The sequence below is a fragment of the Microtus pennsylvanicus genome, chromosome X (assembly GCF_037038515.1).
Source record: "Microtus pennsylvanicus isolate mMicPen1 chromosome X, mMicPen1.hap1, whole genome shotgun sequence".
In the NCBI taxonomy this organism is placed as follows: Eukaryota; Metazoa; Chordata; class Mammalia; order Rodentia; family Cricetidae; genus Microtus; species Microtus pennsylvanicus.
The window spans coordinates 36032652-36176830 of NC_134601.1; the positions used below are offsets into that span (position 1 = coordinate 36032652).

Sequence of the window (144179 nt, forward strand, 5' to 3'; positions counted from 1 at the left end):
ACTCTGCTTTCCAAGCCTTAGGGCTATGCAGGTGCTCCCATGTTCCACCTTCTCCGGTGTTTACGTTTCAGGCTCTGCCTACTTAACAAGTTGATGAGAGGCCCCTGAACACTTTGAAGAGTGGGGAAGGGGAGCAAAGAGAGGACTGAGATCTGAGCAGGAGGCTCAGGCTCTGTGTTTTCATAAGTCACCCCGCAGTGAACTTTCTGTGGGAGGAAGGAGGCCGTGGAAATCAAGCATTGCAATGGGTCTGAGTTCCGGTTTTCCATCTAGCCGGTTGTGAAATGCATGGCAGAAAGGTACCTCTAGAAGTCAAATTTCCTGCCGACCTCGGGTGACAGTAATAGTTCCTTACACTTACATGGAGGGCTGGGCTAGAAACCACCATTCCCCTTAGCACTTTAATCAGTTGCCAACCTGAAAGGATCAGCATGTCCATATCTGCTTTCCCATTCTCTGTAATAGTGCCTACAGCTATCTCTCACTCGAGGGCTGTATCAGGGTGTCCTCAGGCTCTCTGACATAATCCTAGTACTCATGACATCCAGAGTAACGAAGGTCAAACACTTGGTTCCTTCTCATGATGGCACCTAGCCACTGTGATTGGGGAAGGGCACAATGAACATCCTGTGTGATGCCAACCTATCATGAAGCAGTCACTATCTCACTAAATTCCCCAGCGTGATGCCAGCCTTGCAAGAAGAGCGGGTTTGTCCTACGAGTAGGACTACCAGTCACTCTTCCCCAGGCCCACATGGTACGCTTTGGCTGAATCATCTGCTTTCTGAATAGGACTTCTTGAGTCCTGTGGAGTAGCTGAGAAAGGGGACCCGAAATACATTCAATAGGTAATGTGGGGTGACTTTAAGAAAAGTTATCTTGAGTGAATTTCTGTCACTGCTAGGTAACAATGGGGAAGATAATGGTTGCTGGAGCAACGTCTCAGAATGGGCAGGCGCTGGGCTAGAGGCGGGTCCCTTCCAGGCATTCTGAGGCCTGCTAGAGAGCAGGAGGCAGACACTTGGCAGAGCTTAGGCGGCCTCAAAGGCAGCTGAGGTGGCAGAGCCCAGCCAGTCCCCTCCTGCGCGGACCCCCGAAGCCTAGCGAAGAAAACTGAAGGTCCAGTTGATTGGATTTCAGTACTATGTCATAACAGACAGATAATCGTCCACTTGTTCATCAAGATGGAAAACTCAGATTCTAGCGATCAAGGAAATGACCAATCTGCAGCACAGCGCAGAAGGCTAGTGGATCGCTTGGATCGGGAAGAAGCTTTCCATCGATTTGTAAATAATCTGAGCGGAGAAGACTATCGACTTCTGAGAGACAACCATTTGCTAGGCACCCCAGGTCAAAGTACTGGGGAGGAGCTCTTCAGAAGACTACAACAAGTTAAAGAGGGGCTGCCTCTGCCACCGCCGCAGAGCTCAGAAGAAAATGGAGACTCTTCAGATGATGAGTCCATTGGTGACTCCGTAATAGATTGGCTTAGCTCTGTCAGACAGACTGGCAATACAACAAGAAGTGGTCAGAGAGGAAAGCAGTCCGGGAGGGCAGTGAGCCACACTAATCCAAACAGTGGTGATTTCAGATTCAGTTTAGAGACAAATGTTAACCGTAATAATGGAAGCCAAACCTCAGAGAATGAAAATGAACCATCTGCTACACGTCTTAGTGTAGTGGATCGCAGCCTCCAAAGGCAAGTGGAAAATTCAGCATCTGAGACATCATCTGCCAGAACACCTAGGTCACAACACAGTTCTGCTGAAGCATTAACAGATGTGCCATCCACCAGAGGTCGGAGGAGGGCAAGAAGCCCGAAACCAGAACACCAGCAAAGAACCAGAGCCAGAGCTCAAAGAAGTAGGTCTTCTCTGCGCCCAGCAAATGAAATTCCACGAAGATCTCATCATAGCATCTCATCTCAGACTTTTGAGCAGCCTTTGGTAAACGAGATCGAGGGAAGTTCTAGAGCCCCTCACCATGGGACTTTGAGACACCAGATAACTGGACCTGACTTGCTAGGTAGAGGTCGTTTTGTGGCGGCTGGGTCAAGAAATTCTGCCGCTCAAGGGACAAGCTCTTCAGACACAGATACCAATGGTGAAGCGGCAGGATCTGGTCAAAGACCGCCAACCAGAGACCTTCAAGTCAGAAGAGTTCTGCTGGCAGAAGACCGGCAGAGAGATGGCATTGCTAGCAGAACTCGGTCAAGGTCTCAGATCCCAAACAACACGGTCACTTATGAAAGTGACCCTGGAGGTTTGATAGGCACCTTTACACTTTCTGAACGTGCAGCTGGGAGAACCTCCGTGAGTACTCCCAGGTTTACCACTCTTACAATCTCCAATAGTGGATCATGGGAAACTACATCTCTTCCGATTCAAACCAGGTTAAGGCAGAGAACAACAGCTTTTGGTGAGCTTCCATGGAGTGGAAGAGGGAGCTCAGGTGGTAACAACTCTGCTTCCATCCCCAGCTACAACCCTGGCTTCAGTTCCATTGATCAATATTCAGAAAGTATCTCACAGATGTTTGAAGGAGGTATTGAAGCAACCCGACTTTACCCCTTTAATGACAACCACCTAACTAGAGGACCCACCAATGTCCAGATTAAAAACTTGGCAACGAGAAGTTTTGGTGAAAACGACACATTGAAGACATGTACTATTTGCATTACTGAATATACGGAAGGCGACAAACTTCGTGTGCTACCTTGCTCCCATGAGTACCACGTCCACTGCATCAACCGCTGGTTATGGGAGAATAACAGCTGTCCCATTTGTCGCAGGGTCGTCTTTTCTTCCTGAAACAGAACTCTTGAAGCTGTGTTGCTGGAATAGTGACGGGCAAATGGAAATTGCTTCCTTTATCTCCATGTTTTTGTGCGGAGCTTTAATATAAAGTCACAACCTGCATGGAGTCATTGCTTTCTGAGGGAATCGTGTCTTTTCTCTAGTTTCTCTTTCAGAATAGAAAGAATATTTCAGACGCGATGTGCATGTGAACACTTTTGAATAGCACTCCTATCTCTTAGGTTCTGTAGGATGAATACAAGTAATTTTAGTGGGAGTTGCTTTTTTATTTGACCAAGTAAATGACTATTATATATTACTAGTGTTGCAGACATTAAAGATAAGTTTGTTCGTATAGGTGTCAGGTGTACAAGGAAGGATGAAAATCATTTTCCTCACCAGTGTCCAAACTCCTATTCTTGCAAAAGGCTTTACAATTCATTTGTTACTTTGCACTTTTTCTTTATTACAGAAAGATTTTGTCTTTAAGGCCTACTTTGAACTTCATGCAGTAATAATGTTGGGAGATTACATTGTTCAATGCCTAGGGGAAGTACTAAATCTTGATTTTCCTTGAATATTTCAAATGTTTTTTTTAATCTGCTAACCAGTGTGAAGATTTGCCGTGTTTTATTTTTATTTTTTGCAGGTTACAATGTTGAGAATTATTAGTGCTGAAAACCAAGTTGAACAAGTTAAAAAAACATCAAGCTATTTGCAGTAACACTGAAGAGAGCTCTGTTGGGAAATTGGAACATTTTCCCTGTAAAGAACATGTTAGTTGCACCACTGTGTTAATGGAGGTGGCATTGGGGAGAGGGAGGAGGCTCACACACTAGTGTTGGAAAAGGTGATCCTAGAATTGATAAGGAAATGGGAAATGTGCCAGGAGATATTCAGTCTTTAGGGACATGATTTTCAGAATCCATCCAAGGTAGGAAAATGCTTAGCTCTGTTACCTTAAGCAATGGTTTTTTTTTTTTCTTCTGGAAAAACTTTATTTCTGTGCCCAGTATTCTCTGCTTTTGTCAATTTCTTATATTTATGAAGGGTTTTCATTTACACATTTTGTATTTAACCACCTGTTTCTATGATTTTAAGTCCCTGTTCCAAGTCCTCATGATAAAGAGACCAATGTTGCAAATGACTGTTAATGGCCATTTCTAGCGGTTTGCTAGAATGCAGTGGCCCATTGAAGTTTACCTTCATTTTTAAACAGATGGAGGAGATGTTTGTTGCGGGAGGTCCTTCCACTCCTCCAGCCTATAGCCGCTGAGATACGAGCCCATTGGGGGGTGGTCTCTCTCCCTTTAAAAAAGCGGCCACTTTCCTCTCCTCTCTCTCTTCACTTCCTGCTCTGCTGGTGACTAAACTCCCTTCCTCGTTGTGCAGAGGGCTGTTGTCTGGGACGGTGATCTGTAAGTTTTTTGCCCTTTAAATAAATACCACCCAATTAATCATAATTCGAAACTGGTGTGGCATTGTTTGCGACTTACGCCTTCAATTGGCACCCAACGTTTGGTTTTAGGACCTCTCCTTCCCCCCGCTTGGCTGACGGGCTCGAGTTCGGCTTGGTGCAAGCCCTCCCACCTCAGCCGCGGCTTGTGCCTTGTGGCGGCAGCCTTGTAACCTGTGTCTTATCCATGGAGACAGAAGCTTAATATAAATCATCAAACACTGACTTTTCTTGCTGCAGTTCTTTTATATTTTCCCTTTAGACACCCCAGATTGACTTCAAGTCCCCATGCACCCTATCTTCTGCCTCCCCATGTGGATTTAAACTCCACTGGCCTGCGTAGTCTCCGCCTGCATGGTTTGCTCTTTTCTGAGTCGTTTTTAAATCTCCCTTGCAAGAAAAGCTCTTAAGTGGCGCGAACCAGAGCACGCAGTTGCCGATTGCCGAAAGCTTCAACCCCTCAGGGCAACTCTGTCACATGGAGGCATAAGCGGCTTCCTGGTTGCTCTTCTCTACCCCTGGATTCGGAGTTTCTAGTTCCGTCTATAGAATTGATTTAATTACATTTACTTTGTTGAGAAACTCGCATTTTCCAGTTTTTAACATCTACTAAGGCACTGAAACAGGAGCCTGTTGTCATCGCGACTCGGCAACAGCACCACCTGCTGGATAATAGGTAATATGGAAGTTTTTCTTTCTAACACAAATTTTACTGCTTTGTTTTCACTAATACAATGGATTACGTCATACAAGGTTTATAGGATTATGGGGATACCTTAATTTTCTTGTTACTAGGTTTCAGTTTTCTTTTCCATATTCTATCATTAAGGAAGAATATGGCACTCCTAAGAATGATAGAATCTTTACGAACTAATAATGAACAACTAATTGACAGGATTAAAATTATAGAAAATCAGAGGTTATCTGAACAAGTGGATACTATGACAGACAAAATTGTCTCAATATCCAAGGGTACTAGAAAGTTACCTGAAAGGGTTCAGGCTGTTGAATTTGATGTTCAGACTTTATCACAAAATTTTGATAAGGTAACAGACAGAATGTACCTCCAAGATGGGAATCTACATGACATCCAAGAAAAGTTTAAGGAGGACATGTTATCTTTGAAGGAAAAAATTAAAGCTTTGGAATCACAGGTGCAGAATGGGGACCAAAATATTGATACCTCAGTGAAATCACTGGGAACATATACAAGTCAGGACATTCAGGATTTAAGAGAGACAATGATAAAAAGATTTGAAAAGATTGAAGAAATTATTGGAGCTGGTGAACAAAGGAGGCACAAGGACAGGATACAATGGCTCCACCAGCTATTAGAACTGGCTTACCCAGGGTTCTAGAGACATACCCTATACTTAATTCTGACAAAGCATCAACTTCTAAAGGCTGAAAGGGAGTCAAAGAAGCTAGACGGACACCAATAGCAATGAATGATCTGAAAGAAAATAAGCAAGCTATTGTTAATTTAGGCTTGCACTCTGCATATGTAAAGGAAATGATAAGGATTTGGGCTTCTAATGCTAGAGCTACCTCCCATGATTTCCATCAGTTAGTGTCTGCAGTTTTAGACAATGGACCTTCCTTGATGTTTGGAATCTATTTCAGAGAAGAATCCAAACATATGGAACAGCAATAAAGAGCAAAAGGTGCAGAGGTTACCCAAGATCAAATTCTTGGTGCAGGAGAATATGCTGATCCACAGGTTCAAGCTCTTTATGATGATGAAGTACTGTGTCTATGTCACCAAGCAGCTTTAAATGTTTCAAATAGGATACAAGATCCAGCAAAAAGGGTCGAATCGTATACCAGAATTAGGAAGGGACAGAGAGAATCCTTTATTGACTTTTTGCAAAGATAAATTAAGGCTCTGGACATAGGAGTAACAGTCCCAGATGCTAGATGAATACTTCTTGAATTTTTAGCTTTTGAGAATGCAAACATAGAATGCAAAAAGATAATTGGGCCTTTAAAGTCTAGATCAGCACCTATGGATGAATGGATTCAGCATACGATGAATGTTGAGACATTTAGCTATAATGATGAATCTTGGGTAGGAGAAGTGATTTCAAAGCAATGAGGAGACATCAAACTGCCAGGTGTGTTAATTGTGGTAAATTAGGACATTTGCAAAGGGATTGAAGGCAAAGAATTTCTAGGAATAATATCTCTTCTGGGAATAACAAAAATAGGAGACCTCGACCTTCAGGTATATGTAGGAGATGCGGTAAAGGACGGCATTGGTCCATCGAATGCAGGTCAACAACAGACAGGCAGGGCAATCTGATATCATCGGGACTCCTTGAGGGGGCTCTCGCAGGCCCCCAAGCCAACAGTGGCTTAGTCATTCCCAGTCACAGTGGAGAATGTGCCTCAACAAGAAAATTAAAAGCTCCAATTTCTGCTGTAAAAAGTAACACTGGTCTAAATGATGAATTACGTGTGCAGGATGAGTCAAAAAACCCAGTAGGACAGAGTAAATGTATATTTTGGCAGACTTCTATTAATGATCAAAGACCAAAGCTAAGAGTCTGTATAAATGATACTTTTATTGAAGGCTTATTAGATACAGGTGCAGATGTAAGTATCATTACTCCAGAATATTGCATCCAAATTGGCCTCTTCAAGAGGTAGATGTTCAGTTCCTGGGAATTGGAACCCTATCTCGTGTAAAACAAAGCACAAGATGGGTTGCATGCATAGGGCCCGAAGGGAAAATAGGAAGACTAAGGCCAGATATAGCCAATATTGCAAAAAATTTATGGGGCTGTGACCTGCTACAGCAATGGAATACCCAGATTAACATTCCTGTAGTTCCAGGAACTCATGATTAGGGGAAGGATATGATGAGGTATTATGGAAAACGGTCACCAGCCATTAAGTCTGTACAAGAACATACAACAAATACCAAACCTTTAGAGGTACCAACAGCCCTACCTTTAAAATGGCTAACTGAGAAACCAATATGAATGAAACAGTAGCCTCTAGCTGAAGATAAATTACAGGCATTGGAACAGCTGGTGCAAGAGCAACTAGTTGCTCACCATATTGAAGAATCAACCAGCCCTTGGAATTCTCCTGTGCTTGTTGTAAAAAAGAAATCTGGTAAATGGAGAATGGTGACAGACTTAAGAGCTGTCAACAAGGTAATTCAACCTATGGGTCCACTACAATCTGGAATTCCTTTGCCTTCTCCATTACCAAAAGGATGGCCTCTTATAGTTATTGATTTGAAAGATTGTTTTTTTCATTATACCGTTACAAGAAAAGGATAGAGAAAAATTTGCCTTCACAGTGCCTACTTATAATAATTCTCAGCATAATGGAAGATATCAATGGACTATCCTCCCACAGGGTATGCTCAATAGTCCTACATTGGGCCAATATTTTGTAAGCAAGCCATTGGAAATAATTCGTAAACAATTCCCCAAGCCCTAATTTATCATTACATGGATGACATCTTGTTATCTGATTGAAATAAAGATACTTTAGAAAGGATGTTTGAAGAAGTACAGAAAGTCTTGCCTAAGTTAGGATGTTCACCTTAGGAGACCTGGATAGAGGTGGGCGGTCCTTGGGATTCCCACAGGTCAGGGAACCCTGATTACTCTTCCAGCAGATGAGATAGGGGGATTTGATCGGGGGAGGGGGAGGGAAATGGGAGGCGGTTGCGGGGAGGAGGCAGAAATCCTTAATAAATAAATAAATTTTAAAAAAAGAAAGTCTTGCCTAGGTGGAGATTACAAATTGCCCCTGAAAAGATTCAAAGAGGAAACTCTATTAATTACCTAGGTTACAGAATAGGGTTAGAGAAAATTAAAACGCAATAGGCACAAATTAGGAGAGACCGGTTAAATACTCTTAATGACTTCCAAAGATTGTTAGGAGCCACTTCCAGTCTATGACCAGCTGTTGGGATAACACCTGATCTAATAGTTCATTTAAACAAAACCTTAGATGGTGATAAAGATTTGAATAGTCCAAGAATACTGACAGCTGAAGCAGAAAAGGAACTGACAATGATTAAGGAAAAAGTACAGGAGGCACATGTGGATAGGGTGAACCCAAATCTTAGCTGCATCCTAGTCATATTGCCTTCCAGAATTTCTCCTACAGGGATTCTAATACAGAGGGAAGGTATTATTTTATTTTATTTTATTTTTTTATTTTTTTCGAGACAGGGTTTCTCTGTGGCTTTGGAGCCTCTCCTGGAACTAGCTCTGTACACCAGGCTGGTCTTGAACTCACAGAGATCCGCCTGCCTCTGCCTCCCGAGTCCTGGGATTAAAGGCGTGGGCCACCATCACCCGGCCAGAAGATATTATTTTAGAGTGGATATTTATACCTAATAAACCAAGTAAAAAATTAAAAACTTATGTGGAAAAAGTCTCTGAATTAATTATTAAAGGAAGCTGAGGCTTCGTCAACTAGCAGGTACAGACCCAGCAGAAATTATAGTGCCTTTTACTACTGAAGAAATAAAAAAGTTATGGGAAGACAAAGAACTGTGGCAAAGAGCTTGTGCTAATTTTTTGGGAGAAATTAATAGCAACTATCCCAAAAGTGGTAGACTTAACCTCATAAAAAGTACTTCTTAGATTCTTCCTAGTTTTATACGTGGTGCTCCAATAACTGGAGGCTGTACGTTCTATACTGATGTAAATAAATCAGGGAAAGCAGGTTACAAGTCAGATGAATTGAGTAAGGTGAAACAAAGCCCTTATAATTCTGTCCAGAAGTCAGAATTATATGCCATTCTTATGGTGCTGAGGAATTTTAAAGAACCTCTTAATATAGTTATAGATTCACAATATGCAGAAAGAGTTATCTTGCATATTGAAACCGCTGAATTTATACCAGATGACACAGAGTTGACTTCATTGTTTATCCAGGTACAAGACATAATCAGGAACAGGCTTTGTCCGATGTACATAACACACATTCGTTCCCATACAGGTCTGCCTGGTCCTCTAGCCCAAGGCAACGCTGAGATTGATCAATTATTGATTGGAAGTGTGTTGCAGGCCTCAGAATTTCATAAGAAGCATTATGTCAATAGTAAATGCCTAAAGAAAGAATTTTCCATTACTTGGCAACAAGCTAAGGACATTATAAAGAGATGTCCTACTTGTTATTTCTATAACCAAACACCGTTGCCTGCAGGGAGTAACCCAAAGGGTACTAAGAGAACTGAAATCTGGCAGATGGATGTGTTCCACTTTATGGAATTTGGTAAATTAAAATATGCACACCACACCTTAGACACATATTCAGGTTTTCAATGTTCTACTGCCCTGAGCTCAGAAAAGGCTGATTCAGTAATCACACATTTATTGGAAGTTATAGCCATCATTGGAATACCTGCACAAATACAGTCAGATAATGGTCCAGCATATGTAAATAAAAATGAAACACTTTTTTGATTATTATAATATAAAACACATTAGATGTATACCAAATAATCCTACAGGTCAGGCAGTTATAGAAAGGTCAAATCGTACTATAAACGATATGCTGAACAAACAGAAAGGGACCGAAAATACCCCCAGAAATAGATTACATAATGCTTTATTAACCTTGAATTTTCTTAAAGCTAATGAGAAAGGAATGACAGCAGTAGAAAGACATTTGGATCATGGAAAAGCCTGCTGAACTAAATCAACCGATTTATTTCAAAGATGTGCAGACCTCTCAATGGAAGCCAGGAGATGTGCTACGTTGGGGAAGGGGTTTTGCTCTTGTTTCCACAGGGGAAGAAAAATTGTGGATACCATCAAAATTAATAAAGTTTCGATTTGAAGAGGAAATCCTCTTGGAAAGGTGAAATGACAGCTCATCCACAATGATGATATTCATACAGGTGGTAATAAAAAAGTATAGAATGGGGGCAGGGTTCTGTTCTTATTTCCACAGGAAAACACTCATCATTGAAAAATTCAAGGGACCCTGGATGGTTGGATACTGACAGATGGAAAAATACCTGCCCAATAGGAAATATCAAGAAAACTGAATGGGTTGTGTAAGTAAAATATATTAAAACATATTTCTAAATTTATAAAGCTTGTTTTGAAGTTGGACTCTGGCTCACTCCCTCTCCAATTCTAAGCCTGTTAGTAAGAGAAAAACCCTGAGTTTCTGGAGTTTCTGTCTCATGTCAAGAGCCATGATATGAGACAGAAAGAAATATGAGTTTAGAAAACATCTTTGCTTTTCTTCATATCTATCATACTTTTCATTGAATATATCTATTATGCCTTTCATTTAATATATATATATATATATATATATACATATATGATTAATGTTTAAGTTTTTCACAATGAACAATGAGGTTTTCCTGAAGTGACATTTGAAGTTTCCAGGAAGAAGATGGGGCCCCATAACAATAACTCCATCTGGTTGATATGACGTCATGATACTGATAGCACTACTACAAGACCTGCTTTGGGTACCAGCTGCACAAGACAGTTCCAACTTGGTTAGCTGAAATGGTGCACACCTTATACAACATTTTGGCCAGACCTGCACAAAATACACATAGACTATTTGCAATTTTAAAAGACATTGATCTTGAAATTTAACCGTCATTTTACTTTCACAGGATCCCCCAGAAAAACGTCGCCCCCATGACAGCTGGAAGTAATTCTAGAGCACGAAGTCCCCTCTCCCAGTAAAGTTTGCTCTTGGGTTTAGGGACATCATTTAGGGGTTGATTATAAGTAGTGTATGATTAAGGGTTGGGGAGGAATTTTATAAGCTCAAAGATCATTTTGAAAAAAAAGAGGGATGATGGGATAATAGATTTGTGAGTTACTGTTTTTAGACAAATATATTAGTATCGATTCTTGTATATTGATACAAAGTTAAATTATATTGACTATTGTATGCATGCATGTTTCTACCTCTGTTTGAAACATATTTTATGTATTGACATATATTGTATTGATATATATATATATTGTATATATTTACCATATTGCAGTGTACATTTCTACCTCTGATTCAGATACTTATATATTATTTGTGTATTGATATATATTTACCATACTGCAATGTATATTTGTACATTGTTTATATTTGGAGATCATTGTCCTCATTCGTTTCACAGTCATTTATTGTCTTAGTCTTTAAGTTAGATAGATATTGAGAATTATATAGATTAATAGTCATCTAAGTTTGTCATTTATAATTAGACTAATCAGGTTCTTTAGATATATAGAGATAATACTCAGTATAGATAGATAATCTTCAACTTCTTCAAAGAGCTGTAGAAAATGGCCTTTAATCTAACTCAGAGTTTTGTGGTAGTGAGACAATTGCTCCTGGCAACACCGCTCTATTCCCGAGAGAAAGTTGAGCACCAAAGACACTCCACCTGGAGCCTTTCTTTTTGGCAGAACTGGCCTTTGGGCAAAGAAATGCCCATACCTCAACCACTGACAGAGATACAGAGCGTGTATCAATGGATTAAACAGGACTGTCATATCCTGCCAAGACAGGGTAAGATAGTTTTGAAAAGTTGCTTGCCTTTGAAAATGATATGTCAGTAATGTTAGGCCTTAGCCAAAGTTGGTTGCTTCAACGCTGCTAACGTGACTTTGGGTGATTGCCAAGGTAGCTAGTTGTCTCTGTGATTTGTTGCATGTGTTGGAAGTTGTTTTACTGAACTTCCTAATTACCCAGGTAACATTGCTTCCCTTCTGAGATCTTCGATGGGTTTGAAGACTATATAAATGTAGTTACTTTTCTTTCATGACTTGGACAAGTAATTTATTCTATAAGACCTAAGCTAGTTAGAATAGGAAATTGGTACTTATTGTATATAATTTCGTAGTTAGTTTAGAACTCTCTTACTTAAACAAAAGGGGGAGGTGTTGCCAGAGGTCTTTCCACTCCTCCATCCTATAGCTGCTGAGATATCAGCCCCTTCTGGCGTGGTCTCTCTCCCTTTAAAAAAGCTGCCACTTCCCTTTCCTCTCTCTCTCCGCTTCCTGCTCCGCTGCTGACTAGACTCCCTTCCTGGTTGTGCAAAGGGCTCTTGTCTGGGACGGTGATCTGTAAGTTTTTTACCCTTTAAATAAATACCACCCTATTAATCATAATTCCAAACTAGTGTGGCATTGTTTGCGACTTATGCCTTTAGATGTTCTTAATTCGTTGTGAAGGAAGTCAACTGCCAAGTTATGAGCTAGAGTCATTACATAGAGAACCCCATATGATGAGGAACTGATGCTTCTTGTCAATAGTCATAAAGAAACAAAACAACAAACAAAGAAGAAACAAAAAGTCCCTACATCCTCCTAACAAACAGGTTAAATTAGTTTGGAAAAAGTTTCTTCCTTTCTTACTTGGGGTTTATATTGCTATGATAAAACACAGTGACCAAAAGCGGGTTGAGGAAGAATGTTTGATGTACACTTCAACATCTACTCCATCCTTGAAGGAAGTCTGGGGAAGAACTCAAACCAGGACAGAAACCTGGAAGCAGGAACTGAAGCAGGAGCCATGTAGGAGTGTTTCTTACTGGATTGCTCATCAGGACTTGCTTAGCCTGCTTTCTTATATATCCCAGGACCACCAGACTAAGGATGGTACCAATCACAATGGGCTGGGCCCTCTCCATCAATTACTAGTCAAGAAAATGCCAGACAGAAGGATAATTTGGTGGCATTTTCTTAATTGAAGATCTCTACTTTCAGACAACACTAGTTTGTGACAAGTTGACAGAAAACTAGCCAGCATACTCCCCAGGTTGAACTATCAGATCAGCCCCTATGCCATGGCCTGTGTCTTAATTATGATTCTGAGCTAAAGACAACCAACTAAGTCATGCTCAAATTCCTGACCCACAGACATTATACAATAATAAATGTTGTCTTAAGTAGTTTTGGGGGTTAATACTTTTGAAGCAATAGCTAGAGCTTCAATAATTTAATGAGCTGAAATGCCTTTCACTTAGCAACAGTTTTTAATTATGTACCAGCAAAAGAGTAAGGAAATATTTCAGTAATTTCTGAACTAGATGCACTTTAATGTGAACAAGATACACAAATACAAAATGGACTAGACAAAGCTTTTTTCAATAGAACATTGAATTGTATAGGCAGGAATGATTACAAAGCAAACAACCATTTCTGCTAGTCCTGAGTTACCTAGATTAAATTCTAGTTAAATGCTCAAGTGCCTCAGGCTTACTCCAGAGCTACCATTGCAGATAAAATAGAGGGATGGGCCTACAAAGCCACGGTTTCACACAAGTCCCACTCTTCCAGGCTAATCCAGTGTCCATCAAGTCTGGTAGTTTCTTTTGGAGGGGAGACATTTATATAGGCAACTCTTGTAAAGTCTGCCTGGGCATCAGCCTTCTTCCCTTGTGAGTTCACTCCAACATTGTTGAATCAGAGTCCCAGAGGACAAGCCAGCCAATCTGTAGTTTTAAAGCTGCTCAGTTAGTTATGAAGAAATTCTCGGTTAACAATCCAGACTTTGCCAGTAAATATCACTGAATCATTTTGCCCACTCGTTCTGTCCAAAAGCACTCACTCGGGAGGCAGCGCCTGTACTAAGCATCCCAGATATTATCGATGGGCAGTTGGCAACTCACAGCTCTGGTCACATGAACTGAAAAAAAAAAAGAACAAGAGGCTGCACTGAGAGAAAAGGGCCCTTGGGCTATGACTGATGGACTTCAATGATAGCAGGGTAGGAGTAAAGTGCAGAAAAAAATGTTGTCCACAGCTCACCATCCAGAAGAGTCCCACCACTCAGGCCACATGGAGCCTTGGCTGAACCAAGAAACATGTGATGATCAGCATCTAGCAATCAGTGTCCTCAAGGGTGTCCTCATGGGTGTCCTGATGGAGTGTGTGTGTCAAGAATTTGGGGCTGTGATTTAGCTCCCAACCTTTTATTTTTCTGCTGTATTCAAGTGGCTAGGCTGATAGGATCTGTGAGAGCAAGAGTACAACGCACTGTTTCTGTAGACTTGCCACGGGCAAATCCTAAGATAACTCAAACACGCATGGACTTCTGAGCTTCCTGTCTCCCACTCCAGCATGCCCTGCTGGAGTACATCAGCACAACTGGAAACACATGTGGATGCAATACTGCCACTCTAAGACATACACACCTCTTACGTACATTTTAGACAGGAGGAAGCTAAGGCTCAAAGAGACTGAGTGGCTGGCATTGTGTCTAGCCTGAAACTCATCAGGTAGACCAAGCTGGGCCTGAACAAACTCATGGAGATGCCCCCTTTCTTGTTCCCCCAGTTCTGGGATTAAAGTTATACACTGCCATGGCTTACAGATATCCTCAGTATTGAAGCCCCAGTCCCTTTAGGCAGTTTTACTAGACTCAGGTGTAATCAGGAGAAGATAATTGCCTTATCTTCTGCATACTCTCAACATCGTTTTCTAGGAAAAAATCCTGAAACTGTAATCAGGTCTGGGAATAAGTATTGGCTGGGTTTTTGTAGCAAGTACATAAAGAACAACACAGAGAGTAAGTTCACTCAAAGACTTTTAAGCCATAGTCATGTGGCAATACACAGATTAATAGAATTGGGTTCAATAAAGTTGTAAGAATTAGCCAATAAGCAATTAGAGCTAATGGGCCAAGCATTATTTTAGGGAATCTAGTTTCTGTGTGGTTATTTTGTGTGTAAGCTAGCCAGGCAGCCAGGACAAACAAAGGGACCCTCTCTTCATGTCACAATTGGCATTTTCAACATGGTCAACTAACTCCATGTGAAACCTAAGAGGGCTTTATAAAGGAATTCTAGGAGATAAAATATATAGAGTTTAACACAGCTTTTTGCTGTTTGCTGTTTGCGTACTGCAGAGAGATTTTCCTTGCAAATCAGCCACAGCAGAAAAAAAGTGGTGGTTTTTAAATGCCAGCTTTCTGAGCTATGCTCCTAGTGTGACCTCTGACTCTTGCAGGAAACAGAGCATTTTCATGGGGTTTGTGAACAGATTGCTCGGGCTTGCTTGATAGCAACATGGACCAGCTATGTGCCTGGATGTTGGTCAGTGTGCGTGGCTCAGAAATGCAAGCAGTTCTGCCATGCTGGACTGTGCACAGCTAACAGGAACTTCTGCATTTACCATAATAACAGTGCAGCTTTACGTTGTGTGGACAGGCATACAGGTTACCGTATTTCCCATACTAATGGCGCAACTTATGTTTTAAACAAGCACTTAGCATTTTAAAAGTGCAAAGTAAAAGTGTTCCTGGGCAGTTACAGACAATGCAATAAGGACAGATTCAGACATAAAAGACCTAAGAATGGGTCACAGTGTAGGACAAATGTATGTAGGCTTGGGAGAGAGAAGAAAAACAGTATAGAGAGTCATAAAATAAAGCTAAAGCTAGAAAAGGGTAAAGTATTTAAAGAAACAGTGTAAAGTAATAGGGTAAAAACAAGCCAGGTAAAAATGGAAAACTCACAGAGAGTCTGGATTCTGTATATTATTGTATTTCTTTTGAATTTTTTGACTGTGAAGGAGCTAAGTACAGAGAGAAATTTCATTGTATGGGCAGCTAAGCTAATCCAACATGAATATTATAAAGGTGTCTTGACTTCAGAATTTGAGTGGAAGGATATGGTGCTTTGGAAATGAGGTTCTTCTTTTGTTTTACAGAAGATGAGAACCTATTCATTGCTTCTAGACCAATATGTTGTTACAGACCATGCCCCCATGAAAGGTTGCTGTGAACACCCTCAAAAATTACTTTTTTCACTGCTGACTGAGATGAACCTACTACACAGGATACACCATGAAAGACCTGACTAACAGCACCCCATAGAGCAGGAAGAAGTTCAGAGAGAAGAAACTGTACTCATACTCCAAAATATTATTTATAACTGTTTGTTTACATTTAAAGGGGCATATGATATAGGTATGAATTTTGCATTGGTATAGATCTTGCTTTATTGATAAAAATTTAAGGTCAATTTTGTTATATCTATATGTATTTCTGATCTTGATTAAGGTATTGTGATTATGTAGCTCATGTAAAATTGTAATGCATAATTAAAAATATAGGTTAATAGAGAGTCATGTTTAATAGTCATACTTGTAGTTAGTCAAATTTTATAAATATAGCGATTTATATTTCAGTTAGTTATTCTTCAAATCTTTCAGAGACCTTCAGAATATGGCATTTAAATGTTTTAAAAAATTTAGGACTTTTCATGACAGTGAGGCATATCTTCTCTTGGCAGCAGCTAGCTACTTTGAAAGGAAGATGGACATCGAAAAGGCTCCCTAGCCATTTTGGCAAGAAACTTCTCTTGCCTGGACTGCCTCACTAAACATTCATTACCCACAGACAAATGACTGCTGAACTTGTCTAAAGGTGAGATGGACCTTCAGGGTTCCTATTTCATGAAAGAGTCTGTGAGATATTCTTCAGGACACAGAAGAAAGTGACTGAACTGTCTTTGAAATTTCCTACTTCATGGAAAAGTCTGCTTGGTGCAGGAAAATTGTCTATATTTTGTCAATTATGTTTCAAATGAACACTGATTGGCCAGTAGCCAGGCAGGAAGTTTAGGTGGGACAACCAGACAATGGGTAGAAGCAGGTCAATGAGAACAGGAGAATTCTGAAAAGGAGGAAGCCCATTCCTCTCCAGTCTTGTCCCAATCACAGAAGAAGGAAGATATGATTGCCCTGTTGAAAATAGTATATCACCATGTGACTAACATAGATAAGAATAATGGGTTAATATAAGTTATAAGTGTTAATAAGAAGCCTGAGCTAATGGGCCAAACAGATTATCATTAATATAGACCTCTGTGTGATTTCTTTGGGACTTAATGACTGTGGGAATTGGGCAAGACAGAAAACCCCAGACAATATCTTCTGGATACTATGGGCCAGTAGGCTGAAGATGGATACCCCAATAGTACAGAAGAACTTTGGGTGACTGTATAGGCAGTGAGATGTCTCTGTCAATTCTAGAGTTTTGGAAGTTGCTTACAATGCACTTCCTGTTTACATGGGTAACATTCTATCTTTCTGGAGCCTTTTTTGGAGTTGAAGAATTTATAATTATATTTATAACGTTCCTTAGTTATGATTAAAGAGAAAATAGATGTAAATATATTAACTCTAATTCTTCCTTGATAACTGTTAACTTTAACATAGTAAAATTACATAAAACAAAAGTTAAAGCCTTTTTTTTTAAATAGAAAAAGAGTAATAGTGTAGCATGTTCTTCTGTTCATGTGTTGCTTTCCTTAGGTAAATGAATAAAGAAACTGCTTTTAGACTGATACGGCAGAACTTAGGTAGGCAGAGAAGAAAGAACTGAATGCAGGGACGAAGAGCAGAGTAGCAGACGCCATGGATCTCCTGCTTGAGATGGACACTGGATAGAATCTTGCCAGTAGGCAACAGTCATGTGGCAATACTCAGAATAATAGAAATAGCTTAAATAAAGTATAAGAATTAGCCAATAAGAAATTAGAGCTAATGGGCAAAGCAGTGTTTTAATGAATGCAGTTTTTCTGTGGAAATTTTGGGTGTAAGCTTGCCGCAATTCCCTAGATGGTGGTTATTTTCAGTTGGACGAGAAGGCTTATATCTAGTGCCTTAATAACTGATCCTGGTTTTTTCCACATTTCTCACACTTGATGCTCAGGTATTTATGGCCTGAAGTGAAGCAGAAAGTCCCAGGAAACACCCTAGATTCTTGTTGGAAGAAGTAGCTATAGGAACTTATAAGGCTATTTGGTGTCCAAAAAATGGCCTGCTAATCCCAGTGGAAGTATTTCTAGAATTTTAGGATTGTTCTCAGATAGCTTCTGGGGTGAGGATGTGTGATAGATATTTTCTCTTGTAGGCTCAATTTACTTTGTGATTAACTAGGAGAAATATCTGTGTATGTCTGTGACAGCATTGTCAGTGAAGGTTAACTAAGAAAGGAAGATGCACCTTGAAAGTAAGTGGTACCATTCCAGGACCTTGGGTCTTCACTGAAGAAAAAAGGCAAAGGGAAAAGAAGAAGAAGAAGAAGGAGAAGGAGAAGGAGAAGAAGAAAGCAAAGAAAGAAAAACTTAACTAAGCAATGGAACTCATCTCTCCCTGTTCCTTAGTGGACCAATGTGACTAGCCACTACTGATCCTGCGACTGTGATTTCCCTGCCATGATGGACCATAAACTCTCACTTCTTCTGTATGTTGCTTTTGAGAGATATTTTGTCACAACATTGAAAAAAGAAACTAATATGGTGCTACAAGCAAGTACTACTTTTAAAGAGGAGAAAAAGACATAGATGGATCCCTTGTTAAACGGTATATAGTTTCTGGCCTGTTTTGGTCCTCAGTCCAAGACCTGTTTTGATGTAGGAGGGTCTTTGTCCCAGCAAGCTTTACACCCGAAATAATTACAAGTAAAATGTATTCATTTAAACATGGCCTGGCCCATTAGCTCTAGCCTTTTACTGACTAACTCTCACATCTTGCTTTAACCCATATCTAGTAATCTATGTATCACCACAGTCAGGCAGCTGCCATGAAGCTCCAGCCTGAAATGGACATAGGTTAGAATCTTCACAGTAAGCTAATGGGCCAGGAAGTATTTAAATGAATTCAATTTGTATGTTATTTCTGGTGTGAAGCTAGCCATGTGGGAGCTGGGCGGGATGGAAAGCAGGCAAGCTTGCCTCATCACTACATTGTTTGTAAGCAAAATAATAGACATTAAAGAGACTCAGGATACATAAGAATGCACGTCTGCTTTCATAAGTCTACAGTTCAGGTGAGGACAATGCTAACAAGTCTTAGTGAAAGCAAGTGCTTTGATCATTGGTACCACATGTTTTCTACTTTGTTGGATAAAGGCTACCTGTCCTCACAGTGTGACAAACATTGTCATGCCTACATTCTTTCATTAGATTTATGGGATTATGGGACTTGGTTCTATGACCTTCTGTTTTTGATTAAAGTTTTAAGACTCCTAAGAGACCAGCTTCAGTTTTCACAGAATGAAACTCAAAGCTAAATTGATAGATAAATATATAAAGAGCCTACTATGGCTGTGCTCCCTGCTCCAGCTTCCTAGCATAAAGGCTCCAGCCTCCATCATGGGGTTGTGGCCTTTTTCTCCTTTTGTCCTCACTCATTGATTTTCCTTGTCCTTTTCTCTTTCTCCTTGGTAGTGGATCCTCATTATCACCAAACAAAGCCCTTGGTTTGCCCAAAGAAGCTTTGAATACTTGGCTCCAGTCATCAAGACCAGGGTTTCAGCAGAGAATACCAATTGCACCCTGGTGCTGCCAATTCCAATCAACCCAATACACACAAAGAACACTTATAATACTCTCTCACTCAATTAGCAGCCCAAATACTCAAATACCTAAAGTATCCTTAACACCCTTCACCATTTACCCTGAAAACACACTCCATATGTCCTCAAGATTCAGCTCACCTCTGCATGTGAGTTTTCCAGATGTGAAGTATGTCACCATCACTGCTCCATGCTTCGGGTATTATTATGGTTAAAATATGCAGTGTTCTCCATAGACCTGGGCATTGACTGCTTGGTCCCAAGGTCATGGCACCAGTTAGAATGCTCTGCATTGGCATATGTCTAGAATTTATGGAGACAAGGACTGTGAAGTGAAATCTCAAAGCTGTGAGCTAAAATAAAGGTATTTCTTCTTGCAGTTATTCTCTTATATATATGGATCACAGCAAAACCAAAAGGAACTAATCCAGGAATCCTGTAGGCTGCTAACTCATTTTGGAGGAAAATCTGTGAGATTGTGCATTGCTTAGTAGGGTGAATTTCCCAGCAGGGAGCCCCTAATGAAGCAAGGACTGAAGCTAAGGGTGAAGGCAGAGATATTAGAAATCCCACAATGCTTTATATTCTGGTAATTAGGCACCTTTTGGAATAAATTCAGAGACTTTTTTCACATAAGTTTTACATTTTTTACTTGGTTTATGTGGTGAAAATATCTATTCTAATAATGATATTTTCCCTCTGCATTAAAATCCTTGTAGGAGAAACTCTGGAAGTCAATATGAACAGGATATAACTAAGATTTGGGTTCGCCCTATCCACATATGCCTCCTGTAATTTTTCCTCAACTATTGTCAGTTCCTTTTCTGCTTTAGCTGTTAATTCTCTGGGACTATTCAAATCTTTATCACCATGTAAGGTTTTTTTTTTTTAAATGAACTATTAGATCAGGTGTTATCCAAACACCTGGACCTAGACTGGAAATGGCTCCTAACAATCATTAAAAGTCATTAAAAGTCCATAAACAGTCTCTCTTAATCTGTGCCTTTTGTGTTCTAATTTTCTGTAAACCTATTCTGTAACCTATTCTGTAACCGAGGTAATTAACATAATCTCCTCTTTGAATCTTCTGAGGAGCAATTTTATTATTTTTTATTTTTTTAACTTTCTTTTTGTTTTATTGAGAAAAAAACGATTTCTGCCTCCTCCCAGCCTCCCACTCCTCCCCCCCACTCTTCTCCCCGTCCCCCCACTCCTCTCCCTCTCCCCCCACTCCTCTCCCCCTCCCTCTCAAGTCTGAAGAGCAGTCAGGGTTCCTTGCCCTGTGGAAAGTCCAAAGTCCTCCCCCCTCCATCCTGGTCTAGGAAGGTGAACATCCAAACTGGCTAGGCTCCCACACAGCCAGAACATGAAGTAGGATCAAAACCCAGTGCCATTGTCCTTGGCTTCTCAGCAGCCCTCATTGTCCGCCATATTCAGAGCGTTCGGTTTTATCCCCTGCTTTTTCAGTCACAGTCCAGCTGGCCTTGGTGAGCTCCCAATAGATCAGCCCCACTGTCTCCATGGGTGGGTGGACCCCTCTTGGTCCTGACTTCCTTGCTCATCTTCTCCCTCCTTCTGTTCCTCATTGGGACTTTGGGATCTCAGTCCAGTACTCCAGGGTGGGTCTCTGTCTCTATCTCCATCCATCGCCAGATGAAGGTTCTATGGTGATATGCAAAATATTCATCAGTATGGCTATAGGATAGGATCATTTCAGGTTCCCTATCTTCAGCTGCCCCAGGAACTAACTGGGGACCTCGCCTTGGGCACCTGGAAGCCCCTCTAAGTCCAAGACTCTTCCCAACTCTAATATGGCTCCCTTAATTAAGATATGTGCTTCCCTGCTCCCCTATCGAACCTTCCTTTATCCCAAACAGAGAAGTCGACCAATGGAATTGTATAGAAGACCCAGATTTTAACCCACAAACCTATGAACACCTCATTTTTGATAAAGGAGTTAAAAGTATACAATGGAAGGAAGAAAGCATCTTCAACAAATGGTGCTGGCACAACTGGATGTCAACCTGTAGAAGAATGAAAATTGACCCATATCTATCTCCATGCACAAAACTCAAGTCCAAATGGATCAAAGACCTCAATATCAGTCCAAGCACACTGAACCTAATAGAAAAGAAATTGGGAGGTACCCTACAACAGATGGGCACAGGCGATCTCTTCCTAGGTATAACCCCAGCAGCACAGACATTAAGGGCAACATTGAATAAATGAGACCTACTGAAACTGAGAAGCTTCTGTAAAGCAAAGAACACTGTCACTAGGACAAAAAGGCAACCCACTGACTGGGAGAAGATCTTCACCAACCCCGCAACAGACAAAGGTCTGATCTCCAAAATATATAAAGAACTCAAGAAACTAGACTTTAAAATGCTAATTAACCCAATTAAAAAATGGTGCACTGATCTGAACAGAGAATTCTCAACAGAAGAATTTCAAATGGCCAAAAGACACTTAAGGTCATGCTCAACCTCCTTAGCGATCAGGGAAATGCAAATCAAAACAACTTGGAGATATCATCTTACACCTTTCAGATTAGCTAAAATCAAAAACACAAATGATAGCCTCTGCTGGAGAGGTTGTGGAGGAAGGGGTACCCTCATCAATTGCTGGTGGGAATGCAAACTTGTGCAACCACTTTGGAAATCAGTGTTTCGGTTTCTCAGAAAATTCGGGATCAACCTACCCCTGGACCCAGCAATACCACTCTTGGGAATATACCCAAGAGATGCCCGAACATCTGACAAGGGCATTTGTTCAACTATGTTCATAGCAGCATTATTTGTAATAGCCAGAACCTGGAAACAACCTAGATGTCCTTCAATGGAAGAATGGATGAAGAAAGTGTGGAATATATACACATTAGAGTACTACTCAGCGGTAAAAAACAATGACTTCTCAAATTTTATATGCAAATGGATGGAAATAGAAAATACTATCCTGAGTGAGGTCACCCAGACCCAAAAAGATGAACATGGGATGTACTCACTCATAATTGGTTTCTAGCCTTAAATAAAGGTCAGTGAGTCTATAATTGGATATCTTAAAGAAGCTAAGTAAGAAGGTGAACCCAAAGAAAATCACATAGCTATCCTCCTGGATAGGGGAAGTAGACAAGATTGCCAGGCAAAAAATCGGGATCTTAAGGGTGGAGAGGAGGGGGGTAAGGGGAGATGGGGAGAGAAAAGTGAGGAGCAATTTTAAATCCACATTTAGGCAAGACTTTCTTTACTTCTTCAAATATCCTTTTTAAAGTACTTTTATTTGAAGCAGATAACAAAATGTCATCCAAGCAATGGTAAATTATAGACTCAGGAAATTGCTCACAAATTGTTTCCAATGGCTGACTTACAAAATATTGGCACAATGTAGGACTATTGAGCATCCCCTGTGGGAGGATAGTCCATTGGTATCTCCTATTAGGCTGAGAATTAATATAAGTAGGCACTGTGAAGACAAATTTTTCTCTATCCTTTTCTTGTAAAGATATAGTGAAAAAAAACAATCTTTCAATTCAATAATTATAAGAGGCCATCATTTTGGTAATAGAGAAGGCAAAGGAATTCCAGATTGTAGAAGACCCATAGATGGAATTACCTTGTTGACAGCTCTTAGATCTGTCACCATTCTCCATTTACCAGATATCTTTTTTACAACAAACACAGGAGAATTAAAAGTGCTGGTTGATTCTTCAATATGGTGAGCATGTAATCGCTCTCATACCAGCTGTTCCAAAGCCTATAATTTAGCTTCAGCTAGAGGCCACTGCTTGATCCATATTGGCTTCTTAGTTAACCATTCTAAAGGATTGCTAATTGCTGTATGTCATTCCAGGATGATGTATTATTCCTAGAAATTCGTTCCCTACAATTCCTTTTCAGATGTCCTAATTTACCACAATTAAAACATTTTTCAGTTTAATATCTCCTCATTGTCTTTGAAAATCGTTTCTCCTACCCAAGATATATCATTATAGCCAAACATGTCAACATTCATCCTATGCCAAATTCATTCGTCCATCGGTTCTTATCTAGACCTTAAAGGCCCAATTCTCTTTTTACATTCTAAGTTTGCATTTTCAAAAGCCAGAGATTTAAGAATTATTCGTCTATCTTCTGGGTCTTTCAATCCTATTTGCAGAGTCTTAATTAATCTTTGCAAAAAGTCAGTAAAAGTTTCTTTCTGTTTCTGCCTAATCCTGGTATATGATTGCAACCTTTTCCCTAGTTCTTGTATCCTATCCCAAGCATTCGAGGCTGCTTTGTGGCATAGGGACAATATGTGGATCTGTATATGCTCCTACACCAAGAATTTGATCTTGCGAAACTTCTACACCTTTTGCTCTTCCTTGCTGTTCCATGTGGTTAGATTCTTCTCTGAAATAAATTCCAAACATCAAGGAATTCCATCATCCAATACTGCGGACACTATCTGAGAGAAATCATGGGGCCTATCTCTGACATTAGAAGCCCAAGTCCTTATCATTTCCTTAACAAATGCAGAGTGCAAGCCATAATTAACGGGAGCTCATGTCATTTTAGATCATTCATTCCCATTGGTGTCCATCTACCTTCTTTGACTCCCTTTAAACCTTTAGAAGTTGATGCTTTCTCAGAGTAAATTACAGGGTATGATGGTAAAACCTTGGGTAAACCAGTTCTGACAGCTGGTGGTGACATTGTATCCTGTCCTTCTGCCTTCTTATTCTGTTCACTAGCTCTAATAATTTCCTCAATCATTTCAAATCTTTTTATCATTGTCTCTCTTAAAGCCTGAATCTCCTGGCCTGCATATGTTTCTAGTGATTTCACTAAGGTAACAGTTTTTTGGTCCCCATTCTATACCTGTGATTCCAAGGTTTTAATGTTTCCTTCAAAGATAACATGTACTCCTTGAACTTTTCTTGGATATCGTGTAGATTGCCATCGTGGAGGTACATTCTGTCTGTTAACTTATCAAAATTTTGTGTTAACTTCTGAATATCAAATTCAACAGTATGAACTCTTTTATGTAACTTCCTAGTACCCTTGGATATGAAGTCAATTTTGCTTATCATGGTATCCACTTGTTCAGACAACCTCTGATTTTTAATCATTTTAATCCTTTCAACTAGCTATCCATTATTAGTCTGTAAAGATTGTACCATTCTGTAGTAATAGGGAGCGGCGGCGGGGTTGCGTCCCCAAACACCCCAGCCGCCTGCCCGGCTCGGCTAGCTTATGCCCCGAAATAATTACACAGACACTGTATTCTTTTCATCACTGCTTGGCCCTTAGCTCTGGCCCTTACTGGCTAATTCTGATATCCCAATCAACCCATCTCTACCCAATTAAATGTAATTAAATCAATTCCATGCATGGAACCAGAAACCCAGAATCCAGAGGTAGAGAAGAGCAACCTGAAGCTGTGTATGCCTCCATGTGACAAAGAGTCATCCCGAGTGGTTGCGGCATTTGACAACCACTTGTACTCTGACTTTCACTGCTTAAGCGTTGCACTGGGGGGGGGGGGGTTTAAAAACTGCTCATAAAAGAACAGACCAAGCAGGCAGAGAATGTCTGGGCCTATGGAGTCCAGGAGGCATGGAGTTTAAATCCACATGTGGGGGCAAATGATAGGGTGTGTGGACACTTGAAGCCAATCCAAGGCATGTAAAGAGAAAATATGAAGACTTGAAGCAAGAAAAGCCACTGCGTGATATTCTATATTGAATTGATGGCTCCACACACAGGCTTCAAGTGAGGGATTATAAGTAGTGTATGATTAAGGGTTGGGGAAGGAATTCTATAAGCTCAGGGATCATTTGAAAAAAAAGAGGGATACTGGGATAATAGATTGGTACTTGTTGGTACTTGTGAGTTATTGTTTTGAGACAAATATATTGGTATCAATTCTTATAGATACAAAGTTAAATTATATTGAATATAGTATGTATACATGTTTCTACCTCTGTTTAAAACATTTTTTATGTATTGACATATATTGTATTGATATATATATATATATTGTATAAATTTGCCATGTTGCAGTGTACATTTCTACCTCTGATTAAGATACTTATATATTATTTGTGTATTGATATATATTTACCATACTGCAATGTATATTTGTACATTGTTTATATTTGGAGGTCATTGTCCTCATTTGTTTCACAGTCGTTTATTGTCTTAGTCTTTAAGTTAGATAGGTATTGAGTATTATATAGATCAATAGTATTCTGAGTTTGTCATTTATAATTAGACTAATCAGGTTATTTAGATACATAGAGATTATACTCAGTATAGATAGATAATCTTCAACCTCTTCAAAGAGCTGTAGAAAATCGCCTTTAATCTAACTCAGAGTTTCATGATAGTGAATCACAATTGCTCCTGGCAACACCACTCTATTCCCGAGACACTCCACCTGGAGCCTTTCTTTTTGGCAGAACTGGCCTTTGGGCAAAGAAATGCCCATACCTCAACCACTGACAGAGATACAGAGCGTGCATCAATGGATAAAACAGGACTGTCATATCCTGCCAAGACAGGGTAAGATAGTTTTGAAAAGTTGCTTGCCTTTAAAAATGTTATGTCAGTTATATTAGGCCTTAGCCGTAGTTAGTTTCATCAACGCTACAAACGTGACTTTGGGTGATTGTCCAGGTAGCTAGTTGTGTCTGTGATTAGTTGCATGTTTTGGAAGTTGTTGTACTGAACTTCCTAATTACCCAGGTAACATTATTTCCCTTCTCAGATCTTCGATGGAGTTGAAGACTATATAAATGTTGTTACATTTCTCTCATGACTTGGCCAAGTTATTTATTATACAAGACCTAACCTAGTTAGAATAGGATATTTGTACTTATTGTATATAATTTCATAGTAGGTTTAGAACTCTCTTACTTAAACAAACGGGGGAGATATTTTGGGAGGTCCTTCTGCTCCTCCAGCCACTAGCCGATGAGATACCAGCCCATTGGGTGATGTGGGAGTGATTTCTTATCAATAAAGAAACTGCCTAGACCCCTTTGATAGGCCAAGCCTTAGGTAGGCGGAGAAAACAGAACAGAATGCTGGGAGAAAGAAGCTGAGTCAGGGAGTCGCCCTGGTTCTCCCACTCCAGACAGATGCACGTTGAGATCATTCCTGGTAAGCCAGCTCGTGGGCTACAGCAGATTATTAGAAATGGGCTAGTCCAGGTGCGAGAGCTAGCCTAGAAGAGGCTAGATAGAAGTAGGCCAAGCGGTGTTTAAAAGAATACAGTTTCCGTGCAATTATTTTGGGGCATAACCTAGAGCTAGCCATGTGGGCGGCCGGGTGCCAGGGACACAGCCCCGCAGCCCTTGTTTCAACAGAGTGGCACCCTACGTGATGGACTAAATCCACTTAAAAACCTGAGAAGGCTTAAAAATAAGGGAGAAAGAGTTTAATACAGATTTTTGCTGTTTGTTGGTGGCGTGCTGTAGAGAGATTTCCTGATTCGGCAACAGCAGCAGAAAAAAAAGCTGCGTCATTTTAAAGCGCAACTTCTTGGGGGTTTAAAGCATTTCAATGGCTTTTATGGGACTGGATGTTTGAGTTCCTGCTTGGGATCGGAAGGAGAGTGCTCTGAGACCCTGCCTATGGCTCAGCACTCCCCGCCTGCACCTGGGCAGATGGCCAAATCAGGCTTAGGCAGGCAGAAGAGCACAGCAGATTCCCGCCGCCATACATGTTTTCAGACTACGCAGTGCTCTGCGTGTCAGATTTGGATGTAACTTGGATGAAAAGAGTTTCTGTGCTGCACGCTCAGTCTCAGAATTAAACTGCTGAGTGCGGCTCCAATGTGGACTTGCTGTGTGCCTGGAACTGTGCGCAGCTCAGGGGCACCAATAGATCTGAGGCAGGAGCAACTGCTCCTTGCTGAACTGTGCTGGGTGGCAGGAACTACCGTAATTACCATAAAAAACAGCGCAGTTAAGGTTTCAATTGGGCAGGACACAGGCGGTACTGTATTACCTGTACATGGTGCAACTTAAGTTTTTAAGAACTGCTTAACATTTTAAGAAATGCTCCTGGATAGTAAAAAATGTTACAGATTCACAATAAAACAGATTCAGACATAAAAGACCACACTGTTGGATGAATGTATGTAGGCTTGAGAGAGAGAAGAAAAAGAATATAGAGATAAAGTTAATAGTTTAAAAAAAAAGGTAAAGTCTTTAAACATACAGAGTACAGATAGTTAAGAGATTAAAAGAAATAAAGAAAAATAAGCCACATAAAAATGGAAAATTCACAGAGAGTCTGGATTATGTACATTGTGTTTTCTTTAAAATTTTTGACTGTGAAGGAGCTAAGTACAGAGAGACACTTCATTATATGGGCTGCCAAGTGGAACCAGAACGGATATCATGAGGGTATGACTTCAGAATTTGGGTCTAAGGATATGATGCTTTGGAGAGAGTCTTCTTTTGTTTTCACAGAGGATGAGACTCTATGGATTTTTTCTATCCCAGTTTGGTATGATAGACCACGCCCTCCTGAAAGGTTGATGTGAACACCCTCAAAAAATTACTTCACTCAACTGCCAACTGAGATGACCCTGACACACAGGTTATACCATAAAAGACCTGAATAACGACGCCCCCATTCAGCACGAAGCAGTTTGGAGAGAAAAAACTGCGCCCATGTTCCCAAAATATTGTTTATAAATGTTCTCTTACATTTAAAGGGGGGAAATTATATAGGTATGAATAATTTGGATTGGTATGGATTTTAAGGTCAATTTTGTTATATGTATATGTATTTCTTGATCTTGATTAAGGTATTGTGATTATGTAGTTCATTTAAAAATGTACTGTACAATTAAGAAATATAGGTTGTTGATGGATAATCATAAATAATTGTCAAGTTTGTAGTCATGTTACTTAGATTTTCTAGATACATATATATATATATTTCAGATAGGCATTCTTCATATCTCTCAAAGGCTGCAGAATATGGCATTTAAAATATTTTAATAACTTAGGACTCTTTATGACAATGAGACACGTCTGCTCCTGGCAGCACCAGCTACTTTAAGAAGAAGATGGGCATCGAAGAGGATCCTTTTGGAGTTTGATAGCCTGGACTGTTGCATAAACTGGACAAAGAGAACCTGCAGAGAGAGGACTGCTGAACTTGCCTAAAGGTGAGATGGTCTTTCAGGATTCCTGACTCATGAAAGAGTCTGCGAGACATTCTGCAGGACACAGCAGAAAGTGACTGAACTGTCTTTGGAATTTCCTGCTTGATGAAAATGTCTGCTGGATACTATGGGCCTGAAGGCTGAAGATGGATGCCCCAACGGTACAAAAGAACTTTGGGTGACTGTCCAGGCAGCAAGATGTCTTTGTCATTTCTAGAGTTTGAAGTTTCTTAGTTCTTGTTTACTTAGGTAATATTATATCCTTCTGGAGTCTTTGATGGACTTGAAGAATGGATAGGTAGTTATAGTTTTCCATTGTTATGATAAAAGATAAAGTAGATATAAATATTGTAACTAACTTTTACTTGATAACTGTTTTGTTATATGTAATTTTACTATGTTAAAGTTAAAGCCTTTCTTTTTTGTTTAAACAGAATAAGGGGAAATGATGTGGGAGTGATTTCTTATCAATAAAGAAACTGCCTAGACCCCTTTGATAGGCCAAGCCTTAGGTAGGCGGAGAAAACAGAAAAGAATGCTGGGAGAAAGAAGCTGAGTCAGGGAGTCGCCATGGTTCTCCCACCCCAGACAGATGCACGTTGAGATCATTCCTGGTAAGCCAGCTCGTGGGCTACAGCAGATTATTAGAAATGGGCTAGTCCAGGTGCGAGAGCTAGCCTAGAAGAGGCTAGATAGAAGTGGGCCAAGCGGTGTTTAAAAGAATACAGTTTCTGTGTAATTATTTTGGGGCATAACCTAGAGCTAGCCATGTGGGCGGCCGGGTGCCGGGGACGCAGCCCCGCCGCCCTTGTTTCAACAATTGGGGCGTGGTCTCTCTCTTTAAAAAAGCAGCCACTTCCCTTCTAGCTCTCTCTTACTTGCTGCTCTGCTTCTGGCAACTAGACTCCCACCCTGATTGCGCAGAGGGCTGTTGTCTAGGATGGTGATCTGTAAGTTTTTTCCCCTTTAAATAAATAACCATTCTATTAACCATAATTCCAAACTGGTGTGGGATTGTTTGTGACTTAAGCCTTTGCCTTCAGGAAGATATGATAGAGAAAGATTATAGAGAAATAGATGATAAAGAGATGATAGAGAAAGATGATAGAGAAAGAGATGGTGGAGAAAAAGATGATAGCGAAAGAGATGAAAGAGAGATGTTAGAGAAAGATGATAGAGAAAGAAATGATATAGAAAAAGATGATATAGAAAGAGATGGTGCAGGGAGAGATGATAGAGAAAGCGATGACAGAAAGAAAAAGAGGAAGAGGTGATAGAGAGCTAATAGAGAAGAGATGATAGAGAAAATGATGATAGGAAAAGAGATGATCGAGAAAAAGATGACAGAGAGATCATAAGGGAAGAGATGATAAAGAATGAGATAATAGAGAAAGATATGATAGAGGAAATGATGATATAGAAAGAGATGATAGAGAGGTGAGAGAGATAGATGATAGGGGAATAGATGATAGGGAAAGAGATGATAGAGAAAGATGATAGAAGAAATGATGCAGAAAGAGATGAGAGAGAAAGAGATGACAGAGGAAGAGATGATAGAGAAGGAAATGATAGAGAGGTGAGATAGAAAGAGATGATACAGAAAGAGATAATACAGGAAGAGATGATAGATAAAGACAATAGAAAAATACTAGAGGAAGAGATGATAGAGAAAGATGTTAGAGAAAGAGATGATAGAGAAAAAGGAGATAGAGAAAGCGATGACAGAGAAAGAGATGAATATAGAGGAAGAGATGATAGAAGTGATAATAGAGAGGTGATAGAGAAAGAGATGATAGAGAAAGATGCTAGAGAAAAGATGTAGAGAAAAAGATGATAGAGAAAGAGATAATAGAGAAAAAGATTATAGTGGAAGAAATGTTAGAAAAAGATATTATAGAGAAAGAGATGACAGAAAGATAACAGCAGAAGAAATGATAGAGAAAGTGATGAAGGTAGAGGAAGAGATGATAAAGTGATGGAGGTAGAGGAAGAGATGATAGAGAAAGAGATTGTAGAGAAAAAGATGATAGAGAAAGAATGAAAGAAAACTGATAGAGAAAGCGATAATAAAGAAAGAGATTATAGATAAACATGATAGAGGAAGAAACGATAGAGGAAAAGATGATAGAGAAAGAGATGAAAGAGAGATAATAAAGGAAGAGATGATAAAGAGATGATAGAGAAAGATAATAGAGATAGAGAAGATAGAGATGATAGAGAATGAGATGACAGAAAGATAATAGAGAAAGACAGGATAGAGAGATGATAGAGAAAGTGATGATAGATTAGAGAAAGTAGTTATGGAGGATAGATGATAGAGAAAGAAATAATAGAGAGATGTTAGAGAAAGACATGATAGAGAGAGAGATGACAGAGAGGTTATAAAGGAAGAGATATTAAAGAAAGAGATAATAGAGCAAGATATGATAGAGTAAGAAGTGATAAAGAGTTGATAGAGAAAGAGATGGTAAAGGAAGAGGTGTTGAAGAAAAATGATAGAGAAAAAGATGATAGAAAAAGAACAGAAATATAATAAAGGAAGAGATGATAGAGAGATGATAGAGAAAGAGATGATAGACTAGAGAAAGAAATTATGGAGGATAGAGATGATAGAGAAAGAAATCATAGAGAGATGATAAAGAGATAATAGAAAAAGAGATGACAGAAATGATAAAGGAAGAGTTGATAAATTCTGAGATGATAGAGAAAAAGATGATAGAGGAAGAGATGATAAAGAAAGGGAATATAGAGAAAGAGGTGATAGAGTAAGAGATGATAGAGAAAGAGATGATAGATAAAGTGATAGTAGAGAAAGAGAAGTAGAGAAATAGATGATAGAGAAAGAGATGAAGATAGAGGAAGAGGATGTCAACCTGTAGAAGAATGAAAATAGACCCATATCTATCACCGTGCACAAAACTCAAGTCCAAATGGATTAAAGACCTCAATATCAGCCCGAAAACACTGAATCTGATAGAAGACAAAGTGGGCAATACCCTACAACAGATGGGCACAGGCGATCGCTTCTTAGGTATAACCCCAGAAGCACAGACATTAAGGGCAACATTGAATAAATGGGACCTACTAAAACTGAGAAGCTTCTGTAAAGCAAAGGACACTGTCACTAAGACACAAAGGCAACCCACTGACTGGGAGAAGATCTTCACCAACCCCGCAACAGACAAAGGTCTGATCTCCAAAATATATAGAGAACTCAAGAAACTAGACTTTAAAATGCTAATTAACCCAATTAAAAAATGGGGCGCTGAACTGAACAGAGAATTCTCAACAGAAGAAGTTCAAATGGCCAAAAGGCACTTAAGGTCATGCTCAACCTCCTTAGCGATCAGGGAAATGCAAATCAAAACAACTTTGAGATATCATCTTACACCTGTAAGATTGGCTAAAGTCAAAAACACCAAGGATAGCCTTTGCTGGAGAGGCTGTGGAGGAAGGGGTACCCTCATCCATTGCTGGTGGGAATGCAATCTTGTGCAACCACTATGGAAGTCAGTGTTTCGGTTTCTCAGGAAATTCGGGATCAACCTACCCCTGGACCCAGCAATACCACTCTTGGGAATTTACCCAAGAGATGTTCTATCACAGGTCAAAAGCATTTGTTCAACTATGTTCATAGCAGTATTATTTGTAATAGCCAGAACCTGGAAACAACCTAGATGTCCTTCAATGGAAGAATGGATGAAGAAAGTATGGAATATATACACACTAGAGTACTACGCTGCGGTAAAAAACAATGACTTCTCGAATTTTGCATGCAAATGGATGGAAATAGAAAACACTATCCTGAGTGAGGTATCCCAGACCCAAAAAGATGAACATGGGATGTACTCACTCATAATTGGTTTCTAGCCATAAATAGGGCTCACGGAGTCTACAATAGGCGAATCTAAAGAAGCTAAGTAAGAAGGTGAACCCAAGGAAAAACATATAGTTATCCTCTTGGATAAGGGAAGTAGACAAAATTGCCGGGGAGATAAGTGGGATCTTGGGGGTGGGGTGGGATGAGGGTTAGGGGAGATGGGGAGAGAAAAGGTAGAAGGGAAGGAGGGGGGACTTGGGGAAACAGGAGGATCGGGATAAAGGAAGGTTGGATAGGGGAGCACGGAACCACAATTCTTAGTTAAGGGACCCACTTTAGGGTGGGCAGGAGACTTGACTCTAGAGGGGCTCCCAGGTGCCCAAGCTGAGGTCCCCAGTTAGTTCCCTGGGCAGCTGAGGATAGGGAACCTGAAATGACCCTACCCTAGAGCAATACTGACGAATATATTGCATATCACCATAGAACCTTCATCTGGTGATGGATGGAGATAGAGACAGAGACCCACACTGGAGCACTGGACTGAGCTCCCAAGGTCCCAATGAGGAGCAGAAAGAGTGAGAACATGAGCAAAGATGTCGGGACCACGAGGAGTGCACCCACCCACTGAGACAGTGGAGATGATCTACTGGGAGCTCACCAAGGCCAGCTAGACTGTTACCAGAAAAAGCATGGGATAAAACTGGACTCTCAGAACATGGCGAACAATGAGGGCTGATGAGACGCCAAGGACATTGGCACGCGGTTTTGATCCTACGCAATGTGCTGGCTTGGTGGGAGCCTAGCCAGTCTGGATGTTCACCTTCCTAGATATGGATGGAGGGGGGAGGACCTAGGACTTACCACAGGGCAGGGAACCCTGACAGCTCTTTGGACTGGAAAGGGAGGGGGAGAGGAGTGGGGGGAAGGGGAGAGGGGTGGGAGGAGGGGGAGGGAAGTGGGAGGCTGGTGGGAGGAGGTGGAAATTTGTTTTTTTTCTTTTCTTTATCCTCCTTTTATCAATAAAAAAAAAGAAAAAAAAGAGTATGCTTATATTGTATGGATACATCTATCATATCACAATGTACATTTCTACCTCTGGTACTATTTATGTAATAACATTGTTTACATTTGATAAGTAATGACATTGTTTACAGGTGAAGATCATTGTCTTCATACATTGCACAATTGTTTATTCTCTTAGTTTTCAAATTAGATAGGTATTGAGAATTATATGTTTGTCATATTATTTTTAGGTTAATCAGGTCTTTTAGATACATAGAGATTATTTTCAGTATAGATAGTATAATCTTCAGCCTCTTTGAAGAGCTGTAGAAAATGGCCTTTAATCTAACCTAGAATTCTGTGCCATCGAGACACAATTTACTCCTGGCAACACCACTCTACTCCCGAGAGAACGTTGAGCACCAAATACACTCCACTGGGAGCTTGTCTTCTTGGCAGAACTGGCCTTTGGGTTAAGAAAAACCCATACCTCAACTACTGACTAAGATATAAAACAGGATTGTCTTATCTTGCCAAGACAGGGTAGGATAATCCTAAGAAAGTTCCTTGCATTTGAGAATGGTATGTCAGTTATGTTAGGCCTTAGCCAAAGTTGGTTGTCTCAATATTACAAACGAGATTTTGGGTGATTGCCCAGGCAGTCAGTTGTCTCTGTCATTTGTTGCACATCTTGGATATCTCTCATTTGTTAAGTAATATTTACTTCCTTCTCAGATCTTTGATGGAGTTGAAGATTATTTAATTGTAGTTCCTCTCTAGCAAAACTTTAGTTCTCAATATTGTTTGTTATATTTGTCATTTGTTATTATTGTTTATAGTTATATTTGGTTTAGTTGTGTCTTATTTAGACAAAAGGGGGAGATGTAGGGTTAAGACTACCCCTTTTGGGGGCGGGGTTTGCCTCGGGCAAATGCCTGCCAATAAATGGGCGCGCGCAGAAGCGGCTCGCTCTCTTGCCCTCCGTACCTGTGCTACGCTGGAACTTTGGTTCTGTAAGTTTATCATTAAAGTGGTAAATATTCTTTGAAAAAAAAAAGATAGAGGAAGAGATGATATAGAAAGAGTTGATAGAGAAAGAGGTGATAGAGACTGGGACAGATGGAGAGTTTCCCACAGGCTCTCTGACAGAAGACAAATAGCTAAGATTTATTTGGGCAGGTTGAGATGTTTCCAGATTATCGGAGAAACAATGTAAAGGACCAAGTTCTCCTTGAGGAGATGTAAAAGGACACAGAGTTCCTGGTGCACACACGAAGAGTTCCAGAGGCAATCCAAAATATAGCAAAGGTTCAGAAAGTTGGAATATTTCCTGAGAACGATGGGAAGATATTCCAGTACCTGTAGGAGAGGACAAAGATCCTAATGTGCTCTTTTCAGGTTGGGAAGGCTTCAGAAATCCTGGGACAGATGTTGGATACTCTAGAGAATTTTGCACAGACTGAGAAGTTTTCTGAGGGATTTGGGATAAAGCAGGATGTTTCCTAGTTCCCTGATTACACAGCAATGCCGCTAGAGTTCCTTGTGCAGACACAAATAAGTCCAAAGACCCTTGGGGAAATAAAGAAGGGTCCACAGGCCCTTCTGCAGCCTGAGATACTCCCAGAGAACTCTGACCAGATTGCAAAGATCCTACTAGTGTCTGTGTATTTTGGATAGACCTCAGAGGTTCTGTTGTTGATGGAAAAGGTCCTACACTTTGTTTTACAAATGTTAAATTTCTCATTGTGCCTTTGGCAGATAAGAGAAACTGCCCCGTGCCCTGGGAAGCAGAAGACTCTAGAGTCCCTTGTGTAGATTTGGACATTATCAGAGTTCCTTCTGAAGATGGGCAAGTTCCCACAGTCGTTTCAACAGAACAAGAAGATGGTGGAATTGTTTGTGTTGATGACAGGAGAACCAGATGCCCTGGTACAGATGGGAATGTTCCTCTAGTCACTTGGGTAAATGGGAAAATTGTATATGGCTCTGTAACTGCTTTAGAATGTGCAGAAAGTTGTAGAGTCCCTTCAGCAAATTGAGCTGAATGCAGCATTTCCTAGGGGGACATAACATGTTTCAGATGCCCTTGGGAAGGTTAGTAAGGAATCTAGATTCCCTTGGCCAGCAGGGAAAGATTCTTCTGATCCTTTGATAAAAGTTAAATGTCCTCTAGGCACTAGAGGTGGTGGCAAAGCTTCTATAGTCCTTGTAGCAGACTGAGAAGTTTCCATACCCTCTCCCCCACATGACAAATGCCCCAAGGTATTCTGGGAATATTGATGTTGTCTCAAAACCTTTGAAGAATATACTGAGTGTTGTGAAGACTGTTGACTAGATGACAAAGAACTTAGGACAGGCAAAGTTTCCTCTCTAGCTGTGGAGAGTTCCTTAGGCACTTTAGAAGATAGCAAAGGTGCTAGAGTCCATGCATTAGAAAAAAAGATATTCCTGAGCACCTGGATCAGATGGCAAATGTTCTATGTGCCCTAGTGAAGACAAAAAAGATCCTTGAGGTTTCTGGCTAGATTGAAAAAGTCCTGTAGTCCTTGGGGAAGATGCTAAATCTTAGACAGTATGTTGGGACAATGGAGAAAATCTTGGGAGCTACTTGGGAAGAAGTGGCATGTGTCAATGTACTTTGCACAGATGGCACAGTTCCTACAATTCCCTGTGTGGGAGTAGATAGTTTTAGAGACCGTTGGACAGATAGGGAAGTCCCTAGATCCCCTTGGTCAGTTGAACAAGAACCTAGAGTTCCTTATGTAGATAAAGAAATTATCAGTGGCTTTTGGGCATGTGGAGAAAATCCTAATACCTTATGGGAACTTTGATTCGTCCCTGACTTAGAAGCTGGATGTCCTGTGTGGGCTTTACCAAACTGGGTTTTGTAAAAAGAGAAGTTTTCTCAGGAACTTGAATAGTTGGTGAAGGAATCAGAGTTTCCTGCCCTGACATGAGCAGGAGGGAGAACATAAGCAATGAAGTCAGGACCGCGAGAGGTGAACCCACCCACTGAGACAGTGGGGCTGATCTATTGGGAGCTCACCAAGGCCAGCTGGACTGGGTCTGAAAAAGCATGGGATAAAACAAGGCTCTCTGAACATGGCAGACAATGAGTGCTGATTAGAAGCCAAGGACAATGACACTGGGTTTTGATGTAACTGCATGAACTGGCTTTGTGGGAGTTTAGCCAGTTTGAATGCTCAAATTCCTAGACCTGGATGAATGGGGGAGGACCTTGGACTTCCCACAGGGCAGGGAACCCTGACTGCTCTTTGGACTGGAAAGGGAGGGGGAGAGGAGTGGGGGGAGGTGGAGAGGAGTGGGGGAGGGGTAGAAGAGTGTAGTAATAGGGGCGGCAGGGCTGCGTCCCCAACACCCCATCCGCCTGCTCCGGCTAGCTTATGCCCCAAAATAATTACACAGACACTGTATTCATTTAAACACTGCTTTGGCCCATTCCTATCTAGACTCTTCTAGGCTAATTCTCACATCCCGATCAACCCATCTCTAATAATCTGTGAGCACCGGTCTTACCGGGAAGATTCTAGTCTAAGTCCATCCTGGGTCGGAGCTTCATTGCTTGCATCTGCCTGGGAGCAGGGCATGGAGTCTCTCTGAAGCGTCTGCTCCGGAGAGGAGAGCTGCGGAGTCTGCCCTCACTTCCTCTTCCTCCCAGCGTTCTGTTCTGTTTACTCCACCCACCTAAGGGTGGGCCTATCCAATGGGCCTAGCAGTTTCTTTATTGCTTAGCCAATGAAATCAACAGATTGATATATGACACTCCCACATCAGAAGAGTGGGGGGAGGGGGAGGGAAATGGGACGCGGGGAGGAGGCAGAATTTTTTTCAACAATAATAATAATAAATTTAAAAATAAATTTTTTCAAAGTTTAAAAACAGCAAAAAAAGAAGTAACTCAGAGGTCACAGCGTGTAACAGTTCTGTTGGTCAGCTCAGGGTTAATGGTGTACTGCACCTAGGTGAATACTTTTAGGCTCCATCTTTCAGTTCCAGCTCATGTGGGTATAAGTAAGGCATTCTCTAGTAAACGGTGCCCTTTTGTGTGGTCAGGGGTGTCTGTACGTGTTCTCTGATGGATGAGAGCAGTTTGTGAGAACTATCCGAAAGTGGCAGTACCGTCATTCTCATTGGTCACACTGTCATTTCTCGGAACTCAGAGCTGGCTGCTCAACACAGACATATGTCCCTGCAAACAACCTCTCCCCCACCACACACATACTCTCCCTGGAAGCTCCATTTCTAACCTCAGAGCAGCTGCCTCCAGGAGGCCTCTTAGTGCTTAGAAGAGTAGGATCCCTATTGTACATGAAAAGCATTTTTCAAATGAACATGGTATATCACCTCATGTCTCGACAATTCCATCGTCCATGGATACCAGGGAAGGGACTGTTCCTAGGTGCCAGGGCTGGAGTCAGTCAAGACAATGGAGGAGGTGGAGGCAGAGTATAAATCGATAAGTAGATTCATAGATAGAGATAACTGACTAGGTTTGTACTGGGCACCTAGTCTCTGTCTCATTTCTTGAACATAATCTCTCATCTACAGTAGTATCTTTTAAATATATATATATATATATATATGATGTCTTAGGAGAACGTGAGTGTGCAGAAAATATAAGTGTCAATATAAAAACCTTTTTAGTGTCTGTGAACTCAAATATGAAACCTCTGAATCATGTCACAATTTTGTCTTCTAGTTTGATGAGAAATCATATTGCTTTCAATCATGCATGACTAAAAATACATCCCAACATAAAGTAAGATATGATTTCCTTTAATTCATAACTTCACCAACATTTATAGTTGATTCTCATTTAAATTTTAGTGGTACATTCAGCATATGCATATGGTTTGTCATCATTGTAGGGAAATGTGGTACAGTAGTGGTGTTGGGATATCCTGAAGCCAGGATACACTTAGAGCCACAATAGGAGAGTTCTGGAGGGGAAGAGCTACAATAGGACAGTTCTGGAGGGGTGGAGCCACAATAGGACAGTTCTAGAGGGGGTAGAGCCTCAATAGGACAGCTCTGGGGTGGGAATGTCACAATCATATAGCTCTAGAGGATGGAGCTGCAATAGGACAGCTCAGCCCTGGAGGAAAGGTGTCCTATCAGGAAGCCAAGTTACCTACAGAGTGAGTTCCAAGACAGCCAAAGATACACAAAGAAACTGTCTCAAAAAACCAAAAATTAAAAATAAAAGAAATAGGTTTTAAAATAAAGTCACATGAAGACAAAAATACTCAAAGAATCTCGATACTGTATGTTTTCCTGTTGTCTTTGAATTGTTTGATGGCTGAGGAAGGAACACCAAGTGCTAAAAAAGTAGTTGATTATAAATCCTCTTGAATTAATCCAACCTATGTATTTTGAAAATGCCTTGATTTCAAAATTTAAATCAAAATATATGTTACTTGGGAGAAAAAGTTTTGCTATTGTTTCCACAGAAAACGGGATGGTGTGGATTCATTCTGGGTTAAGAAAAATCAGGTTTGGTTAAGTAAGGCTCCCTGAGAAATGTCCTATAGGAATGGATGGCCCAGATGTTTTTAGTTCTACATCTAGAACAGCATCAAGACTGCTGGCTGAGCTGATCAAGCCTCACTGAATATTCCAGTCAGGTCTTGACCATAATTATAAAATTTATTTAGATCCCCATAAGATTATCTGCACCCCAATCAGCAGGAAGTAGCTTATAAAACTATGTCCACATTCCCCTCAAATGGATTATGGATGTTTGTCTTTGCTTCGATTGTTGGTTACAAGTTGTTATAGATAATGGTAAGCAAAATAGCTAAAAAAAAGGGGGGGTTGGATTCAAAGTTTTTGTTTTTTAAAAAAGGGGGAAGTGCTATGGAATAATGGTCTAGTACCCTTTAAAGATTTGTCACCTGTATTGGTTTAAAAAGATACTGATTGGTTGATAGCCAGGCAGGAAGTATAGGCAGGGCTACCAGAGTGGGAGAATTTTGGGAAGAGAAAAGGCTCAGTCTGCAGTTATCAGCCAGACACAAATGAAGCAAAATAAGAATGCCGCACTGATAAAAGGTACTGAGCCATGTGTCTAACACTGACAAGAATTTGGGGTTAATTTAAGATGTAAGACTTAGTTAATAAGAAGCCTGAGCTGTTGCAAAGAGAGATTGCCTGTTTTCCCCCGCCACCCGGCTAACTTAGCACTGAAATAAAGAAACAGAAACAGTATTAATTAAATCACTGCTTGGCCTATTAGCTCTAGTTTTTTTTTTATTGGCTACTTCTTACATCTTGATTTAATCCATTTCTATTAATCTGAGTTTTGCCACTTGGCAGTGGCTTACTGGGTAAAATTTCTAGTGTCTGTCTCCAGTGGCTCAATAGAAGCTTTCTCACTGTGCTTTCTTCCTCCCAGCATTTTGTTTAATTTTCCCTGCCTTCCTAAATTCTGCCGTACCAACGGCCCAAAGCAGTTTCTTTATTAACCAATGAAAGCAACACAAAGACAGTATGACCTCCTACACCACCTGAGCTAATAGGCCAACTAGTTTTAATTAAAGTAGACCTCTGTGTATTTCTTTGCACTGAATGGCTCCTGGACTGGGCAGGACAGAAAATTTTGTGTGTGTGTGTGTGTGTATCTGTGTGTGTGTGTGTATGTTTCTGTGTATGGATATGGATAGAGAAAAAGAGTTACCATACAGTGATATGACAATTTCCCCACTAGATGTTATAGCATAACAAATATAAAGCCCAATGCCAAAGAAGGGATAAATCATTTAGAGTTATTGGGCAGTAAGGTGCATCAGAATCGCCCAAATTGCAGTCTATTCTGTGTATGATCGGTTGTCCCCCAGAACATGATGGAAAGATTCTATTACTGAAGAAACAATATATCGAAGTCACAGAACACAGAAAAGCCAAGTTGATACTGACCTGGAATCTTTATCCCTACTACCTATCTTCTTAGTTCTGGAAGGTGTTATATAAAATGGAAGAGAAAATTAATCATAAGTCATGCCCAGATGTGAGCCCTTCGAGCAAAAATAATGACTGGCCTGGTAAGACATGGCCACTGATGTATCTTGTGCATAGAAAGAATGTCATGAGATTAACCAGTCACTTTATGATTAGACTTAAGTCATGCTCCATAAGATGAAATCCAGACACAGCACTATTACTGACCAAGAACCTACGGCCAGAGAGAACTTAGGCCCTAAGAGAGAACATGATATTCTTATGCTGATAAATGGCCACTGTATTAAACAGCCTCCCAATAATGATTCTCACATACTTATTAAAGAACCTTTTATTTGTAGTAAATGGTGATTAAAAGGTAAACCCCAAACTGGCACAAGCACAAGTATAAAAAATCATGAAATGCTCAGCCCTGAATAGAACTTCTATATCATACTCCCTACTTCCAAGATTTTGATATCATTTTGAAAGAGGAGAAGAAAATGTAGGATACAGCCATGGTGGTGACTATAAGGAAACAGCAGCTTAGGATGGAGCTGAGCAACAATAAATATAACCTCAATGTAGTTATGACAACATGCACTAGAACTGTGCAATCACAGACCATATCAAATCCCAGTCTGTAGAAATGATGTTGGCATGAAGTAATAACACTGATAGCTGTTGGAAAGTAGAAAATCAGATTCCTTGAAGAGTACAGGCCTTAGTCAGTAAGCCATGTGATCAGGGAATGACACTTCAAAATGTATATAGGCAACACAAATTGGACTTAATAGATTTAAAAATATCACACAAAATTGAGTAGGTATGGAGTATATGTATCTGGGAGGAGATGGGAAATGGGTGGTGGTTATGATTAAAAGATGTACAAAATTCTTAAAGAACTATTAAAAATTTTGCAATTAAATATAAAAACAAAGAGAAAGAAAATTATATAGGGCCTTAAATGCCAGGGTCAGAGGCATATTTAACAAAGCCATTTTAAACTTGAGCTTTTTCTGATTCTACCTACCAAAAATCTAATAACTTTGGCTAACAGAGCACCTTGTAATGTGGCATGTTTACTATTTTGATACAATATTAATTTAATCAATAGCTATATGCCTCTTGTGAGATGAAGACTCTTCATTGCCTAAGTGCCTTAAATTTTCTGTGAACCTTGATACTCATCCAAAAATATGGTTAGTGATAATCCCCCCCAGATCAACAAATCAGCTATAATCTTTAAAATTCAAACGTTTATGAAAGCAAATGAATGAATGAACACTTGTTTATATTTTATGACCCTCATAGAATGTTTGAACAAATATTGAAATGTCACTTGATTGACAATATTTCAAGACTTTTCTCCTGCCATTTATATAAAGAAATACAAGAAGACTCGCTGAGTTCCTATGATCAGACACCTTTAGCTGTTTGTTGTGGGGTACCATTGAATATTTGAACCATCTTTATATAATAGCAATTTATTTGAGCAGATTGAGGTGTAATGATGAGAATTTGTATATAGTTGTGACAAAACACTATGAATACTACTGAGAATAATTTATAATAACCATAAAGTTATTACTATTTTAAAAAAATATGACTGTTAAATCGCCAAATGCTCCAGCAAGATTACTCAGTGAGTAATGGGTTTTTCTACCAAGCTTAATAATGTGAGTTTGATCCTCACTCAGTACTGACATAGTGTGAAAGGTCAGTATCAGTCTCCATAGGTTGTTTTTGACCTCTTCAGGAGCACTGTGGCATGTGTGTGCACACATAAATACTCATGTGTGTACACACATATAATTAAATGAAAAGTATAGCAAAAAAAGTTTTAATGTAAAATGAAAATTATGGTATAAACATGTAATATCTTAAATTTTAATTCAACTTAATTTAATTTTACTTTTATATGTGTTATTCTTACTTGCATTTATGAGAAAAACATAATGCATTGTCCATGTATGTCAGAAGAAATGATGAGATGCAATGCTAGAAATAGAGCTAAAAATAAATAGAGAGGCTTCACTATGGTTTTTATTGGTATAAATCTTAAGTTGAATGGCTGTCTACCTATCATGTTCCATAGCCAATGCCCTGTACTGACAAAAAACATAAACGAATAAGCACAAACTTGTTTGAGGAATTAATTAACTAAATTAATTTATTTTTACAGAAGTTTAAGAGCACAAGACCACTATGTGCTTGGATCCTGTTGAGGCCTTGTGCTAATTCGGGCATGGAAGAAGAGAAAAGAACAAGAAGAATAGGCAAAGAGGGGTCTTATGTGGGAAAGAAAGAAAAGGAGGTTCAAGGCTTTCTTTATAAAGGTTCAATATCTCACAGTATCTAGAGCAGGTCCTTGAAAGTGACTGACAGGTCAATCCAAAGAGGAATCATTAATATAATCAGAGTAGGCATCTGTGCCTGCAATGTAAATGCCTCTCAGTAGGATACCCATCTCAATAGTGCTATACTAAAAAATAAATATCCATGTGAGTTTTGGTGGTGATGAGCTGAATTTAAACTAAGTAGTACCCCAGATCAAATCCTTTATAAATAATTCCTCATGAGGGCAGGACTTAAGAAAATCCAAATGTTTGGGTTTATTTCATACATATTACTTTCATTTATTCCTGTTGGATATAGAAAGGAAGTTTGTTTCAGTACTTAAATGAGATATTGGATTTTGAATTTTAGAGAAGATACTGAAATTAGCTAAAAATGTGGCTCAGTTGGGGGTGAAATGAACCTATGATTGCTGTAAAGTGGATACTATTTTTAATATATCTTCTAACTCCTACACTGAGGACCAGGGTATATGTACACATATACCATCTATTGTCGGGCCAAAGGATCATGAGATGTTATATAATTCTAAACTACAGCTCAAGGAGAAAGCATCAAATGTACATTTCCATTCCTAACAGCATAAATCTGAAGGGAGTGATGAATGTGAGATCTAGAACAACTGTAAATGCAATGGAGGCACCTCAACTACAATTTAATGTTGAAGACAAATATAACTTGGTTGAATATTATATCTGCTGGGTTCATAGAAACAAAGATGCCACATAGATTAACAAAGGAGGAGGTTAATAATGTTGATATTGTTCCATATGTGCCTTCTTAGATTTTATCTCACACTAATTCCTTTGATTATTTCTACAATCAATATGGATATACATATGGGCTTCCAGATTTTTCCAGGGATGAAAACCTAAGTTCATAGCTGTTGGGGACTGTGAACCCTCACATCCTGAATTTCCTGTGACCTGCTGCCTGCTGTAGTAAACAACTTGTTTTCCTATGCTAGCAGCTGCTCTGAGCAAACAACTTGTTTTGCAGCTATCCTGAGCATGAGAAGGAGTTCCTGATGGCAGGGGAATGTGTTCTGGGGGCTTGCAGTTGAGACTTAGGGCATGGAAGAAGATCCTATATATGCTGCCCTGGAACACAATAAAGAAAGAATTTTTTGGAGTGTTCCTGTCATTATCCAATGTCTCTCTGTGTGTGTGATTCAATCTCTAGCCCCTTGTGAAACTCATGAACCATACAGTAGTACATGGTATGTAGAGCAGGCATTGCCCTACACAGAGCTCTTTTGGGACTTTATTTTCTTAGAGATATAGGGGATATATCCAAGGCTTCATAAACTTCAGTCCACACTACTTTGAGGAGTAAAACGCTGGTATAGGTAGCATAATAATCAGAGATAGAAGGCAGAAATAGCAAGCTTTCTTTTAATTATAGTTCTAATTTGGGGTAATCGTGTGACTGGAGATCAATATATTAAGTTGTCAGAAAATTGTTACAGATACATAATAAGAGATTTAGTCAAAAAAAAAAAGACCTCTGAATGGCTCACAGTGTTAGATAAACGTACATGGGCTTAAGAGAGAGAAGATGGAGTACAGACTGTCATAGGAGTAAAGATAATAAATATTGAAAAGTAATAGAAATAGCCATGTAAAGATAAAAATATACAGAGATCCTGGATTATGTATATTATTGTGTTTTCTTTGAATTCCTTGACAGCAGAGAAATAGTTGATTCTGGGGGCTGCTAAGTTAAACCAATATATGTCTTTTAAAGATATCTTGACTTCAAAATTTGAGCCTGATATGTTATTTGGAAAAGAGGTTCTGGTTTTGTTTCCACAGAGGATGGAAACCTATGGATTCCTTCAAAGTTAATGTGGATTGATAGAACAAGATCCCCCCAAAACAGTCTCCATGAACCCTAAAAATACTTTACCCAACAAACAGCAGGAAGCAGTTTGCATAAAGCAAAACAAAATTCCCAAAATGATTCTTTTATAAATACTCATGTTCATTCTAAAATGGTTGTTTATGAATGGTTAATGTCCACAGTAAATTTCCAAAAAAAATAAGATGCAATATAGGAATAAATACTTTTTATTGGTATGGACTTTGGTTTGTTGACACAAATTTAGGGTCAACTTTGTTACATATATATATATATATATATATATATATATATATATCATCTTGTTTAAGGTATTATGTTTATACAACTTACTTAAAAATGTAATGTATAATTTAAAATTATGGATTAATAGATAGTCATCTATAATAGTCAAACTGTAGTCATGTCATTTAGTCTTTCTTGATGTACACAGATATATTTCAGATGGATATGCATTCTTTCAACCTTTCAAAGACCCACAGAATATGGCATTTAAAATATTTTAAGAATTTAGACCTTTCTCAACAATGAAAGTCATCTGCTTCTGAGAGCACCAATTACTTCAGAGAGCTTGATGGGCATTGAAGAAACTCATTGTGGAATTTGCCTTCAAGGTAACAGGGCTATCCATTAGTCAAAGAAGCTGCTCTTGCCTGGATTGCTTAATAGAATGCTGTATGAACTTCACATGCAGGACCTAGAGAAAAGTGACTACTGAACTTTCCAAAAGATGGGATGGTCCTTTAGCGTTCCTGCTTCATGAAAGAGTCGGCCAGACATTCCACAGGACACAGAAGATGACTGACAAACTGTCAATATAGACAAATTAGTCTTTCAAATTTCCTGTTTCATGGAAATGTCTGCCAGATACTATGGGCCTGTAGATTGAAAATGGATGGACCAATGTTACAAACAAACTTTTGGTGACTTTCCAGGCAAATAAATGTCTCTCTCAATTCTAGAGTTTTGGAAGTTGCTTATAATGCACTTTCTATTTACTTACGTACTATTCTATCCTTCTAGAATCTTTGATGGAGTTGAAGATAGATAGTTACAGTTTTTCTTAATTATGATAAAAGGTAAGTTAGATATGAAACTTCCCAGATACAAATAGATTAAATATTATAACTGTACTTCTTTCTCGATAATTGTTTTTATGTGTAATTTTACTATGTTAAATTTAAAGTCTTCTTTTTGATTTAGATAGAAAACAGGTAATGATGTGAGATGTCCTTCTATATCTGTGTTACTTTTATTGGTTAATGAAAAAAGCTGTTTTGGCCAATGAATTAACAGAGTAAAGTCAAGTAGAAAACCGAAACAGAGATACAAAGAGAGAGTGGATAGAGTTAGGGAGATGCGATGTAGCTGCTGAAGGAGAAAGACACTCAAACCTTACTAGTAGGCCACAGCCTTATGGTAATACATAGATTAATAGAAATGGGTTAATTTAAATATATAAGAACTAGGTAGGAATGCACCTAAGCTGTTGGCCAAGCACTGTTATAATTAACATATTTTTGTGTGATTGTTCATGTCTGGGCAACTGGGAACAAAAGGGCAGTCTCTGCTACAATTTGTTTATTTTTATTTCTTTTTATATTAATTATTTCATGTTGAGATACAGGAAAATAATCCTGTTACAAATTTTAAAATATATAAGTCCAATTTTACTCAACACTATAAAATTGCAGGGGAAAAGTTATCAAACGTGATTTATTGAATGGATCTTTTCATGATTTGAGACTAGGTAATCAAGAAAAAGATTATCTCTCCAAAAACTATAGGACCAGTCTGTTTTTGCTTCTTAGATATATTATTACAGCATTTCATCTTTATTTTTGCTACCTCCAAACCCTTCAATAGACCTTTACTTGCTCTTATTCAAACGCATGGCCTCTTTTTTCACTAACTGTTATTGCACTCATGTATATATGTGTATATTCTTAAATACATGAATATAACCTGATCAGTCTATATAATATTGTTTGTGCATATGTTTTCAGGGCTGGTCATTTGCTAAACATGAAATGAACATGGAAAACAGTAAGATCTTCCAATATTCCCATGAGACCTCCACCTTTCAGAAAAAAATTACAGGAAACTAAGGAATGTTGCGAGTAGGAGAAATAGTAATTCCAAGTGTAGAGCACACCAATTGGTGTTCCAATATCAAATGATCAATCCTGGTAGTTTTCAATCCACAAAAGTGAAAGCCTATGGAAAATAGGGACCCATGACCTACCCTGTCCAAAGAAGAAAGCTTGGAATTTCCTTTTGAGAAAGCAAGTGTGAATCTGTGTTGCCAGAATATAAAAGCTCAAATATAATGTCCTTAGATGATAATAATAGCAATAGATATAATTACTTGATGTGATTGTTAAGTTGTAAACAATGTCTGGCTTCTACTATTTTCCTGTTCATTCATAAATGACACTGAACATTTTAGAAAGTACCAAACACATTCAGGAGACTATGTTATCCCACATGCTAGATATCCCAAAAAATAATCTCTTCATCACACCCAGAAGTGTGACATACTGGTATCCCAGATATCTCTCAATCTAATCAAGTTAGCAAGATTATATTCATCAAAAGATCCTTTATTCCTTAGTTATTGAGAATGTACTTATCACTCATCTATCCCATATATAATCTAATTGTTCACATTTTATCAGATGGTTTCAAATCATCCTTTAGACCGCATGTTAGTGTTTTTATCTCAATCATCTTTCTCTGGTTACATTCGAGATCTCATAACATCTTGTATATATTTCAATAAATTTCACTGTGTTGAAACTGCCTTTTGATTTGTTATTCTATTAAACTGTGAACTATAGGTACAGTACTTATACTGAATTCCTTATTATCCTCTGCTCTAAAAAGACATTTAACCTATAATTCTGACAAATTTTCATTTCCATGATATAGGCATTTATCCAAATTCCTTAAATAAACCCTTCTCAGTGACATTTGTTTAATAATATATAATGGCCATATGAAGAGAATTAAATACTTCTTTACATGCCTATTAATGTCACTTTATCTTTCTAGAAAACTTACAGAGCAAATATATGGTAAATAAAACCACTAGAGACTGTGATTTAAAACTCACCCCACAAATGTGGTTCAAGAATGAAAAAATATTTCATCCAAGATCATACCAATTCTTAAACAAATCACTGAATTAGGAGAGCTATCTGTGACCTTTATCAAAGCTTCCTCATTTATTAGATCTTTACTTTTCTCCTCCTTCTCACTGAGAAAATAATAGATACTTAAAGTTAATTGTGAATATTAGATATGAGTATTAATATAACTGAAAATTTGCCATAGGTTTATGTTGGAGGAGGACTTGCTTGTCTTTCCTGGCTGTCCAGCTAGCTTAGCTCCAAAATAACCATACGGAATTTGTATTCATTAAAACGTTGCTTGGCTCATTAGCTCTAACTTCTTCTTGGCTAACTCTTACATTAATTTAATCCATTTCTATTAATCTTTGTATAGTCACATGGCAATGGCTTACCAGGTAAAATTCCAAGCATGTGGCTCCATGGTGTTTCTCTGACTCTTCTTTCTTCCTCCCAGCAGGCCATTTAGTTTTCCCCACCTACCTAAGTTCTACCCTATCAACAGGCCAAGGCACTTTCTTTATTAACCAAGAAAAGCAACACACAGAGAGAGAAGGACCACGCACACCAGGATTAGTACACTGGTGTGGGATAATTGTCTGTATTCTGTCAATCATCTTTTAAATAAACACTGATTGGCCAGGTAGGAAGTATAGGTGGGTCAATCAGACAGGAAGTAGAGGTAGGGTGATGAGAAAAGGAGTATTTGGGGAAGAAGGAAGCTCTTCCTCCCACTCCTGTCCAGACTCTGAAGAAGCAAGATGTGAGCCGCCCCGCTGAGAAAGGTACCAAGCCATATGGCTAACATAGATAAGAATAATGGATTAATATAAGCTACAAGAGTTAACAAGAAGCCTGAGCTAATGGGCCAATCAGTTTTATAACTTAAAGAGATCTCTGTGTGATTTTCTTTGGCGTTTCCTGGCTATGGGGAACTGGGCAGGTCATAAACCCCAATAAGCCAGCCCTCATGTTACAGAACGGCACCCAACTGGATAACTGCATCCACAGAAAGCCTGAGAAAGCTTGGGAAAGAATAAAGCATGTTTTCTTGGTAGCAGCATTTTCCCGGGTCTGCTCTGCTTGCTAGAGGCAAGCAAGTGCTCTCATCTAAGAAACGCTTCTGACTCAGCTTTAGGTGCAAAACCCTGCAGCTCTTTTAAGAGGTCCTAGCACAAAACACTTAAATGCTGTTGAAAAGCTGAACACATGCTTTTCAGTTTTCAGTAATAGGAAAAAAGCTGCACCATTTTAAAATTCTGGCTTTCTGGGGTGCCCTGCCAGGGCAAACTCTGACTCTTTCAGGCAGGCAGTCTGACTATGGAGGATTTGAGTGTGGTCTGTGAGCAGAATGCTGCACTTGCTTGCTGGCAGGGACTTGAAATGCCATAGACTTCTGGCTGTGAACAAGGCTCTGGCCAGTACCTCCGCCATGAGGGTGAAATCTTAGAAAGCTAAGAAATCGGCTGGATATCCAGCCGTCAAAGTTACAGCTTTAACCTCTCCATAAAAACTCATGTGGTGAGAAAAAGAGAGATTCAAAGATGAAGAAAACCTCTAAATGGTTTACAGTGTGTTAAAAATATATGCAGGCTAAAGGTTAAAGTCCTTAAAAATAAAAAAGAAAGAAAGAGAGTAGTAGGATTTGGTGGTACACACCTTTAATCCCAATGCCTGGGAGGCAGGGACAGACAGATCTCTGTGAATTCAAGGTGTGGTAGCACACACCTTTAATCCCAGCACTGAGGAGGCAGAGACAGGTGGATCTCTGTGAGTTCAAGGACAGCCTGGTCTACAGAGTTATTCTAGGACAAAGATATACAGAGAACCTGTCTCAAAAAGTAAAAGTAAAAATAAAAGAAATAGAGGCTAAAATAAAGACACACAAAGATGGAAAATAGACAGAGAATCTTGATACTGTATGTTATCATGTTCTCTTTGAAATTTTTAAATGCTGAAGGAACACAAGCTGCTAAAAGATATTTGCTTATAAATGCTGCTGAAATAATAAAAGATAGGTATTTTGAAAATACTTTGACTTCAAAATTGAAGTGAAAAGATATGTTACTTTGGAGAAGAGATTTTGTTTTTGTTTCCACAGGAAATGAGAGGCCGTGGACTCATTCTGAGTTAAGAAAAATCAGGTTCAATCAAGGAAGACCACCTGAGAAATCTCCAGTAGGAACAGTTGGCCCAGATGTCTGAGTTCTACATCAGGAAAAGATTCAAGATGCTACCTGAAATAATCAAGCCTCACAGGATGGACCTAATCATAACTCTAAATTTTCTTTAGGTCCCCATAAGATTATCAGTGGCCCCAACAAGCGGGAAGTAGCCTGGAATACTATGCCTATAATCCCAAAATATGGACTATGGATATTTTCCTTTGTTTTAAAAAAAGGGGGAGGGAATGGTGTGGGATAATTGTCTGTATTCTGTCAATTATCTTTTAAATAAATGCTGATTGGCCAGGTAGGAAGTATAGGTAAGTCAACCAGACAGGAAGTAGAGGTGTGGTGATGAGAACAGGAGGATTCTGGAAAGAAGGGAGTTCTTCCTCCCACTCCTGCCCAGACTCTGAAGAAGCAATATGTGAGCTGCCCTGCTGCGTAAGGCACCAAGCCATGTGGCTAACATAGATAAGAATAATGGGTTAATATAAGCTACAAGAGTTAACAAGAAGCCTGAGCTAATGGGCCAATTAGTGTTATAACTTATGGAGATCTCTGTGTGATTTTCTTTGGGGCTTGCCAGTTGTGGCAACATAAACAGCAGAAGCTTTTCTATATGTCAAGAAAGAACATGCTGAGAAAGAAATAAAGGAAATAAAATCAATTTTAATAGCATTAAAAATAATTAGTGCTAGGAGATAGTTCAGTGGATAAAGCACTTGCCACACATATGAACAAGAGTTCAAATCAGCAGTACACAAATAAATGGTAAGTGTGGCTGTTCATCTGTACTTTAGAGAGTTAGAGACCAGAGATCACAAGGGACATGCTAACTAGCTAGAAAAGCCAAATTATTTTTCAGTAAAAAAAAGATGTGTAGAGTCTTCAAAGACAACCAACATCAACATGGGGTCTCTACATGCACATACACACATACAAACATATACCCATTTACATGTGCACCTACATATATAAAAAACACACTACACATTCATGCCAATAACACACACACACATGCTGGTATGCTCATGTGTATGTACACACACACATATCCACACACACACATATCCACACACACATACACACATAAAGAAACAAAAGCCTTTCATCCAGCAAGAACAAAAAGTGTTCAAAGTAAAATTGGAAAAATGTGCAACAAGCAAAGCAAGTTTCTCTATCAGTAAGATAATGTCTTCATCCATATCCTCAAATTTGCATTTCTCAGTATATCAACTGCTCAATAAACATGACCTTTCAAAGAATCAACTTGGCTAAGGGTTTCCAAAGTTATACTTCAGCTTCGTCATTAGAATGGAAGTGAATGGCCCATGCAGAGCCACTAATATGAGCCATTAGTCATATTGTGACTTCAGGGAAATTATATGACCTTCCAAAACAATAAATATGTAAATGTTATAGCACCCAACATGTAAACCGAGACAAAGCAATTGCTTAAGGCCATAAGGGCTACATTAGGGAGTCCAACTGTGTCTGTGTTCTGAATTGGTGAACTTAACCAAAAGCAGATAAAAGTATTTTTGAAAAACAACTTGCTTTTGTACTATAAGAAGATTATTTTTCTTATCCTTATTTTCATATATATATATGTGTGTGTGTGTGTGTGTGTTTGTATGTGTATACATATACATGCATACTAACATTTATATAATAATAGCACTGCAGTAAGTACTATTAAACAGTCTAGAGATGCATATCAGCATACAGGATGAAGTTCACAGAAGTTGTCACCAATGTACTAGAAAATCCCAGGATAGGCCATCCTTAAAATACAGAATACCATTTGTAGTATCAGTTCCAGACATCCTCTGCTCTATTCAAGCACTATTACTTATTCTCTCCCTAGCACAACCAGTGATTGCCTGGCCCCCACAGTCTGTGAGAAGCAAACGCCTGGATCACCCTTTCTCATTCAGTTATGTGGCTCAAACAGATCTAACTGCAACACTGACGACCTACTGACAGCGGGCCCAGACTTGTGTAAGAGGAACCCGAAAGCAAAGTCTCCCAAGCACCCTTTGCCTTCCCAATCATGTTGCCTCTTCAATAGTCCATGTCCTGGTCACTGACAGTGGGCACCAGACTACCTAGCACTCTCGACCCTAATGAAGAAGAGAGGGTTGAAGGTGCCCTCCTCATTCAGAAAGCTTTGATGTTTGCCTGGCTAGTGCATGCAGAACCGCCAGCTGAGACAGCTCGGGACTAGCCCTTGCAGGCCCGAGGACATCCATTCCAAGTGCAGCTCTCGGGCTTTGTTCAATTTCTGAGGGCAACCGTCACTGGAGTACTGTGCACTTCGGCTACCGGACGTGTCCACAGTTCTCGGGAAGGAGAGCCTCTCTCTGAGGATATTGCTTTGCTGCTGCTTGCCGAGAGTCACCATTGGCAAGTACATTCGCTGCCCCTTGGGAGGGGTGATTTCCCTTTTTACTTTTCAACTACTTTATTGTCTAAATGGCCAAACCTGTGGAGAGAGGCCAGCGAGCCTCAGCTGGTCAATCACACTCTGACCAGAGACCAGAGTTTTCCCAGCCTCTCCAGCCTGTAACCCCCTTCAATGGACCCCATCCAGGGTCCCCCTTCTGGGTCCCCCCAATGGAATGATGACATCCTATCCCAATGGGGGAAGCGCTTGCCTCATAGGCCTGGGACCCCTTTCAGAGGCCGCCGGCCTGGGACCCCCTTCAGTGTATCCCAAGGGATTGATGACAGCGCACCCCAATGGGAGACATACTTGACCAGCACCAAATTCCCGAGGGACTTTGCACCTCCGGGGGTGCTTCGACTGGCTCAGCACAAGTTCAGGTGCCAAAAGCCTTATAAAGACAAAACAGCCAAAATTCCCTACAGTGGTACTGCAAATAGTCTGCGGAGTCTTAGAGCTCTTATAAAGACTACATCCAGAAAGAAGACCCTGGACCCCTTAAAAGAGCTGAAAGAGATCAAGGAAGGACAAGTTCTACTTTCTCCAGAGGTTCCTGACTGCAGGAGTAACCCACTGAGCAGGGAACCCAGACCATCTGTCTTACCTCCTGCTACCAGAAAAAGGGTGGCCTCAACTTCTGTGCACAGACCTGGGAAGGTGCAAAGAAGCCTGGATATGTCTACTGTGTTTGAAGAACCTATGGACTTTGACCATTCAGGCACCAGAGTGACTGCAACATCTCCAAGACACTGTGCTGGGGATGCCAGTGAAAAGGACAACGAGGATGACAGAATGCTTGGGCCGTCTTCTGATGACTCTTCCACTGACCAACGTGGACTGGTAATTTCCCCACAATTTCAAGGTTCTCTGCAACCTTCCTCCCCTACCCAAGGAGCTCTGGGATACTCCACTTCTTCCCAAGATGCTCAGGGTCTATCCCTATACACCGGAGAGATTCTGGGAGGAACCCAATGTGATCAAGGGTCTATGGGGCAGCCCATATCTTCCCAGGCATCCCAGAAACCTCTACCATTTGCTGAAAGGAAAATCAAACATGTCTCCTTTTCCAGAAGGGTTTTCAAAAGTCCATCCTCTAGCCGAGGCGTCACCAATCATTCCAATTCTCTACCAAAGAGTTTTAGACAAGCCCCTTCTGATCAAGTGGGCCTACAGCAGGCCCCATACAAAGAGGGCTCCAAATGTTTTTCTCCAATAGGGATGCTCAGTGATTGCTCATTTTCCCAAAATGGAATGTGTCCTACCCCCTCTCCTCAGAGGAGTTTAACACCTTTGACAGCTGACAAAGATGACTGGAGAGTTATACCCTCTCATGAAGAGAGCCAGGCCTGTTTCCCCTCTCCCCAGAATGACCCTAAGCAATCAGTATCTGCTGAAGTGAGCTTGAGTCCTGCCTCCTCTGACCAAGGAAATTTTATAAGTTCCCCTTTAAATCAAGATGGCTTTAAATGTCCTCTACCAGAAAATGGGCTCAGATCTTCCCTTACAGCACAGGGGGGACCAAGCCCTATCACTACTCCCCAAGTGAGCCTCACATCACTCATGCCTACTCAAGCAGAAACAAAACTATCTACATCTACTTCAGGGATTCCAGAACCTTTGCCATCTTCAGAGGGGGCCCTATAGAGTTCCACATATATAAAAGAGATGATCGAAACTCCTAAGTCTTCCCTATGGACCCTTGTACCTTCTCAACATACACAAAGGTCTCTAGCACCTGCATCAAATTCCCTCGGGGTTCTCAGTCCTTCCATATCTGTCAAGAGGATTCCAGAATTGTCTACATCTAGAGAAGTGTGTCAAAGACCTATTCTCTCTCACAAAGGGAAATTCAAACCTAATCCAGATATGAAAATGGGCAATGGATATTCCCACTATAGCAAAAAGAGAAGGACAGATCCTCCTTCTGAGCAAGGTGAGTTTCCATCCAGTGTCCCTATCAGACCAAGAGGGCTCTAAATATACCCTGCCAATCAAAAAGGCCCTTCTGATTCGTCATTGGAAACAAAATAGCCAAAGATATGCCAAGAGAGTTCAAGTGAGCCATTCACGCTCCACAACTACACAAAGTGCTAAGACAATACAGCCTTCCCTTCTTCCTCAGGAGTCTCTAGGACTTTCTACATGTGTAGGAGAGGCTCTTGAAATTTCTACACATACACCAAGATTACCAGGTCATTTACAACCTGTCCAGCACGTTTTGAGTTCTACCATATGTGATAAAGGGACTGTGGAACAGGATACATCTGCAGAAGGGGTTCCAGACTCATCCCCATTTTTAGAAATGGTTCCTGGATGTGACACATGTACCGAAGAATTTGTAGCAAATTTCACATCGAGAGGAGATTCCTTAGATTCTACTAGCCCACAAACACCCACAGGACCTCTCCACTCTTCACAGGAGGCTGTGGAAGTTTCTCCATCTCCTCAAGGGTATCAACAATCTGTCACAACTACACAAGAGGCTATAGGCCGTTCCCCATCTGCACAAAGGGATGTTAGTATTTCCACATGCCCACAAGTGACTCCAGAACATCCAACAAATACGCCAAAGGTTCTGAATTCTACCTTATCTTCCCAAGGGCCCTTGGAATCTGTTTTGTCCATCAAACTGTCTCTCTAGAACCTAACATCCCTATACAAAAGGCTTTATTGTCTTCTACACCTGTAGAAAGTGTTCGTAAAACTCCCACAATTACACAAGGATCTCCAGTAACTTCCTTAGCTGACCATGAGGATTTTAGACCTACAACATATGCACAGGAAACTTTAAAGGATACCACACATACACAGGTTCTAGAAACTTTCCCTCATTCTGAAACTGTAGTAAAAGTACGCACATGTACACCTGACACAGTAGCACCTTTCCCTTCTGAGCAAGATCCTCAAGCATCTACCACATCTCATGAAGGCACTTTACCATCTTCCCCATCTACACAAGAGAGTTTTTTGCATATCCCTTCTCAGGAGGAAAATAGTAAACATGTTCCTTCTACCCAAGTGGGCCCTGGATGTTCCATTTCTACCAAAAAGGTTAAGAGATGAGCCTTCTGATGAAGGGGACTTCAGAACTACTTCATCTGAGGAAGGCAGTTTCATACTTCTCCCTTCCTCAAAAAGGGTATGTGAATCTTCTACTGCTCCGAAAGAAACATCAATCACTACAAGTACACCTCAGGTAAGTACTATGCCTTCTATATCTGTCCAAAAGGACCTGCAATGTTCCACGTCTGAACAAAAGACTGTGGAACCTTGCCATTCCAACCATGGGCCTCGTGAACATTCCATATCATCCCAAGAGGCTCAAGGGCCTTCGCTGTCTGTCCTAAAGGGTGTATGTCATTTACCATCTGTCCCAGGCCTTCAGGGACATTCTCCATCTCTGTCAAAGGGTCAAGAAAATTCTACCTGTACCCAAGGGGATCTGTCAATTTCTAAATCTGACTTGGGAGTCTTGAAATCTTCCTTATCTGCCAAAGGGTATAAGGGAAAGGCCAAAGGTAAACAAAAACTTCTTGAACCTTTGCCATTAGCACAAGAGGACCTGACATCTCCTATGTCCTCCAAACCATCTAAAGATCCTTCTGCCTCTTCCTGCCTTCTTGCTGCAGAACACTTTCCATCTCCTCCAGGGTCTCCAATACCATCAACATCTAAGCAGTGGTATCTAGGAACTTTACCATCTTACCAAGGGTTTCTTGAACATTCACCATCTGCCCCAGGAGACTTGTATTGTTCCCAGGATGCCCAGGGAGCAAAAGAACTTTTTCCATGTGTCCAAGGGCCTCAGGAAAAATTTCCACCTTCATTAAGTTATTCAGGACATTTGCCCAACCTCACAGATGAGGAAGATTCTTCACCAGAACAAGGGATTTTAGAACATGTCCCTCCTGCTCAGGGTTTTTTGGAAACTTCATGCTCACCTGGGGTGCCTTTGCAAAAGTCCTTGTTGTCCCTAGAAAGGCCTCTGGATCTTTCCATACCTACTCAGGGGAATGCTGGTACTTCCCAATCTGCACAAGGCTTGCAAAGATTTCTACCATCTACACATGAATATTTGGAAAATTCCCCTTCAGCCTTTGAGCCTCTTGAGCACTTATCTGTGGCTCCAAAGGCTTGGGGACTTTCAACTCTGTCTCAGGAAACCCCTTCCCCATTGTTGCCAGTTCATGGAACTCTAGAATTACCTCAATATGGCTCAGAGGCTGTAGCATCAATGCCATCTGTACAAGGGCCTCAGGGAAGTCTCTCACACTTAGAAGGTAGCATAGCCCTTGTGCTCTCAGTCCATGGGTCTGTGGGACATTCCCTGTCTGCACAAGAGCCTATAGAAATTTACAAGTCCACAAAAGCAACTCCAGGGCATTCTCTGTCTTCTCTAGATGATATGTCACCTTTTATATCTTCTCAGGAGACCCTGGGATTATTGTCATCTGTGGAAGTGGATGTGGGAACATATTCACACAACACAGGATCTCCAGGACAATTGAAAAATGTCTCAGGGTTTCCAGGAACTATGATATCTGATCATGACCCTGTTTTAATTTCCTTACCTGCACAAGGGACTCTCAGACATTTGCCATCTGCTAAAGAGGATGTGGGCCTTCCCCTGTCTGCCCAACAAGCTCCAGAAATGTCCATATTGGAACAAGGGTCTATCCAAAATGTGGAAGCACCAAAAGTGGCTCTGGTAAACCCATCATCTCCCAAAAGGGCTACCAGAAAACTTCAGTGTGCCCAATATGCTTTAGAACACTTGCCACCTAGGGAAGGAGCTCTTCAACATTCTTCAACCCACCAGGGGACTCAAGAAAGTTTGAAATCTTCACTAGAGTCTCTTGAAATTTTGTCATCTAACTCTGAACATGTCAAAAATTCTCTTTCTGGCACAGGTGGTCTGGAATCCTCTCTATCTGGTTCAAGGGTTCTTGGATATGAGCTAGCTGACAAACACCCTGAACAACATTCTATATATAAACAGGGGTCTCTGAATAATCCACTGTCTAACCTAGAGGTTCAAGAACACTTAGTGCCTTTAAAAGGGAATTTGAAATCTTGCCAATCTGGCAAAGAGGGACAAAAAACTTTGATACCTTCACAAATTGTTCTGGAAAGTGTTCCAAGTATTTCAGAGGATCTAGGAGCTTTATCATCTGCTCTGGAGCATATGGGACTTTCCTCATTAGCAAATGAGTCACTAGAGAACTTTGAATATACTGGAAGTGTTGTGGAGTCTTCTTCTGCCACTGGAACTCTAAGAACTACATTTGCCCAAAAGTCTTTGGAAAATTCTTTGCCTGAAAAATGGATTAGGGAAATATTATCATCTTCCAAAGTGGCTTTGGAAATATTATCATGCACAAAAGGGAGAGTTAAAAATGTATCATCTCCTGAAAGGTCAATGAAACCTCCTACTTCTTTACAGGAGCCTTCGAGACCTTCTTCATTGATCCAAGGCCCTCACCAATATCCACTACATGCACAAGGGCCTGTAAGACCTGACCAAACTGACTCTGGCATTCAAGGACCTTTATTAACTCCAGAGGCTGGAGGAAATTTATCAAGGGAACCAGGTTCTTGCAGATCTTTCCCATTGACCCCAGAAATTCTAGATCATTTGCGATCTGCTGAAGGACTTGATGATCTGTCCACATTAGCACATGAGATGTTTGATTCTTTACCATCTACCCAAGAGACTCTAGGAATTTTGGTATATTCTCCAGGGCTCATGGAAACATCAGAATCAGAACATAGGAAACTTGGGTGTATGTCATATGTGAGAAAAGATGTAGAAATTTCTCCATTTGAGAAACCAGCCAAATCAACTTCCCCATTGACTCCATATTTACCTTTCTTCACAGAGGTTTTGGAACCTTCCTCATGTGGTCTGGGAGCTCCGGGGTCTCTGTTATCTGCCAGAGAAGATGTAAAAGACACTGCCTCTGCACCACATGCACAGGAACATTATCTACTTCCCAGGCCCTAGAACATTTTGTAACTACCCAAGGGCCTCTGCAAATTAAAACACCTGACAAACAGACTCTGTGCTCTTTGACATCTAGAGTAGAGGATGTAGAACATTCCACTTTTTCTCCAGAGGTTAGAAAAGAATCCCAAATGCCCCCACATGTTCTTGACCATCTGTCCAATAGAGGAGAATCTCAAGAATTTTCTTTCTCTGCTCCAGGAACTAAGAACATTTCCTTATTTGCTCCAGAGCCTTTAGAACATTCCTCCTTACAAAATGCAACTCAAGCCACATCCCATTGTCCTTAAGAGGTTGTGGGATCTTTGCTATCTGTACAAGTGTGTTTGGGACAGTCTCCATCTGATCATGGTTCTCTGGGACCACTGGCATCTACACTAGGAGCAGGGGGACCTTCGCTAACTGAAGCAGATACTATACAGTTATCTGCATCTGCACCAGTGACCAAAGCATATTTGACCTCTTCCCTTGGGCCTTCAGCATCTAAATATTATGACCAGATGGATGTGAGAATTTTGCCAGCTCTGCATGGAGATCTTGAAGATTCTCAGTCTGATCAAAGGACTGTGGAAATGACCAAGTTTGCAGAAGAGGCTCTAGAAAATGTATCAGTTGCTCAAACAACTACAAAACTTTCAACTTGTTCCCAGGAGTCTAATAAATCTTCTCTATCTGACCAAGGTCATCTATTACATTCAGCATATGTCAAAGAGGCTTTGATGCCTGCTCTGTCCGATCAGGAAATTGAAGAATCATTGTTATCCCCCTCAAAAGATACAGAACATCTACTATCTTCAGTTAGTGTTCAGATGCAGGAACCTTCTCTATCTACCCTAGATCCTCAAGACTCTTTGCTAACTCCACCAATGCCCCGGAAACTTTCCATATCTGTCTGACTCTCTGTGTCCCTTTCCATCTTCCCAAGAGTCTGAGACTGAGACTTTAGCACTTTCCACATTATCTCCAGAGTACCTGGAACTATCCCAATCTGCACAAGAAGAACTAGAACATTTTTCAACTGTAGAACATTCTTCAACAGCCTCACAAACTACAAGAAAATTGTTCTCACCCCAGGAGTGTGGAGGGCATTTATCATCTGACCCAAGTGTTCAGGAACCTTTTCAATCTGGCCCAGTGGATCTAGCAACTTTGCTTTCTTCCCAAGGGCCTTAAAAAATCTTTAAATTGACTCAAGGGTTGTTGTATCCTTCAACATCTGGCCAAGAGTCTCAAGAACATTTTGAATCTTCCCAAGATGTTATGGGAACTCATGAATCCTCTGAGAGCATTCATGGATATATTTTACCTGAAGTAGAGCCTGTGGAAACTTTTACATCAGTTTCAGAGGCTACAGTAACTTCACCATCTGCTCCACAACTTCTGGAAGTTTCTTCATTACTACATGTGACTTCAGCAACTTCTCTCGCTGACCAACAGGTAATGGGACCTAAACCACCTTCACAAAGAACTCTAGAAGTGTTGTCATCGGCACAAGGGACCCTAAAACCTTTGGCATCTGCCCAAGAGAATAGGAGAAATTCTCAGTTAGAAAAAGATACTTTTTCAGTACAGGGCATTTTAGGATCATTGCCATGTACAACAGGAGTTCTACGATCTACTCCATATGTCCATAAATTACCAGAAATATTGACATCTAACAAAAAGGACTCCCTACCTCCTAAAGAATCTTTGGTACTGCCCATATCTGCAAATAGGACTCTTGAGAATTTGCAATCTGATCATGAACTTAACAAAACATTACAATTCTTTTCAGGAAGCTTCTAGACCTTCTCTGTTGGTCCTCTGCAAGAGTCACCATCTGCTTCAGAGACTCTGAGACCATCTTCTAACCAAGGAATTCAAAAGTTTTTGTTATCTCCCTCCAGTGCAGTGAAACCTTCATCATCTGCACCAAATGCTAATAAATCTCTCCAAACTACTCTAAGGAATCGACCAACTCACCTATCTAATCAACGGTATCGGGAAAATTCTATGTCTCTCCAGGGTACACTGGGTTCTTTCTCATCCAGATCAGGGTCTGTAGAACATTCAGCATCTTCCCCATTGATTATGGGTCCCCTGGCATCATTCCAAAGTAAGCTAGGACACTTATTTTGCACATATACATCACCATCTTTCCAAGGGCCTACAGGGCTTTTTCCTACTGGGACTACAGGACATTTACAACATGGCACAAAAATCTCATGAATCTTCTTTATCAGCATCCAAAGATCTCCCACATTTTCTCTCTGACCAATGTTACACATCTACTCAGGGAACTCTAGCTTCTTCACCATATAGCCAACAATCACTACAACAGTCAGCATCTTCCCAAGAAAAGTTGGAACCATCCAAGTTTGACCAGTGCACACGTAGTCATTTGTCTTCTATCCCAGATGATTTGGGAATGTCTACATTTGTCCCAATGATTACAGGCACATTGCCACAAACCCCAATGACTCCAGGACTTTCCTCACTAACACAAGAAAGTCCAGTTAGTTCCCCGTCTTTGCAAAAAGATGATGAATTTTGCCTATCTTCACAAGCAACCTGCTCAAGGGCCTCTGAAACATTTTATGTCATCCCAGGAAATGCTGCATTCAGCACAATCTGTTGAAGAGACTGTGCAACTTTCAGCACCTTCCCAAGCAGTTACAGAGCCATATACAAATTCTCCATTTATTCAAGTGACTAGGGAAATGTTTCCATCGGTACCAGAACATCCGGATCTCTTGTCATCAACACAAGTGACTTCACTATTTTCTCATTCTGATGAAAGGACTGTGGAAACATGGCCATCATCACCAGGAACTCTGAAAGTGTCCAAATATGCACAAGGGTCTCCAGAGTCTTCTTCTGCTTCCCAGGGCACTGGGGAGTTTCTCTTATCTGCCAAAGGCACATTGGAAAATTCAACATCTTCAAAGCAGACTGTAGGACCTTTTCCATTCATGACAGAACCTCTGAGGTCTGCCCAAAATACCCAGACACTATTAGGATCTTTGCAATCTGGTCAGAGTTCTCTGGGAGTGTCTCAGGCTGCAGAAGGGCCTGTGGATCGTTATTTTCCCAAGGGTCTCTGGACTTATCTGTGTCTGCCAAAGGGACTCTAGCACCACTGCTGTGTAATCAAGGAACTAGGAAACACCCTGTTTCAACTAAAACCTGTCAGAAAACATCTCAGTCAGCACAAAGTTCTCCACAACAACCACCATCTGTCTCAGGACTTCCAAATCCTTCCCAATCTGAACAGAGCACACTAGGATCGTTATCCTTTCCTCCAGGTACTGGAATATCTGCCTCAGGTTCTGAGGAAATGTTCCAACTTTCTGCAAGTTCAGGATATCCTGAACCTTTGTTATATTATGGATTGCCTCTGGAACTTTCTGTGTGTGCACAAGGAACTCTGTGTCCTTTTTCATCTCCTCAAGGAAAACTTGATCCTTTACAGTGTTTCTGTGGTAATCTGGAAACATCTCAACCTGCCCAAATGAATGTTAGCCATTTGTCATCTGTCAGAGAGCCTGTGGGAAACTCTCATCTGTACCTGGCCCTCAAGAGCCTTCACCTTTTAACAAAGAGACTAGAGAACATTCTACACATGTCCCAGGTGATCCAGCACCTCCACTCTCTGCTCATCTTCCTTTAGAAATTAATGTACCGGCCCAGTGTTTGCTGAGTCCATCGGCATCTTTAAAAGGAACTTTAGCATCCTCATTATCTACTGAAGACATCCAAGGAATAGTCCAAAATACACATAGTTATCATGGGCAATTGCCACATGTAAGAGAAATATTGGATACTTCTCCAGCTCATGTAGGAAGTTCAGTATACCTACCTTGCCCTCAGGAAACTCTGGGACTTTCCTCTTTTGACCAGGGGAGTCAAGCATCTTCTCACTGTGCTCAAAAAGCTGTGGGTTCCTGCCTGTCTATACAAGGGTCTATGGGACTCTCCACATCTGCACAAAGGAGTCTAGAACATCCTCCACCTGCCCATGGGATCTCAGGCAGTTCCTCACATACACAACATACATGCTCACAATCCACTTCTGCACAGAACACAGTAGCATATTTATCATCTACTCCAGTATCTCAGGGATATAGCCAGCATGCCAAAAAAATGGCAAAAACTTTGAATTCTGCCCCAGGGTCTCCAAGAATTTCTATCACAGCACAAGGGTCTGCAGAACCTTTGCTATCTCCCTGGGAGTCCCCAGGATATTCATCATCTGCACCAGGTGTACACAAAACTTCTACATCTACCATAGGACATGTGGTATCTGATGATGGGCCTATGGAATTTTCCATGTCTTCCCAGGCAAATTAGTGTCCTTTCCATTCTTTCCAATGCCCTTTGGAACATTCCCTGTGTGTAGAAGGAACTTTTGGTCTCTCTAAACCTAGGCATGACACTGTAGGACACTGTTTCATCCGTGGGACCTGTTGGATCTTGGCAGTCTTCCCACAGGGTTCAACAAACAGCTTCAGATTCTTCAGGATCTATGCCTTCTTCAAAAGAGAACAAAGACATTCCTTTACCTGGAATCTAGGACATACATCATATTCCCTAGGACCTTTCATAATTTCCTTATCTGTTCAAGTGAGTTCATGTCCTTTAGTATCTTCCCAAGAAGGGGGAGGACCTTGCTTGTCTACCCAGGGGACTCTGGATGATTCTACCTGCATACATGGCAATCTAGGGATATCCAATTCTTCAACGGGAGATTTGGGAACTTCCCCATCTAATGCAGGGATTCTAGGATCTTCTCCATATGCCCAAGTGGATTTAATAATGTCTCCAACTCTTATGGACTCTGAGACCACCCCTGTCTGCCAGGGATATTCTAGGATCATCCACATCTGCCCAAGGGGCTATGAAACTTTCATCAAATACTTAGGTGAATATAGAACCTTTGGCATATGCCCAAGATGATCTACGACTGAGGTCTCCTTCCCAGGAAAATCAGGGACCTTTGCAATATCCCCAGAGAGAATTAAAAGTATTGCTATCTGCCCAAGAGGGTTACAAAACTACTCTGTCTAATTCAGGGTCAGTAGAAAATTTCCTATCTGCTTCAGGAACTCCTGGCCTTTTCAATTCTGTACTGCAAGATGCTGGAGGATCTTCCTTATCCTCCCAAAATAAGGTGAGGCTGTCCACATCATCACAGAAATGTGTAGAATCTTCCCCATCTCATCAAATGTCTCTGAAACATTCTCCATATTCTCAGGGGTCTCTGGGAACTACCCCATCTTCACAAGGTACTCTTGTAGAGTCCTCACAAGACAAAGTGTGGCAGTAATTGTCTACTCCTGCCAAAGTGACTCTAGGACAGTCACTAAATCACGAGAGCTATGAAGGAAATATTTCATCTACCCAAGGAACTGTGAAATTGTCTCCATCACAACAAGAGACTCCTGGACATTCCTCACTTTTCCAATGGTCTCCAGAATCATCCACATCTTCCCAAAAAGTTCTAGGCCCTTCTTATGACCAAGGGGCTGTAAAACAGGTCCCATCTGTCCCAGGAGCTGTAGAAGCTCCATTAGATAAGCAGGGTGCCCTACCACTTCAGCCTCATTTCCAAGGGTGTCTGGGACCTTCCCAATGTACTCCAAAGACATCAGAGTCTTTGCCATCTCACCAAACAGTTTTGAAATTTTTAGAATCTTCATCAGGATCTCTAGGAACTATGACACCTCTCCCAGCAACTCTGGGAAATTCTATATCTGCTCATGGTGATTTGTGCCCTTGTGATTCTGACCAACAGATTCAGGGATCGTCATCTTCTCTCTGGAAAGCTCTTCAATTTTCTCCATCATCTAAAGGTTCACTGGAACCTCCTCCATCTGTACCAGAGACTTTGGAATCTTTATTGTCAGATCAACTGTGTTCAGAATTGTCTATAACTACCCAGGGTTCTCTAGGACCTTCACCACATCAGCAAGGGTGTTTAGGCGATTCACTGTTTACCCAAGGGTCTCTGGGATCTTCCGTATCAGTACAAGACTATGTACAACATTCAAACCATGACCAAGGGACTCCAGAAACTTCTCCATCTTCCCAAGGGGATCTTGGCCTTTCTTTAGCCAAAGGGATTTTAGCATATTTACCATCTTCTCCTAGCTATTGTAGATTTTCTCAAACTTCAGAACATTGTCTAGGAACATCACCATCTACCCAAGGTTCTAGACAGACATCATCATCTGTCCATGAGTCTGTAGAACCAGCTCCATCATCTTAAAGTGTTCCAGGAATCCAGGCTCCTGTGGAGGAACCTCCCAGTCCTTCTAAATGTACACCAAAGGCATCAGAACCTTTGCCACCTTACCAAGAGCTCTATACGACCTTAAAATCTGTCTCAAGGTTTTTAGAAACTTTGGTCTCTGTCCTAGAGTCACTAAGAGTTTCAACATCTGCCCAAGGTGCTGTGGGCTCTTCTATATGTGACCAAGGGATATTGGGATCACCAACATTTTTCAAGGAAATTCTGGAATGTTCTCCATTTGAATAGGGATGTGTGAAATCTGCCCCATGTCAAATGGGGCCTATAAGACCTTCACTAACAGACCAAGGTTTAGAGGAAGTGTCTTCAGGGGGGCAAAGTAACTCTGCAAGATTCACCACCTCAGAAAATCTATTTAGAAAATGTGTTGTCTACAAGAGGGGACCTGGGACTGACCACATCATCAGAGGATTCTCTTGAACATTCACCATATTCTCAAGGGTCTCTGGGACATTCAGGGTATGCCCAGTATTCTGTGCAACCTTCTGTATCTGAAAATAAAATTTTAGGACCATCAATATCTCCTGAGGAAACTCTGGAACTTTCTCCTCTTGACCAAGGATCTGTGAGGCCCACTCCACCTGCACATGGGACTATGGTACCCACTCCCTCCGAAAATGGTTGTCAGACAATATGTTCAAGTGTACAAGGAGCTACACAATCTCAGCATAGTTGTGTAGGAATTTCATCCCATTTGCAAGAGGGTCTGGGAGTGTCCATACCAGTGCAAGGATCTCTTGGACATTCACCATCTGCTCAAGGGTCTCCAGATACTTCCTTGTCATCCCAACATGATCCATGCCCTTGTCTAGATTCAGGGCACTTAGGACATTCATCACCTGATATAGGAGAAGTTGGACTTTCTGACTCTCCCCAGGGGACACCAGAAATTGCACCATTTACCGAAAGTACTCTAGAAAGGCCACCTTCTACCCATGGGATTATAGAAGCTTCACTATCTTCCCAAGATGATCTAGAATTTCCACCTCCTTCAGTACAGACTCTGCAACCTTCCCCGCTTAGTCCAATGAGAACAGAACCATTGCCTTCTACAAAAGAGGTTTGTAAACCTTCAAGGTCTGTATCAGGTACTCTAGAATCTTTTCCATCTGTGCCAGGGGCTCTGGGACTTTTCAAATATAACCAAGGTGTTCTGGGACCTTTGGTATCTTACCAAGGGAATCTGGGAACATCAACATCTCTCCATAATACTTGGGAATATCCCAAAGGAGTCCAAGGGGCCCTAGAATCTGTGCCATCTACCCAAGTATCAGTGGGGCATTGCTTTTCAACAGAGTTTCCAAGAATGTTCATTTGTGCCCCTAGCAACTTTATTCCCAATCCTCATGAAAACTCCCTGAGACATTCCTATTTTCCCAAAATGAGCTCTAGACATTTCAATAAAGCCAAAAAAAAATGTCAAGACATGTCCCATTTCCTGAAGTGGATATCAGATATTCACTTTTGGAGCTTGATGGTTTAACATCTTTTCCTTTTGTCAAAAGTAGTCTCACATCTTCTGTATATGTCAATAAAGACTCAAGTTGCACCTTTATTCCTGAAAGGAGCATCCTACCCCCAAAATCATCAGATTTGAGCCTATCTAGTTCCCCTGATGAAGGAGATCTCAGATTTTCTCCCTCATCAGGAGGCGGATCCACACATTCTAAAATGAAGAAAATAAAATTAAGACACGCTTAAAAAGAAGCAGTCCTCACATCTGTCCCATCAGAAGATGAAGACTTGAAACTTCACCATTCTTCCAAAAAGGGGGGCAAACATTCCAATTCTGACAAACACAGTATGAGGCTTAAAACTGAGCCCAAAGACACCCTCACTACTTTCCCCTCTGCCAAGGGAGGCTGCAGATCCTCACAATCTCATGAGGAGGGACTCAGAAGTTCTTCATCTCATGATGGCATCCCTAGACACTTCAAATCTATGAAAACTAAATTGAAACAGGTCCCCTCTAACAAAACAAATATTCCTGTTTCTCATTCAGAACATGAGCAATGCAAACAATCCTCTCTGTCAAAAATAGGATCCAGACATTCATCTCCTAAAAGGGACCAGCAAACAAAAGCTACTCCACATGAGGGCATAGAACCTTCCAGCTCTAAGGGAGGCTGCAGATCCTCACGATCTCATGAGGAAGGCCTCAGATGTTCTCCATCTCCCCAAGGCAGCCCTATACAGTCCACATCTAGCAAAACCAAATTGGAACAGGTCTCCTCTAACAAAGCAGATGTTCATGCTTCCCATTCAGAACACGAGGCCTGCAAACTACGCTCTTTGTCCAAATCAGGGTCCAGACATTCATCTTCCAAAAGGGACCAGAAACCAAAACCTACTCCTCAAGAGTGCATAGAACCTTCCAGCTCTAAGGGAGGCTGCAGATCCTCACAATCTCATGAGGAGGGTGGCAAAAGTTCTGTATCTCCCCAAGGCAACCATAAACATTCCAGGTCTATCAAAACCAAATTGGAACAGGTCCCCTCTAACAAAGCATGTGTTTATGATTCCCCCTCTGAAGATGAGGGCTGCAAACAACCCTCTTGGACAAAAAAAGGGTCCAGACATTCTTCTTCCAAAAGGGAGAAAAAAAAAAACAAAAGTTACTCCCCAAGAGAAAAATAGAACCTGCCATCTCTAAAAGAGCCTGCAGATCCTCACGATCTCTGGATGACTGCAGAAGGCATCATTCTCCCCAAGGCTTCCCAAGACATTCCAAAATCTACCAAAACTTAATCTAAAAAGGCCTCTTCTGGCAAAGCAGATGTTCACGCTTCCCATTCAGAACACAAGGGCTGGAAACATTCTACTTTCTCAAAAAGATGGCTCAGACATTTTCCATCTGCCAAAATGGATCACACAGCAAAAGCTAATCCTGAAGGGAACATAGAATGTTCCATCTCTACAGAAGAAGAAATGGAAATTACTCCCTTTCCTGAAGAGATCCTCAGACATTCCACCTTTTCCCGTGAGACTCCCAGCCTTACTTCTACTACTTGTACCAGGACAAGACTCAGATATTCCCCTTATACTCAAGAAGTAATAAAAACTTCCCCACCAGCTAAATAAAGCTTCAACTCATCTCTGGATGGAGACAGCCCCAATGGGAATGCCAAACTTTTCTCATCACCACAGAGGATTGATGTCCATGAAGAAGGTCTTTTAGACATGCTCTTTCTATCCAAGAGGGACTAAAAATTCCACTAGTGTCAGAGAGGATCGGGGGGGGGGGTTGCTGCCTGTTCAATTGGGACTCATATATTTACTAGGTCAAAAAGAGAGTCCCACGACATTCCTTGTTGTCAAAAAAATCTGTAAACACCCCATTTCAACCAGAGGTCCAGAGATCTTCCCTCTCTTACCATGGGGGAGGCAAGTCATCTCGTATGAACTTGGGGCCCCCAGATGTGACCCTTCTGTCCATGGAGACCACATACATTCGTGGTCAGTCCCATGCAGTCTCCAAAGAATACTGCTGCAAAAACAGAACGGGGTTCTAGCCTCTCCTCTCAAGTAGGTATCAGACCATCTCAGTATAACCAAAGGGGCCTCAGACTTTCCAATGGCTACACTGTTCAAAGCACCCTTGGAATGTTTCAATCTGAAAGAGTGAGCAACATCCATAGCCAATCTAACCCACTGAGCCCCAGGTATGCTCCTTGTGACCACATGGAATTCAGAAATGTATCTTCTACTCAGCAATGAGCCAAAATGTTAACTTTTGCCTTAGCAAGCTGCCAACATACCCATTGTGCCCATGAAGGCTTCAGACCTTACAAGTCTATCAAAATGAAGTTCTAAAGATGCTCATTTCAAGAGTGGAGCATAGGCCCTACTCTCTCTTATCATGGCATCTTTAGATCTTATCTACAAGTGGACTTCATCTTTTCCCATGCTGTGCCCCACAGGACCAATAGGAGTTTAGAACTTTTCCTTGTCATCAAACATCTATGAAACCTTTGACTTCCATTCCTGGATACCTCAGATGCACACTGAGGTATCACATCAGTCTCAGAAGGTAGGTATTTCCCTTTTAATTAAGAATAGGACACAGCTTCTACCTAGAACATGCTATACAATCTGTGACCCACTGAGAATAGCATACGCTCCTTCTGACTAATGTGGCCCAAGACAGACATCATCTGACCTAGCAGGTCACAGAACAACTCTCACTGTCTAAGATCCTCAGAGTGTTTCCAGTTCTAATCATCTGACTGCATGACCTCTGTCCAAAATTAAAATGACCCTGGTACCTGAAGTCCTAGGACATTAGAGCATCCAGCAGTGCCCTAAACCCAGGATATGTGCCTCAACTTTATTAGCAGAAATAAAGAAGCTAGACCCTTCATGTCCAGAAGTAGTTAGCTGAATTGGGCCAGAGACCTAGCTGAGAATTGCCTTCTAGCTTCTTGGAGATTGATCATACTGCTGCCTGCCCTGCATGACATGGTTGCTCTACATGCTCATGAAGATTAGAAAAGGAAATATTCAGGCATTCACTAATCTCCAAATTGACTCTTGATTTTCCACTGCTCCCTTCCAGACCCTTTGACTTTTCTGTTTTCCCAAACACAGCATGAGACATTCTGTCTCCAAAGAATGGTGTCCTCAAATTCCCTGTTTACCTGTAGATGCCTCAAATATCCTCACCCTGTACTAGTGTTTTGAAAATTGGGTTTCTGACAAATAGGCCTCAAACATATTCCTTCAGACCCAGGAGTATTTACTCATACTTTCCCCAGTGACTGAAGTGGAGCTCAAACTGTTATCAAGAACTCACAGGGTGCTAACGCACATCTCTTCTGAACCAGGAATGGGAATGCAACATTAATTCTCAAACAGGCTATAGCCCTACCACTACAGAAACACAGATATTCCAAACTCTTATATGGACAGAGGGGGCTTCTGATCTGTCCTTCAGAACCAGAGATTTCTCAGATGTTCCGAAATGGCCCAGGTAGCCTCAATCTTATCTGTCTAGAAACAGGGGGGCTTGGTGTGACTCTAGGCAAAGGGAGTTTCAAACTAGTATCCCCTTAATACCAAAACTGTCCTTCAGCCATTTCACATTGTTCAAGGGTACATTGACACTATTTTCCCTTGAGATCCAGGAGATCTCAGACATTCAATAATTGCTAAACAACCTCATTCTTACGACTTCAGAACAAAAGTGTCACACACATTCTCAATGACTGAAGGGGACCTAAGACTTACAACTTGAAAAGCAAGTGGACTCAGACAACTCCAATGTCCCAAGGTCATAAAAACAACCCCTTTAGGAACAATGAGCCATAGAATTTTGGCAAAGTCACAACATGTCTTCAGACTTATCCTTCCAGAACCAGGACAATTCATGCCTCAGTTAAAATCTCCATCAGGTCTTGGATATCCCCCTCAGAAGTAAACTAACTCACTAATTCAGGGAGCTGACACCTCTCTGAAATTTCTTCTGAAGAGAGACTTGGACTTATTTTCCCAAACCACAGTAACCCCTGACTTCCATCATATGCCAAATAGGGGCTGTAGTAGCATACATTCTTTGAATAATACAACTTTAGCCTTCCTCTGTCTGTATTGGAGGGGTCTGAGGTAGACCACTTTGATGAAGCAAGCTACAGAAGTGGCCCTGTGACTGAAGAGTGTGTCTCAGATATTTAGACCTAACAGGTACTTGAGACTGAGTCCCTATTACCAAGAAAAACATAAGGGCTTCTCTCTGTGTTCATGGCCAACTCAGGTCTATCAAACAACTAAGAGAGACTAGAGCTTCTCCCCCAAACCAAAGTGGCTAGGAAATACACTTTTGACCACCAAAAAAACCTCAAGAAACTCTAGATGGGAGTGACATGGCACAAAAATAGAATCATCACCCTGAATCCAAAGCCATCTATTTTCAAGCTACTCATCAGAAAGGTGCCTGTCCTCCATGTCCACACTTGTGCAGGTTATTATGAGTTTAAACAGGGAACACACCTAGGGACTGTGACTCAACTTTTCAGAGAAACCCGCTGATTGCTCTCTAACCTCAGAAGGAGCCCTCAGACATAAGGATTTTCAAGAGTTCACTGAAGATTTGGAGAAGGACTAGGGAGTGCATGGACCTCCTCTTTCCTAAAGGTAAGCAGTGGCATTCCCCTTCGCCCAACAATGTCTTGCATCTGTCTTCTTTCCCATACCTGTTTTTTTTTTTGCATTGATGACTTGGGCCTTAAAATATCCCATTTTGGCCCAAATGGCCCTCATAAAGTTCCGTTCAGAACAAGGGCACATGTAATATTTCACTTGTGACCAAAGGGCATGGGGTCATTCCACTTAGAGTTCACAAGTCAAGAAGTGTGAGGAAATCCTGGAATCCATGCCAATTCCTTGAGTAAAATCACCCTTTACTGTGTGGCCTCCTCATTCCCACCCAGATCTAGGACTCCCACACAAGCTCTTAATGAATCCTAGATTTAATGCTTGATTTCTTGCAGATTCAGCTAAATATATGGACATCCTAAACTGGGAAGAGGAGTTAGATGGTAAGGCAATGCTAGGACCATATGAGGTATGGAAGTCAATTAAATTTATGCTTGGAGTAATATGATATTTTTACACTCTGACCCTATCTTCTTTGCCACATGGGCTTCAGAACCTCCTTTCTCCCCAAGGGTATTTACTCCTCCCTCTGATCATAAAGACATCATATCTTCCCCTGAATCAAAGGGAGCCCTGCATCTTTCCAGTTTGTCTTAAGGAAGCTTATATATTCATTTTGGGTGAGGAGGCCACACACTTCCTGATATTACCGGGTGGGTTTGAGACATTCTTCTTAACAAATGAGTCCCAGATTTTCCCTCCATTCCAAGATAAACTCTAGGCCCAATACTTATTTAAAAAGAAACTCTGAATCTAAAGTATCTGTCAAGGAAGGGGGGTACATTCTACTTACCTTGGACAAGGTAACTTTAGACACACCATTTCATTTCAAGGGGATTAATACAAACTCCTCTGATCAAGAGGATACAGATCAGATCAGTGACATGAAAATTTGGTCATATCTTCATCAATTTCTCATGTATGCTTTAAATAAATACTCCCTGACGTTGACCTCCTCAGAGCAACCACTTCTATCTGTGGAAACCTCAGCTCTATTCCTCTAACTGAGAAGGTCTCAATGTTTCCCTTCTTTTTATTTATTTATTATTTTTTATTTATTTTTTAAAGATTTCTGTGTCTTCCCCGCCACCGCCTCCCATTTCCCTCCCCCTCCCCCAATCAAATCCCCCTCCCTCCTCAGCCAGAAGAGCAATCAGGGTTTCCTGCCCTGTGCAAAGTCCAAGAAACCCCCACCTCCATCCAGTTCTAGTAAGGTGAGCATCCAAACTGCCTAGACTACTGAGAACTCAAGAACAATGGCAATGGGTTTCTGATCCTAATGTTTCCCTTCTTATCTGAGTGTCCAGGCATGCCCAGATGACAAAAAGGCTGTCAGATAACTCTGAGCTGTTATCCTAGGACAAAACAGTAAATATCTGATTCTTCTACTTTTAAGATTCTCATCAGAAATGAAGCAGTCCCATCGTGTCTCCTTTGCCTGTACTGTACTGACTAAGGAAAGGAATTGCTCCACTCTGGTTTGAGGGCCCAGGTCCAAAGTGTAGAATTTGAGACTGGATCTTAAGCTATGTGCTTCAGTCTAATCAATAGAAGTCCACTTTTCCAACCATTGCTGCCTATATATGAACTATGAAGACAACCTGAAAGAAGAGGCAAAATAGCCAGGGACAGCCATGAAGGTTCATTGAAGAAGGTTGCTCCCAAACTATGCAAGACTCAACTGATGATGTGGGAACTCTAAAGCACAGCTGGAAGTTGAAGTGCAGTGATGGGACCCTCCTTCACTGAATGAGGTAGCAGTGACATTCACCTGCAACAGAATGGTGCATGACACTTACCACCTCTGCCCGAGGGGTTTTCAACTCACACTCTTAGCCAACCAGGACTCAAAATTTTCCCTTTTACACAAAGGCCTCAGTGTTTCTCTTCTTCACAAGTTACCTCACTCTTACTTCACTGAAGAGAGTATCAGACCTTCCTCTTAGGACGGAACCTATTCTAGACTTTCCCCATTTGCCCAAATTGGTCTTAAGTATGCATTTAATGGAAAATGCCCTCAAATTTTATTTTGCAAGTTTGATCCAAGTCTTTTCCAAAAGATTAAAGAGTCCTCAGACCACGTATTCCTTACATGACTCACGCTTTATAAGTGGGAATCAGATCTGCCCACATTTACTCCAGTGTAAAGCAAAGGGGGTCTATAATTATGCCCTTTAACCAAAAAGACTACAGAATCTAATTATTTGCCCAAGGATGTCTGGTTTATGCCACAACGATGAATAAGACTTCAGAATTGGCTCCCATGACCAATCAGGTATCATTTCTTCATTCTATATTCAGATCTAGCCTCTGACACTGGGAGGCCCTAGAGCTTCCCCTTCCTTTCATGGGCAACATTCACTGGACCCCCGGACTCATCTTACCTTTATGCCAATCCCTACAACCAAGTTTGCTAGGAAAACACTTGCAACCAATGGGACCTCTGAAGATATTAGGTTTAGATCAGAGGTCAAAATATAGAAAGCTAAAACTAATAGTCATGTTATCTGCCCAGAACTTAGTTGTCCTGAATGCAACGTTCACATCTTTCATTGATGGATAGACACAGAACAATACAACCTTTAGAAAGCATAAGGTCCACAGAACCACTCAACATCTTGGAAGAGTGTTGTATTGCTTCTTGCATTCTTCTCAACAGGCGATGTAGTATATAGATCATGGGAGCCGGGCAGAACAGTTGGAAGCAAATGATGCAGAACTAAACCATCGCACCAGCACCCAAGGTAAGCTAGGCCTTTCCCTTCTGCACAATGGGGTGAGTGGATCTTGCTATTTGGTTAAACAGGGCCTGGCACTTTCTATCTAATCAATTCATTTCAGAATGACCTCAGAAGCTTCCCCTCTGAATAGAGGCTCTCCAAAATGTCCCTATTCTCAAGGCATCTCACACCATGCCCTTTTGATGATGGGTTATTAGAACTTCCCATGGGTTAAAGTAGTCATCAGGCATTTCTGCTATTACAAACAACAGTGAAGGACATCAATCTCTGTTCAAGAAGAGTCAAAAGAATGACTGTTTTTTACTAAAGTCATCTCAGAATTTCCATTTTGCTCAAGGGGACAAGGATCAAAGGGTCCCTCAGAGCATGTGCTCATGTACCTCAGAATTATCCCACTAATGGAGGACCTTAGATATTTCCATTCTAACCATGACCACTAGGAAAATACATGTGTGACACAAGGGACTTCACCAAGCTCTGCTCTGAGATCATAAAACCTAAGCCTTGGGTCATCTTTCCTTCATTAGAGTCACCAGAATGAAAAGGCCTCATTCTTCATGCCCACACCAGTGTAGCTGATGATAATCTTCAAGAGGACTTAGAACATGAGATTGCCAATCATGACTGACGGATGATGCTCAGATTGCTGCCAGGCATGCCACAGTGTGCTTAGAGATGTGAATCTTCTAAACTGTGGTGAAGTCCTTCATCCACTGCACAAGGTAGACTGGGACACTCTCTTTCCACTAAGTGGTTTGTGACTTTGCTACTCTCTCTAAGTCTACTGAAATCTTCCACTCTTAAACACCATCACTTTCTGTCTATTAGACCTCAAATGCACACTCTGTAACCAAGAGGGCCTGATATCTAACCTCCATAATTGAGGGGGCTAAACAGCATACCTTCCTTCCAAGGCCCCATGATTTTCCAATTCCAGTCAAAAAGGCCTTCAAAAGTAACTCTCTTATGAAGGACTAAATATTTCACATTTTGTTGAAGGAGAGCTCAAACTATCTACTTTTATTTAAATATGTTTCCCCTCCAATACATCATCTGAGAGGTACTTCATTATGCTCCTCATGTTCAAGGGCCCTCAAATTCCTGCCCTCTGGTCACACATCACATCAATATTTAATAAATCCGTGGGGAAGGATGTGGCCTCATAAGCCCCCTCCTTTACTGTTAACTGTCTATAATTCTCAGGGAAGGATGTGGGATCATAAGCCCCTTTCCCATTCCATGAAGAAAAATTAATGGACCCAATCTTGTGTAGGTCTCCTTCAGGAAATCATAGCTGCTGATAGTTGAAGAAGGTAATGGCTACATCATTCCCAGAGACCAGTGTTCCATAACAATTGGCTAATTGTAAGTGAAGTTATAGGATAGCCTGGAATACATGAGATCTTGTATAAAAAAAAATTAAAAAGAGAGTATGCAAGATGGCTTAGTGGCTGCCAGGTGGTAGCGGCGGCACATGCCTTTAATCCCAGCACACAGGAGGCATAGGCAGGTGGATATCTGTGAGTTCGAGGTCAGCCTGGTCTACAGAGCTAGCTCCAGGATTGCTAGGGCTGTTACACTGAGAAATCCTGTCTCATACCCCACCCCCTCCAAAGGCTTAGTGGATGAAGATGCCTCTACCACTAAGTCTGACCACCTGAATTTGAGTACCAGTACACATAGCAGGAGAGAAATGACTCTCACAAACTGTTCTCTCACTTCCTCATGTCACATGTCTGAGCGGACATGTGTACAAGCACACACCCACATTAATTTTTTTTAAAGGATGGGGCAATAGCTGAAGCAATAAAGTTCTTGCTCTTCAAGCATGGGACCTGAGTCTGATATTGCTACAATCCATATAAGAATGCTAGGCATAAAAGTATGCACTTGCAATTCCAGAAGTGAGGAGGCAGAGAAAGACAATTGCTTGCAGGACTGTCATAGTCAGTAACCTCCAGGCCAATGAGGAAACCATGTCTCAAGGAAGGGGATGGCATTCTTGAGGATGGCACCTGAGGTTGTCCTGTGGCTGGCACGCACGCGCGCGCGCGCACATACACACACACACAAATACACAATGAATAATAAAAAATTAATGTAAACTAGGCATGGCTTCTCACAGCTGTAACCCCATCCCTAAATGGGGACTATCAAATGTACACATCATCTAATACTTTCCCAAATTGGCTTATTCCTGAATGAATGTAAATTTAGCAAATAAATTGATGAATATTTTAAGCAATTACTACCTGAAAAATAGGATGAATTTTAGAATTAGAAATAAAAATTAAAAGGTATGCTACATAAAAACATAATTATCTGGTCATGTTTCAATAAATTTTAATTTCAATGTAAGTGATATCTTTTTTTGGTTTTTCGAGTATAAGTGATATCTTTAACTAGGACTTATTCTTTATACTTTAGAAATGAATGTTATTATTACTATAATAAGGTACATATAAATACTTTGCTTATGTATTTTCTTATCATTTCTAAATGAAAAGTAAAAGAAAATTACCTAAAGTACTTCATAGATTAATTCATTACCAAATTTCCATTACCCTCTATACTCTAGAGGAAAATAAAGAATAAAATGTAGTCCCATTCTTCAGAAGTTTACAATCTAATTTGTTTACAGTATTTAGACTTTTATCTTTGTGGTGTTGGCAATCAAATTTAAGATTTTTACATGTGCTAAGCGAGTGCTTTTCTATAAGCAACATCTTGCAGCCTTATTTGGACCTTTAAAAAAAAACCAGGTGTTGGCCGTGAAGTGGTGGCACATACTTTTAATACCAACACTCAGGAGGCAGAGGCAGGTGGATCTCTGTAAGTTTGAGGCCAGCCTAGTCTACAAGAACTAGTTCCAGGACAGGCTCCAAAGCTACAGAGAAACCCAGTCTCAAACAAACCCCCAGGTGTTACATTAAAATCAAAAATTTGAACTGCTTCATTAAAAAGAATTTTAAGTTATATCCTGAAATCTCATAGACATACCATATACTCTACAAATTCTCTTTAAAAATAAAAAATTTTAGAAACATCTTAGTTATAGCTAGATGTGGTCACATTCAAATGTAATCCCAGAATTTGAGAGGGAAAAGAGGGAGAATCCTGAGTTTGCGGCTGGGATAGGATACATAGGAAGTCAATACTATCCTGAGCTACATAGTGAAAGCCTGGCTTGAAAAATCAAAAGCTAGGTATGCAGTTCAGTGGCAGAGCATTTGCTTAGCATGCACTAGAGCCTGAGCTTGATTCTTAGAACCGAGAGGAGAAAACAGATTGTCTCAACTGCTAAAATGCATCACTTGAACGGCCACAGAGCCTGATTACCTAAGTTCAATCGCTGGAACCCACATAATGGAAAGAGAAAACTATACAAGTTGTCCTTCGAGAACGCATGCTCACACTGAGCACATGTGTATACACCTACCTACACACACACTAAAATAAATAAAAAAGCATTTAAAATAAATGCAGTAAAAATAATTAAATTCATTTGTTTATATTTTCATTCTCTCTCTTCTTTCCCTTCATACTGCCCCTCTTTCTCTTTCTGAGACAGGACCTTCTTATGTAATCCTGGTTGGATTGAACTTGTAATATACACCAGACCAGCCTTGAACTTCCAGTGATCCTCCTGCTTTTGCATCCCAACTGCCAGGATCACAGGTATGTATTACCATGCCTGGATGCTTTTCATTTTTCTAAGTACAAAAAAAGAATACCATGCCTAGATTTTTATCAAATAGCTGTTCCTGCAACTCTTCTACCTTTATGGAAAGTACGTGTGAATTAACTTAAAGAATATATAAAAAAATTAAAGTGGATCATTGGACCCAAATGGTACTTAGTGTTGACAATTTTCCCATTAAAGATAATACAAAGACCTTTTAATAAAAAACTAATTTGCAGAGAATGAATTTTTAAAGTCTAGATGTATATTTTTACTCAACTCACTGAGTAAATCAAGTCTTCCTATACTATTACTTACAACAATCTAACTAAAAAATCAATTATTTTTCAAATTGTGTGTGTTTGCATATGCCACAGCATGTATGGAGGTCAGAAGACAACCTGAAGGAGCTGGTTCTCTCCTACGTTGTGGGGTCTGGGATTGAACTCAAGCTGTCAAAATTGGTGGCAGCTGGTAAACCATCTTGCTGGCTTGAGAAGTAAGATTTAATGTCCTCTCTGAAGCATAAAGAATATTTAGCTATAATTAGTACATACAAATTGATCACTAGTACTCCCCTCAAATTCTGTGTGGTTCTAAATATTCTCCTAGAAAAATAAGCGTAAGAAAAGGAAGGCATAATGCTATATCCCTTTCCCTTTTCTTAATAAAAAAACAATGCTAAGTGGTAAAATGCTAGGCTAAAAAGGCCAGTCTAATTGGAAAATTTAACAGTCGGAGGGAAGGAGTTGAACAGAAAAGAAAAAGTTGAGGTATGGAACTCTTCATCATCAGAACTTTTTCAATACTATTCTTCAATTTTTCAGCATACTTGGATGTAATATTATTCAAATGCTAAAATACAAAAATATAAAGTCTTGGGCTTAAGAGCATTGACAGTTACTGTTCTTCCAGAAGACCTGGGTTCAATTCCTAGCACCCACATGGCAGTTCAAAACTGTTTGTAACTCCAGTTCCAGGGGACCTGATACCCATGGCAAAACACCAATGCATCTAAAAAATAAAACATTAAATAATGTATAGAGGGGCTGGGAATGATTGCTCACACCTTTAATCCCAGGAGATAGGAGGCAGAGGCAAATGGATCTCTGTGACTTTGAGCCAGCCTGATCTACAGAGTAAGTTCCAGGACAGCCAGGGCTGTTACACAGAGAAACCCTGTCTTGAAAAACAAAACAAAAAAACAAAAAAGAAGGAAAGAAAAAATGTAGAGAGGAAAAATTTAAATCTTAAAAATTTTAGATGACCCAGGCTGGCAAGATGGCTCAAAGGTTAAGAGCACTAGCTGCTCTTCCAGAGATCCTGATCAATTCCCAGCAACCTCATGGTGGCTCACAACCATCTATAACATGATCTGGTGTCTTCTTTTTGCCTACAAGGAGAACACTGTATACATAAAACCCTCTTTCCCTATCTTTCTCAGGCACTTTGAGATGTCCATAAAAAGTGAGGCATTATTCAATGAATTGAACCTTAGGTGAAAGTCAGAAGACACTTGTTCAAGAACTGACTCTAAGGGGACAGGCACGTTGGCTCTTACATGTAATCACTGTATTGGGGAGGTTGAGCCAACAGAATCAAGAGTTTATGGATAGCCTCGGTTACATATCAAGTTCAAGGGCAGCCTGGGCTACATGGAACCCTCTCAAGAACCAAACAAACAAAAATAAATAAAACAAAATAAAACGGGGTTTCAGTGAGCTGGGCTCAGCAGGTAAGGGAGCTTACAACCAAAACAAAATCAGAGATTCATTGTGGGTACCTACTCAGTAGGAGAGAACTTCGTATTACCAAGCAGTCATCTGATCTCCAAACTGTAGTGTGGGCACACCTACATACATACATACACCAAAAAAAGAGAAATATAAACAAATAAATGCAATTTAAAAGAAAAAACACAACTGGTTCTATTTAAGGACTGAGGCTATTTCTTCATCTTTGCAACAGTTCTTTAATACATCATTGCCCTGTAAAAAAGAGACAGCAATAAAACATTCAAATGCTATGACAATTGCTTTTGCAGACATTAAAGCAAATCACACATATCTAACTGAATTTCATAAATAAACCAGCACCTTCATAGACTTTTTTTTTTAAACATAAGATGGCTTGAATTTGGCCGGGCGGTGGTGGCGCACATCTTTAATCCCAGCACTCGGGAGGCAGAGGCAGGCGGATCTCTGTGAGTTCGAGACCAGCCTGGTCTACAAAGCTAGTTCCAGGACAGGCTCCAAAGCCACAGAGAAACCCTGTCTCGAAAAAAAAAAAAAGATGGCTTGAATTTATATTGTAACTCTCAAAGCAAGACACCTCACAAACCCTTCGGAGAACTGTGTAGTTTAAAAATAAAAATGTTTTTAGGTATCGAATACAGGTGCCACTAAGAGGCACTAAAACTCATAATCCTACCCCAACCAACAAAAGCAAAAAACTCCAGCTCACAGATTTAAAATAAAAATGAGCAAATCCTCCAAACAAAAGAGAGATGTTCTTGGATAAAATCTCCCGCATTTGGAAGAAACTGGTTCCCTTGTCACTGAGACTTCTTCCTGAGAACAATTCAAACTTGAGGTGCATTAAGGGGACTCCCACGTCGGCGGCATTTTTTCCTCCTCCGAATTGAGATGCTAGCCCCATCCATCGCTAAAAAAAAAAACGCGGCACAGCTCACTGACGGGAAAATCGCGCCTAAGACCACGTCTCTCCCCTCGGGGCTTTTATCCTCCATAGTCTAGACAACAACTAAATAGAGCAAGATTTCTGTGGCCGAGGAGGGCAGTCCCTTTGGGAAGAATAAGGGGATCGGCACGGAAAAACTCCTGGCTGTCCAGGGAAAGGGGGTGGGCAGAAGCGAAGGGCCTCAAGGAGTCCGAGGCTGGAAAGTTCAGAAGGGCCCACCTGCCTTTCCCAAGGCAGCAGGGAGGATCTCAGTAGCTCTCCAACGTACAAAAAAGACATCCGATGGACAACCCCCCCCCCCAAAAAAAACAAACAAACAAAAAACCAGAAGGAGGGGCTCTCGAGAAAGCAAAGCGGGAAAGGCACGGAGCCCCCCCCCCCGCGCCCCGGCCTCCATAGACCGCGGCCCACGCGGCCCGGCCCGCGAGGGCCCCCCGCACAGTTGAGGCCTCGCCTTGGAGGGGCCGCTCACTGTCAACTCAGCCAGACAGCCCCGCGTAACCCAGGCGACCTTTCCTAAAGCACCCCCTCCCCGGGGCCGAAACAAGATGGTGGGCCACGCGCCATCTCGCCACGGGGTCCCTACTCTCCACAGCCACGGGAACCCCAGACCCGGAGCGCGCCGCTGCCGCTGTCCTCGCCTCGGAGGCAGGGAGGTGCGGGGAGGCTTACCCACGATGCTGCAGGACGTCCGGAGCTCAGAGAAGGAGGAGGAGCGGGAGCAGCAGGAGGAAGAGGCGGAGGAGGCGGAGCAGGAGGAGGAAGAGACGGTGGAGGGGGGCCAAGGGGGACAGGAGGCGGGGAGGAAGAGCGGAAAGGGAGGAGCGCGAAAACACGGGGTGACCTCCACTCACAGGGCGGTGGCGGCGGCGTTACCGCCCCAAGGAGTTCCAGCGCTAAATGAGCTGCGCTGAGGAGACGAGCGAATTAGAATAGCACGCACTGCCTGATGGATAACGTGTCCATCTGGGCACCTTGCAGATGGCCGCCGGGCCAATGGTGGGTGCTAGCATGTGAGCCGCCAGGAGCAGCCTCGAAGGCTCGGCCTCTAGACTGGATGCCTGCCTTGGGAAAGAGGAAAGGAGCCGCGGGAACACTGACCCCTCCCCCCAAACTACGGCTCTATATTGTATCTAAGCACACACAAACAGGCATTCCGAGATCTCCCTGCGAATAAACATTAAAGGCACCCGTTTTTAAAAACACTGGACTTGACACAGCTTTCGCGTTTTAAGAGAAAAGAGAAATTAAATCGACTTTTTAAGTCATTGACTGATGGCACCCACCACTTTCTTTTGAACACAATTTTGTTTTCCTTTGTCACTCCTGCCTTATAAAGTCCTATAGTTATAAAAAGTTCTTTTTAATTTTTCTTTCTTTCTTTCTTTCTTTCTTCCTTCCTTCCTTTCTTTCTTTCTTTTTTTTTTTTTTTTTTTTTTGGAGCTAGGGTTTCTCTCTTTAGCCCTGGCTGTCGTGGAACCCCATCTGTAGGCCAGGCTGGCTTTGAATTCAGTGATTCACCTTCCTCTGCCTCCCGAGTGCCACTACCCCTGGCTTCTTCAAATTTTGCAAGAAAAACACTTGCCAAAATACGTTTTACATAATCATTATCTAAATCATGTCTTTTATTTAGTTATTTACTATTTTTATTTTATTTATTTATCTTTTGTTTTTATTTTTTGAGACAGGGTTTCTCTGTAACTTTGGAGCCTGTCCTGGTACTAGCTCTTGTAGACCAGGCTGGCCTCGAACTCACAGAGATCCGCCTGCCCCTGCCTGGGATTAAAAGCGTGCGCCACCACTGCCCTGCGTCTTTTAAATTTTAAACAGTATTTCATATCATTTCTACCTTTTCCTTTGGTGTGGGCAGAAAAGTTTCAAGGTAAAATCTGCAACCCAAGTGATTCTGCGTTTGGCACCTTCAGCAAGTTAAATAAGAATTCCAGGCCTGAGAAATGGCTCAATATGGTAAGGGCCATCACTGGGGCCCACATGCTAGGGGAGAACAGACTTCCTCAAGTGTTCTCTGATCTCCATATGCAGCCCGGGCCATGAACACAACACACACACACACACACACACACACACACACACACACACACACGCTATATACTGGGTTTCCTTGGTAGAATGTTTAAGTTTTGGGGGAGCCTGGCGGTGGTGGCACACACCTTTAGTCCCAGCACTCGGGAGGCAGAGGTAGGCAGATTTCTGTGAGTCGAGGCCAGCCTGGTTTATAGAGGTAGTTCCAAGACAAGCTTCAAACCACAGCGAAACCTTGTCTCAAAACAAACAAAAAACAAAAAAACAACAAAAACATAAATAAATTTGGGGGGAGAAAAAAAACAACCTGGCTGCTGCTTGTCTCTAAAAACCTTTAACTGGGGACATCGCCTTGGGGTCCTGGGAGCCACTCTAGGTTCAAGTCTCTTGCCAACCCTAAGGTGGCTCCCTTAACTAAGAATTGTGCTTCCGAGCTCCCCTATCCAACCTTCCTTTATCCCAATCATCCTGTTTCCCCAAGTTCCCCCCATCCTCCTCTTCTCCCTTTTCTCTCCCCAACTCCCCTTAACCCCATCCCACCCCATCCCCAAGATCCCAATTTTCTCCCCGGCAATTTTGTCTACTTCCCATAGCCAAGAGGATAACTATATGTTTTTCCTTGGGTTCACCTTCTTATTTAGCTTCTTAAGTTCACCAAGTGTAGTCTCTGTGACCCTTATTTATGGCTAGAAACCAATTATGAGTGAGTACATCCCATGTTCATCTTTTTGGGTCTTGGTTACCTCAAGCAGGATAGTGTTTTCTATTTCCATCCATTTGCATGCAAAATTCGAGAAGTCATTGTTTTTTACCGCAGCGTAGTAATCTAATGTGTATATATTCCACACTTTCTTCATCCATTCTTCCATTGAAGGGCATCTAGATTGTTTCCAGGTTCTGGCTATTACAAATAATACTGCTATGAACATAGTTGAACAAATGCTCTTGTCATATGATAGGGCATCTCTTGGGTATATTCCCAAGAGTGGTATTGCTGGGTCCAGAAGTAGGTGGATCTTTTTTAAAATGGAAGACATAAAACTATAGGAGAAAATTTATTTGCCAAGGTCACCCACTGAATCAGTATGAAAGAGTTGGAATTTGATCCTAGTTTTCAAGATCTTGTTTGTATTACCATGCCCCAAATCTCTAAGCTTCATTGGCTTTACAGAACACAGATTATGGTTTCTGCATTGAGACCACCCAGGAACTGCAGCAGCTTGGCTTATTCCAGATACGCATGGACAATCATCTAGCAATGCAGATTGCCATCTGCATAGAGGGAAAAGAATGCAGAGGCTTTTACTACTTAGATGCTGTGAACTAGCTCCCATACCCACAGTGGTCTGTTTGCAGTCATTGGCCAGAATCTGTCTCATGCCTCCATCCTAGCAACAGGAAGGGCAAGAGTTAAACGCACTTAGTGAGCAATACCAGCCACGTTTACTCTTGGCTAACTGCTTTTACCTGGGTCTTAGGTAGTAACCTAGTGTGTCCAGGAGGCCCTCCTTTCATCTCTAATCCAGTCTCCACCTCTGAGCCTCTCCCCCCTCCTTGCTCTGAGAAGCAACTCCTATGAATATTTAAACCTGGGACTTTCATGTTCCAGTCCTACATTTTCCTCTAGCTTCATGTGCAGAGATTTTCAGGGCCAGTCCTTTTCTATTAGCTGAACTCAGTTTGCCCATCTGTATACTGGACTCTGCCTTCTAATCTTGGCTCTCAGTGCCCTTTTCAGCAGGCTATGCTTTTGTTTATGAATAGGTTATTCTTCTACCCTGATCTGTCTGCTCACTCTAGATATGGGCCATGTTTTAAAAGTCTAAGTTCTCTGAATTATTAGGATCCATTCTAGGGATTAATTATTAGGATCCAGTTAGGGCTCCTGCAAAATAAATTACATACTTTTTTAGTTCTAAGAGGGAGAAAAACAGCACAATTACACTCAGATCAAAGTAAAACCAAAGTCAAAAAGTGTAAAAAGCTCAGTCAGGTGTTTAGGACTCACTCTTGACCTTCTGGGGTCTAACAGGCTTGGATACCTCCATTTCTCTAGAATTGCCTCTATCAGATTGTCCTTTGGGCAGATCTGCACAGCATTTTATTGGTTAATGGTTAATGTGGAAGTGCCCAACACATGAAGGGTAGTGCCGCTCCAGGGCAGATGGTCCTGGCTTCTGTGAGAAAGCAGACCAAGAGATCTGTGGAGAGCAACCCATTAATCAGAGTGCCTCCATGTCCTCAACTTCCCTTCCTGTCTCTGAGTTCCTGCCTTGGCTTCCCTATCGGGTGGACTGGAAAGAATAAGCCAAATAAACCCTTTCCTGCTCAACAACAACAAAAAAAAGATATGGGCCATGTTGTATCTGCTCCTGTACTCCGCCTCATGGTTCTTTTGTGAGGCCCTCCATTTGAGCTCCTTAGACTGGGGAGGGGAGTCCCTGCTAAGTCTTTAGTCTTACTAAGTGCCTGTTGTATGCCAGGTGCTGTCTTCCATGTCACCAACTCCTCTTGGCCGCACTTGTTATAGATCTGCTTGGATTAAATGCCCCTTCTCCACCGAGTTTTCTGTGGCAGGAGTGGCGCCTTTCTCTTGGTGTTCTTTCTCCTCTACCTAACCTCAACAGAGCATGTGCTGCTTATCGCCTTATCAATTGTCTGTAACTAGGTCTCTGAAGACAAGACTCAAGTCTGCATCATTTCCAGAACAAGGGAGACATACCTCCTCTTGGTACCATGCAGACTTAGGCCTGTAGTGAGGCTTTCCCTTCCAAACCTTTCCTGCCCTTTCTGGAGACTAGGACAATACTCCGTGCTTTCCACTGCCCTCCACTCTGCCTCAGCCAATGGATCCTGAATAAATAGCTGCGGTGGATTTAGGAGGTTGCTGGGGCAGTGGGCCTCTGCCTGTGTTTAACAATACCTGAACACACTTTTAAAAAAAATGGAGAGCTCACCATCAGATTCAGACTCCTTCCCTTCTATTGGGAAATCCTTCCTTGAAAGGAGCTGAAGTCTATCTCTGAGACCGGGAGTCATACGTAGTCAGCTAAAGACAGCTCCTGGACACCAGGCAAAGCACCCACCCCCTCAGTTATAGGAATTGTATCCAGAGTCAGACGATCAGCTCCAAGCGATATAGAAATTGAATGGAGGGTTGGAACCTCTGATTTGACTCAAGAGTCCTGGTCATTACCTATGGACCTCCCCAACCTTAGACTCAGGAATGTGGTGGCTGAGGCCATGACTTGAGTCTTCCCGATGCTGACCACCTATCTGCAGACTGTTCGTGGCTAGTTTCTGGAACAGAAGCATCTGACCCTGAAACTTTGGTGTTTAGCTCCACTACCACTATGCCTTCATTCCACGTCCCCTCATTCCTCCCTGTTCTGATTGGTGTGAAAGGAAAGGCAGATGACATTAATGTCCACTATGTGACAGATACTTTCTTACATGCTAGGTACTATGTCTCATAACGCTGTGCAAGCAGGTAGCATTGTTATTCACATATGATGAGCACAGTAACTGAGACCTGAAGCACTGGAGGTATAATTTTAGTTTTGTATTGCTCTGGTTATAGTAGCAAGCTTAAGAGGGCAGGTTTTAAAGCCAGATTTCATGAATTTGAATCTCAGCCCTTCCACTTCACAGCAGTGTGACTGTGAGCATGTTACTCAACCTCTCTGAATCTCCGTGTTCTTACTTCTAAAATGGTAGAATTATGCTAACAATTTAAGAAACATTGTGATGACTGACTATATATAACACCAAAGGCCCAAGTTGTTAACATTGAATATCATATCAAGTATTTCTTATAACTATTATTCTGTTAATTTTTCTTGCTAGAATTATTGAACTCCCATTAAAGACTGGGTATGCTAAGTATTCTGCATTTAAGATGGTCCCTGACCTTAAACCAAGTGTGGTGTCTCATGTTTGTAATATCAGACTATGGGAGGATGAGGCAGAAAGATTGCCACGAGTTCAAGGCATATCTGGGCTGCAGCGTGAAAGCCTGCGTCAAAATAAAAAAGCATAACGGTCTTAAATCTTGTTAATTGCACCAATGCTCCTTTTTCCTGAAGAGAAGCTCAGGACTCAGGTCTCAGAATTACCTAGCCTGAGGTTTCCAGCTCTGAGTAGTACAATCATTTCTGCAACTGGAACCACAGCTTGGCGGTATTGTGGGAAATGCGAATGAGGCAAATTGTCTTTATTAAAGGGTTAAATAAGACAAAGTCTTTTTTTTTAATAACTGAGAATCCACTTGAAAAAAATTGGAATTTCCCCTGGGCCAGCACTTCTTCAAATCAAAATGTGTGTTCCACGTTGCATGGTATTCTCAGAATTTGTGCTTCACTTACCAGCTAAGCCATTCAAGTTACCCAACTGGATAAGCATGTCAGGCCCAGCTCTGACCCCTCAGGCTAACGCACAGGCTCTCTTTTGTGGTAGAGATAAAAACCAAAAACCAAATGGGATTCTGCTCAATGTTCTTGTCTTTGATAGGGCACGGCTATGTGCCATTCTGCGGAAGTCAAAATTCCTGCCTTGCTAAAATGGCTTTGTGATTATTTTCTTGAGACTCCAGACCTAGTTCTATTCCTTTTCTTTTCTTTCTTTCTCTTTTTGTTTTTATTTATGTGTTTGTGTGAGGGTTTGTTGTTGTAGTTGTTGTTGTTTGAGACAGGGTATCTCTGTGTAACATCCAGACTTATTTCTAAGAAGAGTAAGGCCTACATCCTTACAGTCCTGCCCAAGGAGAGTTTAAAACAGTTCATAGCTGTCAGTCTATTTTTTTCCAGTGAATTTATCAGTCCCTTGAATTAGAAAAGGGTATGGATTTGGAGAGGATAGTGATGGGAATGTATGAATTCGTGTTCTGAGAGCAAGGAAGACGCAGGATCTGCCTATGAAAAGCCATGAGATATTCTGTTCTCAGGGAACCCATGTCTAAAAGTGACATCCACTTACGTTCCTCGCTTCATTAAGTCTGAAGGTGGTCCAAGCTCTTTGTTAAGACCTCTCATGTGAGGAAGGAGCCTGAGCTTCTTCTGAGTTACTGTGAAAGTAGCCCTGTTTTAAATCTGGAAGTCTCATTCCGTGGAGAGACTTGACAGAATCTTTCTTTGTATCTGCCTCTTGAAGCCACAACCCCCACTTTCTGAATTTCAAGGAGACTAATCCCTTGTCTTGGAGCTTGGTCCCATCCCAGTATACAGGCAGTAGGATGGAGGACTCCTGGGTTTCTCCCTCTTTGTGCCAGTTCCTGCTGGTCTCCACCAGGGATCTCTTTCCCGACTCTCCCAACTCCTCCAAGAGAAAACCTTGGAACATGAAAGATTCCAGGAAACTAGGTGAGAAAGGCTCCCATTTAAACCTAGAAGAAAGATTTAGGATGGGGAATATGGGATTTCCTTGGTGGAGTCTAGAACCTCTGGGTAAACCCAAGAGTATGGGCTTGCTGGGAGGACGAGGGATACCTTACCTGCAGGAAAAGAGGAGGCTTAGGTTCAACCTCCATTCCTGTACAGGTGACCCTGCAGTGGGAGTTGCTCAGTGCTTGCCATAGGACAAAGGATCCTTGAGAGGTACAAGCTTCTGGGCATAGCTCCTATGTTGGGGGTAGCTGCTATAAGAATCCTATTCCTGGCCTAGGAAAGGAGTTAACCTCTCCTGGTATTGGTCAGGAAAGCTTCTAGGGGACCTAACTTCCCAGAACATGCAGTAAGATGATTACAATTTGAGTTAATACTCCTTAGGAGGAGACAGTGGGTCCCTGGCAGGGGGCTCTTGAGATTATAGATCACATCTGATCTGAAGCAATCTACCACAGGATGGAATAGAAGAGATAGGGGCAGTATATCAGCCATCTGAGTCACCAAGAGAGTTATGAATTTGGGCCACAGTTAACCTAAAAGGGGCAAGGAACCACTCACAAACAGACAAGCTATGTGCTGTCCTCACCTTCACATGGCAGGAAGGTATTACTATACTTGTGTGACAAAAAGAAATGGATGCAATGCATAAAAGACTTAGCATGACATCAGCAAAGCACTGTGCTCAGGGATTTGTACTTAGCCTAGTCCCACAGCAGCAGTGCTGTGCAAGATGGACCTGAAGGTATCACAGGGAGTAGATCCAACTGTGTGTAGGCTTAGATGATGTGGAAACTGGATTGGAACCCATGTTATGGCACCTGGTTGGAGCTCATGCTTGTGAGAATACTCTTTTCTTCCTGGTGGCTGTCAGGTAAGGAAGGAAGTGTGGCCCACCTCCCTGTTTCCCCTTGCCCTTGAAGCCTCAAGGGTTATGAGCTCTGAGGGTTATTCTAACACCTCATCACTCACCTCTTTGCCCAGAAACTAGTCACCTCATTTGCCCTGAGGCCAGGACAGACACAAGCTGTTGAACATTTCTGGGAAATGCTCAAGAACTGTCAGTGGCTCCGCTATGGATAAAAAGAGAGGGAAGAGGCTAGTAGCAGAAATAACAGCCACATCAGGAGTTAGACATTTAAAGTCTCAGGAAGCTCTGAACATAAAGAAATCCAGACATGATCTCAAGTCATCCTGGGGGTGTTATAAAGTCATCTAACGTGGAAGAAGAGATAAGGTGTGTGGGTAAGGCTCAAATGCAGCCAGAAGTCATTACTTTACCAACTATGGACTTCTGAGATTAAACAAAGTACCCAAAGCAATCTATTATGAAGAGGAAAAGTCAAGTGCACTAACTACATCAGCCATCAGGACCTCAAGGTAGTCAGGAAATGGGGACAGAGGTAGGCCCTGCATGTCTAAGGTATCTAACAACACAGGCCACTCTCTAACTTAGACATTTTCTTTTGTTGTTATTTCTGACTTACGTTTTTCTTTCTTCCTTTTATTTTTTGTGATTCTTAACAAAAAATAAAACTTGGAACCAAAAACATAATTCTTGATCATAATTTAACCTGTCTTTACCATACTAAAATAGGATTCTAATATAAGTTTTAGAATTTATTTATTAGTGGGCACAGTTTTAGAAGATCATAAATGACAGTAAACTAAAAATTACTGACTTTTCTAGTTGATTTTTCTGAAAGGCATATACCTATGCTTGGGAGCAAGTGAGTCAGATGAAAAACTGGAAAGAAAGGAAAGGGTTGTGTCTCAGTGAAACATTGTGGGCTCATGCTGTCCAAGGTCCTGGGTCCAATTCTCAATATTAAGAAGTAAAAAGTAGGGGCTGGAGAGATAGCTCAGTGATTAAGAGCATTGCCTGCTCTTCAAAAGGTCCTGAGTTCAATTCCCAGCAACCACATGGTGGCTCACAACCATCTGTAAAGAGGTCTGGCGCCCTCTTCTGGCCTTCAGGCATACAGACAGAATATTGTATACATAATAAATAAATAAATATTAAAAAAAGAAGTAAAAAGTAGAAGTAAGGTAGCAGAATATGGACAAAGACGAAGAAACTAAATTACAGAATTAATAAATTTTAAAGAAATAGGTTACTATAATGTAAAAAGTAAGTAAGGTTTAAGATTGGAATAAAATTCAGATCATTATTGACTAAGGACCTATAGTTTCCTCTGGGTGTGGTGAAAAGTGTCTATAATATATAATGCTAGCAAAAGCTGTGAGGGAACTGAGGCAAGAGGATCATGAGTTCTGGGCCAGCCCATTATATGGCGACAAATGATCCTGTCACAAAACAGAAGAAAGTATCCAAAGTCAAACAACAAGCATATGTTGTTTTTATAATACGAACCATCAGGGGCTATCACAATGATGAACCTTGGGATGATCTTCTATACAGAAAAATTACTCAAAAGTTCATTATTCATTGACTCATGAATATTTCAGACCAAGGAGGCTTTAATGGCACCAAATAAAAAGGTATATCCCAGTCTAGAGTATCATATAAATGTCATCATCTGAGTAGAAAAGCTTTTAGATTTTAGTCTTAACAACCCCCAATTTCTGAGTCACAGACGGTCATTTTACAATCTCTTCTTATCTTTCACATTATTGCTTACATCCTGTGAAAACAATAACTACTTTTACAAAACTTGGCAATATCTCAAACCATTTTAAATAAAGACAATGTATTGTTGCCATATGTGATCTTGTAAGCAATCTTAATTGGGTTAAGAATGTAGCCTCAAGTTCTGGCTATTACAAACAATGCTGCTATGAACATAGTAGAGCATATACTTTTGTTGTATGATAAGGCCTCTCGTGGGTATATTTCCAAGAGTGGTATTGCTGGGTCCAGGGGTAGGTTGATCCCAAATTTCCTGAGAAACCGCCACACTGCTTTCCAAAGTGGTTGCACAAGTTTGCATTCCCACCAGCAATGGATGAGTGTACCCCTTTCTCCACAACCTCTCCAGCAGAGGCTATCCTTGGTGTTTTTTAATTTAGCCATTCTGACAGGTGTAAGATGGTATCTTAAAGTTGTCTTGATTTGCATTTCCCTGATCGCTAAGGAAGTTAAGCATGACCTTAAGTGTCTTTTGGCCATTTGGACTTCTGTTGAGAATTCTCTGTTCAGCTCCGTGCCCCATTTTATAATTGGGTTGATTAGCCTTTTACGGTCTAGTTTCTTGAGATCTTTATATATTTTGGAGATCAGACTTTTGTCAGTTGCGGGGTTGGTGAAGATCTTCTCCCAGTCAGTGGGTTGCCTTTGTGTCTTAGTGACAGTGTCCTTTGCTTTACAGAAGCTTCTCAGTCTCAGGAGGTCCCATTTATTCAATGAGGTCCTTAATGTCTGTGCTACTGGGGTTATATGTAGGAAGTGGTCTCCTGTGCCCATCTGTTGTAGAGTACTTCCCACTTTCTCTTCTATCAGGTTCAGTTGTTCGGACTGATATTGAGGTCTTTAATCCATTTGGATTTGAGTTTTGTGCATGATGATAGATATGGATCTATTTTCATTCTTCTACAGGTTGACATCCAGTTTTGCCAGCACAATTTGTTGAAGATGCTCTCTTTTTTCCATTGTATACTTTTAGCTCCTTTATCGAAAATCAGGTGTTCATAGGTTTGTGGGTTAATGTCAGGGTCTTCTATTCGATTCCATTGGTCGACTTCTCTGTTTTTATGCCAATACCAAGCTGTTTTCAATTCTGTAGCTCTGTAGTAGAGTTTGAAGTCAGGGATGGTAATGCCTCCAGACGATCCTTTGTTGTATAAGACTGTTTTGGCTATCCTGGGTTTTTTGTTTTTCCATATAAAGTTGATTATTGTTTTCTCCAGATCTGAGAAGAATTTTGATGGGATTTTGATGAGGATTGCATTGAATCTATAGATTGCTTTTGGTAAAATAGCCAGAACCTGGAAACAACCTAGATGCCCTTCAATAGAAGAATGGACGAAGAAAGTATGGAATATATACATATTAGAGTACTACTCAGCAATAAAAAACAAGGACTTCTTGAATTTTGCATGCAAATGGATGGAAATAGAAAACACTATCCTGAGTGAGGTAAGCCAGACCCAAAAAGAGGAGCATGGGATGTACTCACTCATATTTGGTTTCTAGCCATAAACAAAGCATATTGAGCCTATAGTCAGTGATCCTAGAGAAGCTAAATAAGGAGAACCCAAAGAAAAACATATAGGCATCCTCCTGAATATTAACCTTCATCAGGCAATGAAAGGAGACAGAGACAGAGACCCACATTGGAGCACTGGACAGAAATCTCAAGGTCCAAATCAGGAGCAGAAGGAGAGAGAGCCCGAGCAAGGAACTCAGGACCGCAAGGGGTGCACCCACACACTGAGACAATGGGGATGTTCTATTGTGAACTCACCAAGGACAGCTGGCCTGGGTCTGAAAAAGCCTGGGATAAAACCGGACTCGCTGAACATAGCGGACAATGAGGACTACTGAGAACTCAAGCACAATGGCAATGGGTTTCTGATCCTACTGCACGTAATGGCTTTGTAGGAGCCTAGGCAGTTTGGATGCTTATCTTACTAGAACTGAATGGAGGTGGGGGTTCCTTGGGCTTTCCACAGGGCAGGGAACCCTGATTGCTCTTTGGGCTGTGGAGGGAGGGGGACTTGATTGGGGGAGGGGGAGGGAAATGGGAGGCGGTGTCGGGGAAGAGACAGAAATCTTTAATAAATAAATAAATTAAAAAAAAGAATGTAGCCTCAGATTTTTTCCTTTTTTATCGATTTTATTGAGCTATACATTTTTTCTACTCCTCTTCCTTTTTCTTTCCTCACGTTCAACCCTATTCTGCTCCCAATTTACTCAGGAAATCTTGTCTTTTACTACTACCCATGTAGATGAGATCTATGTAAGTCTCTCTTAGGGTCCTCATTGTTGTCTAGGTTCTCTGGGATTGTGATTTGTAGGCTGGTTTTCTTTGCTTTATGTTTAAAAAAACACTTATGAGTGAGTACATATGATAATTGTCTTTCTGGGTCTGTGTTGCCCCACTCAATATGATGTATCTAGACCCATCCATTTGCCCACAAATTTCAAGGTGTCATTTTTTTCTCTGCTGAGTAGTACTCCATTTTGTAAATGTACCACATTTTCCTTATCCATTCTTTGGTTGAGGGACATTTAGGTTGTTCCCAGGTTCTGGCTATGGCAAAAAAAATATTGCTATGAACATAGTTGAGCACATGTCCTTGTGGCACGATTGAGCATCCTTTGGATATATACCCAAAAATGGTATTGCTGGGTCTTGAGCAGAGTTAGGAAGGGAAAACTAAACTGAATGCTGGGGGGGGGAGAGGCTGATTAAAAAAGAAGTCATAGAGCCACCACCAGAAACAGCCATGCTGAAACTAATACCTAGACTGTATCTGTCCCATAAAATCGATTCAATAAATCCTTGAATTTATTAAATAATAAATGGGTGGTCAGAGGATTGAATGAACCATTCATAGTATGAGCTTTACAGTCAAATAAACCTATTCTTTAATCTCTGCTTTGCCACTTACCAACAGTGTGACCTTGAGAAAGCTCCGCTGAGCCTCAATTTGTTGTATGACTCACAGGGCTGATTTAAGAATTTTAATGAGATAATCTGTGTAAAGTGTTCAGCACAGTTCTTGGCATATAGGAAGCATAAATGACATGTAAGATAATAATTACAAAGCTCTTTGTAAAAGTGCATACTTGAAAATATAAAAGATGGGTTCCTCAGCTATATCCTGACTGGGTGATTGAACATGTCTTGCAAATCTTATACTTACTTTACAATTGAATAAAATCTCTCTAAAATCTCTCTCTCTACCCGCCCCCCATATATGTGTATACATACATATATACACACATACATATATATCTCAGTTTGATTATTCATCTAACTATTGATGAACATCTAATCTAGTCTGATTCCATTTAACTTTTGTGAGTATAGTCACAGTGAACATGGATGTGCAAGTTCAGCGAAAAGCCCCAAAAGTGAATGGGTCACCCTGGGTACCCTACCAGCATAAGCAGAAAAAGGAACTCACCGAGAGGAAGTCGATCCAGTCTGGCAGAGAGGGTGCACAGGAAGGGTGTTTTCCAGCAAGTGGGCCTGGGCCCTGTGCCTGTTGGAAAAAACAGAACCTTTTGGTAGGAAACCTCCATCTGTTAAGAAAAATCTTTAAACAATCCTCTCCACCCATGCAAAATAACTCCAATTAGACCAGATCACACCAAACCCAAGATGCTCACGTTTAATGACTGAAATGTTCTTGAGAGTTCCAGGGAGCCGAATTAAAGAATCCACCTTAAACAGGTCAGATACATCCCTCTCAATTCCCTGGTCCTAAATTTTTTTTCCCTTAATTTAACTTTGTTCTTTGTTCTGACAATACCTTAAACAGGATAAGAGATACCAGACATTTCCATGCCATAGACACCGGTCAGAAGCAAACAGACCAGCTATGCCAGGATGTGGCCAGCACACAGCCTTCTCAGATTCCCGCACACAGCCTTCTCAGGTTCTCTGCCCCCAAAGATAATGCCCACAAATCAGCAGGAAGCAGTTTTGAGAATTCGCGGCCCCAATTACTTCAAACTGTGTCTAATCTGTTGCTTTTTAATATAAGAAAGACCTGGGAATGCTATGGTTTTCTGTCTCTTCAAGAGTCAAGTCACGCCCACTCCCTCCCCCATCCAAGGAGGCAATCTGATCTTCAGCTTCCGGCCTGAGCTCACTATCTTTTCCATCTTTCTCTCAGAGAGGCAGCTTTGCTTCTGCCTCTCTCTCCACTTCTCGGCTCCCCCTTCTCTCTCTCTCTCTCTCTCTCTCTCTCTCTCTCTCTCTCTCTCTCTGTCCCCACTTCACCCTTTCCCCTACACAACACCCTGGATAAACATTCAACCTCACTCTGCATGTCGTGTCTATCCATGTTTCTGTCTTCTGCCTGCCTGCCTTGTGTCTCCCTGCCTGGGACCAGCCATTGCAAAGGGACCAGCAGCCTGCTCTGCCTGGGGTCCGCTGCCTGCTGACACAAGGCCTACCACCACTGCTCTGAGACCGGCAGCTGTCCATGCCTGGGAAGAGGGTGGGGAGACAGAGAGAGAACATGCAAAACCTGGGACCATATGTTAACTAGCCTGTGAGAGTGGTTCTGACCCTTCCTGGAGTGGGGTCAGGACTTGGCAGGCTTCCCTGAGGTAGAGTCTGAACCAAGGCAACTCCCAGGGGCAAGGGGCTTAGGATGGATGCCAGGGACTGGGATGCTGTTTCCAATCTTCCCAAACTCATTGGAAATAGGGCTGCTAGAGGGCTGGGGTCTCACTTTTGACCAAATATCCCACAACAGGCATCTGTAATTTGTTCATCAAAGAGGAAGTTTAAAAACAAAGGGAATGCCTCTTCCTGATTACTGATTAACTGGGTATCTATTAACACTTAACTATCAGGTATAGTCAAGAGCCCATCAGCAATTGTCATACATCTCTAGAAACACATAGGCTTACAAAAACAAAAAACAAAAAAACGGCTAAAACCAAGATCGTTGGGCAATGTTGAAATTTATTCTTCAAAGGTTTTCCTCATTTTATGTTTTTTTTTTCTCCAACTCCTTTTCTTGTTGGGTGGCTAGGGAGAGAAAAATAGAAAAAAAAATCCTTAAAAGGGATTTTCATCTTTCTTTTATTTTTTCATTCTTTCTTTTTTTTTTTTGGTTTTCTTAAAATTAAGTTAGGTTTCTTCTACAAGATAGTTTTACTAAGTCACTGAAGGCTGATAAACATGCAAAAGCCCTAATCACTTATCCTCTTAGTGGAGATGTGTATATGGTAGAACACCTGAAGACTTTACAATAATCTATATATTCTTATATATAAAGTTTATATTTAAGAAATAGATTTAGAATATTGTTATTGTCCACAGAGTGTTCTAGGAATGAGGAGTAAGTAAGAATTTCATTCGGTTTTATCCTTATACGACTAGGAAGATTCATGTTTTCAGATGATTTTTTGAATTCTTGGGTTTTCACTTAAAGCTGATAAGATGAAAATGCCACTCAGCTTTTAAAAGTTCACTTTGAGTTTCTCCAGGAGGTTGTTATTCTGAAGAGCAAACTGATCCTTTGAAGCTGGGAAGCTGGGACACACACAAACTCTAAACTTAGTCTTCCACCTTATTTTATAGCTATTTCTAGAAGACCTAAACTACAGTTTGCACAGTTTTTATGTGTGAAAGCATAGATTCAAACTGTTGCATCCTGAAAAATGTATAATATTCACATTAAAATAAAACCTGGGCAAAATCGAGATTTATATAGTGCCACATCCAATATTCTAGAATTAGCTGTAATGTAATTTTAGTAGTTTTGTAAGAAGAAATGAATCTAGATACTATTATTACTACAACCTAGCATGCAAACCATGTATATTATCTAAATAAAAGACAACTACTTGATATTTTAACTGCTGCATTAATTATCATAATTCTTACTACTTCTTAGGTTTATTAACTGACTATGCTAACTTTCACCACTGTTCCTCTCAACTAGAAACCTCCATGACTTACTTTCCTTAGATGGAAACGTATGTTTTCCTGCGGTAGCAATTTTTTTCAGTTTTGATCTGTCAAATTTTTCAATTTCTGACATGTCAAGTTTGTCAGCCATCTTGACTGAAAGAAGAACAACAAAAGGTTATCTGCTAGAACTATAATCAGATTAGGAATAACAATTAAAAGTTCATACAAATTCAAAATATCAATGAATACATTGTATGTTGGTTTCCAACAAGGAAACAGCCAGCCTTAGAAAGTCATGTTTTCGTAGGGTACTCTGATTGCAAAGCTTTAGTCCATTTCTGGTGGCAGCAAATGACAGCAGATGAAGATGCTCCAGAAACTAAGATACTCTAGAAACCCAGGGGAAAATAAAAGCCTAACTTTTAAAATCCCAGCAAAGGTAAAATGAGACTATGAGCATCTTCACCTTCCAGTCATCTATGTTTAGGTTATTTGGGAATGGTGGTGAGCATCACATGCTAAAAGAGAGGCACACAACACTGTACTAATTTCTATTGAATGTCCAAAGTCAGTGTATTAGAACACTGCAATAACACAGGGAAGGGTTTAACCTAGTCATTGCCAATTACAAGTCTCATAATACCTTCTTGTAACCTTAGAGATTGTGTAAAAGAAAAAAGAAAACTCGCTATTTATGATCAAGATGCAAAACCTTTCGTAGAAGGAAGAATGTCAAATACAGCTGAGTCCTAGTTCCAAAGATAAGAAGGCAGGGCCTGGTTTTATCTTAAGAGGGCTGGGACACAATCTAGTGACCAGGGTAGACTAGAGGGTACTCTACCCCACCCCAGCCCCAGCTTCCATGTCTCAAATCCTTTTAGTCATTGGTATCCTAAGGCCTCCTTTGCCAGGTGAGCATTGCTGATCTCAAAGCTGGAGTAATTGTTCCCATCCACAGTGAGGACAGACCTTCACATACATCATTCATCAATCAAGAAAATGTTGGTCAGGTGTAGTGCTGCATGCTTTTAATCCTAGCACTTGGGAAGCAAAAACAAGTGGATCTGAGTTCAAAGTTAGCTGTGACTATATAGGGAGTTCCAGGCCCGACAGGACTACAAAGTGAGACTGTGTCTCAAAAAAAATGAATAAATAGTCAGATAGACCTCACCGTTGAAATGTATGTATAGAATTGCAGTGCTTGGTCGGCAGAGACAGGAGAAACAGGAGCTTAACACGATCATTGTAGTCTACATAGTGAGTTCAAGAACAGCCTGGGATACATGAGACTGTCTCGAATAAGAAGACAGACCCACTGAAGCAGATTAGTGGTTACTATAGCATCTAGAAATCGAAATACAGGAGTGACTGCTGAAAGATAAGGAGTTATATTTGTTCTTCATTTTCTCTTTAAGATGTAGGAAATGTTCTGGATTTTGATAACTCTGACAGTTGTATAATATTTTGAATATAAGGACGCCCTGCTCCTGTATGGAGGAGATCCATTCATAGGGGTATGTGTGTGCCCACTCAACTGGCCGGTCTAATCTCCAAAATATATAAAGGACTCAAGAAACTAGACATTAAAATTCTAACCAATTAAAAATGGGATACTGAGCTGAACAGAGAATTCTCAACAGAAGAAGTTCAAATGGCCAAAAGACACTTAAGGTCATGTTCAACTTCCTTAGCAATCAGGGAAATTCAAATCAAAACAACTTTGAGATACCATCTTACACCTATTAGAATGGCTAATATCAAAAACACCAATGATAGCCTATGCTGGAGAGGATGTGGAGTAAGGCAAACACTCATTCATTGCTGGTGGGAATGCAAACTTATGCAACCACTTTGGAAATCAGTGTGGCAGTTTCTCGGGATATTGGGAATCACCCTACCTCAGGATCTAGCAATACCACCCTTAGAAATATACCCAAGAGATGCCCAATCATATTACAAAAGCATTTGTTCAACTATATTCATAGCAGCATTATTTGTAATAGCCAGAACCTGGAAACAACCTAGATGCCCCTCGATGGAAGAATGGATAAAGAAAGTATGGAATATATACACATTAGAGTACTACTCAGCAGTAAAAAACAATGACATCTTGAATTTTGCATGCAAATGGAGGGAAATAGAAAACATTACCTGAGTGAGATAACCCAGACCCAAAAAGATGAATTAGCTATGTAGTCACTCAGTAGTGGACTCTAGCCATAAACAAAAGACATTATTTGGCCTAGAGAAGCCAAATAACAAGGTGAACCCAAAGAAAAACATATATAGATCGTCCTGGAAATTGGACGCAAACAAAATTGCCAAGCAAAAGTTGGGAACATGGAGTAGGGGTAGGGGTGGGGATTGGATGCGGGAAGGGGATGGGGGAGAGAGAAGGGAGAAGGTAAAGACTGGGGAGAGTTTGGGGGAGTGGGGAGGTGAAGATGGAGGAAGGGCTGATATAGGAGCAGGGAAGAAGATCTCTACATTAAGGGGCCCATTTTAGGGTTGGCAAGAGACTTGGCTCTAGAGATGATCCAAGGTGTCCACGAGATGTCCCCAGCTAGGTCCTTGGGCAGCAGAAGAGAGAGTGCCTGTACTGGCCTTGCCCCACTTTCAAACTAATGATTATCTTGTGTATCACCATAGAATCTTCATTAGACGAAGGATGGAGATAGAGACAGAGACCCTCATCAGAGCAACATACTGAGCTCCCAAGGTCCAGTTGAAGATCAGAAGGAGGGAAAAGATGAGCAAGGAAGTCAGGACTGTGAGGGATTGATCCAACCACTGAGACAGTGTGCCTGATGTAATGGGAGCTCACCAAAGTCAGATGGACCAGACCTGAATGAGCCTGTGATCAAATCAGACTCTCTGAATGTGGCTGACAATGCGGGCTGACTGAGAAATAGCACTGGGACCTGTTTCTACTGCATGTGCTGGCTTTTTGGTACTCTAGGCTACTTGGATGCACACCTTCCTAGCCTGGATGGAAGGGGGAGGGCCTTGGACTTCCCACAGGGCATAGTACCCTACCCTCTCTTAAGGAGGGAGGGGAGGGAGAAAGGTGAGGGGGAGGCGGGAGGGGAATGGGAAGAGGGGAGGAAGTGTAAATTTTTGAATGGAAAATTAAATTAAAAATAAAAAAACAAATTTCTTAACTGGGAGCTGGAGAGAGTACTTGTTGGTTAAGTGTCCTTGCCATTCAAAGACAAAAGTTTGAGTTTAGATCCTAGAATCCTTGTAAAAAGTTGATTGTGGCCATGCAGGTTCCTGTAACCCCTGGACTGTTGAATCTGAAGAGAATGGAGACTCCAAAATCTCTGGGGCCTGCAGATGGCCAGCCTAGCTCCAGGTTCAGTTAAAGATGCTGTCTCAGCGGAATCAGGTGTAGAGTGATAGATCAGAGCACCCAGCCTCCTCTTCCGGTCTCTGTGCATGAAGGGTACACTACATGTATGCACACATGTATGCATAGAACACACATACGTGCATGCACACAACACACACATGTATGCCCAGAACACACACATATGTGTGTATGCAGAGAACACACACGTGTATGCATAGAACACACACATACGCGTGTATGCACAGAACACACATGTGTATGCACAGAACACACATGTGTATGCACAGAACACACATACACACACGTGTATGCCCAGAACACACATACATATACACACTCGTGTACAGACATAAAGAAGGAGATGGAGACCGAGGTTTTACCTGGATACTAATATTTTGCTCTTCTTTAAAGTTTTTTCTTTTTCCTTAGGGTTTCTCTGTGTAGCTTTGGAGCCTGTCCTGAAACTTGCTCTGTGGTCCAGGCTGGCCTCGAACTCACAGAGATCCGACTACCTCTGCCTCTCAAGTGCTGGGATTAAATGCGTGTGCCGCCACCACCACTCCAGTTAAAAAAAAAAATTGAGCCAGTATTTCACTATGTCACTTTGGCGGTACTGAAACTCATCACGTAGAAGCTGACCTCTAATTTCCCCAAATCCACTTACCTATTTCCTAAGTCCTGGAATTAATATAAACCACTATGCCTGGCTGGGTTTTGATTGTTTGTTTTTGTTTTTAAGACAGTATCATGAAGTTCAGACTAGTCTCAAAATTACAATCCTCTGCCCTCACTCTGTGTGTCCTCATGCCATAATTCAAGAATGTTACCACAAAATTGCCTCATTTTATTTATACTGCTTTGGTCTGCTGAGACTAATTTCTATTGTTGATGGGAACTGTTTATTAGATTCTCTGAACAGTGATACGTTGGGATTCACCTGCCTCTGTCCCCTGCAACACTGTGGTTATCGACATATACCAGATCTGATTTTTAATTGGGTGCTGGATATTAAAATTTAGGTCCTCATTCTTAGGCAACAAGCCCTTTAGCCAAGGAACCCTCCTCTCAACTCAATATTAAAACATGTTATTTCATTTTTTAAGGTTTAGTTCTATTTGTAATTCTCTCTCTCTCTCTCTCTCTCTCTCTCTCTCTCTCTCTGTGTGTGTGTGTGTGTGTGTGTGTGTGTGTGTGTGTGTGTGTGTGTATGTATGAGTGTAAGTCCTACCAAAGTCCAGAAATTGGTATCAGATCCATGCAGCTATAGTTACAATAGGTTGTAACCTATGACTTTTGGTTGTTGAGAATCAAATTTGTGTTCCTCTACAAGAGAAAATGAGCTTTTAACCACTAAGCAAATTCTTCAGCCGCAAACCCTGTGTTTCTTTTTTTATATGCATTTGCTAGCCTTTAATTAAAAAAAAAACTGAAACTAAATATTTAGCCATTCTCTCTCTGATCCAAATTTTCTCATTACATTGCTATGATGTTTTTCTCTCTTGAAGTTCATCAAAATTTTGAGGTAAAACACTCAGCCATCCTCAAGATATTTAGTAATAAATTAACTTGGGAGGAAAATACAGTATTTGTCAGTTAGTTGTATGTACTTTCATGTTTGGCTGGAGAGTACCAAAATGAAATAAAGCCCAACCCCAGGAAGGTGCAATCTGGGATTGCATATTCTAAATGAGGGTCCAGCTTGACAAATTTAATGCTGGTTAAGCCTTCCATCTCCTTAATTTACTCAGATGAGTATTTCTGCTCATCGTACTCGTATAATGAGTCCTACAACTCATAATTTAGGACATTCTAGAACACAAGATGCTCAATAAACAGTGGGTATTATAAGTATTAAAAATGCCCTGTTTTGTGAGAGCACATTCTACATTCATGCTGATGGATTTTGTTATAGGAAAGAAATTATATACTAACAAAACTTAATTCATAAATTTAAGAATAAATTTTTAAATAATAAATAAAATAAAGATGCAAAATGTGTTTCCTGGCAATCATGATTTTTAAAAAAAACTTTAAATGTCAGCTGTAAAATACATGTAGCAATGAAGTCTACCTCTTTGGCCACTTTATACATACAGTTCAGTGTCACTAAGCCCATCTGCATTCATAACCATCACCACTACCCTAAGCATCAGTTCTTAAGTCGCTATTATAACAAGGTTTGCAAAGCCGGAAATATTGGGGTTAGAGGAAAACTGTAACACTAATCTATGCTCCGAAAAATCAATAAAATATACCCAATACTGTTCCTTATATATTAAGAAATAATATAACTGAATATAGTAACCCATGGGGCCTATGGTTAATTTTAACTTAGACCAGTGTCCAATTAAGCACAAGTCCTTCCTAGTTCTTTATTTTTTTGTTAAAACTTATATTTATTTATTTATTTGAGTTTTTCAAAATAGGATTTCTGTGTCTTCAGTCAAGTGACTAGTCATGCTATGCCCTGGAATAAAATTTCAAACATAATTTTCTGGAAGATAGCCTAGCTAAGAAATAAGAAAGGGATTCCTTTGAGTTAATTTTTGTAAAACAAAATTTAGTAGAGCCAAGTATGATGTATGTTTAATAAAATGGTATTATTAGAAAGTTTTGATCACCCCTGGAGCAGTCCTCCCTGAATTAAGCTAGTAAAAACTAAATTTGTTAATAGTAAATTTGATTGAATAAATGTTGTGAGAAAATATTACTAGCCCAGTGACTCCTCTCTCATCTCAATTCCCATGCAGTAGAAAATATTTGTCTTTTTTTGAGACAGGATCTCACTGTGTAGACCTGGCTGTCCTGGATCTCACTATGTAGATCTGGCTGTCCTGGAACTCACTATGTAGATCTGGCTGTCCTGGATCTCACTATGTAGACCAGGCTGACTTCTCACAGAGATTCACCTGCCTCTGCCTCTGTGTGCTGGGAATAAAGGACTGTAGCACTCTGTCTGGCTAAAATATTTGTCTTTTCAGATGGTAATGATTTCCAACTGTTATACAAGGAGGTGGATACTGTCGTAAAGACTTTGTCCCCACTATCAAATACAGTCTAAATACCTACATTTATAAGCACAGAGGCCTTAAAATTGAACAAACTTTGACACCCACAAAATTAAAAGCTGGGGAGCAAGCCAGGGCTGTTGACCAATCAGAGAGGCCTTGCATAACACAGGGTCTGATGTCACAGAGGGATGGGCAGGGCAAGGGGCGGGGCGTCCAGTGGAATTTATAAACTCAGGGCTCTGCTAGGCCACATCAGAGAGATCCACTCTCTAGTAGGGCACTCAGCCGCTGATCTACCAGACATCTTGTACCACACAGGTGAGGACCTGGTTCCCAGGAGGACCAGGGAAGATGGGGCCTGCCGACATTCAGGTGGTAGTACTTTGTGGCTGAGGGAATCCCATTTTGAAGTCCACTTCACAGCGGCTTTGTTTCCCTTGTTGCTGTCTGGAAGGGGATCCTGGGAGTCCCACCTTAGAAGGCCCAAGGGAACAGGCAACTCCGAGGAAAGGGCAAAGGCCAGGAATAGAGTTGAGGCAGGCACAGAGGAATAGGGCTCAATCTTTTAGGTTTAAGTCTCATCCTTTTGTCCCTCAAACTGGGCACTGGACAGTGACAAGTTATTTGTAAATGGCACAATTCAGACAAATGACCCTGTCCTGCCCTGCAGTTATAAATGTGTGAATCCCAATTTCCCCAGCTTTGAGATTGGTGATGTTCACCTGGTAAAGGAGTGTCTTAGGATACACTTGACTAAAAGGGTTTGAAAGGTGGAAGCTGGAGGTGGGGTGGGGTGGAGGGCTCTCTAGTCTACCCTGGTCAGTAGATTGTGTGCTAGCCATGCTAAGATAGAACCAGGCCCTGGCTGAAGAGCTCTGCCTTCTTATCTTTGGAACTAGGACTCAGCTGTATTTGGCATTCCTCATTCTACTAAAGCTTTTGAGTCTTGAACATAAATAGTGACTTTTCTTTTTTCTTTTACACATTCTCTAAGGTTACAAGAAGATATTATGAGACTTGTAGTTGGCAATGACTAGGTTAAACCCTTCCCTGTCTTATTGTAGTGTTTTAATACACTGACTTTGGACATTCAATAGAAAGTAGTACAGTGTTGTGTGCCTCTCTTTTAGCATGTGATGCTCACCACCATTCCCAAATAACCTAAACGTAGATGACTGGAAGGTGAAGATGCTCATAGTCTCATTTTACCTTTGCTGGGATTTTAAAAGTCAGGCTTTTATTTTCCCCTGGGTTTCTAGAGTATCTTAGTTTCTGGAGCATCTTCATCTGCTGTCATTTGCTGCCACCAGAAATGGACTAAAGCTTTGCAATCAGAGTACCCTACGAAAACATGACTTTCTAAGGCTGGCTGTTTCCTTGTTGGAAACCAACATACAATGTATTCATTGATATTTTGAATTTGTATGAACTTTTAATTGTTATTCCTAATCTGATCATAGTTCTAGCAGGTAACGTTTTGTTGTTGTTCTTCTTTCAGTCAAGATGGCTGACAAACTTGACATGTCGGAAGTTGAAAAATTTGACAGATCAAAACTGAAAAATATTACTAGTGCAGGAAAACATATGTTTCCATCGAAGGAAAGTAAGTCATGGAGGTTTCTAGTCGAGAGGAACAGTGGCGAAAGTTAGCATAGTCAGTTAATAAACCTAAGTAGTAGTAAGAGAATTATGATAATTAATGCAGCAGTTAAAATATCAAGTAGTTGTCTTTTATTTAGATAATTTACATGGTTTGATTGCTAGGTTGCAGTAATAATAGTATCTAGATCCATTTCTTCTTACAAAACTACTAAAATTACATTACAGCTAATTCTAGAATATTGGATGTGGCACTATATAAATCTCGATTTTGCCCAGGTTTTATTTTAATGTGAGTATTATACATTTTTCAGGTTGCAACAGTTTGAATCTATGCCTAAACAAACAAAAACTGTGCATCTAGTATGTCTCAGTATACAAAATCATTAAAGAAATACTGTATGTATGTTCAGCTGAGAGAAAAATGTATTTTTTACAAGAAAACAATCTATCTTTTTTCGTTTTACATACCAATCTAAGTTTCCACTCTCTCCCCTCCTCCCATTCCCTCCACTTACCCCCCACCCCACCTTCATCCACTCCTCAGAGAGGGTAAGGCACATTGCCCAGAGGAAGGAGCAAAGCCCTCCCCACTATATCCAGGCTGAGCAAGGTATCCATCCACAGAAAATGGTTTCCAAAAAGTCAGTACCCACCAGCAGGGATAAATCCTGGTGCTCCTGCCTGTAGCCCTGCAGTCTTCCCTAGTCATAAATTGTCACCCACATTCAGAGGGTCCAGCTTGGTCCCATGCTGGTTCCTTCCCTGTTTAGCCAGAGTTGGTGAGCTCACATCAGCTCAAGTAAACTGTTTCAGTGGGTGTCTGTAGTAATAAGGGCGACGGGGCTGCGTCCCCAGCACCCCAGCTGCCCGGCTAGCTTATGCCCGAAATAACAACACACAAACTGTATTCATTTAATCACTGCTTGGCCCATTAGCTCTGGCCCTTACTGGCTAATTCTGATATCCCGATCAACCTATCTCTAATAATCTGTGAGTACCGGTCTTAGTGAGCACCGGTCTTACCGGGAAGATTCTAGCCTATGTCCATCCTGGGTCGGAGCTTCATAGCTTGCGTCTTCCCGGGAGCGGGGAGCATGGCGTCTCTCTGAGGCGTCTGCTCTGGAGACGAGAGCTGTGGAGTCTGAGCTCACTTCCTCTTCCTCCCAGCGTTCTGTTCTGTTTACTCCCCCTACCTATGTTCTAACCAATAAAATGGGCCAAGGCAATTCCTTTATTAGCCAATGACCTTCCTCCATCAGGTGTCCCCATCATGTTCTTGACCTCTTTGCTCATATTCTCACCCCTCCACTCTTCAACTGGAAAAAATTAATAAATAGTACCTGAGAAGATGCCCACATTCTCCTCACCAGACTATGGCGGTGTCTATGGAAATGTCGTCACAAAGATGAACATTGCTGTCATGGTGAAATAAGCAATTTCATTCAATAATTAGCTATGCATATATGACCTCATCACGGGATTTTAAAGTCTGGGACACCTTGCACAGAAACACCATGTAGAAGAAAAGTCAAAGGTTAAAAGTATTGTTTTGGAGATGCCGGGGCTCAAACCCGGGGCCTCATATATGCAAAACATGTGCTCTACCTCTGAGCTACATCCCCACACCTGTTAACAGCTTCATGCTGCCATGCCCTGCCATGCATCCTGCTGAGAAGTTTGCTCAGAGCTGGAGCTGGTTGCCCCGCCTAGGCCTGGCTCCAGGCTGTGCCACAGGAGATCACAGCCCTGCTCCCTCCCCCCTTGCAACAGCAAGCAGGGCAGTTCAGCAGCACAGCCTCAGCAAGGCACAGCCTAGAGAAGTAAAGGAGGGGCAGACTGTCAGCGTTCCTTTTGGATTTTCATAGAGTTAGGGTCAAAGAGATGGTTATTTACTGCCCCATGGTACCAGATTTAGACTCTAGTACAAACAGATATACAAAACAAAGAACATATTAAACCCAAGAATACAACAATTAGACACAGACAACACAGATAACACAGATGCGCTGTGTCAAAGCCGAAAGCAAAATTTCAGACAGAGACTATGGGAGTCCGGACCTCCCTTCTCCATCCAGATCCTTCCAATACGGGTTGAGCCCCGAAGGCTCCAGACGCCCCTGGAACGTCTTCCAAGGCTGCGAGGGAAGGTCCGAACTCGTCAGTTCCTTTCTACCTCGCCAGATTCAGAGCACTCAGATCTGAGCGTACAGAGCTTAACAAAGAACACAAATGACACAGACTAACGAATCGGTGATGGCCAGCTTACCTTCCGGTGGTGGGTCGGTAGCTCCTGGGTGGGGGCCTTCAATTCCCGGCCAATGCACCAAATGAAAGACCCTCAGAGAGGACCTTTCCTCTCTGATGAAGACCCCAGAACCAGGACACTCCGAGACCAGGCCACAGGATGCAACTACAAGAGGTTTATTGAGTAAACACAGGTACCTGTGGGCAGCAAGTCTTTCGGAGGACTTGCGCACCTGCAGACTGGGGGGAGGTCTTTTTATAGGGAAGAGCAAAAAGCAAGGTTACAGAAGCAAAAGCGTGGTTGTCAGTTGACCAGAATGAGGCGGGGGCATGAATGGTTTCCTCTCTCAGCAAGGGTGTCAGCAAAAAGCAAGCTTACAGAAGCAAAAGCGTGGTTATCAGAATGAGGCGGGGGTATGAATGGTTTCCTCTCTCAGCATGGATACCTGGCAACAGTCATCCTGTTCCTATCTTATAGCTAACCTGCTTTGTTGATATCCTATCTTATTGACATCTTGCCTTGCAGTCTTCCTATCTCTATCTCCTGCTCTCTCAGGCACATGGGATGTTCTTACGGGAGCAGGCTGGCTGCTGATCCGGAGAGTTTTTTTAAAGCAAACAGGACGTTCCCCCGGGAGCATGCTAGCTGCGGGTTTTGAGGAGGGGGTCTGTAGGATCTTTCATTTTGAGCTGAAGCTGGTTCTGTCTGTACCACGTGTCCTTTGCCATTGACAACATAAGCAGCTTTTCCATTAGATGAGCCATCAGTGAAAATCAACAAAGCATCCTTTAAGGGATTCTTTGCTACTATTTTAGGAAAAATGAATGAATGCTGTTACACAAACTGCAGTAACTGGTCAGCTGGGAAAGGATTATTAATCTGACCTTGAAACTGAGCAAACACAATTGCCCATGAGTCACTATTTTGAAATAACCATTCAATTTGCTGCTTAGTGTAAGGAACATTGATTACAGCTGGTTCTTTGCCAAAATATTTTCTAGATTCCATTCTGCTCTTCTGTGCTAAGCATGCTATTGCTCCAAAATAAGGATTTAATACTTTTGCTGGTGATACAGGCAGATGCATCCATAAGAGTGGTCCGTTCTGCCATAAGACTGCTGTAGGAGTCAGCCTTGTAGGTAAAATACACGCTTGCCATGTCTAGCTATAATCAATATAGCACACCTGCTGTTCCTGTATAGCCCGCTCTATCTGTGAGAGAGTCTGTCTGGCAGCTTCTGAAAGCTGCCTGCTAGAATTTGGATCACTGTCTCCTTTAAGTATCTCACTTAAAGGCTCAACGTCTCCTGTAGAAAACCTCAAATAAGGTCTTAGCCATTGTATATTTCCTAATAGCCTTTGAAAGTCATTAAGAGTCTTTTAGTCATCCTTCCTGATTTCTATCTTTTGAGGCTTAATTTCTTTGGGGTATAACATATGACCTAGATATAGAAAAGGCGTGTGCCTCTGTACTTTCTCAGGAGCAGCGATAACCAAACCTGCATGGCTTAGATACTGCTGTAACAATCCATATGTCTCTAGTAAAGTATCCTCATTGGCTTTCTAAAATTAACTGAAGGAATACTAAAAGCAAACCTTTGACAACCTTGTGGCGCTAAAGGAATTGAATAAAAACAATCTTTCAAGTCTAAGATAACCTTATGCGTGCGTTTTGGAATGGCTGCCGGGGACGGCAATCCTGGTTGCAATGCTCCCATTGGCTGCATGGTTGCGTTAACCTCTCTTAAATCCTAAAATAATCTCCACTTTCCCGATTTCTTTTTAATAACAAAAATTGGAGAGTTCCATGGAGAATTAGATGGTGAAATATGTCCACTATCCAGCTGTTCCTGCACTAACCGCTGGGCAGCTTGCAATTTTTCTTGTGTTAGAGGCCACTGACTAACCCATACAGGCTCATCACTTTTCCATATTATCGGGTCTGCATGGAGTGCAGGTCTTTCAGTGACCTCTCCTAAAAATACCCTAATCCTGCTCTAGAAGGTCTACTGTCTGATATGACAGGATCAATCTTTCCCTTATTATCTTTTCCTAGACCTTGATTAGGTAATAATTCTTGTTGAAACATCTGATTAGTAACAGCTGTGCTGAGAGAATATAAATATACTCCCATTCTGGACATGATATCTCTGCCCCATAAGTTCACAGGTAAATGGGGAATAATATACGGCTTAAAGGTTCCTTCATGTCCTTCCTCATCTTTCCAATGCAGTTCAGGATTTCTAGTCTGACCAATTCCTTGTAACTGTGTAATAGTCTCTGTTTTTGGCCACTTAGAAGGCCTTTGACTGGCGGATATGACGGAAGTATCCGCGCCAGTATTCAGGAGGCCAGAAAATATTTTTCCATTTATAAACAAAGTGAATTCTGGTCTCTGAGGACCTATGGTCTGTACCCAAAATGCATCAGATGAACCAAATCTATCTTCTCCTCTCTTTTATTTTTAAGACCTCCACATAAAACCAACAATACTTAACCTCATATAAGAAAATTTTTTTAGAATTAACACTTAAATGCACTGGCACAACTCTAACACAATCTCAGTGGCATACACATTTAGACACAATAAGATCTCTTGAACTGAGAAGCTTCTGTATAGCAACGGATATAATCAACAAGATATAATAGCCTATACAACAGGAAAATATCCTCACCAATCACTAATCCACTTCAAAAACATACAAAGAACTCTGGAAATTAGTCACCAAAAGAACAATTAATCCACTAAAAATATGCAACAGACTTAAACTGAAAACTCTTAATAGATGAACTTAAAATGCCTGAAAACATTCAAAAATTGCTCGAATATAATATCCTTAACCATTGGAGAAATGCAAATCAAAACAACTCCATTTTATCTCTGTAACATGACCAAGATCAAAAATTACTGCTCATAATTTATGCTTAAGAGAAACTCCTCTACTTCTGTTGAATTGTCAGAAAATTAGGTAACAAACCACTTTAAAACTCAGCTATACTTCCTCTGGGCCTATATACAAAAGATGCTCAACCATACAATAAGGACACGTGCTTAACCATGTTCACAGCAGAATTACTTTATCATACACAGAATCTGAAAACAACTCAAATGTATCTCCTCTACACATATCATAAACGAGATAGCCACAAATACCATAAGTATTTTTGAATAACTCTAATCACACAAATTGAAAAACCTGTATAACAAGAACTTTAAATCTCTGAAGGAAGAAATTTAAGCCATCAGAAAATTGAAAGATCTCCTATTCTCTTGTAAAGATAGCACCAATCATAGCAAAATTGACAATGTTACTGAAAGCAATCTACAGATCTAATGTAAATGTCCATTAAACTTGTAACAAAATTTTTTATAGACTTTGAAAAAACAATCCTCAACCTTATGAGAAAAGACAAAAACTCAGGATAGCCTAAACAATCTTAAAATCCTGTACAATCAAGGAACTGTTGAATGCATCACAATCTCTGACTTTAAACTTTTACTACAGAGCCACAGTATTGAAACAATCCACCTTGGATACGAATTTACTTGCCTACAAACAACAGACTTTTGACAAAGAAGGCAAAATTGTGAAATGAAAAAGTAGCATTTTAACCTGCTTATCTCAGAGGCTACCTTAATTTAAACCTAGCTTTTTTCTTTCAGTCGAAGCTGCACTGCACAGCAGGGGGTAGAACACAGGCTCTCTTTGTCTGTTAGACTGCCTTCCTGAGCTCTGGCGGGCAGATTTTTAACTATTTTTTTTTATTTTAACTTGTGAATCATAAAATTAAGAGAATTTCTGAATCCTCTCCTCTGTTCTATAGACTGTGTGAGGTTAAATTTGCTCTCTAAACTTACTTTTGCTCCTCCTTGCCTTTTACTTACAGGTGGGTTAGATTAACTGGCTACTGTGAGCACGTGGCACCTCAATCTCAGCGGTAACTTGGTGACTCTTGGGCCAAAAGTCATTTTTTCTTACCTTTCCTACTCATTTAGCAAGTTATAAAAGTTGCAATTCTGTATCTATCACGCTTACAGATTCTCAATATCTCTGCCATTGTTCTGCTCCATTCCAAATTACCAACATACACAACTGAATAATTTTTCCTTATCCCACATCTGACTTATTTACAAATTTTTACTCCCGATTTAAATTTTGTCTCGCTTTTCTACATTTCTTTCTCTATTTTACATCTCTAGTTCTGAGCGCTCACTACTCACGCATCCACCGATTTTTTTCTCGCGTGTTCCTCACGTCTGGTCACTTCTTCCTTGCTTTTTGGGGAACGCAGATCAGCCTGGTGTTCTCCTCCGTGCTTTGTCCGGTTTCCCTCTGGGATCCAGCGATCAGCATTCACTGTCTCTCTCATGTTGTCCCTTCTCCGGAGTCATGGAGTTCGGCCATCAGCACCGCGTTCCTTTTTGTACTTCTTCCTCAGGCCTTCGTCTCGGGGTTCAGTAGTCAGCTCCTGTTGTCTTTAATCTTGGGGTTCAGTGGTCAGCCCCATGTTATCGGGCGCCAATTATGTCGGGGCCCGTGAGGGTCCAACATAAATTCTCTGATTCCCTAACCTGGCTGGAACGGAGTAGCGAGGAAAAGAACTGACACATTTTACACCGTCATCATGGAAAAGGCCAGAATCCCCATTTATTGTCCAAACATTTTATAGACCCACACCAAATTAAGCAGGGTGGGGGGACACATTATGTTATCACCTAGGCAACCAGGTGCCTTGGCTCAAGTCACGTCCACATCTAGCAGTCTCAGGTAGGCCCTGAATTAGCATCTCTATAAGACACCTTCCAAATTACAAAAGGAAGGAAGCACCAAATATCTGAACTCCTAAATCATCAGCTTCAGTCAAACATCTCTTCTCAGGTAATCCACATTTTAACAAAAGAAGCTAGGAGCAGGCATCCTGGCTTTTGTTAAGGGCACAGACATTTTATCTGCAGAGCTAAATGATCAGCTAGGACCGGGCTAATGGCTTTTGTGCCATATCGAAATATGGGCCCACAGAAAGTTTACAACAAGAGCTGATTGGACAAAATGGTATAGTATGTGATCACCAAGGATCCCAATGACACTAAGATGAATGAACAGATGTGTTGGATTATGGGAAAAGATGGAGGAGCAAAGAGGTTGGTAGTTTGCTTGGGTTCAGGTTTTCGTTTGTTTTCCCTTTGTTTTAGTTGCTTATTCTATTGTTGGGTAAGGGGTAGATATTCGGGTACATCAAAACGAACAGATATGGGAGCATGATGTGAAATTCCCAAAGGATCTATAAAGTAATTATGTTGAAATTGTAATCAACAGAATTTGTTATAGTGCATTTGTAAGTAGTAGGTAGCAGCCTGATGCCCAGACAAAAGTCTCTGTTAAAATCTAGAAAAGTTGGTGTTACAATCTCAGAAAACCTAGACAACAATGAGGACCCTAAGAGAGACATACATGGATCTAATCTATATGAGAAGTAGAAAAAGACAAGATCTCCTGAGTAAATTGGGAGCATGAGACCATAGGAGTGGATAAAAGGGGAGAGAAGAAGGGAGGGGAGCAGAGAAAAATGTATAGCTCTATAAAATCAATAAAAATTTTTATGTTCAAATCACATTCTTAGCAAGCCTGTCAAAGGAGTCTTTTCACATCCATCTGAGACATTCACGCTTATTACTGGTGATGGTTTAAGTGGGCATTATCACTAAAAGTTCAAGAGATTTGTGGATGAGCCATTCTCATCCCTTTTCACAGAGCCGGGAGTTGGGCGAGTGCAGGCACTGATGCCTATTTTATTTTCCACAAACACCCCACCTTTTCCCGGAAAATGGCTTTTGGTCATTCTGATCCAGGACAGTACACGCTTGTGTATCCAGAAGCCTCTATGTCTTTCTCCCTCAGGAAATGAAGCAGCATTTTCTGGCTTGAGTCTGAGAGTTTTATCTTCCTGTGTCCATAGGGGTCAGCCCCCACCATAGGGCACTCACACTCTCAGCTCAGTCCCAATATTGGGGGCGGGGAACCTCTGCTGTCCTTGTCATATATTCTTGTGTTCCATAAATGTCATCTTGGTAGCCTTAATTATTGTTCCTTTTGGAAACTACTGCTCCCAACACGCCCCCATGGACTACGGATAATGCATGCCCTTGCATTCCCCATTAAAAGCAGGGGTCGCCACGAGCCCCCCTTCTTCCCCTCTCTCCTTTTGTCTCTGCACACACCCGTACCTTACTTGTTCTTACCCCTCCCCCATTAAAGTGACCCACGTGGAACTGCCGCGTGTTTGTGTCTCCTTCCTAACCCGCACCGCCCTGTGTCTCGCATAACGTCTCCACTCTCTAACCCCGCAGACAAGAAAGGCAGAAACAAGAATAAAATTAATGACATCAGATTTCTATGACCACCACCTGGCACAAGCTGCATATAGAGATGCCCTAGCCCATCCTCCCTTGTGCCCTAGATTTTCTGACAGCAAAATGCCTTCGAAGACCTTTGGGCTGTGTGAGAATGCATCCTAAAAGAAAGCAGGTCTAAGTAGGGCTGGAGGAATGTCTCAGGGGTTAAAGTGCACTGTGCCACTGTGGAGGACCTGAGTGGCCTACAATTTTCTGTGACTCTAGATGCAGGGGAACCAGTGTCCTCTCCTGGCCACCAGGGGCATGTGAACTCATGTGCACATATTTCACACACAAATACACTCCATTCTCATGACGAAAAATAAAAATAAGTCTAGAACTGAATAATCAATCTAAATAGACAATCTAAACAAGATACTTAAATACCTTCATGCTCAGGAACATAGATTCAAAACAAACTTCTTACCCAGACCCAGAAAGACAAATGTAATATGTACTCACTCCTAAGTGACTTTTAGACATAAAGCAAAGAAAAACCAGCCTACAGTCCATAACTCCAGACTACCTAGACAAGAAAGAGGACCCTAAGAAAGAAATTCATGGATTTACATAGGAAGGAGAAAAAGACAAGAACTCCTGAGAAAACTGGGAGTGTGGGGGTCAGAGGAGAGGAGGAAGAGGAGAGGGAAGGAAGGTAGGGGAGTGGAGTAAAATGTATAGCCCAATAAAAACAATAAAAACCAAACATCTTAGATATAACAAACCTCTTTTCATAAGTTGAGAAGCTTGCTGTTAGGACGTCCACCAAGTGTCAGCTGTATGCTCTTCCAAGTAATGGTTGATAAATGAAGACAATGCCCTGATGGGGAAATACAAGTTTGAAAACCATGCACCAGATCAAGGAATCCTTGTATCTAGGATACAGAACATCTCACAGATGTCATTAAGGTAAATGCTACCTATTTGTGTTCATGTAATAGAACAGAGATGATTCTAAATGACCAAGCGTACTGATTTTATAAAAATTGTAAATGTATATGAATCTATCAAGCAAAGAAAATCTTTTCAGGTTGCCTATTAAGATAAAATCTTAAACTACTGCCCTTCAAAGAATAGATCAATTAAATGTTACACTGAACACTTTGGAATGAACACAAACATAGGCAATTACAAATAAAAGACAAGCAGAGATAAAAATTCTGATATTAAAGAATGGCTGAAATCAACATGCAATTAAGAGATATTTTGGAAACCAACAACAATTCTATGAGCTCAACTTTAGTGGCAAAAAATTCCTTTTTAAAGAATATACCAGTCATGTAGCAAAATTTTTCTTTGAAGTCACAGTCCAGCTGGCCTTGGTGAGCTCCCAATAAATTAGCCCCACTGTCTCAGTGGGAGGGTGCACCTCTCGTGGTCCTGACTTCCATGCTCATGTTCTCCCTCCTTCTGCTCCTCACTGGGACTCTGGGAGCTTAGCCCGATGCTCCAGTGTGGGTCTCTGTCTCTATCTCCATCCATCGCTAGATGAAGGTTCTATGATGATATGCAAGATATTCATCAGTATGGCTATAGGATAGGGTCATTTCAGGTTCCCTATCCTCAGCTGGACTGTGACTGAAAAAGCATGGGATAGAACCGGACTCTCTGAACATGGCGAACAATGAGGGCTGATGAGAAGCCAAGGACAATGGCATTGGGTTTTGTTCCTACTTCATGTTCTGGCTTTGTGGGAGCCTAGCCAGTTTGGATGTTCACCTTCCTAGACCTGGATGGAGGGGTAAGTACCTTGGACTTTCCACAGGGCAGGGAACCCTGACCGCTCCTTGGACTGGAGAGGGAGGGGGAGAGGAGTGGGGGGAGGGGGAGAGGGGCGGGAGGAGGGGGAGGGAAATGGGAGGCTGGGGGAGGCAGAAATTTTTTTTCAATGAAAAAATTTCTTTGAAGAATGTGATGGCTAATTTTGGTTGTGAACTAGACTACATCTGAAATCAACTAAAACTCAAGCATCTGGCCAATACTGTGAGAGATTTTCTTGATTGGATCATTTGAGGTGAGAATACCCACCCTAATCTGGGCAACATCTCTGTTGGAAAACCACATCAAATGACATGGAAGAAGAAAACTTTTGCTTTTGCATCCCCTCATTCCTACTAGCAAAGTTATCTACCCTGCTTTTGGGGCATCCCTTTGCTCAGTTAGAACCTACATTTTTGAGACTACAATAGTGACTGAAGACCAGTAGCAGGACCCTAAGAATCCTCTAGATCTCCAGTGCCAAACTGGGACTGCTGAGACATCCAGTCTTGTTGACTGAACAGCTACCATTTATGGCTTTTCTGCCAGACAGAGCAATTGTTGGATTAGCTGGACCACAGTCTAATATCCCTTAGATCAGTGATAATCAACCTTTGAGTTTGACCCCTTTCATAGGGATCAGATAAGACCATTGATAAACACAGATATTTACATTGTGGTCCATAAAACAGCAAAATTACAGTTATGAGTAGCAATTAAATAATTTTGTAATCGTTGGTCACCACAATATGACGAACCAGATTAAAGGGTCACAGCATCAGGAAGATTGAGAACCACTGCTTTAGTGAGATCTGACTAATAAAACGGATAAGGAAAAGCTCAGGAATAAGAGTGGATTGTAACAAACTGCTTTCGATGCAACAATAATCATATGGGAAATAATACATTGAAAGATTTATTAAAGCTAATTTCCAGGTAGATCCCATACACATCTATATGAACTTCTGAAACCTGATAGAAGACAAGCTACTCACTCTCCAGATAAATATGGAAGATTCACCAAAACCAACTCCACATGAGGCTGTTAAATTTGTACACAACTGCACATACGGATTAAAATATTTCAATTTGCAGGTGACTCAATGGAAAAAGACAGGCACGTGTAATCCTGCCTGCCTGCTGAGTTCAATACCCAAGACCCATGAGGTGAAAGGAGGGAAGCTATCATCACAAACTGTCTTTGATCGGCACACATGCACCTTGGAACTGGTTCCCTGAAAGGTACACACAAACACACACACACACACACACAAACAATTTTTTAAACTGAGATAATTGGTCACCATGACAGCTGCTTACACATCTACCATACTAAGTACACCAACGTGTGTGTGTGTGTGTGTGTGTGTGTGTGTGTGTGTGTGTGTGTACACTTGTGTGATCATGGGCTGGGGAATGCCATAGTACAAGACAGGAGGTCAGATAACAATTATGTGGAGCCAGTTCTCTTCTTCAAGCTTTTGAAGCAGCTTTCCTCTAGTTTCTGCTGCATATACTGTGTACTCCAGGGTCCCTGGACCACAAGCTTTCAGCCAGTTCTCATGCTTATACTTCCCATCTTGCTGTAGGAATCCTGGAATTACAGATGTGAGCACCACATCCGGCTTTTACATGGGTTCTGAGATCCGAACTCAGATCATCAGTCTTGCCTTCGAAGCAAGCACTTTACCTTTCTGAGCCACCTGCAAGGTAAAACAACAAACAAACAACAACAACAAATGCAGCTGCTTGCTGACCTCAGTTGTTGAACCTTCCTGCTTTCTGTAACCTTAACTCAATGGGGATGACCTTCTCTACCCCTCTAGTCCATTTCCCTCCTCAAGACAGTCACCAAAACATACAGCTTGCCTACATTTTGTGATTTTTCTTGGAAATTAATAAGTTTATTCTTTATCTTAAGAGAAAATCTCAAATTGTCTACTATGTAAAATAAAATAATTCTTAATCATCAGTTTAGAAATGAAGGGGTTAGAAAATTAAACTGCAAGATAAGAGTGGTAGGGCATGACCAAAATCTCAGCACTAAAGAGATGGAGGAAGGAAGATCATGAAAAATTTTAGTCCAGCCTACTCTACATAGTGAGTTCAATGCCAGCTAGAAATACATGTCAAAACATAACCAAGCCACAGAAGAATATATACATAATGGAAGGGATAAAGCCTACCCAAGTGTGCTGGATAGTTTTATATCAACTTGAAACAATCTGGAGTCCTCATACAGGAGCAAACCTCAACTGAGAAAATGCCTTCATAAGATCAGGCTGTAGGCAGGTCCATACAGCATTTTCTTAAGAGTGATTCATGGAGGGTAGTCCTGGTTCTATAAGAAATCAGTCTGAACAAGCCCTGTGACCAATCCAGTAAGCAGCACCCCTCCATGACTTCTGTACCAGTTCCTGCCTCCCGGTGCCTGCCCTATTGAAGTTCTTGTCCTGACTAACTTTATGGTAAGCAGTGCTGTGGAAGTGAAGCCAAATCAACCCTTTCCTCCGAGACTTGCTTTTGGCCATGGCATCTTTCACAGCAGTAGAAAACCTGGCTAACCCAAAAACAGAAAAATATTCCAAGAATGGTGAACTCTTTGCATCCATAAATGTAGGAGAAGACCCACGTTTTCAAGTAGCTCAATGAAACAAAGCAGACTCAGTAAGGATAAGAAACCCAGATTTTCTGTCAGATATTGAATCTAGAGTTGAATTCGTTTATGAGTTGGCTGAGTGTGGTCATCTTGCAGGTCATGAAACTAGAATATAGACTACAAGGAGAAGAACACGGGCTTAAAAGTGGATGGAAAAGAGAGGGCAGTGAAATATGTGGGCCATGAAAGCAGAAGGTTCAAACTACTTGTGGATGGGAACAGAAAGAGAAAAAGATATGTCTAAAACAATGTTGATTAAACCAGGTAGCGTATGAACCCAAGAAATACATGAAATGATTGATATAGGCAAACTTCAGAAAATAAAAACAAAAAAACCTTGAGATCACATTGAAGGAATTCTGTTTCTGGTAGAAGAAAAAAGACAAAAAGACAGCCACGTAATAACAATGAGGCACGTAGTCCAAGGGATAAAGCACAATATTTGTTAAAGTGCTGAAATAGAAGCAATTATCAAATCTGAATCTCTTGGTCTACATAAATTATTCTCCTGGATTATCGTGGAGATAAAAAGATATCATCAAAAGTAAACATAAGTGTTTCTCAATATGAGACATACTGCTAAAAAGGACTAAAGGAAGTTTACAAACAGAAGCAAATCTATAGAGGAAACATAGAAATATCTGGAAGAAAAAAGAATAAAATCAATGCATAAAATAATTTAACAAAGCACAAATTTCATTTTCCTTTTAATATCTCTCAGTTCTTTGTGATGTTTTAAGCAGGAAGCATAGTGATATGATGTGGTCCTCTATAGACAGAGTAAATGTATTGTAGATTTTGTTCTTACAAGGGGTGATTATGAAGGATCTATAATTACAATAACATCAAATAGGGATAGACTTGCAAACAATCACGATATTTGAGGACCACTCTCTAGCTCTTATCAGGGAGATCTTGGATAGCTGCTGTAACATACTTACTCCAAAGTGCTTTGGTCCTTCTATCCACCTGAGATGAAAAGGTATTTATCTACACAGGATCATGTTTAACCTCAGGATTGCTAATGAACAGAAGATGAGGTATTTATCATATTGAATGGTTAAGAATGGGGGAAGGGATCTAACTCACCCTTTTGTCCCAATGTTCCATTCTGTCTGGCAGACATCACAGCACACTGGGTTCTTCCCTATGAACTCCTGCTTCTGGGTTGCAGAGATTACCCTTTATGTTTACACTAGAAGGTAGCATAAGGGAAAAGAAAACTCACGAAATAAAGGAAACCAGGATGAGAAAGCACATAAATCCCAGGAGATGGAATGATGGTGCCTTGTCTGTGCAGATGACATCAATGGAAGGTATACAATGATGTTTTTCCTCCTCCCAGGTCATCTCACTACCCTGGGAATATACAGTAATAACTGTGACTGCAGACACGTACTGGGAATGTGAGCTTGTGCATTTCCCATTCCCATGGCAAGAATTCCCCCTCTCTGTGTGCACTCAGGCCCCTACTTTCATGCCACAGCCTTCCATGGGCAGCACAAAGGAGGCAAGGGAAATCCGCCAACCACATAAATACACAGGTTTTGTTTTCTCTTCATTCAGGCCCTGAAAATGATTATTTGAGGTAGGCATCATTACTTCCTTTCCATACAGGGGCTCAGAGAGCGCAATGTTTAGACTCTGGAAATTCTCCAGAGTCACCAGGTGAACACAGATGCCATCTTAAAAGGATTCCTCTAGCCAATACTGGGACAAAGGGAGCATGGAAATAGAGAACCGCAATAGAGAGGAAAAGAGTTTTGGAAAATGGGTGTTGAGCCATACTGATATAAGTCAGCACATGAGTAAAGAACTACAGAGATAAGTAAGCAGTATACTAAATACCAGGTCATCATTGAAGAGGACCAGGAGAATTATAACACATAACCTATCACAGCAATAAGTGACTAACTAACTTTCACACATATATATCCAGAGGTATATGTGCACAAGCATGAGTATACACACAACACACACTAACAATTGTCAATGTAAACACACAGCTCTCACCTCGAAGGAAGAAGAGAGTTCATTCTAAAGTCAAATATCTGTGAGTAAACATGAGTGAGACAGGTTTATGTTAGTACAAATTACATGTTACAATGTGGAAGCAGTTTCATGAAGTTTTTATAGTAACAGAATGAAGAAACTATAGACTCTCCTTAAGTTCACTGGTGATAATATTAAGTAGACTGTTATGGTAAAGCAGAGAAACTCAGCTACAGGCTGCTATGTGATGACACGCAGTCCTTTGAAACTTAAAGCTTTGTTGGAGACATATTCTGATATTTTAAATGTCAGGTCCAACGTCATCTGTTACTGACAAGGTGTTAGGTAAGTCCAACACAGGGGGCCCAAGGAGTGGCTACTCATGGGCTCAAGAGAACACAAAGGAAATTGTAATTAGGCCCTGGGACTGCAACTTCCACCATCTCCATATCACTGCAGGTCTAAAAGTCAATCAACCAGTCTTTGCACACCAGCCTCTGCCAAGGAATTCCTGTACACACACACACACACACACACACACCTCTCATTCTCACTCTCCTAGCTCCCTGGTGTTTACTGAGAGCTCAAGGGGTACAATCACGTTACAACAGATTCCTCTCTAACCACACATGGGATGGTGAGAGCTACTAACATGTGGTTTGAATGAGATTCCTGTGACGATGGCCATGGACTTGTCTCTTGGACATTTCTCTCATTTGTTTCAGACTGTCAATAATAACCTGTATATGCCGATAAGAAAATAGGGACAAACTGCATTACACATCAAATAAAGTTTTCTTCATGGGATAATCCATGCTTTCAACAAAAATATCCTTTGTAAGTTTCATTGATACTTGGTTCCTGACAGTTTACAGAAGATTTAATAATTTGTTCACAGAAAAAACAATATGTATGAATTGTGTTTAAAAAATAATAGCAGTTATAGATGAATCAAAAAGTACAAATATTTGTGAATAATCCCGACAGATAGATCCAAAGTGCTGATAGGCTGAGAGAGTTCCAAACATTGCTGAATTGGAGACAACCTGTCTTAATGAAGGACAACTATGTTCACGGCCCAAACAATTCATTATTAGTAAGATGTCTGTTGATTCAAAACTGAGCTACAGATTCGATGCACTAACAATAAAATAGCACTTATTCTTTTTAAAAATTGAGTGGATAATTCTAAACATTGTAGAATAAATACATAGCTTGTGGAAAAACCTTAGAAACAGACAAATGTTAGAGAACAGCATTGCCTGATAGGAGACTTCTGTTTGAACCTACAGTAATTGGACCAGCATGCTATTGAATAAAAATTAGCAAGAAAAAGTTCAAAACCAACAGTCCACGCTCACATCCACATATTTACAGACCATTGCCTATATCAAGTCAACATTTTTCCTGTATCCGATGCTGGCATCAAGCTTGTGTGTAGTGTGTGCTGAGAAGAACTGACCATAGTCCTGCTGCAGCCTCCCAGGCACTGAGATTACTGGCATATATACCATGACTGGATTATTGGAGAACTGATGTTTCACAAATAAACAGGGAAATTTGATGCAGAAAGTTGGCCTATCAGGAAGTAATGCTGAGGCAAGTGTATATCCAAACCCACAAATATAAACTAGGACGTACATCGTATCATATGTGAAGACCATTCAAAATAGATTACAGGTGTAAAAATATAAAAATCAGCCTATAACCGTCAAACAGAACACAAGAAGAAAATCCCTGTCACTGGGTGCCAGGCAAAGATTTCGCAGACAAGACACCGAATAAAACCGTAATTGAAGAACCAGAGAAGGTGGGATCTTACAATTTAAAATCTCCTGCTCTTCCAAAGACATGGATGAGAATTGAGATGATAAGTCTGAGGCTAGGAGAAAAGATAGAAATACATATATCTGATAAGCATTTCTATGAAACATACAGAAAACCTCAAATGTCAGTCAGAAAGTAGTAATTGAGACCCGTGAAATATTTCGGGTGTGCTTTTCAAGGGGGCATTGATAGGATCGCCCCCTGTATAGAGATTCATTAGAGATATTAAGGCCATAGGCAGCGTCGCAGGGATTCTGAGGAGAGATCAGGGCCACCTGGCAGGGCAGGCCCACGGAAATGGAAATTAAAATGCCAGATTGGTGCCAAGCACAAAGTGTCCCACACCTGCAACCCCTTCACGAGGCAGCCAAGGCAGGAGAATCACTGAGAGTTCTGAGCCAGGGTAGGACACAGTGAAATGCTGTCTCAAATCCAAACAAAACCGCAGATTACTAAAAAGAAAATCCTCTAACCAAGTGCGTATTTTAGTACTCATCTGAGACATGTAGGGTAATTATTGACTAGCATTTAGGCTTTCCCTCTTAAATCTCACCGATTCTTTGGACGAGCAATCTCATGGCCTTTTCACAGAGAGGGACATGTACAGACGGGGCCAGGGGAGAAGGGGGCTATTGGAGAGGAAGGTGCTCGCTGGTCATCCAGTGGTAAATAAGGCTGGGAATAAATAGCTGAATATTAAATCTTTTGAATAATATTAAAACTGTTCAAATAGAAAACAATTGCTTTCTTTTCTGTTTGCCCAGAGATCTGACTGACTGCAACTTGGAAAGAAGACAGCCCTGCTATCTCCCTTCCCTCCTAAATCTCACGGATCTTATGGGCGAGCAATCTCAAGCATAGAGTGGGAAGTCGGGATCACAGAGTGCTCATTTGGCCTCATCTCCTTCCTGCTCACTCTCCCACAACTCCCCTCCTGGCCAATGGCTCCAGCACAGCCCGGTACAGAACAGTACTGGAGGAGGCAGAATGGTCCCAAGTCTCTCTCCTTCCGGAGATACACAGGCTGCAAACCCCGAGGTAGGAGTGGTCCTACTTGGGTCTGGAATCTTTGCATCTGCCTCCCAACTCTCAGAAAGATTCTGGTGCTCACCTCCGGGAGTCCATAAGCTCAACTCAGTCCAAACACCAGGAACTGAATGCTCCTTTCCAGGACATCGTCAGGTCGCCATTTGAAAATGGTCGCCATAAAGACCCCGGTTTCTATGACAACCGCAATGCCGCGTCCCCCATAGTAACCAGGAATGGCTCCGCCCAGCCCTCCCTTATTTTCTCTCAAAGGAAGAACTCTTCACCCTTGTTTTCACCCAAGAAAGCATATCCATTAGAGAAACTGTCCCCACTACGAATGCAGAGCTTTTCTTTTTTGTTCGCTCTGTGAACAAAACGTATCCCTAGAAGCATGACCACATTGTACTCACCAGACCATGGTGGTATCTATGGAAATGTCGTCACAAAGATGAACATTGCTGTCACGGTGACAAATGAGCAATTTCTTCCAATAATTAGCTATGCATATGAAACCTCATCACAGGACTTTAAATTCTGGGACACCTTGCACAGAAACATCCAGCAAAAGAAAAATCAATGGTTAAAAGTATTGTTTTGGAGATGCCGGGGATCGAACCCGGGGCCTCATACATGCGAAACATGTGCTCTACCTCTGAGCTACATCCCCACACCTGTTAATAGCTTCATCAAAGCCTATGTGAACTCAGAGACACCGAGCCAACATTCAGAGTCTCTGCAAGGGTCTGCATTAGGTCCTTTGAGCATATTGGATTTCAGGTTTAGTTTAGTGCTTTGATAGGATTCTTGGGACATTTGTTGCATTATAAAACAATCTATTTTCAATCAAAGGAAAAATAATAACAATAATAATAACAACAACAATAATAACAACAAACCTTATGCTCTTTGAAACAAGGTAAGTTAACAAAGAATGATACTTTGAATTACTCAGTCCCATCAATTTTACTTCAACTTTACCTTGCAGGTGGTTCAACATGTCAGTATCATGCGGAATTAATAATTATATGTTGCTGATATGCGGTCATATCTGAGTGTATGAGTAGCTTCCTGAAACCCTCTCTAGCATACCTCCTTTCTCTTTTAAAACATGCCTTAGTTTCAGGGCTTGAAAGGCAGTTTTTATAATCTTGGTCAGGCTGGTCATTTTGTTTCTTAACTTTGCCAATACTGTCCATCACTCTATTTATGGCAATAACTAAATGTGCAGTAGCTATTGGTTCATAAAACCCTAAGGTGCTGTCACTTTCTGCATGTTTATGTATCTCACCGCACGCTTTGTAAGTTTCAAAACTGAGAGGTTTTCTGAAATATGTCCTCCTTTTCACACATCATCTAGTATATGTCTCAATATACAAAATCATTAAAGAAATACTGTATGCATGTTGAGATGAGTAAAAAATGTGAGTATATTTTACAAAAAAACAATCTATCTTTTTTCGTTTTATATACCAATCCAAGTTTCCACTCTCTCCCATCCTCCCATTCCCTCCATTTATCCCCCACCCCACCTTTATCCACTCCTCAGAGAGGGTAAGGCACATTGCCCAGAGGAAGGAGCAAGCCCCTCCCCACTATATCCAGGCTTAGCCAGGTATCCATCCACAGAAAATGGTTTCCAAAAAGTCAGCACCTGCAGCAGGGATAAATCCTCATGTCACTGCCAGTGGCCCTGCAGTCTGCCCGAGCTATAAACTGTCACCCACATTCAGAGGGTCCTGCTTGGTCCCATGCTGGTTCCTTCCCTGTCTGGATAGAGTTGGTGAGCTCCCATCAGCTCAAGTAAGCTGTTTCAGTGGGTGTCCCCATCATGGTCTTGACCTCTTTGCTCATATTCTCACTCCTCCCACTCTTCAACTGGAAAAAAAATAATAAATAGTACCTGAGAAGATGCCAGACTATAGAAGACTGAGTCCACACTTAAGACATTGCTTAACCTCAACAATTATTGGAATACTACAAAGAATGATATCAAAACAGGGCTTTAATATATAACTTCTAGATAAAGACAAGGAGTAATGGCAAACAGGTGAGCTAGTGTGGGAGACTGAGAGCTACCGAAATTAAATGAAGACAAAAGCAAAAAGAGAGGGATGGAGGGATGGAAACAAAAGGTAAATGAGGGCAACGGAAGAAGCAATAACATCTCAGTGCTGATTGTGGTCTAGGTTTGTGATGTTGGTGGATAAGTACTGATAACCAAATGACCTAGAAATAACAAAACATGAGTCAGTGTATCTCTGTGAGCCATGACCCTTTTGTGTTATCTTTCATTCTGGGAATCTTCCTTCCATTTTTATTGATAATAGATTTTCCCCATAATCTATCCTGATTATAATTTCCCTTCACTCTACTCCTCCCAGTTCTGCTCCACCTTCCCTTCTATCAGGATCCATTCTGTTTCTATCTCTCCGTAGATAATAATAGGCTTCTAAGAGATAACAGCAAAGCACAACAAAATAAATTAGAATAAGACTTTAAATCACAATTATCAAATAGAAATTGGATGAGGCAAATGAACAGGAGTAAAAGAGCCCACAAGAAGACCCAAGAATCAGAGACCCACTTCTTCACACACTCAACAGCCCCACAAAAATACAAATAAAAGTTCTCCTAAAATACTGAATGAGATAATATACACATTGAAGACCTGGTGCAGACACATGCCTGCCTCATGGTTGCTTCTTTGGTCTCTTTGAGTTTCTGTGAGTCGATTTAGATGGAACTGTACTCCAGATGGTAATCAATCTACCTCAAATTCCAAATAAAGCACATTTGTTATGTACTCCAAGGATACTTCAGCCTACCACAAAGACACTTCCATGTGACAGTTGTATATTATCTTATTCTAATTAATTTTGTTATTTTTTATTTCTTAGGAGCCCATTGTTTTCTAATAAGAATCAGAAAGGAGGTGGATCTGGATGTCATGGGAGGAGGGGAGAAACTGGGGAGGTTAAAAGGAGAGGAAACTCTAATCAGAATATATTGTAAAGAAAAACATGTCTTTTAAACATAGGGGGAAATAAGAAAAGTATCAGGATAACTATCGTGACGCCATGCTTCTGACACAACCTTGCTGTAAAACTGTCCTTGCACACAGGAAAGGCCTCCCTTCTCTCTTCACTTTCACTCAAAGCAAAAGGCCTTCCTTAGAAGGCTACCAACTGAGAAGCAGAACTAAGATGACCTAGGTGAGGACTCAGACAATTGGCAGAACTCACTTTTGGAAATAAACTATCTCCTGTCAGGAATTTTAGTATTATAGCAGTGAGTTTAGGATCTACCATGAAGACATAGCTAGGGATATACAGTAGGACTGTGGAATATAATGTAACTCTTTTCAGAAGAATGTCTAAGATGGGCCATCCACCTATGGCAGAAAACTGCAATATTTTTCTCCAAAACCTTGACTAAGCAGTCAAGCAACATTAGAAAACCGAACAACAACAACAACAGCGAAAAATGCCCAGGAGCGGTGTACCTGGGTCTTGAGGTAGAATGATTCCCAATTTTCTGAGAAACCACCATACTGATTTTCAAAGTGGCTGTACAAGTTTTCACTTAGGGTCCTTTGATTTATGTCTAAAAGCCACTTAGAAGTGAATACATATTATCTTTTTCTCTCTGAGTCTGTGTGACCTCAATATGTTTTTTCTAGATCCATCCATTTTCCTACAAATTTCAAGATGTCATTATTTTGTACCACATTTTCTTTATCCATTCTTCAACTGAGGTACATCTAGGTTGTGTCCACGTTCTGACTATGACAAATAATGCTGCTATGAACATAGTTGAGCACATGTCCTTGAGGAATGATTGAGCATCCTTTGGGTATATTCCCCAAAGTGCTATTGCTGGGTCTTGTGGTAGGTTGTTTCCTAATTTTCTGAGAAATCGCCATACGGATTTTCAAAGCAGCTATACCAATTTGTACTCCCACCAGCAATGGAGGAGTGTTCATTTTACCCCACATCCTCTCCAGCATAAGTTGTCCCAGTGTTTTTGATCTTGGCCATTCTTACAGGTGTAAGATGGAATCTCAGAGTTGTTTTGATTTGCGTTTTTCTGATGATTAAGGATGTTGAACATTTCATTAAATGTCTTTCAGTCATTTTAGATTCCCCTGTAGACAGTTCTCTGTTTAGGTCTGTACCCTATTTTTTAGTGGATTAGTGGATTATTTGTTCTTTTGATCAATATTTTGTTCAATATTTTGAGTTCTTTTTTATTTTGGATATCAGCCCTCTGTCTGATGAAATATCAGATGTATCAGTTATATAATTGTTGGGGGAGTGAGCTGCTTGTTGTTTAACGGCTGCTTAGCCCCAAAATAATAACTCAGAAACTGTATTATTTAAATCACTGCTTGGCCCATTAGCTCTAGCTTCTTATTGGCTAATTCTTACATCTTAATTTAACCATCTTCATTAATCTGTGCATTACCATGAGTTCGTGGTCTACTAGCAAAGTTTCAGGACATCTGTCTCTAGCACCGGCTCCATGGCTTCTTCCTGACTCTGACTTTCTTTTTTCAGCATTCAGTCTAGCTTTCCCTGCCTACTTAGGTTCTGTCTTGGTATAGCTCAAAAGTAGTTTCTTTATTCATTAATGGTAATCACAGCACACAGAGGGAACTCCCACATCACATAGACAATGGATAATGTTCTATAGATGGAAAACGGTCTTGTAGCATATGGCAGAGATTTCACAAATTTCACAAAATCATTACTAAATCTTCACTAAGTCTTCAAGTACTATATTCAACAGATACAGAGATTGTGGAAATCTTTTTGTTTTTTTTTTAAATTTATTTCAGAATTACATATAATTTAATGGGTTACTTATTTATGGGAGACTTACAAATCACTGTCCTAGATCACAGTCCTCTACATGAACAGGGAATAGGAACTGAATCTAGCAGCCGGAAGTGAAAACCAGAAGAAAGAGGTGAGCACAGGCTTAACAGCTGCATTTATAGTATAAGAGACCATGCCCAAGTGGTATCTTAAAGACACCACCAAAGCACCTCCCCCTTTTGTTTAAATAACAAAGTTCCAAACCCAATACAAAACTATATTCACTAGGAACAGTTATCAAATATAAGATTAGAATTACAACCAGCATAAACAATATTAAGCAAGGAATGTATGCTAGATGTTTTAATAAACATTCTATTCTAACGAGTCTAAGTCTTTTTTTTAATTATTAAAGATTTCTGTCTCCTCCCTGCCACACACTGAGACAATGGGGATGTTCTATCAGGAACTCACCAAGGCCAGCTGGACTGGGTTTGAAAAAGCATGGGGCAAAACCAGAGTTGCTGAACATAGCTGACAATGAGGACTGCTGAGAAGTCAAGAACACTGGCACTGGGTTTTGATCCTATTGCACGTACTGGCTCTGTGGGAGCCTAGGCTGTTTGGATGTTCACTTTACTAGACCTGGAAAGAGCTGGGGGGGTACTCCCCACAGAGCAGGGAACCCTGACTCCTCTTCGGGCTGATGAGAGAGGGGGAGTTGATTGGGGGAGGGGGAGTGAAATGGGAGGAAATCTTTTCTTATTCCCGATGTCATTGGAATCGCTTTGTGGTTCTCTTAATTTGATGTTGGCTGTTTCCTTGCTGTATATTGCCTTTCTTATGTTTAGATATGGCCCTTGTATCCTTGTTCCTGCCATTCCCAGGGTCTCTATCTTCCTTCTGTTTGTGGGCCAAGATGTTAGCTGCTCTCAGCTGTTCCTAGTGCCAAGCCTTTTCTCAGATATCATGGACTGTAACCCACTGAATGTGTGAGTCCAACCCATTGTAAAAACTTTCTTTTTTTAATTTGTTTTGTTTGTGTTGTTTTATCTCAGCAGTAAAAGAGTAACTAAGACACCCAGGTCCTTCCTGACAGAAAAATGATGCTTGTCACATTTGGGTCTCTCATTCACCAGTACTCTCTAGGCTTAAGTCACTCTGCCTTGTCAGGAACTTCCTGACTAGGAGGAGGTACTATGAGATGCAAAAGGCCTGTCTGACAAAGCTTCCCTTGATTGAGATGAGAGAGGCCTCTCCTCATTGAGGTCAGCTTTGTTTTTTATTAAATCACTGTTGGTGTTCATTGAGTTATGATTATAAAAATACTTACTACTGTTTACTTCCTGTAGCAAATATGATAAAGCATGTGCTAACTTAATTGGTAACTGTTGAACTCTCCTTGGTGCCCTGCCTGCCTTGAGGACTGTCAATCAAACAGCTAGGCAGATTACTCAAGTTATCACTAACAGTCTTGAACTCTCCACAGATACCTTGAGAAAACTCCCCTAAGTAGGCAATTGATTTGTGCTAGTCAGAGGGTATGACCCTAGGCTGGATGATTTGAAACTGTTTGCATCAGATTTACTGTTATCACAGGCCTCAGTACAACTGAGGAGGGTCTGGAATAGTTTACCATAAGCCAGGGGGGAGCCCAGTTCGTGATTGCCTAAGGGAGTTGCTGTAGTGTCTGGTGCTAAGACACAAGGCTGTGACTTCTTTCAAAGCAAAGTCGCAGTGACTGTGATTGGTTTTAAGAGGCAAGGCTGCCCTTGGACACAGCACAAACCTGAGTGATGCTAGTTGATGCTAAGAGGCAAGATTGTGATTGTTTCTGCCAGATGGTTGGAATTGTTCCCCAAATCCATTTTATACTGTTGTTTATAGGTTGTTCAGGCTTGGCTGGAAGAAGCTCTCCTGCGCTGTGTGACCTGGTGTTGCAGCCTTAGACACCAGACAAGGCTTCTCTTGCTTTGTCTTTCCTTACCAGTTTCAGTAGCATAGCTGATGAGATGGAGAAAACACCAGCAGAACCAAGTAAGGTGGGTCTCACTTGGAATCAGGGCTCTCAGCAAGTAAGGTGGGTCTCACTTGGAATCAGGGCTCTCAGCAAGTAAGGTGGGTCTCACTTGGAATCAGGGCTATCAGCAAGTAAGGTGGGTCTCACTTGGAATCAGGGCTATCAGCAAGTAAGGTGGGTCTCACTTGGAATCAGGGCTATCAGCAAGTAAGGTGGGTCTCACTTGGAATCAGGGCTCTCAGCAAGGGAAGCAGCACTGTCGTGTATAAATGCTCACCTGGGCTATGTGAGGTTGTGGCTCAAAGAAGGAGCATGAGACAGATGTGGGCAAGGGACAGGGAGACAGGGACAGGCAGACAGAGGACACTGGATTGGCAGTGACAGTGGGGAAGGGAGACCAAGTAGAAGAAGCATCAAATCAACCAGCTGTCTCACAGCTGAAGAGCAACAGTTGAAAAATCTGAAGGGGCCAGGAAAGAAAGAAGTGCAGGGGAAATAGAAAGGGGACAAGAGAGCAAGAAGGGTTGATATTGAAAGAGAAGAGCTGTAAGGTGACAGGAAACATAAAATGAAAGTAAAGTGGGTGGAGGGTTCCACTGGGCTATCTATATTTAGGGTCAAGAATATTTCTATTATTTATTTATTTATTCATTCATTCATTTATTTTACATACCAACCACAGTTTACCCTCCCTCATCTCCTCTTTTTTCTTTCCACCCCTTCTACTCCCCTCACCCATTTTTCCTCCTTGTCTGTTAAGAAAGGGGCAGGCCTCCAAAGGGAGTCAACAAAGCATGGCACATCAACTTGAGGCAGGACCAAGCTCCTCCCCCTGCTTCAAGGCTGGACAGGACAACCAGCATGGAGATAGGTTCCAGAGGGTCAGAGGCTGCACCAGGTATAGGTCCTGATCCCATTGCTAGGGGTCCTGCAAATAGACCAGGCTACACTCTTCACACACATGAGGGGGCCTAGGTCCGTCACATGCAGGCTCCCTAGCTACAGTTCCAGAGTCCTTGAGCTCCCACCAGCTCAGCTGTGCTGTCTCTGTGAGTGACCTTGACCAAAGTGGCTTGAGCAATCCCTCCTCTCTCTCTCTTCAACAGGACTCCTGGAGCTCAGTCCAGTTTTTGGTTGTGGAGAGGGTCAAGAGTCTTAGAAGCTGGGGCTCAGACTTGCAATGCCATCTTGTATTAAGGGTTAAGTAGCACTGAGCCCTGGACCTACAGAAGAGCTGCACCAGTGGTTACTATTAGGGATGGAGGAGCCATGGTACTTGGACTGCCCTGAAGCTGTGGTGCAAGTTGGAACAAAGAACTGAGCAATATTAACGTTCTAGGACTACAAGTTCTGTAATACTTAGAGGGCTGAGGGACCCTGTTTTTATACCAATGTGCATACAGTCACGGCTGGCAGCTGTCAAGTGCAGTGGGAAGGAGAATCTGACATCTATCAGAACTTGATGGCCTCCCCATCTCCCTGCAGTGATTTCTATGCAGGTGAAGCAAATGGCATCAAGCCAGCTGATCGGTAGCATCACCACTGTTTGATCAGTGCGCAAACTGTGAACGCAAACATTGCAAGGGATTTACTTACATGTGAAAATGCATAAGAATTAAAGGTTTACAACTGTGTTCTTTAACGTGGATAGTAATCCAAAAGAAAAGAGTGACATGTGTGTGTATTTGTGGGGAATATAAATGAGAGAAACTAAACCCACACATGTTCATAAAGAGACTTAAAAACTAAGAAGAGAAGAGAGATTGACCCCATTACTGATACTCAGATCCCATTACTAAATTACCAGACTTTTTTAACTTTTCTGTGTCAGACGATTATGGATTTTTTAAAAAATAATCAAACGTTTTTATACTATGAGGAGAAAACCCCAAAGAAACAAATAGTTCATCTCATCTTTATTATATATTTTAAGACATATTGAAGCCTGCCCTGGTGAATGCCTCTAATCCCAGCACTGAGGAGGTAGAGGTAGGGAGATCTGTATGATTTTGAAGCCAGCCTGGTCTACGAAGTGAGTTCCAGGACAGACAAGGCTATTCCTCAGAGAAAGCCTGCCTCAAGAAACAAAACCATATACAATTATTTTTAAAAGGTATGTTGATTCCAGAAAAATCAGCAAATCCTCTTGAGGTTCTGAGTCTCATTAATAATGTGATTTTAAAATACTAAATGAATATTTGATGACAGTAAAAGTTTAGATTTATTTATGCTCTTCTATGTGTATGGGTATTTTGCCTGCATGCACATATGTACAGCCCTTGGGTGGATGGTGCTGGAAGAGGAGAGAAGGGAGTGTTTGATTCCCAGAAACTGAGTTTAACAGATGATTATGATCCTATATTTGGCTGCTGAGAACTGACCAAGGGTCTTCTGGAAGATCAAGGGCTCATCAGAAAAATGTAAATAAAACCAACTCTGAGATTCCATCTTACACATGTCTGTAGGGCCAAGATCAAAAACACTGATGACATTTTATGCTGGAGAGGATGTGTGGTAAGGGAAATGGTCCTCCATTGCTGGTGGGAGTGCAAACTTTTTACAGCTGCTTTGAAAATCAGTATGAAATTTCTCAGAAAATTAGTAAACAATTTACCTTAAGACACAACAATACCACTTTTGGGTATATACTCAAAGGATGCTCAATCATACCACAAGGGCATGTGCTCTATTATGTTCACAGCAGCATTATTTGTCATAGCCAAAACCTGGAAACAACCTAGATGTTCCTCAACCAAAGAATGGAAAACGAGAATGTGGTACATTTAAAAAATGGAGTACTACTTAGGTGTTAAAAAGAATGACATCTTGAAATTTGCAGACAAATGGATGGATCTAGAAAAAACCATAGCGAATGAGGGAACCCAGACCCAGAAAGAGAAATATAGTATGTACACACTCATAAATGGGTTTTAGATATAAAGGAAAGATAAACCAGCCTACAACTCACAATCCCAGAGAACCTAGAGAACAAAGAGGACCCTAAGAGAGACATACATAAACCTTCAGAGGAAGGTGAAAAAGATAAGATCTTTAAAAAAAAAAAAAAACTGGGAGCATGAAGGTCAAAGCACAGGATAGAAGGGGAGAGATGAGGAAGAGAGGGGAACAGATAAAATGTAGAGATCAATAAAAACAATAAAAAAGAGAAAAAAGATAAAGTGCTCTTAATCACTGAGTATTCTCTCTAGTTGTTGGATGACGATGTCATTAGAGTTTAAGAGAGAAACCCTGATGCCTTTAGAGCACTTGTTTTGCCGAGAACTTGGGTGAGATTCCCAGCATCCACCAGGAGGCTCACAACCATTCCAGTTCCAGGGGATCAGATGCCTTTTCTGGTCTGCTTAGATAGCAGGCACCCGCATGGTACACAGACATCAATGCAGGCAAAATATTTAAACGCATAAAAAAAAACACCTAGAAAAGAGAAGTAAAGTGGCCAGAGTAAAGAGCTTGAGAGACTGCAGCTCTGTGGGAGACTGCTGGAGGGGCAGAGGTATGGTAAGGGAAGGCAGATTACCTCCTGGAAGATGGAGCAGTATGGCCCCTTTTGCTTTCTAGTATGGCTTAAGCGGAAGGAGCCCCATTTTGGAGAAGGGGTCCTTTGGCCTTCTGGTTGGCTGACCCAGCTGGACCAACTCTTCACCAGGGAGAGAGTGGCATGTCTCCATTCAGAGGGACATTTTGTTCTTTTGGAAGAGAGGCAACAACATCCCATTATTGAGGCTTCAAAGCTACTGATAACAGAACCATCCAAAGGCTTAGGTGAAAGGACAGAGGAGCTACCCATGGAAGAACAAATAGAAGCTGCTTGTTTGCAATTTATTAAAGTGACAGAGTCAGACATTTGTGTTCTCCAGAGAATCAAGTGAGACAGCTTTGTGTTGGAGATATCTTTTAAAGCACCCAAGACTTCGGGAAGTTCTTGAGAAGATGAAGTAGGAGCCCAGGCAGCTGGAAGCCGGGTATAGAGTGTCATGGACTAGAGGGCATATTAGATGTATTTAAAGGCAAATTGGTTTGCCCTTCAGTCTTGAAATGATGCGGAGAAGTGTTTTGTTTGCTCAAGCTGAAAGAATGACTGATCACAGCCCTATTTTCATCCAGGGTCTGGTCATTGCCTCTTGCATACGCAGTTTCCCATTTAAAAGAAATTGATATTCTGTCTCTTAGACCCAAAACTCAAGTGCGTCAACTTTTGCTATTAGAAATAGCATGAAAGTCACACAATAAAGTTAGGAACTGTCATTTAGTGGGATGAATTCCTAATTATTTCTCAAAAATGCAATATCTCATTATCTGCACATTAACCTCACAGTTATGGGGCTTGCTTCAGTGATTTTGGTTTTGCAATAACTTTGAAAGCAGCTTTTGTCAAAATTCTTCCAGTAAACTGAAGAATAAAAAAAAACTGGTATTGAATAAAATTCTTTTTAAAACCAACTTTCCAACAAGAGAAACAGACACACTCAAGGGGGGGGGGGGAGGATTACCTGATTCAAGGAGATGGTGTGTGACTGGCTGAATCTTGCTAGCTGGTAGGAGGGAGGGCTAGTGCTGGGGTGCTGTCATGTGACTTTCCAGTTGGTGAGCCCCGCCCTCACCTCCCAGGACTATGTCCCAGAACTATTTCTCAGGTCCTTGGGTTTGCAGTTACTTTTCTTGTTTCTCTCAGATCAGTGTGAGGCTTTGTGCCTAGACATATAGGTTGGGGGTTGAGGCCCGCTGGGCACTAGGAGGGAAAGATTGGAGGTGGAGTTTGGGACAAGGGAGGATGACTTGTGTGCAGACCGAAGAGCCAATGGGAAACGGGGCTGCTGGGGAGCTTGCAGCCTCTGCGCAAATGGCAGATAAGGCAGACAACCCCAAGTATCCCCACCTGCTGGCTACAGCGCATCCCAGGACCTCAGCTGCCTTCACTGTCCCTTTTCGGGGGGGGGGCCCTTGGAGTCTCAGTCAGGACAGGGGCTGGGAGGGGCTCTCTAAGAGAGGGCATGGAATGGAAGAAAGGAAGGAAGGAAGGAAGGAAGAAAGGAAGGAAGGAAGGAAGGAAGGAAGGAAGGAAGGAAGGAAGGAAGGAAGGAAGGAAGGAAGGAAAAAAACCCAACCATTTCTGACCGAAAAATTGTTCAGCCCCAAGGTGGACTCTTGAGTTTTAGCCAGGTCAGAGAGTCTCACAGACCCCAAAATAGTTAGAAGAGCGTTCTCCTTTTGAGCCCAAGTCTTGAAAAGAAATGGTGGCTGGGGTGCAGGGAGGGACGGAGGGGGACAGGTCCTGAATCCAGAACAGTTTCCCAGTCCCCGCTGTTCACTGAGTGCACAGCCACTGACCCCGTGTCCTGTCAGTGCATATTTGAGTCTGCTGTTGTCTGCTTGCTGAGACACCTGGAAAGGAGGTGAGACCTGCTCTGGATGCCTGCAGGTCGGTGTACAGCAGCAGCAAGGACAGGCTCACAGGCAGAATTGGGCTCCACTGCGCACCCCCACCCTCTTTCACAGTGTTTGCCACAGGGAAGTAGCACAGGGAAGGTGGTAGAGTCTGCTGGGGTATGTTTACCTCACCTGTGAGGTGGGGTGGAGGCAGCAGGCACACTTGGAAGGCAGACAGGCTTAGGTGGAGAGCCATTCTCAAGGGCAAGTTGCAAAGGCTAAGATGAATGTGCCTGCGGTGCCCATTCCTCAGCCTCTGTGTCTTCTCTATTTTCTCTTTTTCCCCACCCCACCCCCACCTCTGCTCCAAGGACGGAAAAATAAAAATCTGGACCTGGACGAACTCTCGAGTGAGAAGGAAGGAAGGAGTGCCTTCAAAGTGAGGACAGTGGAAAATGGTACAGAGCCACAGGAGGAGAGACAGCCAGAAGCAGCTTTTTCTGTGGGAGACAGAGAGCTGTCAGACAAGCAGGCAAAGGCAGAAGATGAGGGGATGCTGCCAAGGCGCCAAGAGCAGCCAGAGCCTGAGAGAAGGGCAACACAGGAAGGAAGTCCAGAGAGACAGGGAAATCCAGAAAGTAAAGGGAGCCCTTCAGGAAAGCACCCAGCTGAAAACCACAGGCCCAGAAAGGCCAAAAGAAAAAGCAACAAGGGGCTGGCCCACTGCCTCAAGGAGTTTAAAGAGGCTCTCCAAGGCATGCACTTCAGCAATGAGGACACGATGAGAGAATCTGACAACATGGCAAGGGTGAAGGAGGATGAGAGAAAGAACAAGCAGAAGATGGGGCAGAAATTTGGGATGCAAAGAAGTCTGCAGGACCCCTTCTACCCAAGGGCCCAAGGGAACTCAGGGGTGGCTCCAGGGTCATCCCTTGTGTTTAGTTCCTGGGCAGCATTTGCATAGCACCCCAGCCTTATGCTGCTGCTTCGGTTTAGGCTTTTCTCCCATTCGCTGCAGCCTGTTTGACCCAATGTCTGCCATGTTCTAATTCTCATGTAGTAGATTTTTCCTTCCCTGCCTGGAAAAATACTCAGAGCGCAAAGTCATATTAAAGTCCATGAGCCACAGAGCCCTCATTTGAGCATCAGCCCACTTTTGTTAAACTTCAACACCTAGCAGTGTGCACCGAGAAAACAAGCCTGAAACTTCCTTGTGTCTTCCTTTATTGTTTTCTCAATAGTGTGTTGTCTCCCAGGATGATTGCTCCTTCTGGGCATAAGATACAGGAATTGGGAGCAAGTCACATCTGTAGATGGGGAGATGGAGTCAGTGCATGCTTCCTTCTGGATGTAAACTAGGAGGTCATATTTGTGTTACTCCCGGGGCTCCATGATGGAAGAATCCATCTCTCCTTTACTGCTCAAGGCAGAACCTTGGCTCCTGTGAAATGGGGATACATCTTCCCATGCAGGGGTGTGGAGAGGAGCACAGGAAGCCTGAGAATGAGAACTGTTGTGCCTTGCTCCTGCCTCTTCCCCTGCATAGGAGTCAGGAACTTGGTCAGGCACTTGTGGCTGGGTCAAGGGAGGTCTCCCCTGTGCCCAGGTATAAGTCCAGATAACTGAGAGTCCGTGCCATGTCTCCCTGGCACTGTGTCTTTTTGGTACTGTTCTTCCCTTCTCTCGGGACACTGTTGCTGATGGTGATGTGGAGGCCCTGCTTAGCAAAGGAATGCTTTAGCCAGACAACAGGGTAGAGAGTCCCACTCTGACACCAATAGGATTATCTTCCCCTCATTTGAGGACTCTGTTATCATTTGGGCCTTGATAATCCGTGAGATTCATGGGCTCTCTCTTTCTTGGTTGTCTGTTCCCACAAGCCCCTCCAGGAAACTAGAGCCCAACAAAACAGGAAACAACATGGATGACCATGAGCACTGCTGCTGTCCAGTAATCTGAGCGCTCTCATGTCTTTCTTCAGGAAATTCACCTTAAGCCCTCTCTTTCTGTTTCCATTGAATCACCACCGCCCCTGTGAGTTTTCCTCTATCTGTATAGTATGAGTTTATTTTCTTACAGGTGTTTTAAAATAGACCCTTTTTGGAACCTGGGCCTGTTTTCCAAATTATTACTAAAATGACATGGAGTTTCCACATACTCCAAAGCAGGCATGTACTCCTACTAAAACCACTCATTAAGATGGTTCATTTGTATAATGAGTCAATACAATATTATTTCCTAAAGTACACATGTCATTCTTCAGTATATCCCTTCTCTATTTCTTCCACATTGCTATATGATATTTTGTCATTATCTTTCCATTCTCTGTTTTTCTTGGTTGGTTGAGCTTTTCCCACGTTTTTGCTTGTTTCGCTGTCCTCACTAGTTTTCGAGAACTTGTCATGGATTGATTACCCCACATATTTGTTTGCTTTCTGTTTTTCCTGTGTTTGCACGTATTATGAGTGTGATTCATGAGGAAATACCACAGAGAGAAAATGTCATTCGTATCACATCATATAAAGATGACATGTAATTCATTTCACTTACCAATATTCATGTTAAATGAACTTTTGTCTCCAGGATGATGTAGGGTGCGTCAAGATTCTTTATTTTATTTTATTTTATTACTTTTAAAAATACCAATCCAAATACCCACTCCCTCCCCTTTCCCCTATTTCCCTCCCACTCCCTCCACAAACCCTCCCACCCCACCTCCTCCAGTCCTAAGAGAGGGCAATGTATCCTGCCTTGTGGAAAGTATAAGGCCCTCCCTACTACATCAAGGTTGAGCAAGGTATACATACAAAGGGAATAGGATCCCAAAAAGCCTGTACATGCAGTAGGGACAAATCTCAGTGTCACTATTAGTGGCCCCTCAGTTTGACCCAACTTTCAACCATATTCAGAGGGACTAGATTGTTCCCATGCTTGTTCACTCCCAGTCCGGTTGTAGTTGGTGAGCCCCCTTTAGCTCAAACAAACTGTCTCAGTGGATGAACCCCTCATGGTCTTGACTTCCTTGCTCATACTCTCACTCCTTCCGGTCTTCAACTGGATCTTGGGAGCTCAGTTCAGTGCTCTGATGTGAGTCATTGCCTCTCTTTCCATCTGTTGTTCAACAAAGATTCTACGGTGACATTTAAGATAACCAATCATCAGTCTGACTACAGGGCAAGGCCAGTACAGAACCCTCTACTCTATTACTTAGGGTCTTAGCTGGAGTCATCCTGTGGATTCCTGGGAATTTTCCTAAAGACAGATTTCTGGCTAACCCCATAATGGCTCCCTCAATCAAGATATCTCTTTCCTCATATCTTTTTTTTATCTGCACGAAATCATTTAATATAAAATATAAAACTTCTCAGTACGAAGACCCCAGAACAGGAAGGCAATGACAATACTCAAAAACAAACCCACACAAAAGTGGAACATAAAAGGCCTGGAGACTGTAACGACGTCAGGATCTGCTCAAAACCATCCTTGCTGAGACCCTCCCCTAACAACACCGAGTCTCTGGTCCAGTGGAGGTGACGGGCCAGTCTCTCAACATCACCTTCCTTTTCTAAGATGGTCACAGGTCACTCGCTATCAAACTTGACAGAATTGACCTGGACAGAGATGGAGCCTCCCCGGTAGCTGCCCCGCATTTTCTTCGTTTTTTTATGTCGGAAGGACTTGCCTTTGGTGAACTTCAGGACCTGATTGGCTCGCTCACCCCAGTCTCCAGCTGCCCCTCGCTTGGCATCAAAGGAATTGTCTGCTACTCGTGAATCCACCTCAATCTCCTCTTCCCTGACCCTTCGGAATGGGGACGATGCCCTTTTTTCTGCTTTCTTCCTTTTTGGAAATGTGTTTGGAGTCTGGAGCTTAACTTTCTTAGCTTGAGGAGTCTCTGCTTCTTCTGTTGTCTCATTCTGATTTCGTTTCTTTCCTGAACCTGACTTGGAAGCCGACACTGCCGCCTTTTTCGTCTCTTTCTCTTCCTCCTCTTCTTCCTCCTCCTCGCTTTGCCTGTCTGCTTTTCCGTTCTGAGAAGCTGGAGTGCCATTGGCCTTGCTGGCCTGTGGTTTAGCAGTGCCCTTGCCCTTGGGTTTCTCCTCTTCCTCCTCACTGGAGTCTTCGGAGGAGCTGCTGCTCTTGGCTGCTGCTTTCTTCACAGCTGCTGGTTTGGATGCGGTTCCACCTCCTCCTGCCTTCTTAGCTGGAGGCTTAGGTGTCTTCTCCTCTTCATCACTGCTGGAACTGTCTGAGTCAGAGCTGCTGTCCGCAGCCTGAGGAGCCTGTTTGGCGGGCAGAGATGGTGCTGCTTTAGCAGTAACCTTGGGTTTGGGGGTTGTCACAGTTTTCTTTGTCGTCTCCTCCTCGCTGGAGCTGCTCTCCTCCTTGCTGGAGCTACTGTCAGCCTTTCTGGTCTGAGGTTTCTGGCCACTGCCTGCAGGTTGCTTGGGAGTTACAGCTGCCTTAGCTGCAGATGGCTTGGGAGTGACAGCTGACTTGCTTAAGGAATTCTTGGTGGTACTGACTGGCTTGGCAGGAGCTTCATCCTCAGAACTGTCAGAATCCGAGCTGTCTGAAGAGCTCTCTGCTTTCTTCTTCACTGAAGTTGGTTTGGCAGGTGTTTTGGAGACGACTGCTTTAGCAGGGTTTTTTTTCTCTTCCTCGGAACTTGAATCAGACTCCTCACTGCTGTCCTCACTGCTTTCTGCGGGCTGTCTCTGCACGGCAGCTTTCTTTGGAGACTGGGTTCCCAAGGACTTCTTTTGCAAAGGAACAGAAGGCGGTGGGACTGAACTGTAAGGACCTGGTTTTTTCTTCACGGGTTTTTTCTGTTCTTCCTCTTCACTAGAAGACTCTTCACTGCTAGAGCTCTTCTGGGTAGGGGTGGCAGCTACTTTCACTGGTGCCTTGGCCACGACTTGCTTTTTAGGTATAGTCTGCGTCTTGGGAGGTGCTGCTGCCTTCTCCTCCTCCTCCTCCTCAGAGTCGTCGCTGCTGCTGCTGTCGCTGCTGCTGCTGGCTGCTTTGCCATTGGCTGCTTTAGGCTGTGCTCTCGCTGGTGAACCTGGCTTGGCTGAGGCTTTCGGCTGAGCTTTGACTGCCGGAGCTGTCTTTAGCTTCTGGGTCTGCGGTGTTTCATCCTCCGAGCTTGAGTCAGACTCGGACTCAGAGCTCTTGGCTTTCTTAGGAGGAGTTCTGACTGCCTTGGCTTGGGGCTTAACTACCTTCTGCTGGACAGGCTTCTTTTTGTTGTCTTCTTCCTCCTCCTCATCGCTGGATTCTTCGCTACTGCTGCTCTCTGACGCTTTGGCTGCTGCCGCCTTCCCAGCAAGCTGAGGCAAACTGGTTCGCTTGGCAGGTACAGCAGCCTTCTTTGCAGGAGGTCCTTGGGCTTTGTCCTCTTCCTCACTGCTGTCCTCACTGCTGTCACTGGACGAAGTCTCCTTCTTAGCCTTCTTGGTCACCGGTCCATTTGACTGTAACTTCCGCTTTGGGGCTTTGGTGGACTTGAGCCAGAAGCTATAGATGTCCAAGAGGGAAGAAGCATTGGCATCCTGCCGTGTAGCGCCTGTCGCTTTTGCAAATTTGTTGGCCACCTCCGAAAGTTGGTTATCACGCAGAAAGCCGAGCACGAGTGGATAAAGGTCGCTTGGAACCACGCGGCGCAAGCCGGTATCCGCCATACTCCCGGTAATACGCGTCACTACCGTCGCGCACGCTGCACGACTTAGGAACTCCAAAGCACGGCCAGGGCAGGGGGCGGGCCCGGTGTCCCTCTTTCCTCATATCTGGATGGGGGAAAGACAGGATTCCTTATGGAGATGTTGCTTTTAAAAAAAAAAAATCTCGAGCAAAATTTTTCCCCTATAAAATATTCACTCTTGGCCACCTATACTTTCAGAATGGGGACTTAGGCTCTATCTTAATGAAAGGGTATTTAAATTATATGTAATTGTTCTGCACAAGGTATTTGCTCTTCTCCATTTGTCCATGTACTCCACTTATTGCCATGTAAAACTACTTCACATGTTTTTGTTGCTCTAATTATTTCTTCTTTGGTCATTTAGAGCTCTTTCAGTGGTCTCCTGTATTGAATTCATGTGCCTGAGTTGTGGAATTTATATTCTATGTTCATTCACTACTAGACGCTCTAGCCAAGCATAGTGGTACATACTTCTAATACCAGAGGATCTATCCTGTCAGGCTAGCCTGGGCTACATAGCAAGTCCATTCCTTAAACAACTACAGTAAAAGATGTTTTAGTCTTACCTTACATACGTCCTGTTCAATTCCCAAAGTCACGCATTTCACCAAGAATTTGTGATACTTTTTTTTTTTTTTTGGAGAATGGCATTTAAAACCAAATATGTGGCTGGGTGTAGTGGCATGCACTTTTAATCCCAGTACTTGATAGTCAGAGACAGTGGATCTCTGTAATTTCAGTGCTAGGCTGATGAACATAATGAGTTTTGGGACAGCTAGAGCTATAGAGTGAGACCTTTTCTCAAAAAAAAAAAAAAACCAAAAAACAAAGAACAATAACAAAAAAAGTTTAAATCAAGGATGTGAGTGTCTGCCATACTCATTGCTATGCTATATAATTACAACTCATCCTTAGTTAAAATATCAAGCTCATATGTACACGTTTAGTAAGTTGCAGATGAATATATGCAGCATCTGCCCCAGGTATTCAAGTTGCCACAACTAGCAGCTTCTCTCCCAGGCCATGGCTGGCAGCCTGGAACGTGCACTTTCCCCATTCATTTCTGTGCTTAGGATCATGTGCTTTGCAGTCATACATGTGTATGAAGAGAGGGCAGTGCTATCTCACTAGCAGGATGTGGCAGACATTCAATTAGAAGCTCATGGAAAGAACATGAAGCTGGGATCCTCTTAAAAACTACTTTATAGGCACTAGCTGCCTTTCCTCCCTGGAGATGGAGAACTGTGTGGCCAGAGATCCTCAGCTTGGTTACAGATGACTATCACCTTACAATCCTTTTCTAAACCCTTAACTGGCATTATCTTATTTCTGGAAGCAGGACTTCTAGATCAAAAGCCATTCATGCTATTAAATGAAATAATGTGCTGAGAGAGGAGATTTGTCCACTTGGCAGTGTTTAAAGACATATTTGGCACATTAAAAATTTTAGCAGTTTGTATAGATAGAAATTCATGAATACGTTATTTCCAAACTATAGGTGGTTTGGAGTCGATTGAAGCAGCAATGAAGGGTAACGTTTCTAGTTAGAGGTTAATTTGATGGCTTCATGTTGATTAAGGCCAATACTTGTTTTACTGTTGATGTTTGGCTGGCTTTTGTTTTGCTTATGTAATAACACAAGGGGCAAGAATCATTTTAACTTAAAGTTATCGCATAAATTGGCTTGCTTCACAGCACTGACAAATGAATGGTTGCCCATTGTCCCTTCATTCTACAAAAGCATTAGGGTTTCCCCAGAAAAACAGGAACAGAAACAAACTCCCCCACAATATATAGAGGTTTAATATAGAGGTGTTATGGACTGGGCTTATATGACCATGGAAACTCAGGAAGACACATTACCTGCAACCCATAAGCTGGATACCTATGAAGGCCAGTGCTGCAGGTCAGCCTGAATCTTAAACACCATGGGAGTTGAGCCTAAGGTGTAAGTTGAGTCTCTGTCCTATACTGGAGGCCCAAGGACGCAAGAGTTAGTTTCCGGTGCAAGTTTGCAGAATTTAAAGGACCAGAAGCTGGAGTTCCACTAACTCGATGGATTAGATTCAGCTTCCTCGCACTGTTGAAGATGGATGGATCTGCCTTAGTCTACTGACTGAAATTCTAAGCTCTTACAGAATCAAAATACTCAGAAACTTCTTACCATCTGCTGCCAGTGTCAGTTGTCTCAGTCAAGTTGGCATAAATTTAACCATCACAGCCAGACATTGTCAGCTTTTATCTCTATTAACAATCGGATCTGCTTGAATTTCATGAGTCTGTTCATTGGAAGGCTCCTTACAGTTGTTAAATTTGGAGATTCCTGAGAGTTACCAGGGTTAGCAAATGAAGATACAGACACTCAGCTGAAAGTCAGCTTTTAACTTTTTAAAACTTTATTAGTGTGTGTGTGTGTGCACGTGTGTGTGTCAAGATATGCATGTGATGATTGGAAAACACTGTGGTGTTGATTTCTTCCACCTTTGCTTGGGTTATGGGAATCAAACTAGTTTGTCAGGCTTGAATATCAAGCACTTTTACTTTCTGAGCCATTTTACCAATCCCTGAATCTCAGTTTCAACAAAGAAAATCATATATACCACAAACAGGAAAAGATACATGTGTAGGATTAAATTTTAATTGATTTAAATTAGCATCTGGCATGTAGAAGTCCCAGCTATGCTAGAGACTGAGGCAGGAGAATCACAATTTCATGACTTCAGATTGAATTTAAGGCCAGAATGGGCAACTTAGTGAAATCGTGTGTCAAAATTTAAAAAGTAGAAAGAGGGTTGGGATTGCAGCTCAGTGACAGACTTTTGATCTAGCAAGAAGAACTCAAGTTCAGTCCTAGCCCTGCAATGATAACCAGATCACCGTCACTTGGCAACAGTGCAGGCTGTGTGAAGTAGCCTCAACATGCTCCCACCTGACACATCCACCACTGTTTAGCTAATGAACTGGCTTTCGCAGGTGTCTTGAAGGATGCAAATGTTTTGCTCTGAAAGAAAGGCAAACATGAAAAGGAGGGCTGTGGGGAGGCATGTCTAATATGAAGAACAGCCTCTACATCTTGGTTGCCATAGAAGCTTGATGTCAATATGGCGACCAAAGAGAATAGAGCAATTATTTTTCTGATGTTTTGATTCAGTTTTGATATCTGACTATTACATAACTGAATGTTACTCTCTCTCCATGACTTTTCTCAACTGCCTCCCATTCTTATCAACCCCTCTTTCTCCCTACCAGTCTGATTCACAACTATTGGTTTTGTTTCTTGACTGATTTAGTTTAAGCAGGCCATCTATGTGACTATTGGATGAGAACTATCCTTTGGAGTCTGCTGGGGTCACACAGTTAAAGTAATGATTGCCTGGATAGATCCTAAATCTAGCAACAGTAAGCAGCTCATTTGTGAGGAGTATGGTTCTTCCTCCACCCATTCCTGACCGTTGATGGGACTATTCTGCTATCGGCTCCAGTGCAGTCATGAAGACCAGTGTGACCTGTGAAAGAAGCAGATTTCAATCACTTGGTATTTGAACTTAGTTGGCAACAACTTACATCTGTCTGGTTATATTCTGAGACATAGCTGGGTATCATCATAGCCCAATAAAACCTATGGCATTATTATTTTTGAAAAATAGGGAATTATGTAACTAAAGTGAGCATTTGAAAACTTCCTAATTTTTAAAGCAGTTTTAAATGGTTAAAATTGGTTCTATGAAAGAAGGCATATTATAAAATCAAATTTCCAGGAAGATACAACCACCTTCAAATATCAGAATCTATCTGAGACATACATAAAAACCACTGATTACTATTTAAGACAGTGGTATCAGTGAAGTTCCGATGATCTTGTGGGTATATGTTGTAAGCATTGCTGCTCAGATGGAAAGGGATCTTGGCAGTCGGGAGCCAAGGAATACCACAAATTCACCTTAATCTTAGGAGCTCACAGCCCTGCTTCAGGGAAAGTTTTCCCCAAATTAACAGCTCTGCACTGGTAGGGGAGGGTTTCCCTCAGCCAAGTTGTTACAGCTTTGTTGTTACAATCTCTGAGACACTGGTTAGTTTTTTGCTGAATTGGTCAGTAGAAGAGTGTTTCTGTGGCTTTGGTTTCAGCGGTAAAGTTTGTTTCTTTCACTGGCCTTTTTTACATGTTGGTCTCTGGATTCAGAAACAGGCTGTGTTTCTTTCACCCGTCCTTTTTAACCTTCTGTCTCTGGTTTCAGGGCCAGTGAATTGATTCTAGTCTCAGGGTCAGTGTATGTTTCTTTTGCTCTGGTTTCTGGATCAGGGTGTGCTGCTTTGGACAGAAACAGGTGTTGTTTCCTCTTGAAAGAGATATGCAGTCCAT

General features: G+C 41.5%; 2 long non-coding RNA genes, 2 other non-coding genes and 2 pseudogenes across 6 annotated transcripts; 1 reads left to right on the forward strand and 5 right to left on the reverse strand.

The window, feature by feature from the left end:
- Positions 1–1094: 1094 nt before the first annotated feature.
- On the forward strand, positions 1095–2810 carry LOC142840940 (E3 ubiquitin-protein ligase RLIM pseudogene; annotated as a pseudogene).
- Positions 2811–20839: 18029 nt separating this feature from the next.
- Positions 20840–80793, reverse strand: LOC142840959 (uncharacterized). 3 transcript variants are annotated; one of them, XR_012908991.1, is made up of 4 exons: positions 80712–80774; positions 79803–80003; positions 79127–79191; positions 20840–21228 (listed from the first exon to the last, which is right to left on the reverse strand). It is a non-coding gene; the product is annotated as an uncharacterized LOC142840959 (long non-coding RNA). The 3 variants fall into 3 exon arrangements; XR_012908990.1 differs by lacking the exon at positions 20840–21228 and adding an exon at positions 61128–61366; XR_012908992.1 differs by lacking the exons at positions 20840–21228; positions 79803–80003 and adding an exon at positions 61128–61366 and having other exon boundaries at positions 80712–80793.
- On the reverse strand, positions 57709–60025 carry LOC142840960 (uncharacterized). Its single transcript, XR_012908993.1, has 3 exons — positions 59784–60025; positions 58341–58403; positions 57709–57788 (listed from the first exon to the last, which is right to left on the reverse strand). It is a non-coding gene; the product is annotated as an uncharacterized LOC142840960 (long non-coding RNA).
- Positions 80794–105536: 24743 nt separating the features above from the next.
- Trnaa-ugc (transfer RNA alanine (anticodon UGC)) lies at positions 105537–105608 on the reverse strand. Its single transcript has one exon. It is a non-coding gene; the product is annotated as a tRNA-Ala (tRNA).
- A 16877-nt stretch (positions 105609–122485) lies between these two features.
- Positions 122486–122557, reverse strand: Trnaa-cgc (transfer RNA alanine (anticodon CGC)). Its single transcript has one exon. It is a non-coding gene; the product is annotated as a tRNA-Ala (tRNA).
- Positions 122558–137444: 14887 nt separating this feature from the next.
- LOC142841088 (nucleolar and coiled-body phosphoprotein 1 pseudogene) lies at positions 137445–139872 on the reverse strand (annotated as a pseudogene).
- Between the last annotated feature and the right edge of the window lie 4307 nt (positions 139873–144179).